General features: G+C 38.3%; 1 protein-coding gene across 2 annotated transcripts; it reads left to right on the forward strand.

Moving 5' to 3' along the window:
- Positions 1–7,650: 7,650 nt before the first annotated feature.
- On the forward strand, positions 7,651–72,964 carry AHR (aryl hydrocarbon receptor). Of its 2 annotated transcripts, XM_051609987.1 has the most exons (11): positions 7,651–8,014; positions 15,446–15,633; positions 47,519–47,634; positions 52,546–52,635; positions 54,416–54,539; positions 58,817–58,947; positions 59,863–60,065; positions 61,226–61,335; positions 62,789–62,930; positions 63,683–64,958; positions 70,137–72,964. In XM_051609987.1, the coding sequence occupies exons 1-11, from the start codon at positions 7,959–7,961 to the stop codon at positions 70,290–70,292; spliced, it is 2,592 nt and encodes an 863-aa protein (XP_051465947.1). In that variant the 5' UTR covers positions 7,651–7,958; the 3' UTR covers positions 70,293–72,964. The 2 variants fall into 2 exon arrangements, with proteins under 2 accessions (XP_051465947.1, XP_051465949.1); XM_051609989.1 differs by lacking the exons at positions 7,651–8,014; positions 15,446–15,633 and adding an exon at positions 25,993–26,039.
- Positions 72,965–144,179: the final 71,215 nt, after the last annotated feature.

Consider the following 144,179-nt stretch of genomic DNA (forward strand, 5'->3'; position numbering starts at 1 on the left):
AAATAAAGCAATGTCCTTTAGAAGAAACTGAAGAAAAAACCAACTTTTCTTACTGGAAAGATAAGTTTTCTAATTCAGCATCTTCAACGATATTACTGCAAACAGAAAAATATTTAAAGAACATTCTGAACTGCAAAGAAACACTAAACATTGTTCTGTTGTTTTGTACATCTATAATATAGAAGCTTTTAAGAGACAGCTTCTGCATGGCTGAGATTGTTAAAACCTTACTTTTCATAACAGCACCTAATGCTCTACAGTGAGGCTGATGCTACATAACTAGTAGTGAAAATAAACAAGTAAGTCACTCTAGTTGAGCAGTTAAATATTTATGTGTCATTATTGCAAGCACATTGACTAGAAGGCTTTCAGAACACTCCCTACTAGCAAGTGTTAAATACTAAAAGTTACTCTGTGGGCCAGACTGAATTCAGAGAATGGGAGATAATGGGACTATAAAGATGATATGTAGCTAGCAACAGTTGTGGCTTGCTTAGGGATACATGTAAACACAGTCTGGTTAGGACACTTAACAAGATAAATATGGAAATAAATATGGGGGGGGGAGGGGGAAAGTAGAGGATAAAGCAAACCATATATCAAATGGTTTGTGCGCAGTTTTCAGTACATGTATGTTCTTCTTCAATGCTGAGAAGAAATAACATGTCCTGACTACGTCTAGTAGAATAAAAGTGTTCAAGTATTTGACACAGTGTTGCCCTCTCTCCAGTGTTACTGTTTGCCCTGTGTAATATGGTAAGTCTCTGGAGTTATGCTGGCTTTAATTTCCCAGAGACAGCTATTTCCCTACATTACTGAACTAGAAGAATCACTGTTCTCCCTCCTCTCTTCATTTCTTCAGGTGTTCCAGTCACAGGTGAAATAAAATGAAATTTACTGTTGAAATGATGGAAAGTTGTAGTTGCTCTAGATGGGAAAAGATGTTACAGGTCTACATGATAAAACCTACAAAAATTACAATGCTCATTGAGAATCAGTCTGTAGTAGAAAGCCTGGGACAGATTACCCAGGGAGGCTGTGGTTTCCTTGTGGCAGAAGGCTACAAATGATGGGTAGGACAATTAGCTCTCAGGCATGACACAGGTACAGCTCACTATGTTTTCAATAACTGTAAACTCAATGAATGACTGTATTTTGCATCCTGTCAATGAAAATAGTTTGAATGGAAGAAACATGTATGACATTTTTGTTCTCAGGCAGATTACTTCTTGAGTAGGTAGTAAAAACACAGTGTTTGGGCTTTCTTGTTTGATTCATTGTTCTTGTTTATTACTAAACATTTCACAACATGATCTTTAAGGTGCCTCCCAACCCCAAGATTAATTATGCAGTATGTTCATGGAAATCTCTCCATGTGATATATTTTGTGTTGGTTTTAGCTTTGGCCTTTGGCATTCAAACATCTGTGTATCTATTTGCTATTATTTCATATTCTTCCCTATGTATACCTACTAAATTTGATACGAAATCCCATTAAAAAGAGAGAGAACACAATTGCCATTAATAAAATACCTGTAGCTTGTCTTGATCACAGAAAGGTTTAATAAGTCTAAATTCAAATTTATCACAACTAGCTATATTAAAATTAGCTCAGGTTTGTTGGTACAGAAATTAAACTCTGGCATGGCAACTGCATTGTCACTTCTAATTTAGATAATTTTTTTTACTCATTAGTCTTACTTTGTGTATACACTTTCCTCTTAATGAGAGTAGAAAGAGAATTTGCAGCCTACTGAGTTACCCATCATAACTGTAAGCTTGTTTCAGGCCCTCTCAAACCACAGCTTTTGTTAATATTATAAGCCAATTTAGCAACAAAGACATATTAATAAATACAGTTCAGTAGTGATTTTAAAGCAGAAGTAAAATTATTAGCTCTTTATTTATTTGTTCTGTGTATAGCAGCACAAAAGGTCTTGGTGCAGCAAGATCATATGTTGGTGCAGCTGGATCATAGGCTGCCCAGTTCTGCCAACTGTCATGGTGATTTACTGTTGTGACCAAAACTTTCCTGCTTCTGCATACTAATAATTGTAGGCAATTGGTTTCATTTATAGCCAAAAGTATTGGAAATATACTCTAAGGTTACATCTGTACTAGTAAATTTAATGAGAGCCATAGAACTTCCTAGACATTAAAACTCAACCATCGGTAGTTTTAAATGGTTAGAATCATCCTTTACACAGTTTTGGCATCTTTCCCCATCATTCCCAAGGGATTAGCACAGGCCAGTGACCATTTCCAGTTTGCATGCAGCCACCTTAGTTTGGAAACTAAGAAAATACCATTGTATGGATCTGAATCAATGTGTGCCAGTGAGCTTTGGTGGGGTCCTGGGAACAGAAGGTATTTATTGATCCCAATAGTCTGGCTGTCAGAAAGATGAATATCGTAGAGTGAATGCAGAAAGAGTATTTTCTTTAAAGGGATTTGTAGTTGCAGACGTAACTCTTTACATACTGACATAACAAATAAAAACTTACTCCCTCAACAGGAAGGATGTGAGAAGGAAGGAGTGGTGGTCGGTCATACAGGTGTATAACTGCTAGTGCTTAGAGGTGAAACATGCTTTTCATTTTACATATCGTAGGATCTGAGCAGAATCGTGATCCTGCCTCACAGATAATTCTTAGTAATTTCTCATCTTTTCTTGAAGTGGAAAAATCTTGAACACTGTCTCTGAATCTATTTTTCATCTACTCAGAATTCTTTCTGGCCCCTGTTGGAACAACTAAGACTATAGATTTCATCGGATTCGTGCAATTCTATGAATTTAAAATAACTAAAATACCATTATTAATAAAGACCTTCCAACACTAACCATTATGTGAGGATCATAGTCTACTTGCCCAAATACTATTACTCTTTAACCTCTGGAAATGTTCCTCAAGTTAAATACTCAAAAGACAACTGGGTGTAATTTTAAACACTGGCATATCAGAAGGTCCTGCAAGGCTGGTGGCAGTGGGGAGCCAGGTGTGGGGATGTGAGAAGACAAAAAGAATGTGCTGGTTCTGTCCTATATGTCAAAAATACAAATGGGGAGGGGGGGAAAAAGGGTTCTTGCCAAACTAATTTTCATTAAAATTGAATGCAGTTTGACTGGTACCTGAGGCTTCCATAAGAAAAGTAATCCTAAAGTAGTGCACTCTTAGTCCCATTACAGAGTTTCTTTTTTCTGGATATAACTATTTTTATTTAAGTTTAAAAAGGTGGGGCAGAATTTCCCTTATATTCCTGGTTCCTCACAGTAAAAGGCATGTATGACCTTCCCAGTCACTAAAGAATCAGTATATAGGCTATTCACTAACTCTAATTCAACTTTCTTCGATTATTTGAGTATGTCGAGAGTCATCTGCATTACCATACATACTCACTATTAGCAGAACAAAGGTGCCATGGAAAATAATGCTTAAATCAGTGATAGTAATGTATATCCCCAAAATCCAAGGGGCATAAATAACGATTTTAAATCACAATCCTCTTTTCTCATCTTCAGAGAGGCAGAAGATAAATCAGAGATAAGCAAACCAGATTCTTTCCAGCCTTATTTGCACTGGAGACAGCTAGACAGTACATGGAATTAAGCTGAAGGAAGTAAAATTTTGGCCATGGACAGAAAGGCTAGGATAAAGGCTTGAAATGAGTCAGAGATGACCCTAAGATAAGAAATAATGTTTGTATTTCTTATAAATTCCTCCCAAATGGCAAGATTTTTGTTGGTCTTGTGGTGATCCTGCAAAACTCCAGCCCACTCAGGATTTTCTCTCTGTTTAGTAAAAGTCTCCTCCTAACAGCTCCAACCTTGTGAAATGAGCGAGGGGCCAGGAGACAGAGCTGAGGAGGGGACTATGTATGGCGAGAGAACCAGAAATAGGCCAGAGTGGATGTGTGGAGCAAAGGAATATTGCCCTTTTTGGAGTCAGGGCAGCAGATGTGATTGCTGACAGGCAAGAGCTCTGAAAATTTCAGAGGATGGTAAGCACAAAGCATACTGGATACAGAATGTGTTCATTAATACAGCACCTCTCCCATGCTGGGGATAGGGAAAGGTACAGTTCACCAGATGCACAAGCAGATTTTTCTTAAAATCCTAATCATTGGATGGCATCACGATTCCTGACCATAAAGGCAAAAATGCGGGATTTGAGCAATGAGGAGAAAAGTGATTGTTAATGGTTTGAGAGAATTTATTAAGGAAAACTGTGATCTTTAGTTTTAGACCTAGTAAGCAACCTGGGTAGCAGCCTAGAGATAAAACGAGACTAGTTAGAACTGTACAATACACATGAAAGTGATCTGCCTAGGAATTAAATGCTCTTAATTGTCCACATAACATAAGCCACAGGCATCTTTTGCAAGACTAAACATGTTCAACTTGACAAAATATTACTTTAAAAAGGAAAACAATAACAGAAAGCTTAAAAAAAAAAAAGGCTCTAAGACTCTAAGATTGCTTAATCATGGTTGTATAGTTTTTGCTAGTTTTACACTGAATATGAGGCAAGATCTCTACTGTACTCAAAATATCAAACATAAAAGAAAATACTGAGATAATAGATCAGGCAAACAGCAGGAACATCATGTGAAGACAGATTTGCAAAACTTGTGGATAATGTGATCATGTTTAGGTAGCTGTGTCTAAAAAGCTCCGGCGACATGTAAGCAAGTTCTCTGTGCATTCTGTGATTCTCTGCGTGTTGAACATCTCAAATCTTACATTATTTGTTAAATAGGTGGCTGACCCACAGGAGGGGCTTTCAAATAGCAGGCAGTGGACTGTGAATGTACAGATGTGGTTTCTGCCTAGTGGCATGGGTTTTCATGACTCTCTGTTTCCAAATTAGGGAGTTGAAGAGTAGCTACAGAATCTCATAGGCACCATAGAAGTTCCTATGACTCCATAAAGGAACTGGGACATGAAGTCCAGCATGAGAGGCTAAAGCCTACTTCCTTCTTCATTTAACCCCACAGTAGATCTCAGAATCTCAGAATTACAGAATCTTAGGGGTTGGAAGGGACCTCGAAAGATCATCTAGTCCAACCCCCCTGCCAGAGCAGGATCACCTAGAGCACATCACACAGGAATGTGTCCAGGAGGGTTTTGAATGTCTCCAGCAAAGGAAACTCCACAACCTCTCTGGAGCTGGCAGGTGAGACAGCATGAGTGTCTCTGACAGTGCTATGTAAGTAGTGCAGAAGGTCAAGAAACAGTTGAGATCTTGAGTTCCAGTGAATAGTAAGAAGTTGCTAGAGACTTTGTTCAATCTCAGTGAGGGACTATAAAACAGACTGGAAGAAACAAAATAAAAAATTAGAAGAGAAGCCTCAAACAATGTCTGTAAGCTTTCAACACAAAGATAATGCAGCTGAGGACAAGAATGAAAGCAGAGCAGCAATTTATGTTGTGTATGGAGTGCTCACAGCATACTTGTGTTGACAGAAAAGCAGTAAGCAGGGAGAGGCTAGGGGTGACAAGAGTACTGAAAGGGACTAAGAAGAAACAGTGTGTGGATGGGTTTGGAGTGAAAAAAAAGGCATTACTTTCCATCTTCAGTCTTAAAATCGAAGGAAGAAACAGGCTGGAGAAGAGAAGGAAGTAAGATATTGTGTACAGTATGGCATACCTTTTTTTTTCCAGGATGCTGGTAAGATCTTGTGAAAAGAGAGAACGTGAAGAGGAAAGAGACTGAGGAGACACAGAAACTAGTGAATACTTTACATCCTCCACAAAGGTGTTTGGCCAGTGATGTGGCAGGAATATGACTGCAAAGCACTGACCTTGCAAGGCATCTGGCTCTTTTACTATTTTTTCAAAAAATGTTTGCTGAAGACATATTTTTCAAAACATCATTTGATCAGCTAGCATACTTAGCAAGCACACACTGGCATTGTTAAGTTTTAGTCAAATTCATTTTATCTGCACATGTGGCTCCAGCGTACTTTGCATCCGGGATAGCTTCTCAGGCAATTAAACCCGAGTAATTAAGCTGGTAAACAAGCGCGCCTTATGCTGCCTAATCCCGGCAGAGGAGGAGGAGGCGGCCCGGGCGGCTGGACGCCCGGTCCCGCGGGACGCAGCGACCCCGGCCCCGGGGCGGGCTGAGGCCGCGCTTTGCACAGCCCCGGGTTGTTACCGCTCGGTAATACCTGGGTCACCGCTAATCCGCTCCGCCAGCAGAGCGGAGGGCAGACGCTTGCATAACCGGGGCTTCAGTGAGCAGCGAGGGGAGATGCGAGCTCCCCGCCGCCGGTGCAACGCGCAGGGCCCGGGCAGCCCTGCGGGCGGGCAGGCAGACAGACAGACAGACAGATAGACAGACACCAGCACCACGGACACTGCCTCAGCCCGGGCGGCTGCGGGGGCACCGAGCGGCGGGAGAGGGGCTCAGCCCGCAGCTATGGTCGCTCTCCGGCGGCTGGGCTCGGCCGGCCCCCGTGGGTGCGTTTGAAAGGGGAGAGAGGGGAGCTCTTCCCGGCTCTCGTCTCAGTCGGGACCCCGTACAGCTTGTGTTTACATAGGGCGACTCCCAGGCTCTCAAGTTTAGCGTTGAGACAATTTATTGCGGTTATTTCGGGGTAAGAGCTCTGCTGCTGCTGCTGCGAGGGGAAACGGGGGAAGAAAATGGGAGGGAGAAGCGGTGGCGGGTCAGAACGGCACCGGGGTTTCTTCTTGGACGGTTTTATTTGTCAGCAATTTGGCATCACCTCTTACTTTTTGCGATGCTGCTCCTCTCCTTTAAAATAAATGTTTAGCTTAATATGTCAGTGTAATAACTCAGGGATTTATCCCCTAATGAGATATGAACCACGTACTCGTCCAATAAACCGTGTCGGTCCTCTCGGTGCTTAGCGAGCAGCAACCTTGCCCTCAGTGACTTCCTTTCTTTCCCCCCGTGTCCTGCTGTCCTTGTCCTCGGCGGACCCTGGTGCCTTTCCACTTCTTCCCCCGCGGACACTACTAGCCAGGGCTCCCCCCCGCCTATTTTGGGCAGTCATGTATTATTTCTGGTTTCTGTGCTCAGGCACTCTGCAGCCGTGACGGCTTCAGCCCCGGGGGGGCGGGAAGCCGGAGAGGTGGCAGACAAGGGGGGAAGTGGGGTGGGTGGGTGGGGGTGACAGGCACTGTCATTTTCCTTTCAAAACTGAACGCTGTGATTTTTTATTTATTTTTTTTCCCAAGGCTACTTTTTTGTCATTAGGGCTACGTGGGCGCTGGGAGCTGACCTTCCTTCTTCCTTGCCGCGGGAGCAGCCCGCGCACCTTCCTCCGCCCACTCCAGGCTCGGGGTTTTTCCCCTCTCCGCCCGCATCCCCATCCCGCAGCCCTCCCGCCGCGGCCCCCGGGGCCCCCTCCTCCCTCGCCTCGGGTGACCTTCCCAACATGGCGGCACGGCCGCCCCCTCCTCCCTCCTTCCCGCCGCCGCGAGGGGCCTCCCCGGCGAGGGGCGGTGGCGGCTGCCAGCCGGGCCGGGCGGGGCGGGGCGGGGCGGGGCGGGGCGGGACGCGGCCCGGAGCGCGGCAGCGGCGGGCGGGGCGGCCGCGGGGCCGGGCCGGGCGGGGCGGGGCGGGGCGGAGCGGCCCGGGCCGGCGCCGCGCACACTGACAGGCGCTCGGCCAGCAGACGGCGGCCGCGCTGGGGTGCAGAGGCCGCCGCAGAGGGAGCCGGCCGGGAGACGCCGTCTCGTCGGCGGAGAAGACGCGGGGCTGAGCGGCGCCGGAAAGCCCCGGCCGCCCCCACACCTGTGCCCTCCAGGGGCGGCCAGTGGGTGTAGCCGCCGCCGATCACCTGGGATCCCCGCCCCGTAGCGCCTCCGCCTCCCGTCCGCTCCGGCCGGGGAAGGCGCCAGCAGCGCGGCGAGCGAGCGCTCCGGGCAGCAGGGCCGGGGCCCGGGGCGAGGCGAGGGGCGCAGCGCGGGGCGCTGGAGCGGCGGCACCATGAACCCTAATGTCACCTACGCCAGTCGCAAGCGACGGAAACCTGTGCAGAAAATGTAAGCGGCCCCGCGGGGCGGCTGGGGAGAGAGGCAGGGAGGGAGGGACGGACCGGCTTCCCGGCGGCTTCTCGTCCTGCCGCGCACCGCGCCGCGGGGGCCCTGCGGGGACAGCCGGTGCGGGGACGCCCGAGGGAGGTGGTGCCAAGAGGTGCCGGCGGGATTTGTATCGTCTTTAGCCTTTTTTTTTTTTTTTTTTTTTTTTTTTTTCCTCCTCCTTCAGAAAAAAACAAACAGAAAAGCAGGGAGTGTCGGGGCGCGGGGGATGGCGGCGGTGGAAGGAGGGAGCGGTGCCGGCAGCGCGGCGCAGCCGGCTGACCTAGATTGGGAGGCATCTGAGGTGACGGCTCCCGAGCGGCGGCCGCGCTCACCCCGCCGGAGCGGGTGTCGCCGGTGGGTGTCGCGGGGGGGCCGCGCCGTCCCGGGGGGGCCGCGCCGTCCCCGGTGGGCCCCCGCCACTTGGCTGCCGCGCTCCGCTCCGCACCGCTCCGCACCGCTCCGCACCGCTGCTGCCGGGCGCTCAGGTGTCTCTGCGGGAGTTGCGAGGTCGGAGCAGAAAAGGCTCGGCTGGTTCCCACCGTTTAAGGCTATTTTTAGCCTATTTGGGAGGGTTGAACCAGCTTTAACCCTCCGGTATTACATTAGATATTTTTGTTTCTTCAGCCACAAACACACCCAAGTGCTTCCGACCGAATGAAAGAGGCAAAAAAAATTACAACGTCTGGCTGTATGGTGGCTTTCCCCCCCCCCGATTAATTTATCTTTCTGAAACTCTGGGAACCGCTTAGTATCTTGAATCATTTTGTATTGTGCACCTGCTGTAGGATATAGTCCTAAGCATTGCATGCTTGGCTAAAAGGCTGGCCTCGTGAGAGTGATTTTTCAGACTAGAGAAGGTGCTTAACTTGCACTTTCAACTGAAAGTCAAGAATCTATAGGTCAGAAAAAGTACTGACCTGCAGGAAAAATAAGCTAACTGCAATACAAAGCTCAAAAAATCCCCGTGTATTTCTGCAGGGTACTTTTGTACATGTAAAATAACTGCAAAGACTACACAAGCATTCAAGAAGAGCACGACCAATATTTAATGAAATTCTATCGTTAATGATATGTGCTTGGACTTATAGTAGACAACTGTCTTGGAGGGAAATTAACTCCAACCGTAAAGAAACAATCACTGAAGCTGTTAGAATGTATGTACATAGGTGGGTTTTCACCCTACAAATTAACACAGAAAGTCTCAAAAAAATTCCCCTTCTAGAAGGTGTGTTCATTATGAAAGTAGCAGCATTTGGTTTTTTTGACCATTCATGTAAAAAAAAAAAAAAAAGTTGAGGTACCAAATGAAATTAAGGCTTTAAATCTGGATCTAAAGTATGAAATGAGTGGGCTTTTTTGTGAAGAAATAAAAATATATTTGGGGTATTTGTAGACTTTAGTAGCTAAAGGCAAATAATTCTTAAGTCTTTATTCTGGAAAGTTGAGGTGTTCTGCATTGCTGGTATGATTGCTTAATGTCTGGCTTACTATTCAATTCTTGATAGCCTTGGTTAGAGGATGTGAAACCTTCTCATTTAGTCGTATCTATCGTGTGTAATCCTTTTCCATCTATCTCCTCAGTATGTAAGCTGGCTGAGCTTCTCTGATTAGTTGCATTTGAAGCCTTTTTTATTACTAATGGGAACCATTTATCTATGGAAGGACTTTGTCCTCCAGGACCAAAGGAAGAAATAAGAGTTTCTTCTTAAAAGTATTCATATTAATATTGTTTGTTCAGCCATTAAATTTAAGTGCAGGCTAATTATTAACCCACCTTGCTTGAGTTACTAGGAATTATTTTAATGAAAGACAAATTTATCTTGCATGTAACACTTACTTGTTTCTTTTCTGCTTGAAATTACTATGCTCTTTGGTTAAGTCAACCTTACTGAACACTGCTAGTGGGTCAGAGGGCTTTGATTTTTCCCATAACTAATTACAGGCCATACCTTTAGGCCAAAAAAAAAAAAGTGAGAGTCAACAAGCTTTTGTAACTGATTGGGAGAGTGAAGATGTACTTGCTGCTGGTTAAAAAAGGTTTGATGTTACCGTGATTTTAATCCGTTTGAAGTTGATATTTCCTTCCCCCAGTAGAATTCACAGCACTTTGGGGAGAAAAGGAAGAGGTGATAATGTTGTTGGGACTAGATCTTTTATGGAAGAGATTTTTTCTGTAGCTAGTTCTTCTAATGTTTTATTTGCCATATATGTAATTCTGAATGGAGAATGACAATTGGTAACTTATGGCAATAGGCAACTAGTTTATAGAATGGAAAAAGCTATTCGTATAATTACATAGTTGCCATGGAAAATAATGAAGTAGAAGAAATACTTCCTGCTTTAGGTGAAAATGGTGATAACTCAAAACCAGTTCAAGAAACTTCCCTCCTCCTACAACTCCCGCTTTTTATTATATGCCATATAAAGAACTAAACTTGAGAGGGAATCTAGGGCTATTGCTTGACAGTGCTGAGTGTTGAAATGTGTTGTTGTTTTTTTTTTTGATTCAATAGGGAAATTACAGTATCACAGCTGAAAGAGAAAAGCAATCGTGAAGGAACTTAATAGGCAGCTGTTCCTGCAGTTCATCATGTTATCTTGTCATCTGAAAAGAAAAAAAAAAAAAGCTAAGCAGTATACACTCAATTGCATGTAATATTCTACAGAAATAACTTAAATAACTTTAAACCTTGGAGCCTTTAAATTGCCTGCCCATTTAATGTTTGAGAACTGCGAGTCCCCCTGGTGGCAACACGTCCATAGGGCGTTTCACTCCCTGCTGAGGCTTGGGGAACAATGGGTGGCCCTTGTGTTTGGTTTGCGGGTTTTTTCAAGTCTTGAATTCCTTTTCTCTAGTGAGTATTAACTGCTACATTAATATGCTAGTATTGTAGGAGAATAAAATGCAGATTTTGTGGAAGTGGGGTTTACTGTAGATAGATTCTAACATGCATCTTCACCTTGTAGTTTGTATGTTTTCCTGCCTACTAGCTTGTTTGCCCTGGTTTTTTTCTTTGTAATAGAAGTTGTTTTGCATAACTGAATAAATGTAGACAAGGGATGGAGTGAGGAGGTCTGAATGTTTCATACTATGCAGGCACAAAAGACATAATGGCATGTTTCTTTAGCAGACTAAAAAAGAAATTATTATAAGGTTTTGTTGTGTGTTAGCTTAAATGTATTTATGATATTAAATACTCCAGAGAAGAATGTCTAACTGATTGATCCTTAATTCTGAGCAGGCATAGTAATTTCAGAAAGCAGTGCAGAGATATTTTAAGAAATGAAAGTATTTATGTATTCTTTCAAGGCAAACAAACAAGAAGTGCCAGAACAAGCTTTCAAACGGAAGTTCATCAGGAAAGAAAAATAATCATTAAAAGATTTCTTTGTGTAAAGGCATATCTGCGACAAACAGCAGTTTACACCTCTTATTTGAAATGGAGGCAATAAAGCTCTTATATTTTGTATATAAGTTTATTCTACATATGACCTGGCCAGGCTCAGAGTACCTGTATGTTACATGTAGACTGCTACTTAAAATTAACTATTTTTATGGTTTGTGAGGGGTTTTTTTGTTGGTTGGATTTAGGTCAGTCGTTCTTGCAAAAGTACACTTTTTAGAAAGAGAATCTGTAGCAAACGGAGATAGGCAAAAGTAGATAACATACTCAGTAGATAGGAACATACTTTTTGTTTTGTTTTCTCTTTCTCAGTGGCCTTGGCTTGTCATCTTAAACAGTAATGAAATATGTTAAAACTGAGTGTGAAACTTTAATTCTTGGTGTTCTGGCTGTCTCTTTCACTCTGGTGGAGTCCTTCATACACCAAAGCAAGCTGAGCAGTCTAAAACACAGTTTAGTGTTTAGGAAGACAAATCAGATGAGTTGCAAGCCACTGAGGGAGGGGTTTTTATTAAGTAACAACCCCCCATTGTCCTTTCAGTAGTCTAAATCTTTGCTGGTTTCACTGCATGCTGAAGGAGCCACTGGGAAAGGTCTCTTGCCCCTTCAAGATAGAGTAACAAAAGCTTTTGATCCAAGGGGTTCATAGTCTTTGTCATATCTGTTTTTCCAAAGAAATTGTCAGCTGAATTTTCAGTAATTGTAGATTTGGTATGAGAAATAAGAGTAAAAGCTTAGAAGTATTTTTTTCGGTTGCTAAAGAGAGAATTTTGGAGGATGTCACCTATTGTAATATTTGCTTGCTGGTAACTGATGCATTTCATGTACCTGACCAAATTGACTTAAATATCCATAAGAATAACATGTTATTGCATGCACTATCATATATGTGGTGAAAAATATACATGACTGAAAAGTTTAAATCCATTAGCTAGGTGACATGAGTTCTTCCTTATATCCTTTTCTCCTAAGCAATAAAGCAGTTCTGATGAAGTTCTAATTAGTTTTATAATATGTCACTGTGTTTTTAGTACTCTTCTTGCAAGTTCTTTTTTTCCCCCAATTTCTTCTCACGCTTCAGCCTTGTTAGTAAAGTATCATGCTTTTCAGTGCTTCGTTGTTGTTTGCTTTTTCCTTTTCAAAGTTTTTATTTTCTTATTATGAACAAAATAAATTTGTACTTTGCGTTTTCTCAGAGAACTGCTTTGATTTCCCTTAAAAATACAAATTAGCATGTAAAAATCAAAAGGTATTTTGGCCTTTTGTTAATAATTGAGACTTGGGTACTTGTGTGCTTTCTTTTTAATAATTTCACGTTGTTGATGTCTGTGAAGGTGGGCTTGGTAAGGATATGTAATGAAAACTTCTGATTAAGTGGTCTGTAGCAGATTTGTGAAAACAGTAGTCAGCTAATGTTATGATGCAAATCCTATAGAACTCTTCAAGTGTTAAAACAAGATTTAAGAGTAAAGTACCTGCATGGATTTAATCTTGACATGGCACATAATTTTGCTTGAAGATCATTTTCTGCAGTGCAGCTAGGGATGTCTTTAGCATCAAGGGTTTACATAAGTGGATGGAGAATGATTTAGCTTGCTACTTATGCCCCCAGCATTTCCACCATTACTCCCTTCATCAGTGAAGGGTCCATTTTTATATAATGGATTTTAGTTGGGTGGCAAAGGGGAAAAAAAAGGGAAATCAATGTTTTGATTTGGAGGGAGGGAATGTGGTAAGATTTGTGCTGCAAACACAGGTAAGTTAATATTCAGAAATGTTGTATACCACACTTGGAAAATCCTTATGCTTTGAACTAGTTGGAAGTCAGGTTTCCACAGAGAATCTCAATTTTTTGGAAGGAGATCTGTTTGATTTCATAGTAGTGAGCTGTTTGCTGATTATGACGCTACTGTTACTTGCCTCAAGTTTGGAATGTATTGTTCTGTTGCTACATTTTTGGCAGTTTAATACCTTAAAAAAACGATGAAATAATTTTTTATGTTACTAGTGATGTTTGGTGATGTTGAACTTAGTTTTATTAGGGTTATGTTTACATTGTGTTAATAATATGGCGTGTACAAGTGAATATTCTGCCAGAATAGGAAAATGTGAAGAAAGTGTTGCTAAGCCATTTTAACGTGCACTTGGGGATAAGGTTACCTGCAGGTCTCAAAGTCAGGGCTTGTGACTGAAGCACACATCTAACCAAATATTTAGTTGGTCATCTATTGCAGTTGGTGATGAACGTGTGTTTTTTTCGAGAGAGAAAATCTTCATATTTCTTGATTAATCTGTTTTCCTGACTTTTCCAATGATTTTAGGATAAAGCCCTATTAGAACTGTGTCTTAAACCATCTTTATCCTGCAGCAAGCTTAACTTTATCGATCTTGGGAGTAAGTAGTTGCTACTGATATGTTCTGTTTCCGTGTGCTAACAACGTTTTGTCTTAAGGCATCTTCAAGTTTCTGGGCTCCACCTAAAGAGCATGCCTCCTTTAATGTGCAGAAGGGCAGCCATACTGCTAGGGAACAGACAGTCAGACTTAGGAGTTTTTGACAAGTGACACTTGAATAAACAATGCTTGTAAAAAGAATGGCTTGAATTTAAACTAACAAGGAGTGTAATTGAAACATAAAGTGAAAACAAACTAAAAATAATAATGACCACTCTGTCACAACCTATTGGATTGAAAGTATAAGATTATTTTTTGGTATGTTTTACTTTCAGCAGTGGCAAAAATGATTATTGGAGGTGTTGCAATTTTCTCACCATAAAATTAATATAAAGATGAAGCTTGGAAGCAGACTAAATGAAATACTGAAGAAATTAACTGCTGAAAGTCTTTATCCTCTCTAGTTTTGCAAGTAATACATATTGCAGAAACAACATTCTTATGAGAGCAGCACAAATAGATAACTGCCCCAGATCTTGAGTGGAACTGCAATCCTGGAAAAGTAAAAATTAATTACTCTTTAATTAGAAAACTGTGTGCTAAATATAATATACTATGATTTGTGCAGATAAGTTATTTGGTTTCAGTATTGGCTTGTAATGACTAATTATAGTTCAAATGAGTAGGAGTTTAAACCTGTTTCCAGACTTTTGCGTGTGTGGGCCTGGAGCTGAGGGTGAATAGGAATGGAAAACAGTAAGCTTACGAAAACTTGAATAAGTCATTCATAACAGAAATTTGCTTTTTAAATTGTACTTTGTAAGATGCAAAGTCATGCTTTTGTTGTGCTGTATGCAAATAAAATGCCTTCAGCTGAGAGGTGACTTAAAGCATGAGCTCAGCAAAGGTTATTTATTTTTTTTTCCTGCTGACTGAGCTGTATCTTTTGTTTTCTTGTGCAGTTTTGGATGCCTTGTTATCTAACAAATTACCAAAACTTTTGTTGGATTCAATTGACAATAACCTGTTCCAAACATTGACAAAAATTGAGGATGCCTGTGAAAAATTGTAATTGAAGGCCAGGTTGGATGGGGCTTTGAGCAACCTGGTCTAGTGGGAGGTGTGCCTACCCATGGGGAGGGCTAAAACTAGATGATCTTTAAGGTTCCTTTCAACCCCAAACATTCTATATTCTATGAAAAAGTGTACTGTCAAATGCATCGGTATAAAAATACTACTAAAAATTATAGAATTATTTGTAATACGAACATTTGGAAGACAAGTGACATTTGAGTGAAAGTGTAGGAAACTTCTTACAAAAAAGAATCTCAAAGGTTTCAAAAGTTCATTACGTGTTGAGACAGCCATTGTATATCTAACTGCTTCATTTAACAGTGTGTGTGTGTGTTAAATGGGGGGGTTTTAAACCATCAAGATTTATTTTTTCCAATGGGAAACAAGTAATTTGGGAAAAGCATTTAGCTTGTTGGAGCTTAAAAGTCAATTTGTAACGTTAGGTTTGGCAAATATTTACCTTCATTTTTGGAAGGAACTTGCGTTTATATTGTGTTTGGGTTTTGTTTTTTTTTTCACAGAGTAAAGCCATCACCAGCTGAAGGAGTCAAGTCCAATCCATCCAAGAGGCACAGGGATCGCCTGAACGCAGAGTTGGACCGCTTGGCTAGCCTCCTGCCTTTCCCTCAAGATGTCATCGCCAAATTGGATAAGCTGTCTGTGCTTAGGCTTAGCGTCAGTTACCTGAGAGCCAAAAGTTTTTTTGATGGTAAGGGCTGGAAATTTATTTGGTTTTGAACTGCTTGTAAAGTTCCATTTCATACTGTATGTAGATTTCAGCTGTTTAAGTACTTAAGCCCGTTAATTTATCTGTGTTTTAATGGAATGTAACTGTAGAAAGGTTTCCAGTGTCTTGAGAAATCAAATGTAACTAGTTATATTTCATTTAAATCCACAGTCTTTCAAAGCCTTGCATTTGGAAGTAAAGTTGCCCTTGATGAGTCTTCTGTTTTTTTTATGCATTAAAAAATGCCAGAGATTTCTTTCTTTCCCCTCTGAAAATAGCCTTCATAAAACCATTATTGTTCAAAACACGTCATATGAGTTCCCATCCATAGTGTTTTGCTAATGATACATCAAAAATTACTCTGTTTTGATACAAAGTTCTTCATAGTGCCCCTTCCTATAGTTTGTTGCAAAGGTGATGTTTTAATGAAAAAAAAGCAAAGTCTTTCCTGCATTCGAGCCCAGATTAATGCAGAGCATGAGGCATTAGGGTGACAGCCAAGGTTCCCCCGTTGTGTGGTGCAGGTTTTCCCTGGCCCCAGCCATTGCAAGGGTAATGCAGCAGCACTCGGAGTAGTAATCAGGCTAGAAACATGTTCTCTTAGACTTCCTCAGAGCTGGCCAGACAGTCATACCCCTCTCCTTCACTACCTGAGTTATATAGGGTGACATGTCATGTCTGGCTTCCTGCCAGCTTCTTCAAACACACAAACAGTCTGCTCCTTTTCATTGCTGTGATAAAGCAGGGAGCTTGTATTTAAATAATTGTCTTTTTTTTTTATCAGTCAGTGAAGTTTTACAGTAGTATACTGAGGGAGGAATTATATTGATGAGCTGTAGCTAAGGAATCTTGTTTGCAATGGAGGTGATATTAAATTGCAAATTGCTTTGTTTTTTTAATGAAGTTGTTTTGACATTAAAATAACTTCTCATTGATTGAAGATTTATTGTTTCTGTCACTTGATAATAACTCCATACTGTGGATGAAAGAAGGCCTGAAGAAACCCAACTGCCTAAGATAGTTCCACTTTTTCCTCTAGAAACACAAAACATTTATTTTAATGTATTGTGTCTAGTGTCTTCGGTTCAGTAATGCTCATAAATTTATATCCTGTGTTTTATTGCTTGAAGAATATATGCAGGCATCTTGTTTCTGTGCTTGTTTAGGACAATTCTTAGTATGGAATATGCTCAAGGCTAGATTTGGTAAAATGTTTCTAGCAGTGTTTGTTCAAATTGAAATATTTGCTCCCATGAAATGAGAGGGTTCTCTTGTCACATCAGTTTCATCAGTCTTTGTGAGATGTTTTCTCAGGTTGACTGCTGTGAAACCATGTGCTCTCTTGGTGAATTGAAGAGGAAGTTCTAGCCTCAATGAAACATTCTTTGAAATGTTTGCATTTATAAGATTGCAAGTTTTTTACCTTACTTGGGATGCACTGATAATAGCAAATCTCAATTTCTCATTCAATGGAACTGCTTGATTTTGTTTCTTTCATCCCCCAGCCTCTCCCACCCCCTCTCAAGAGTTTGCACTTGATGGTTCTCTGTTAAAGGGGTTTAATGCTCTGATTTCTACATAGGAAAAAAGTCGTGGCTTTGGCTGTATGGAGGCAGCCAGTATCACTTTACACCAAAATTTACATCAGTTGCTTGTTTCTAATTTAAACATGAAGGTAGCTTTCAGCCATTTCAGAGCAGTGATGAGTTAGATGTGTCCTAGTGGCAGAGAAATTATAGTTGCATTTCAGACTGCATTTTAACTATTGTGGATACAGAGTTGAAGCAAATGTAACTTGTGTTTTCAACTCAGTAGCATTCTATTAGGGTCATATCCATAGCAGACATATGGTGCTAATGCTACCATACTGGACCACTTCTGTAGAATATAGCGTATTTAATTGTGCTACTTAATTTATTATAATAGAATTTTTATTTGTCTCCTAGGAAAGGACTTTTCAAGCAACAAGTGTGTGCATATACTAGATGCATTACAGCAAAATATTTTTCCTGTAGTCTCCATTAAAAAAAAAATAAAAGCCTGGTAAAAATGAAAAGAAAGACTTGGATGTTGCTTATATTGTGCAAGACATATTGAACAGTGTTGGATCATGCAAGTTTAATTTGTAGCTACAGTAGAAGTTATCTTAACCTTTTTTAGCAGGAAAAGCTTTTTTTCCTACTTCTTTTCAGGCCTCTGAACTGTAGGACTACTAGTCAGGTTAGTAATCAGTATCCATCTGAAAGTGTTTAAAGGCTAACATCCATGACTAAACTGAAGATAAACAAGAGTAACCAACCTATGACTATGACAGATCCAATACTGAAAGTAAGATCTCTTATACTATTTTAATAGATTACATATTATTTAAATACATTTCAGTTGAAACTTACTCCAAAGGAGAAATTAGTGCTTTGAAGTACAGAATTAACAAAAATACCCTGAAAACCCCTAGGTTAGAGTTTCACAATCTATCTATGCAGTGCTGCTCATGGAACTGCTCTTTCGAAGGAATGTTTTGTGTAGTGAAATATATGTGGAAAGCCCTCTAGACTAAACCAGACAAATGTAAGAGTGAACATTGATTGTCACCTTGAGTGCCTAGACTGAGCCAGAAGAACCACTTTATTAACGCAGCATGCTGAAGTAAAGGGAAACGCTAAATGAATAACAGGATGCAAATGGGGGGGTGTGTAAATTCCTGCGGAAAGTAAAATATAAACGCGTAATCATATGATCTTGCTTGAAAGGAAACCCAAGTTTTTGCTGTAACAATAGATATTTTTTCAAAGAAAACACTTGCATTTTTCCAAGTTCAAATAATCCAGAGTGAATGTCTGTTTTCTGCAGGCGGAAGTCTGGGGGGGAAAAAGCTGTTTAGTGAAAGACATCTCAAGATGTTACATCATTTTGAGTAAATGTACCTCACTTAGACATCCACAAGTTTTTTATATTGTTACTTCAAAAGCTAAGTGTATCTGTTAAAAATAGCAAACCAAAACAAACAAAAAAGCATCTTGTCCTGCCCTTCCTCAGTCATTACAATGGTACAGAACTGTCTCCAGAGTAATTGACAGGTGAGTTTATCCATAGTGTTGACTGAGCCATGGTAGATGTCTGCATGCATATCTTATTTCAGATTGTAGGAAACAGGTGTACATTTTGCTTTTTTCTCTTCCAAAACATCTTACTTCTGTTGGTGATGTATATCACATCTGTTGGTGATTCTGTTGGTGAAGTGAATCAGTTGCTTTATTCACTGGTGTAGTTAGTGAAGTTACTGTGCTGTTAAGTGGTTCTTCTCTGTCACTTCCCTTTAGATACGCTAGTTTTGTGTGGTCAGCTTAGTCTCAAGTCCACATGGTGTCAGAAGGTTTTAGATATGTCTATGTCAAGCACTCTGGCATGCTCCTATAGGTATGAATTTGACCTTGTAGTCAGTAGTGGCTTAAAATAATGTCTCAAGTCTGTTTCTTTATAAATCAAGGTTCTTAATGTGGCCAGTCAAAGCTAAGAAGTGATTTAAGGTGGTGTGGCTTCTCTGCTGCCTGGTGCTACCTGTCTGTACTGAAGTGGATTACCAATCCTCAAAGTCAAGCAGGTTAGCTTAAATCGCCACTGGAGTATTATTTTGTGCGTGTAAGATACTTTCTGAAAGTGGCTTAAGGCAAGCTTTTTATTTTTAAGAGACTAGGGTGAATCGGGCAGGTGTCTGCAGACAGTCTATGAAGAAAGACTTTATTTGTTGTCCTGGTATTATTTCGCTCTCTTTAGATGCTAAGTGCCCATGCATGTGTGCATTCATTGGTGAAAAATATAAAGTGGAGTATGGAACAACAGCTCTTTGTGTGGGTGTAGGTTAGTGGGAGTTCAGCATCTGGATCACAACTGGATGGTCATTTATGTATAGCCTGTGTTGCCCATGCATACTAAAGGAAAATGCCCATTTGCCTTTTGCTTGAGTCCTTATATGATGAATTGATAATCATTTAAATACTTTACTGCAGTAAGGAAGAAGGAACATTTATTGAGCCAACTTGGGGTTTTGGTGAAGCGGTTCGATTTAAGGGGTAAAAGTAGAGTTAATATCATTGATCACTTTTTTTATTGTTAGGGGCATGATTTTTCTTTTCAAAGGTATACTGAGAAGTAAGGAGAGGCTTACAGAATCTAAAATGAAGTAGCTGTGCTATGTGTCTGTATTGATACGTTAGAAACAAATTTTAACGTGTTGCTTATTAATTACCCCTTTCATCCACTTCGCTAAGAATTCCTGTGGTTTAAAGTATGTGTTTTTTTCCCCTCTTGCTTATTGGACAGTATTCTGCAATTACAGAAGAAAGTTTCTGCTCAAATTAATTTAGTTTAGAATTGGTTTCTTATGTTGTATGCAAGTGATTTTGGCAAGCACAGCAATAACAAAATAATTAAGAATTTTTTCCAGTAAGCTTGCATTGCCTAATTTTACTTTGTAATATAATTAACACACATTCCTTGGAATAACATAGCTTAAATTTGCAATGCACCCATTGTCATCACATAAAATATATCCTTTGATAGAATGTTTTTTTTCCTCTGGTGCCTGCTGTTCTGTCATACTTTGTATTGGTCAGAACAGACTGCATGTGGTTCCTGCTGTGGAGAGTATAGCTTATGATAAGATGTACAGATGGAAAAGACAGGCAAAGTGGGAGACTGTATTTATTTTGCCACATTGAGAAGGGCCGCAACATATCTACAGTATATATAGCCCTTCTGCTAAGTCTTAGGTGGTGATCTGAAACAGAAACCTGAAAGTACAAAACAACTGTTTTTTTTTCCTGACTCCTGCATCAGGAAAAGCTAGAGCCCTCCCAGGTAGAGCAGTGGAGTCCGGCTGCACTAACTGCTGTCAAGTGTTATCCTGCTGCTGTATAGGAATTTACTGTTGTCAGCAGCTTCTGGTGGACTTGACTGGTCTTACTTGATTCATGGCTCCATCTTGAGCCGCTTTTGTACTCCCAAGGTAGAAAACACCCCGTAGTTTGAGGGAGATTGCTTGTGCTTTGTGTAGAAAACCATAGATTTTGATGTGAAAAAGTTTAAATGGAAAATCCACCACATCTCTTAGTGATTATTCTAGCAGATACATCATCCTGTAAAAATATTAGTCAGATGTAAATCTGCTTGGTTTCCAGCCTTGGAAATAATGTTGTTCTCTAATTAGCTTTTCTGTATTTGGTATTTCTACAGTGCCTATGAATACCTTTTGACATTTTTTGTATGAGCTGCTTTGATTCTTATCTGAGAGTTGGAGGACAAAAAAAATGAATAAGCTCCAAACAAACCAACTATGTTTCCTTTTGTATTGTCTTCTCCCTCCAGCCCCGATCCAAAACTATTACAAAATGTGAATCTTGGAATTGTATAGTTACTTCAGTATGAGACTATCATACCGTTACAATTATTTCCTAATCTATGCTTGTTCTTCCACACTGCCATACTTGTCTTTTTTTTTTTCTCTTCAACTCCGCCCCCCCCCCGCCCCCCCCCCCAAGCATTTCCCTCCCCCCAAACCCTGAGATTCATACTGAGCATTTGTGGCTGTCTGGTACAGGCTATTTTAGCCTGTATTTTACATAACGCAACGTAAGTAGGGATTTAGGCTTTGAAGTCCTAAATTCTAATCCTCAAAAATTATTATTAGAGCCATATAGCCATCACATCACCTTAAATGTAAAAATGTATGCTTTCATTGTTACACACTCATTCTTAGCTTGCTTAAAGATTTTCTTTTTAGGAGTGCTCTGAAACTAGGTGCGTCATGCAGCGCAGCAGCCCTATATCCCAGAGTTCCTTATAACTGACGTTTAATACACCCCAAACCTAACATCTGAAATTGAAAATTCTGTTTATATCGCAGAGTAAGAGCTTAATATGTCAATATATTTGCTGGTTAAAGAGGAGAAACTGGGTACAAATAGTGATAGTTAATGTATTATTTTATTTTCTTTTCCTGTTGCACTGTAGTATTTCAGTGATTGTTAATCATTGTCAGAACTCCCTTTGCAAGAAAGTAAAAGGTTATCTCCACTTCTCTGCCCTATATGTATTCTTTAATCGAAGGCTTATGGGAAGTCAGTGTAGAAGCTCTTATGTTCCACAAGGCTGTTGTAAAATATCTTGAAAACCCTGTCTTGGTATGGGGAGAATTTGTCATTTCTCTATAGCCCTTGTAAATAGGGAGATTAGTTTTAAGCATACTGTTCTGGGCTTTACTCTGGCTACTCGTTGCAGTGAATATTCTTTTGTTTGCAAGATGAGGAATCTAAAATATAATTTATCCTATGTGAACCATATAAGTGTTCTGGAGATTGACGCTGTTAGGATTAGCATGACATTCAAACCCAGAAGCGGGGAGCAGGTAAAAAAGCCTGGCCTCAGGAAGTAGTCACTTCTCTGACAGTATGTATTCCAAATCTTGTAATCTTTAATGCTTTCATTGCTATACTGTTGCACCTAAAGATAATGAGATTTGTAGGTTTTTGATTTTATTGTACAAACCACAGTAACTGTTGATCCCTCCTCCAAAGATTGTGTGAGTGCAGAAGTATAATTTGAGGTAGCATCAGGCTCTCAACATCTGTCTTCCGTGGGCTTTGGGATTCATCCATTTGAATTTATACAAGTATAATTTGCTTGACTGTAAAACTATGTCCCAGTAATTAAAAATTTCAGTATGAATACACTTTAAAAATAATCTATTCATACTGGAATAGCTTTTAATTCTGTGTGTGCCTTTATGACTCAGCAGTTTTCCTCCTTTGCGTGCCTGTTCATTGGAGAAATGCCCCAGCTTTTCCCTTTTGACTTTATCTGTATTCTGATAAGGCTCTAAGACCTGCATGATTGAGCTCTGTAGATGTTTACAGTTCTAGCCAGTTATAACACTGTTTATTTTTCCTGAGTAAACAAAAACTTCAGCTCTGTTAAAAGTCTGCTCCATACATGCTTTGATAGAGTGCTAACTAGTTAAAGAATGATTGCTTTGTGAATTGGTTTGGAAATATAGCTAGATAGCTGGAAGCTGATTCCAATCACCAGAGCTTGGTAGTTTTGTATTACTTTATAATTCCTTTACAAGAGAATATGAATAAGGTGAAAGAGACAACCAGTTTCAAAAGTGCTTTTCAGAGTTTCAGATGATGTATTGATATTTCCTGGGAGAAGCCTACTGGGACTTTCTGCACTTCAGTGCAGTGATGGACTGTCCGAGCTGTATGTTTTAGCAAGGCATTATATTAATGTTAAAATTTACAATAGTTGTAGAAACTTAAATGAATTAAACTGTAACAACTAGAATAGAGTTATCTGAGACTGCCTTAAGAAAATGCAGGTTTGCTGTTTGCCAGCTGTGAACATAAAAGGGGACATGGAAATAGGAATTAGTTGCCCTCAGTGGTGCATGCTCAACTCTGGTTTTAATTGAACAAAAAGATGCTCATTTTTTTTCCACTGAATAATTGCCTCTTGAAATTCAACCCATGTGCCTTTTGAATTGCTCAGTACTGCACACTTTGTGTGGCATCATATAACATCAAATAAGCTGAAAGACATACCTATTTGGCCTCTCAAGACAAATTCTGATTACAGAAAGTAGGAATTTACTGGAGCAATTCTGTGGTCTGGATGGTCAAATATTCTGACTCCTCCATCAGACTCCATTGTCACATCATCAGTGGTACAATTCCTGTGGGCCAGTGTGAGACACTAGCTTTTTGTACTGAAGTATTTGGTTCAGTGGATTAATTTTTGTCTCTTGTTGGCTACGTCAGAGGTCCAAACTGAAGGGTGGTGTCTTTCCTTTATAGTTATTTTTTCCCCCAGTGTGCCACATAATTATTTTGCATGTTTGGAGGAAGGGGGTAGCCCCCAGTGTACTCCTTGCTTATTGCATTTGTTTTTTCATGTACTTCTATCTGACATTGTTAAGATATGTGCCTAGAACAAGCAATCCTGGTCTTTCCTGCTTGTCCTCACCACTGCTATTAATTTTGCTTTGATAACATCATGCTTTGTAAGGTGTTATTTGTAATATCTTATCAGAGACCATGCTGCTGATTTGATTACATTCAAGGATGTTGAAATGCATCAGATGACCTACAGCACGCTGATACTGAAGGCTTTTGTTAATATGCTTTCTTGATGTATTTAATGGGAAACTTGTAGTCAGGTGGAGGTTAATGTATATAATTTTGTGTTTTGTGGCTGATCCTTCAGAAGGATAGCAAGGCAAATACAAATTCCTGGTCAATATGTTAATCAGGTGGCATAAATGCTAGTAAGTTATACCTAGTGATGTGAAAGGAAAAAAAGTTTTCCCTCTTCATGCACCCTGTCAGCATCTAAAGGTAAAACACAAGGCTTATGCTCTGCTGCAGGAAAGGTTTGAGTCCCATGGCTCTTAAGAGTTTTTAGGAATGCATCAGCCTGTGTATTTCTGAAGTGTCCTCCTTTCCTCTGCTTGCCTCAAGCTGTGTTAGCTGACTGCAGGCCCTCAGCTGGAATGCTTGCAATTACATCCTTTGAGTGTTACGAGTGTCAGCTACTCTGAATCCCTTGGTTTTTCTTGTAACATGGATGTACTACTCTGAAATGGCTACTGCCTTAGTTAAGTGCAGAAGTTCTTCCTCAGCTTTTACCCTGTGGTAATACTAGTCTTGCTCATCTGTAGACAATGGGAAAATCATGCCTGACAAACCCAACTGCCTTTTATGAAGGATGCCTGGTTTTATGGACAATAGGAGAGAGGTGAATATTGTTTCCCTTGACTTTAACAAAGTGGGGTGTTTTTTTGTATTACCAAACTGGTGAGTTAAGGTCTCTCCAGAGCATCCCTCCAGTTCTGTCTGAAGCTATCCATTCCTCTTCACCTCTATGTAGTGCAGGTGAGGTCTAACTGAGTCAACCTCAGTGGCAACCCATGAAGTGTAGGGAGCAACTAGAGGATTCTGCAAGGGACGAGGAAGGGCTCGTCTTTCAGACTGAGGGCATACATGTGGCTTTAACAGGATGTGTCCATGGGCAGTGAACCTAAAATTTGCTTGATAGTGAAATAAGCTGGGAATAAGTCCCATATCCCAAGTAGAGAAAAGACAGTCTTGGGCTGGAAAGGAGGCAACCCGCAAAAAGCCCTCTTGACTCCCTTGCTGTGGTTCAATCATTGCAGAAATCCTTCTGTTAAATTGCTGAAAAGTTTTGAGTTGAAAAAAAAAAGGACAATTTCAGCTCTTCTGGGATAATGTGTGTTTTTCCTTTAAATTAAGAGAGGTTTCTGTTAGAAAGTGCATGTTCATTAATACTCTTACATAGCAAGGGTTGAACTTGAAAACTTTCCAATCTCACCTTCATACTCTTTTAATGTAAATGTGGGGAAACTCAACATTGCATTTTAGTAGTAGAATAATTAAGCTGTTTCATACATGGAAGATAATTGACTATTTCCTTTCTTCAATTACAATCTCGGAGAAATTCCCTAGGCAAAAATTCTATGAAGTTGCTTTTGAGCCATCAGTTAGGTGAAGCCAAAGTTATGGTATTGTTTCAGGAAAAAAACAACAAACAAAAAACCACAAACCAAACAAACAAACCAGATTTGTGTTAATCATTTAGTACCAAGTGCAAATTTGGGTAAGATGTATTCCTCACTGAAACTGACAGGTAAGAAAATACCTGTCAACTGTACAGGGAATTTAAAAATCACTTTAGATTTGTAGGCTTTATAATAAAAGATGACTGATGTATAAAACTTGAGAGAACAGTAATTTTAATAAGACTTTTTTAGCAAGGAGTGTTAAGAATTTGTTTCAGAATTTGAGATTTAATTAAAAAAGAATCTATGGTATTAACTGTCATTTTATACTTGGTGTTAATCTGTTTTTTCTGCAAGTCAAAAGCATAAAAAATTGATTATTTTTAAACAATATGTAATGTCTGATCAGATTTATGCATATAAACTGTCTGCATTGTTATAATGTGTGGAAAAAGTTGTAGGAAAGGAGTACTCTGCTTAAGGAACCAAAGGTTGGAAAAAACAGAAATATGACAGGATAAGTACCTCTGTTCATCTTGGCTCAACTTCCCATAGATCTCCTTGGACAAGGAATGAATCGCTTTCTTATTTGACTTTTCATCTCTCGCTGCAAAAAAAAAATAATGATCAGTGTGCTTTTTCTCTCCTTCTTGAGGCTAAAGCAGTGTTGTATGAACAGGCTGCGATTTACAAGCGTGCACCTCTTGATGACTTTTTTCTGTAGAAGCAAGGAAGATGTACCCAGACAAGCAGTTGAATGGGAAATACCTCGGAAGAAATACGAGTGTGCCAGGATATGGTTTTGGTGATTCAGCAGGTGACTTGTCTCTCTAACAGTTATGGAACAAGAGTTCATTGCCTCTTAAGTTTTGAAACCACAAACAGTATACATTTTGGTATGTGGTTGTTAAGCTTCAAAGCCCAAGTGAGAACTGACAAATTTGAACAACTGCATGTTTCCTGAGGTTTACTTTTCTCTTTAAAAGTTAAGTGATAAAAGTAAAAGTAAAGTTATATTCCATATGTGTGTTAAAACCCTCCCTAAATAATCCTGAAAAAAATATTCTGGCATCAGGTGATGTCCTGGTTTGAGCCAGGATGAAGCCACTTTTCCTTTTACTGATATTTATTACTATTTTTTTTCCCCCCTCCTTTCAGTAAGCTCTGTAGTATTAAGTGCTGCAGCTTGGAGTGAAGGAACTGGCTAGCCATAAAAGCACTGCACACTAATTGCTATTCTGATGCATTATAGATATTTTATGTATAGTTGTTTTTCTGGGTTGTTTTTTCTCAACTCCAGGCTCTACTTCAAGTTGAGAAGTAACCACTGATGTATTAGAAGCTTAGAAATTCCCAGACAGCATATAGGTACCATTGACCCTCTTGGACAAAGACATAATAGTTCCTGGATCCTACACTTGGTTCTGTAATCTTCTGCCTATTTCTTGCTCTCAAAAATGGCTGTTTTCCTTTCAACTTTCATATAAATCTCATTCTGTCTGCCTTTTACATTCTCCCAACCTGGAAGTCTGATGAGGGTATTCTGAGCAAGAAGCATATGCTTGTAGGCTTTAAGGGAATGAGTTTTTCTTGCCTAGTGGTTGCTGCAGCTTCTGACTTTTTTTTTTTTCCCTCTTTGTCTTTTTTCTGCCCTCTTCTCCTTGTCCCCCCCAGCTCCAGCTCAGGAGTGGTGGTTCCTAATGCCTACCACACACATAAAATAACTTTGAAGTGTCAGGCATAGCACAGTTTGAGAACATCTGCTTTAGGTAGTTCAAGTGTTTGTGTGAATAAGGGGTTGAGTCTTCCAAATGCAATGACCAAACTCTCATTTTTGGAGGTAGGCACATGTTGATTTAGTGTGGTGTTTCTGGAGTGATTATTTAGCATGCTGTGAACCAAGTTCAGCATCATTCAGTTACTTAAGGAAAAAAAAACACACAACTTGGTGGCTGGTTTTTCCTTGTACCTAAGAAAACATAGCAGTATGTTAAGTACCGCGTTGTGGTAAGTGAAGGTATGTCCCCCATTTAAGGGAGACTACTGCAGAAACACTTAACATTCCACACTTAATAATGCTATTGCTTTCTTTAAAAAGCAACATTAAAAAGGGTAAGAACACATAAAAAAACCTGAGTTCAACTGTCTTGCGTAGCAGATCTTGACTTTATTTTAACCTGCATTGTAAGCAATGCAGTGGTGTATAATGGTTTTTCAGAGAAAAAGCCTCTTTTAAGAGGAGAATTTAAATTTATTTATTTTTATCTTTTAGTGGTCTTAAGGGAAACACCAATCTGCTTCAACAAACAGTTCAGGGCTCGCTGAGCTATATTTTGGGACTAGGTCAAAAGAAAGTATCCCATGAAAATTGAGGAAAATCTCATATGCAGTCTGGTGACACTTCAAGTTCTTAGGTTGTGTGAGTGTTTTAAAACAGGTTTTTATACCTTTATGGTGTATCTTAGGCAAACCTAGTAAAAATCTAATGTCTTAGTTCTGTAAAGTGCTTTTAAAATCAGTGTTTTGTGAGTGTCATAACTTCAGCCATGTTTAAGAATAGCTACTATTTATGCTGTTGAAAGAAACACCCTATGGGTGTGTGATATTGTAGGGAAATTAATTCAAATACTTTACAACTTACATTTTGCAAAGCATTTTGCTCTAAGCATGCAGTATGCATTTTTGTGCAAGCCAGTAGGGTCTATTAACACATCTGCCATGCAGCTAACTTGATGAGGTATCCCTCTTCTGATGTATCACATGGAGGACTAGAATATTGTGCAAGGTATTGAAAATTGAGTTAATTCTATGAATGTTGAAAAAAACCCAGTTCATAACTTTTGGTCATAATTTTTCTGTAGTAGCTAGTACAACTTCAGTTTTTGGTAGCATTATATTTTATAGAAAGTAGCAGCTGTGTCTCCAGGAGCAGGGTTTAGCAAAGTTTGTAGATTTGTTTAGGTGGTGGGTGAAAACGGACAATAAGCTCAGGCATAAAACTGCTGATTCTCATGCTAGGTTTCCATCTTAGTGAGCTTAGCACTAGAATGTTTTTATTTTGTTGGGGTTTTTGTGTTTTGGGTTGGGTTTTTGTCTTCTGGGTTTTTGTTTTTGTTTTTTTCTGTTGTTTTTTTTTTTTTTTCTTCAGACTTGTGACATTTTTGGTGCCTCAGAAGTCAAGAGATCTCTGTCAAGAAATTTTTGAGGAGAAACTGCTGATGTTCTGCGATGTGTATATTTGAGCTGAATTAAAAGTTCAGCAGAACACTGTTACTAAGCTTTACAATAGCATTTAGTCTGAATGGTATATTTTGAAAACATGCTGAAACCAGCACTTAATATTTATCTCACTTCAGAGTTCAAGAGCAAAATAGACATTTGCTTTCCTCAAACCATATCTTGGGCAGTTTCAGTTGATAAGTTATAGTGTTTCTGTTGCTGTTTTGACATTTCTGCATTAGTGATACAGGAAGAAGCACCAATTGAAAAAATGTTTTGTTTTTTTTAAAAAAGAAATTGCCTGGGCTTTTATGTACTGTGTGTGCAAGGTGGTTTCCTTCTCAGACACTTTTGCTTGCTTAATTGAAAGTGCTTGCAGTAGTGGGGACATGCTTTTAAAAACCCCTGATCTTGTTTTGCTGTGCACGCCAAGTTAACCTTAACTTTTAGTAAACAAAAAAAGGCCTTGACTGTAAAGAAAAAAATATTTTTGAGAGTGTGCCTGTGTATGCAAGCAGATCACCCTTCAAATGGATCTGAGCTCCTTGCTCATAAAATGTGATTCAGGGTATGTTCAGAATCGACAGTTGGGGCAAAATTTAAAGCAGTGATGAATGCACAAAATGAATCAGTTGTATTTTTTTACCTCCTCAGCAAATGCTTTTCCAGTAAAATAGACTGTAAAAATATATATATATAAATAAATTTGAGCCAAGAGGACACTTCTACGCAATCATTAGAATGCTTGGTGAGAGAAGTAAATAAGACAGAGGAAGAGGAAGTACCTGAACAGGACAGAAGAGTGTGACAAAAAACTTGGGGAAACATGGCTGTGTTTGAGGAACCTTAGCAAACATTTCTATCCCACACCTCACAACTTCAAATTTCTTTGTCATTTTCTGTCACCTGCAACATCCATTCCAGTCTGATTGTCTGGTGCAAAGGAAGTGTGTTACTTAGTTTCCATTAATTGGTTCAAGTAACAATGCTGCAGAGCACCTTGTGTTGTGAAATGCATCTCCTCTCTGAAACAGTATGCCTCAAATGAGTCGCTACATCTATTTATAAAGATGTGTTTTGGGGAAGGATGTTACATTGATTCTGTCTTTTCATGGAGAGGCAGTTTCTGAAGTTCAGGAGTGGGGAGAGATTATCTGATCTCTCTGTGTTCCTCTGACTGAGGTCTCATACCTGACTGTTAGTGACTAAACTGGTGATAAACAGCAGAGATTGCCACTCGTTTTTAGCCCTTCACCTTATTTTCCCAGTTTAAGCTCGTAAGTGTCCTAGGAAGAAATATGGCCATGCTCATTTTTGCCCCTTCTCTCCCAGGAAGCTCGTATGTAAATTACTTTAAAATCTCTTGGAGAGGACTTGCCTGATTAAGGGGCATAAATGGAAATTAACAGGGAGAGAAAGTGATTTAAGGTGCAAGGGGGAAGATTCAAATGGTACACTATTAGATGTTTAAACCTGTTCAGAAAACAGTTTTGCTTTAAACCCATCTCAGAGGAAACAGCTTTTGCAGAATCTTTCAGTGCTTTTCACAGTCATCTGCTGCTTGAAACTTTATGGGATCTTATCTGTGTGAAATTTTGCAGGAAAATAACTGTCTCGCTCTGATTTGGTAATGGCCCCCAAGCTTACAGCTTCTCTCTATGGTAAAGTGGGTCACATTCTTGCCAGGATGAAAATAAAATGTGGGGATTTAAACTGTATGTAAATATTTTCATACTTGAGGTATCTTTCAAGTATTCTGAAAATTCATTGGCTGCATTAGCCAACCCTGTGCCCGTAGCCACATTAAAGTAAATGTCAAATTAGAGCCATACTCAGTTAAATACAAGGTACAAGAGACTTTTGGAGGAATTGCCTGAATTTCTGACTGTTTTTGTTTGTTTGTTTTGTTGGTTTTTTTAAGCAAGTTACAGCAGTGAGAACTCTGCTATATTTCAGACATTTTCAGACTTTCTAACTCAGGGTTTTGTGATGGCACCGTCTGTACAGCCATGTGATTCTTACTGGCATCCTTCTAGGGTTCCATGATCCCTCACTGGAGGGAATTTCTGTCTTCATATACATGTTTACTGACTTTGTCATAACCAGATTGTCTTCTTTCTGTTCATTTTTTCTGATGGAAGAACCCAGTAGGTGCTATTAGGATCCTTCTTAGCATGAAGAACTTGAACTCCATGTTTGAGGGACTTAAAAAATGCAAATCATACCATTACATGCTCATAGACATGCTTCAAACCTACAGATATGTGGAAGGTTCTCTGGGAAGATGTGCAAAATTATTGCTTTCAGTGTTGCCACCATGATCTGAGACAGGAGGATTTAATCTCCCTCAATTAGAAACTTAATGCTTAACAGAGGATGTAGCTTGTTTTGGCAGCATCTGTGAGATTTCTAGGGAATCAGTGTTGTATTTTAATAGCTTTATATTTTGTGATTTCATCATTATGATCAGTGACTCAAAGCACTAAAACATTTCACTAAATGCTACTTTTTGTCAGAAAAACAACCTAGGAAATAAAAAAAATCCATCTTATGAAATATTTACTATGTTTAGATAATATATAAAGGCCACAAACTCAACTCTTTTCCCCTCAAGCTGTTGGTAGAAACCTTAACTGATTTACATTTAAAGTATGTTTGTGTAATTTCGGGTAACTAAAAAATTAATCTCAACTTGATAAGTTGTTAGCTGATGCAGTAAGTTTGAATATAACATTGCTACAGTGTCATCTTTTCCATGTACTTTCTTAATAATAAGTGTTGCTGTCTCCTTTCTGAGTGTGATAATGGGCTGTATGTTTTTCAAATTGAATTTAAAGATTGTCACTCCACTTAAAGGCTCTGTAGAAGGAAGGTACATGCATAACATAAATGAAGTTAAGATATACGAATAATAATTTTATAAAAGCTGATTTATTTATTTATTTATTATTTTTATGCTGTGCAGCACTGAAAGTTGTAATCAGCTGTGATAACCAAATTCGATTTTTAGTTTTGCAAGCAGGTTGAGTTGTTTGTATCAGCAGCTATTACTGTTTTGCTTGCAGAGTAAGTTGCTTCCAGGGAACGGATAGGATGTCAAGTAATTTGTCACTTGAATTTATTCTGCAAAGCTGGCAGCTTTGTATTTATATACTCAGTCGGTGTAATACTGAAATGTTTGGAATGAAATAGTAGATTATTTGGCACTAGGATCTAAGGATGGAAATGCCATTTGGTACATAAAAGCAGAAAGTTGTAAATTACTTACAGTACTAACTAGACTAAACATCCATAGTTCCTTTCTTAAGTACATTACTGAAGTTCATTTAGTTTATTTATAATTCACCTTTAAATTATGCCAGTTATGTTTGAGGAGAGAGGCAAGTATCGGTAGTTTTCACAACCTTTCATGCATGAAGAGCAGGAAAATAAATCTGATATTATAGACACTGTTTTCATAATAACTTATTTTGTCACTAAATCTAGAGTGGGCTAGGGAAGTTCATAGCAATATGATAACTTTTTGTCTGCTCTAGAAAGTCAGAGTGTCCTGAAGAAGGAATGCCTGGCAATTCGTGTATGTCTTTTCTGAGTAAAACAAACCATGTTTATCCCACCTACTATTTTAGCTTTATGCAGGTGAGTACCTTCCTCTGCTCACACATTAACATAGTAATCAAAAGTAATGTGCCTTCTAAAGTCCCCTTTGCTCTTGAACTTCTGTGTTTAAATGTACCTGAAAGAGCAATATGCTTTTAGCAGGCTGATTTTTTTTTTAATTTTTTTTTTTTTTCTCACTGCCTAGTTGCTGCACATAAATTTGTCTCCACAAAACTGGAGGCAGTTCAGGCTTTTTTCCACTTTTCCTGAAATGGTAAAATAACATAAATCAGAAACTTTTCCAGTAGCCTTACACAGCCTAGGTTGTTGGTTTTTTGTGTTTTTTTAAGTTTAATATGTTTGGGTCAGAGAGAGTTAAGAGCTGTTTACTGAATATTTGTAGGAAGAACATAGTAGTGGTCATCTTCTGCTCTCTTTGAAAAGTGACATTAGGTTCAGCGGCATTTAATATTTGGCCATCATATTTGCCAATAGCATATAAGGTATGCAAAAGAGAGTTAAAAAATTGGGAGGTTGCAGCTGATGTTGCTAAATATGTTCTATTAAACTTTTGGGGGGCTTCTGCCTTACATTAGCAGGTGAGTTCTGCAGCAATGGCTGAAGCTGGGTGGCTGCGAAAGCCAAGTTGCAGTGGTCTGTTGCTCAGTATATTAATGAAGAACTGTTGTGTTTGTTTTACACTAGCACCATATGCTGTGTACTATCATAGTTTAAAGGCAAACGTGTCCCCTGCTAAAGCTCTGCAAGTTCTAGAGCTAGTAACGTCCACTTTCAGGTGGGCAGGTGAACTGAGGGTAGTGATTGTTGATTGTTGTCTTACCTTCATAAATCAAACCCTTCAGTTATTTGAACCCTTGCATTTGTTATCATCTTATTACTTGTGTTTTGCTATAAGAATGCAGATTATTCAACTTTATACTCATTTGGAATGCAGGTATGTGCAACTGAACTATAGAATTAATAAATGATATCCAAAATTTGTTCATATGTAAGTGCTGTCAAACTCTTCTATGAAGTTTTCATCTCTGTTGGAGAAGTAGAAGCATTCTATTTTAAAGATAAAATTAATTCCTTAAATTATGATTTGCAGTTTTGTAACATTAATGGTGATGTACAAGGCAGAAAGGGAGATGCAAATAGCTTTTGCCAAAAATTCTCATGTTGCTGTTCCTTCTTTTGTACTCTAAGGTCAGGATGATTGTGCGAAGCGGTGCCCAGAATCAATTGGTACTCTCTTCTGCAAAACACTTCATTGCAGCAATATATTTGGAAAAAAAATAATAATCAGAATATGATTTAATTTACAACCACTAATTAAAACAATCTTGATGAGTTCAGAATCCTTCTGCACAAAGGCCTGGGATGCAGGAAGGAAGTGGGGTTCCTATCAGTAACAGTCACTGTCTGAATCCCAGGGAGAGCTCCGTGTCATCTTCTAATCTGTTCTCTATGTGCTCCTCTTCCTAACATATTAAAACTAATTATAGTTTCTCATTTTATTTTATCAAAGCTAATCTTTAATTAGTTGGATTAATTTTAGAATTAATGCAAATGTCTTAAATTAGGAATATGGATGTAAAACTTAGTTTCTATTAAAAGATTAAACAGAGACTGTGAATAGTTGCAACTGCACTGGATTGTTTTATATAAAAAATATATCTTGTCACTAATGACAGCTGTCAGAGGGTTATATTTCTACATGTCTTTAATAGTTCAAAGGGCCTAGTAGAGCAGATGAAGTCAATTGAGTAAAATTGTCAATAGAATATTTCCAAGTATTTTTGTACAATTTTCATATTTCAGACTTGTAAGCTAAATGCATATGTTTCTGGAATTATGTGGGAGGTTTTTTTTCTGGTGAACATAGTAGTTAATATAAATCTTTTTATCTAAGAATCAGCTGTGCAAAGAAAACTTGACACACATTTTGGAGAGGAACAGCTCAACTACCAGAAGTGCTTTTGCTTTTCTTCCTGGCTAAATCCCAAGTACTCTTAAGCATATGGAACAATTTAGCAAAAAAATACGTAATTATCAAACAGATCTGTCTTTGCCACCTTGAACATTATTTCTTGTGGCAGGGTAAGTGAAACCTCATGTTTAGATTTTATTTCATTTGATCTTCTGCTATATTGGCAGAAGATTACAAAAAAAGTATGACAGATGGCACCATTAAAATATGAGTTGATTTGTGCTTACTCTAATATGAATCTGAATATACTTGACAAAGGCATGGCACAAACTTCTAACTGAAGTTTTGAAGTGAAGAAACCAAAGTACATTTATCTTGGTAAGAACTTAATCTATGTAACTGTAAAAACAAGTTTAATATCGTGCAGGTGTTCACAAGCAAATATATGCACATTATTACACTCATTATAAATAAAGCTGTGATAGAGTTTTTGCTCTAAGCTTTTTTTTTTTTTTTCTTTTCCATGTGTAGGCTAAAATCCGTGAATGGTAATTCTGTTGCATTGTCTGCTCTGGGCAAATACCCTTACAGATGTTGTAGCCTTTATCTAGAAAAAAACCCAATTTGCTCCAGAAGAAATATGCCCCCTGTTAAATGACTTCTGGTTTCTCTTAATTAACTTCATCTGAAGTAATTTCAAAATTGAGTTTTCTGGACCAAGTTATGCATTTCTCATGAAACATCCATCCTGTAAAAATGGCCCTTTCAGTGGGGACTGGATCAGGGACTAGTCTTGTCCTTTGTGGTCACTGCTCCAACTGGGAACCTGCTTTCTGATTTTAACATAATAGAAAATTTTCAACAGGTATTACCTATACCCCCAGCTTTAAAACCTCCACTGCAGTGGAAGAGAGAGTGGGAACCACCTGTATCAGAGGTGGGAATGAAACTTGTGTTTAGCATATCCTAATACTGTAAAAAAAGGGCTATGTAATTTTTCTTGACATATAAAAGAGTCGGTGGCTGCCAGCTGTCAGAAGAATCTCAGTTTACACCATATGGAGAAAAGGGAGGAGAACACCTAGGTTCTGGACTATGCTTGGGGTCAGGATAAAGTGGGTACCAAGCCATTCTTTCCAGGGAGAGGTATGGGAGCAACACATGGTGGGGCTTATATGGTGAAACTTAAGAAACTGAAGTACTTACGGTATTTAGGTTGTGAGGTTTCTAAATAGCATCTTGGGTATAATTTTTTTTTTCATGAATCATATCCTTAGTGTGGATCTGGCCTTCTGGAGTTGAGTGGTATAGTACTCTGGCCTGTAGCCATATCAATCTCTATTACAATTGTCCATGTTAAAACAGTATTTCCTATTATGTAACTGTTTTCAGAAGTCTGGGAGCCAGACAGTAACTGTTCAAACCACCTACTAAAATGATAAGAATGTTTTTTCACTTCAGTAGCTATAGTTAATGAAAAGTATTTATATAAACTTGTAGTTATTCTTCTTTCAGCTTTTCTGGTGGGACTTAAAAACAGCAATAAGAAGGACTGTTCATTAAGTTGGACTAGGTGTCTTTGGTTTCTTCAGAAGATTTTGGTGGAATCTCCTGAGTCATTCTTGGAGATAGTATTGGACTGTCTGTTCCCATAACTAATGTTTGTTCCATTTGTTTTTAAATTGTCAGCTCCAGAGATACAAGATACTGCAACAGCACATCACGGATACCTTACCAGCTTCATGGCTGGGTAGTGTCACAACTCTGTAAAGGTTCCTTGTGCTGTCAGATTCTTGCAATAAGTTGTATTTCTGAATAGTCTGAAAATAATAAGTGCCCGCCCCCAATACAAACATAATTAAAAAAAATAAAACAACCCCAAACCCTCAAACCCCTTCCCCCCCAACCTCTCCCCAACAACAATAACAAAAAAAGCTCTGCAAGTCCACACAAGTCTCATAGTTCTTGTAAAACTTGAAACTGAAATTTTGTATTGAAAGTCCAAGATACTATTGATGTTCTTCTGTTTTTGTGTGGTTGCCCTCCAGAGCAGTCTTCTCAAGGCAGAACCTTCCTTCATCTGTGTGTATCACTGGGTCAGTTAAGTGGTGATGCTTAATGAGCACTGTGCATCTGTCTTGATTTCTGAGGTATTTTATTAACAGTAGAATGGAAGTACTGAAAATACAGATAATATTTTAGGTACTTTTTGGTTTACTGAAAAGTTTGTGCTATGAAAGGGGTGTATTATTTTTCTGTTTAGAATTATTGCAAATACAGCCTTAACTGGACTGATTACTTAAATAATGAGCAAAACTCCAGATTAAATTTCCAATCTTAGAAGCATAAAATATGTTAAAGTATTTTAAGGCAAAGAATATGGTTTTGTCTATGAGAATTTGTAGATATGCCTGGTAACACAGTAATCAAACTACCCTTTTGCTTCACCTTTACTGTGGCTGTCTTCATGCACTTCCCACTCAATTGAGCAGAGACTTTTCCCAAAGACCAGTAATGAGTTGCCCAGTAGCAAGTGTGTATTAATACTCAGTGTAATGTATCTGAGATATATTTTAATATTTCGTATAAAATTATCTAATGCTAGAATTAATAGAATAAGGTTTGCAAAATTGCACCCATGCTTTGTCTGGTTTTATCAGACCACTTCTGTCTGAAAATGGAGGCATTCACAGGTTTGCTTCTGGACAGAGGAAAACAGGCCCTCTGTGAAATGCATCCCTTGGGGGAGAGCAGATGACAGGAGGCAGAGATTCATGTTTCACTCAAGTCCAATTCTTCCAGAGTTTAGCCTGTTAGCTGCTGCTTCATAGCCTTCCTTGCCTTTCCCTTGCCACATTCCCTCCTCCTTAATGTTGTAATGAGTAAAATAGTTTTCCTTTGCATCACAGTCAAACCTTTAACAACCTAAGTTATATAATGCTGCTGCTGATTCTGCTTTCTGATGCTTCAGCAAAAACGCAGGCCTGTGTCCCTCCTGACCTTCTAAGTACAGTCTTCAGTAAAGGGGCCTGGGCTCAAATCCAGTCCAACCTTTTTTCCCCCCCCCTTTTTGTTGCTCTCTGTGTACAAAACCCTTGAAACTTTTACCTTGTTTGTTATATCTAAACTCTAACCATTCATAAGTCTTTAATTTGTAAACTTTATAGTTCAGTATAACAACCTAAAGCTGTCAGAAAAGATTATATTGAAACATTGTGTAATCAGAAGCTTTAAATTATGTGTTATTTATATGATATTTTCCTATGAGGCATTTCAGTCTCTCCTGATGATAGAATTTGAACTTCTAAATCTTTACTGCATTTGTCCTTGCTGTGCTGCTGGAGTTAGAAGTGCTCTTATTCCGGTCTCATAGTTAAGGAAATGAAGTGTACAGGCCTGTATGATTTCCACCACATCGCACAGGAAGACAGTGTCAGAACCACAAAACCATCCATCCTCTCAATTTTTAAGCACATTTTTTATAACGTCCTCCTTGTCTTTGGCCTCTCTGGCTTTCTCACCTACCCTCAATACACCCTGCCCCATGTATACACTGTAGTGTAGTTTATAATCCTCTATTTACTTGAAAAGTATAAGTGTCTGTAACCATGTGAAAAATCTGCCTAATCCACAGATTCTGTACTGTTTATTTCCTTCCTCATTTTTAGATGATAATTCTGCTATCTTAAAACTCCACCATGACAGATGCCATGGAGAAACATTAACTATTGGTTTTGGAGACAAGTTAAACTGTCATTCTTTTAGGATATTTAACTATGATGGTTGTGATGTTTCCCCAAAATAACAGTGAAAACCCAGTGTCTTGTCCAAATTCTGTCTTAGCAAGTTACTATACCTGTAGCCTGTCACAAATAAACTCATTAGGTAAGATCTAATTCCTGTCCTGGTTACCTGCCATTACCTATTCAGCTTTCCTTAGGAGAGAGAGGCTAAGGTTCAGTTCTTCTAAGAGGCTTTCTGCTGGTATAAAAATAATACTAGGGAGAGCTGCAGCTTTTTAGTAGAGACTTTCCCATATTTCAGATGCTAGAAAGAAGGGGTTTATGGTTTTCTTCTTCCTCTTGTTTAGTATTTACCCATGTGGTTCTGCACTTAGCAGAACAGTGGATTGCAAGTATAACAACCTATTAAAATGTATCTCCTAGTTTTATTATAAATTAGTTTTATGATTGAAATTGCAATTCAGTAAACACGTAACTTTCAATGCTGTAAAATGGCAAGTAAAGTACTGATGTGTTTGCTCACCTTTGTGAAACTTTTAAGACACTTAGAAGATGCTGATACAAATTTGTGTGAAATTTTTTATAGATATGCCATTCATTAAAACAATTTAAATTACAAAATTGAGAAATTTAAATAAAAATCTTCTGTAGAAGATGTATATTCAAGATCATACTACGTTAAACTATAACGTATCCAAACAAGGCTGAAGAAAGGGAAATTTAAATACTGTGTTACAGTATTCCAGGATAAAGTGGTTTATCACCAAACATGTACAGAAAGGTTTTGAAACCTTTTGAAAGTTTTTCTGGTTTTACTGGTGGTGTTGGTAAATGTTACCAATGAGCAATATATATATATATTTTTTTTTTTTCAGTAGAACAGTAAATCCATTTGCTGTCTCCTCAATATTCGGAAATTCACGGCTCCCTTTGAGTCTAGGCCAGTGAAATTTGATTGAAGTTAAGATAGGAAAAAAAAGTGATACTCACTGCCAAGTTTTTGTCCATCTTATGATTTATAGCTCTGAACACTGGAAACAAATCCTTGCCATAGACCTGGAAACCAAGTAGCACTGGTCTGAAGCTCACAGACATGTCAGTTTTGAAAGGGCAAGAAACAGACTTCCTTGTGCCAAAAATAGCTTTTGTGCTAAATAATCTAAACACAGTATTTGATTACAGATAAGTAGAAAATAGTATTTTGTACTTTGGACCTTTTTTATGCAGGAGGGGAAACCCACGGTCATTTTAAAATTAGATGGATCTGGCTGTATGAATATGAAATATCACACAATCAAAAACTTTGGTACTTGGCAGTGAGAAAAATGTTGTGTAGTGTTTTTATTCCTCATGTATATTTGTTATGTATTGATTACAATGAAGAGAATATTTGAGACATCTGCTGCAGTTCACGTAATGTGTACAGCTTCCGTGCTCTCCTGTTGTTGCATGTAAAATATGTATGAAGACATGCCTGAAATATAAGTACAGCCAGCCCTTGGGAAGATCTGGAGGTGTACCTTGAGTATTTTCAGTGCAATGCTGACAAAATATTTACTGGTTTATTTTTAGCGTCTATGTTTTCATCCATGGTCTGTGAAACATTCAAGGACAATTCTTAACAAAAACTTAATACTGGAAGTTCTTTATCTTGATTATACAAAAAATATAAATAGTTCTCTTTAGTCTAGCAAACAAATATGGCCTACTTGTAGTAGTTGCTTAGGTGACAAACCCTAAAGGTTCCTAATAGTTTATTTTGAAACCATTTGTATTAAGGCACTTTTAACCCTCAGAGTCATCCACTTTCAGAGATGAAAATTCCCTTTTATTTTGTTCTGAATTTTTTGTTTGTTTGTTTGCTTTTTTTCTATCTAACCTAAGTATTTTTTTGGGAAAAAAACCCCCACTTTTCTTCCTCCTTTAAAGAAAATTTCTTGTATCCTTGAACATCCTCACAGCTGGATAGACTTGTGCTCTGCCTGCCATGTCTGATTGGATAGCTGATGAGTTTGCATTTTGCTTGGTTTGAATGTGAGTTGAACTAGAAAATACTGGATGACTGAAAATTGAGCAGTGCATACGCACAGGACTTGCATCATGTTCAGTGCAGGTCTGTGGAACTGAGGGACTCTTGTTTGAGTTACTAGAACAAAATCTGCATTGCAAACGAGACACGCCTGGAAATTCTAGATTTCTAGAGATTTGTACACACAAGCAGGTGATTTGTATCTGTACATCAGTTAAGTTACTGACTCTTAAAAGCCCAGGAAATTCCCAGAACCTGACTACTTTTTTACCCTTTACATTTTCTCATTTTTTAATTAGTGGAAATAACTTTTTCAGGCTTTTTGGCTGGTTGGTTGGTTTTTTCACCTCTCTTCTGAAAACTTGTTCTGGTAAAAGTATTATTTCCCCCTCAGTCTCTTTTTTTTCTTCCTTCACCAGCCATAACCTACTGATATATCTTCAGAAGTATTCATGGAGGTATTGTTTATTCTTTTGGGATAGCTACTTCATGGCATTTTCTCTCTCTTGAACCATGAGTAATTTCTTTGAGGCCAAATTAAGAAAAAACTGTCTCCTGTGACTCATAGGTTATTTCAATTGCTTGTCCTAAATGTGTAGGCATGTTTCTATGTCTCAGCATTAACTGAAAATCATGTTCATGAATCAGACTATATCCTCTGAGGTTGAAGGCAGTTTGTTACTAATATTTTAACCTTTATTTGGCTTTTGTTACAGAAATATCAAACTACAGGTAGAGTATTTTTATGCTTTAAAAGTAAAATATATTCCTTGAGAGACACTCCAGTATTGCCATAATATGGCACATTCAGTCATTCACATCCTTGAAAAAGGCAACAGTTTTTTCTAGTCACTCCCAAATACATAATTTCATTCTCATTTTGCGTGTTTATGAAACCTGGTTATTCAATGTAATTCAAAATTATCATAACTGCATCTCTAAAGCTTTAGTTATATTTCTTTTCTCTGGTATCTCTACATTCAGAGCAATACTTAACAAGATTTATTAATGAAATGTAGAGGTTATACCATCTAATAGAAATGTAGCTATTTACAATTTATGAAATTGATGAATGTTTTATCTTAAAAAAATAAATAATTGAATTTTTTTGTTATTAACTTATTATCTTTGATAATAATTTTCCCCTTTACAGACTCAGAGATAGCAGGTGTAAAATATTTCAGATAATCTTAGTATCTAAGGTTGCCTATACATACAGGGATATATATATATATATATATATATTCTCCCACTTGAAATGGATCTTTTGCCAGTATAAACAGTTTAGCCTGTGTTAATAATGTAGGCAAGAGTTTAATATTAAGCTCTGTTTTCTCAGCAGTGCCCTCCTTGTCTTAGCTGGTGAACTTCATGTTGGAGGTTAGCATTTATTGCTGGAGCAAAGACCACTCCCCCTCATGAGAACTGTTGTTTAAGTAATCTAGAACAGACTAGTTGAATTTATAATTCTATTCAAAAGGTTATGAAACTGTCTGAATTGGCTCTGACTGCAAACTTTGCCCTGTTTGGCCAAATTGTGGGAACTGTGCCAAAATTTGATATAAAACAGTGCTGGGAAGCTCTTTAAGACTAAATTCCAGAACTGCATGACTTATGTGCTAACAAAACACTTGTGATACTAAGCAAGTGTTGCTTCAGTACAGTTTTAGCTTTAGCAGATGCTTAACCTAAAAGTAAAAATTATCTCCATGCTGATTTAAGTAATTTGTGGCATCTCACTGTGACTTTAAAAGGCCCAGTTAAAATTTGACATCTTGACATTCCTCTCTCTACACCTCTTTGCATTGAGCTGCCCTGGCTGCTCAAAAACTTCTTGCTATGCTTTTTCTTTGGGGCAGAAAAGGTATGAAAGTGAAAAGGTTGTAACTACAGAGCATCTTTAGTATGGTTTCCATGAAGCTTTCCAGCCAGCAATCACTGCATCGGTTTGTATTCAGCATTCTTACAACCATGGCTAGTTTAGATGAATTTTGAGATGGAAAGTCTGTTTAATCATGCATTTCTTCACTCCTTTAATAATAATATATTTTATCTGGCATGCTCAGGTTTCAGTGGAGTATAATCTCTCTGAGCTCCACAAGCAAGCACCTGCAAATGTGGCGTATTTTATTAATTTATGTCAGAAAAATGTCTCTTTTCACTCAACAGAAAGCATGCTTTTCTTTTTCCCTGTTTATTTTGTTCTTTCTGATTCTTTGGAAAAATGCACTTTTTTTTTTTTCCAAATTTAGTAGTTTCTAGGTTAGAATATAATAGAACTTTGCTTGGCTGAGTTGAGTGTTGCCAGTGTGCTGATACACACTGCTAAGGATGCCCATATCTTGCTCTGTGGGCAGACAACTGAATATTACATAATAGTCACATGCAGATTAAAGACATTCTTATGATATTTAATTTTTATTGATATTCCTTTTGAATATTAGTACAAGTCTTGTAGGCGTGTCACTTCTTTCATGGAGAAGCAAACTGGAATGTTTTTTGAATGCCTCACTGTATAACTTCAATAAGATTAGCTGCCAATATTACTTTCTTAAAGTAATGGCAGACAACTCAAGTATTTGTGTTAAATCAGGCTTCTCTATCAATGCACATCAGAAAGTTGGCTAGATAGTTGCTGACATATACCTTATGCTGAATTCTCTGCATCTCCAGTTACTTCATTAACTTTGCAACACTTAGTGCAGGTAGTGCCCTCTTGAGTATTGTCAGTAAAGTATATTTTGCACTTGCTGTGTGTCAATTTTGTGGTTCTCCAGTGTTGTCACTTCTGGCAAACGGAGTAAGGAATCACTGTTTACAGGATTCCTGCTGAAGGCACTCTGGTGACTGCAGGTGCTGTGTGGTCATTGATTTTGCAGACTGAACTGGATGATGTAGTGGAGATGGGACTCCAAAGCAGCTGGCTGTCAAGCGAGGAAAGGATTGTTCTCACTGAGAGCACAAGTGTCAGGAAGAGGACACCAGTTGTTGTGGGTTGCAGGGGTGGCATATCTACCAAATTGAAGCTCTAGTGATCAAATGGTTGAAGATGAAAAAGGTCTTTTTTTCATCCTGACCTAGGGCTTCTGTTCGAGGATAGTATGGAGATTAAGTGAGATGTCATATTATTTTTTTTAAATTGCTTTCTCCATATTCTCTGCTATGCTCCCAGTGTTATCAATTAAGATTATTGCATTACATAAAATCTGTTACTTTGTTGATCACTACTTACAACTAGTGAGAGAAGCACTTGAAGGTTTTGTTTCCAGCTAGATCCACCAAGTAATCACAATTGATGTTAAATGTGTTCTAGTTCAGGGACCTGGTCTGAAGTGAGAAAGAATGTAGACATTTTCTCCCATTAAAGGTGAAAGCAATAGGTCTAATATTGAGGGAAATGCATTTTGAAAGGCCAGTAAGGATGTAGATGTGTTGTTATTCCTACAAATTTAGCAGCTGCAAAGGATACAGTTTTTCTGCATCATAACAAAGAGTATAATTTCTGAATATCTTAGATTAATTTCTTGAACTATTTCTTATCATGTATTTCCAGGTGATTCAGCATTCTGCTTGTAACTCCTCCAGTTTAGAATGTGTCCCAAAGCAGTTTCTCATACTGAAAGATATTCCCTGGAAAGAAAGAAAATTGCTTAATACCTGCTTTCCTTAGGTATTCACAATAATATTTTTTAGAAACACTTGCATAGTTTTGAAATGAAACATGGCTTTTGGCTGTGGTAGGAACTCAATTGCTTGAATTCTGTTCCATACCTGAAGTAGACTACTATGTGTCAGACTTTTTTTTTCCCCCAGATACATTGTTAGTCTGATAAAGTACAGTACATCTCCATAAAAATCCCTCATCACCTAAATGTAACAGAAACAGATACAATAAACTGGTGAAGACCAGTGTTACTATTGGAACATAGTTGGTAGTTATAACATAAAATTGAGTTTTATATTTGCTGGTTTCAGTGCTAAAGCATTTCACAACTGTAAAACAAATGTACCAGAAAATATAAATTTATTCTGTGTCTAGAAAGCTTATTAAAGTCACTAGCTAATTTTGTTGTCTTTGGAATTTAGCGTTTAATTCAAATTGGGAAAGTAAGGGCAATGGAAATGATGCTTGTTGCTGAACGTAGGATTAAGTGACCATCACTAACCTACTTGGAAAGCATATGCTTACAACTTAGCCCTCTTGCTAAAATTGTGTAGCAAAAAATATTTTGTTTTGCTTCAATGTTTTTCATGGGAAATTCTGATTAATAGTTTTATTGTATCTTTCATGTCTTTTGGAGTCCTTATAGGTATTTTTTTTTCTATTTACTCTATGGGAGTATTCATGTTCTAATTTCCTGTGGCAGAAAATTAAGAGGGGATGGAACAAGTTGTGCTTAATTCAGAGATTATAAAGCAATTAACTCTTGGGATTATTTTGTCTGGCTACATGAGAAACAGGCTATGAGAAGAAGCGTCTGATTTTAAACTAGGTGATGATGACTGTGATACTATTTTTGGATGAGTCCATATCATCTGTTACAGAATCTCTAGCAGGTATTTCTGAGGCCACAAGCATTGTGACTAAGTCTTTTCAGAATTACTGCTTTGCAAGATGGCCCTCCTGTACCATAAGGCCAGCATTTGTTGGGATGTGGTAGCCTTCCATTTGGCTGTAGTGAGCCAGACGTAAGCTTGCATCCAGGTATCTGGGGTTGCTCACTGTCAGGGCCCTCTGTTGTCTCTGTTACTCTCATAGTATTTGTGTCAAGGTAAAAATCTTGCTAGCAGTTTTTGTTAAGGTTTGCTTGCAGAGCATTGATAAAGAAGTTTAATTGCACAGGACTGGTAATTATACCTTACTTTTAATAACTTTATAACCTTTACCAGTTACACTCATAATTTCATTTTTAAAAGTTTATACTTAGTTTGAAACATAAATACTCATTTTTATAAGTACAGCTTTCTTTTAAATATTAATTATTCAGAGTTCTGCATTGTCCATTCCATTGTTGTGTCTCACCAGCAGAAATTCAACAAGCTGTTTTTAAAATCTTGACTAAAATTTATCAAGTCTTGGTGATCTAAAATATCCACATTCAGTCACTTGTGTTTAGCTCTATTGAATTAAAAGGACTTTCACTGTGAAATGTATCTTGCTTGATATTCTCAGAATGAACAGAAATATTTGGTCATCTTTCGTGGGTTTTCTTCTACATTTTTGTATTTTTATCACTTCCACCTAACAAGAGACCAATTTTGTTGTTGTAGTTCTGGTCTTCTAGCGGATTTGACTTTTTTGTGACACTAGCTTTTTCTAGCGAGCTAAACAAAATGTCATTTTTATTTAATACATGGAATTTAGTTTTCATTAAATCATTGGAGGACCACACCTACCTGAGCAACATCTGCACTTTATTTTTTATGCCCTTTTATTAACTGAGAAGAGGGATTATAAAGATTTTCCTTTCTGTAGATGGAACAGTTAACCTTTTTTCAACAGTTTTTAAAAGTGTGTGAATATTTTAGAGCTGTCACTTACTGATGCATTTCCAAAGCTGCAGAGCATGAAGTCCCCTGTAGTGCAATCTCTTCACAATACCTCTGGGTGTTGAGGGAGAAACTCCAGTGACTGGGTGGCTTGTAGCAGGCATTAGCAGGCCTGTCATTTATCATGGAATCATAGAATGGTTTCTGTCACAACAAGGTAAATTTATTTGTGTTTTTCAGGAGTTGCACACACCCAATGATATATACACATGTAATTTCTTCTGTACTTTTTTTTTTGCCAGCAATTTTACAGATGTCTTGATTTACAACAGCTTGATTTCATTCATGTTCTGTTTTCTGCAAAAGGTGTAGGTTCTAATTTAGCAAAATATGTAACTTCACGTGTACCTGTTGCAATGCTGTGAAAGCATAGGAAGAAAATAGCCATACCCTTGTTTAATCTGTTTGAGCTCTATAGCTCTGTTAATTGATAGATGTAGAGCAGAGCATCATTCACTAATCAACTGCCTGTAATTCCTCCCTTTAATTTCTTATTTGCACATTATAAAAGAATAAAACCACACCTGTGTATTTGTATATGGTATTTTTCAGAATTGCAAGCCTGATTAGGTATCTTTACCTGCAACTTCGAAAGCTGAATGTGGGTTTTCTCAATAATCATACAATATAAATTAAAAAGATTATTTGCGTTCTTCTACTGCCAGTGGAGTTCAAGCAGTTTTTGTGAGTGTTCTAGATATCCTGTAAAAATAATTGTTATGGAAAGAGTGTTGCTACATCTTCCGCTCACTTGAATTTAAAATTAATTTATGATTGCAAATCTGTGTGGCCTATTACAGGAATTTTAGACTATCCAGTAGGAAGAAGAATATTATTTTTTTTAATTTCAAAGCAAACCCTCAGATAAATTCCTGACTAATTAATCAGTTAATGTCTTTTTGGAACATGTTTTTCCTCTATGGTACCTTTGAGGGATATTTTAATGAAAACTGTCTGGCTTGAAAGTTTTTAGCTGCAGTGATAACTTAAAAAAACCTGAAAGGTATAATTTATCTTTCAGTTAATGTACTTAGTGTAAAATAATACTTAACATAGTTGAAAAATGAGTGAACAGGAGTTCCTTAGACTTCTCGACTAAAGTTCTGAGCAGCTGGAAAACAAAGGTTTTCAGCAGGTTTAAAAAGCCATTTGGAATTTGGGGTGAATGTCTCATAATTATGAGAAACTGCAGGTATTGTACAAAAGTGCTGTGGCTTTTATAAATTTCCCTTTGCAGTTTTGAAATTTTGGGGCTGGAAGGGTTGGGGGTTGTGTTTAGCTTTATGGTAAAGTTTAAGGTACAATTACTCAAGTAATTTTAAGCAGCTTGGACACTACAGAACCATCCAGACTAATTTCAGATTTGGAGACTCTTCCCTCCACTCCCTTCCTTTTTAGAACTGAGTTATGGACAATCTTTGAGTATCTAGTTTTACTTGACAACATCCTGTTTATTAGAAGACATAGTGCAGAGATGGGAGATAGTATGTCTTCAAGTATTTTGTGGCAATTTGTTCAGATTCATCATCCCTTACTCATTTTATAATTTTCCTTTCAGTTGGATATATTTGTGGTCTGAATAACAGTGATTCATGGTTATAGTGTTTTATCTTAAATTGGAATGCATGCTTAATTGTTTATATAGTTAAAATTTAACTATGGCAGGGGAAAAAAAAAAGTGCATTTTGTTTGAAATAGCTTTCTTTAACGTGTAATATGCAGTTAGGGTTCTTATGTCCTGCCCTTTCTCTGAAGGGATCTTTAGGTCTAGAGCAGGCTTGTATCTGAGGTAACATAGTTTGACGTCTGAAATTAAATGGAATAGAAGTAAGTAAGTACTGTCACACTTTAAAGCAGTGTTTTTATCAGGTTATAGGAGGTTGTTGTATGAAAACAAAAATGTCCTTTAACAAGACTGAGAAACTAAAAGTGAGGGTTGTAGTAAAGAGAAGGAGAAAAAAAAGGACTAAAATAATGACATTTTATTTCAATAATATTGATTCTATTGTGAAAGTATTATAGTTTAGAAAGGAGATGGATGACAAATTTGGGGGCTATCTCTAAAGGTAACAAAAAAGTCTGACATTGAAACAGATCTTTTATTAAATTGCTTTTTAAAGTATTTTAAAAACATTTTTTCTTAAACAAAAGAGCACAGCATCACATACATTTCTAGTGAGCCTTTCAAAGATAACTCACATTTTTCCTTTCTTTTTCTCTAGTTGCATTAAAATCTTCTAACTCAGCAAGACCAGAAAGAAATAGCATTCAGGAGAACTGTAGAACAGCAAAATGTGTAGAAGGGATGCAGATCCTGGAAGGAGAACTCTTACTGCAGGTATGTTTTGCAGTAACAAAGGTTTCAATTCCCACTCCCCCAGAAAAGACGATCTTGTACTTAACTTTCCATTTATTCATTGATGAGATTGAAAAATGAAGTTTTCTTATTGTTAATTTCTTTTCTCATTTTCTTTAGGTTAATATTATGCAGCTCTTGCACTTTTCTCTGGTGGTAGTAATAACTTTGAAGAGCAGGTGTTAGACTACAGGATCCTCTTAACTCTTTGAGTCATTCTGTAGAGTTGTTTTTTCCCATCTCTTTGTATCTGTTGTTAATAAAGATACTAATATGAAGAAAAAACTTTCATAAAGGTCAGATACGTTAGTCATCTACTGTAAATTTGGTGACTAATTGTCTAAAGAAATAATTTCTCTTTTAAAAAAAACTCCTGGCTTGCTGGAATAGTTTGCTTTCTCAGTGGTTTGAAAGAACTCAGAATTCATAGTATAGGTTCAGGACACATGTAAAAATATTTCCAATATTTTTAGCAATGTGAAGTACAGAAAATAATTACTGTAAATTTGAAATTGTTAACATTATGTAGTGTTTTTTAATAGTCTGTTTTAAATGTCCTAGAGTGTCAAGCATATATATACACACATGAGCCTGTATAATACTAGGTCCAGATTAAACTCAAGAAATTACTAATGTAACTATTCCAATATTCTAATTAATTTTACAAAATAGATTTTACTGTAACCTGCAGCTCCATTGAAATATGTTGATAATCTGTCTGGTTTCACATTGATGTATCAGAAGTAGCAAATCTTTAGGTCAGAGACAGTGGTTTGCTTAGAACAAAATTAACATAACTGTTCAAAGGGTAGAAATTAAAATGGGTTCTAAGAATCCCACAAAGCAATTACTGTAAACTAATGCTTGTGGAAAATTGTTTCCTAACCAACTACAAAAACTAGGGCGTGGTATGTAGAATTTTCTAACCTTAATAAAGTATGAAAAAGAACTGTGATGGAGTTACTGCAGATGAACAGCCTTCTTTTAAATGGAAATTATCTAAAAAGGTACAGCATATGGTTTGTATTGGAGGTATTTATTTGGTGTGAAATGTAGGGGGTTTTTAGTGACTTCTGAATGGAAGTTGTATGAGGGAACTACTATAGAAAACTGCTTTCCAGTATGAAAATGAAGTGGGTGATATATTTGTTAGTGTAAATTCTGCCCCACTTGGGACACAAGTGTCTGAACTGAATTGCTTAAATGAATTTGTTTTGTAAATATTTCATATATATATATAAAAAAATATGAGAATGAATATGCAAATAGACTTATCTTAAGGAGTATAAGAAATTATGAGTGATGGAAGTGGGAATTTTCTTGAAGATACTGAGCATCAGTAAGATGAAAATATTGGTAAAATCCTACCCTTCTGCCTAAGCTTGGAAGTCTTCTATGTCACACGTTCTTCCATAAATTATAACTGATGATGAACATTTATTTTTTTATTCTCTCTCTGTTGTTTGAAAAGGTGGTATGAACAGATATTATATTGTTTACATTTGTTTTTATTTATTCATCACATTTTTTCTTGTTTTGTAACAAACAAAGTTGTGTCTTTAATTTTCAAAATAGAACCTGTCTTACCAGTTCAACATTGTGGAAGTAGAGCTCAAACACATTGATGTGCCCACCTTAAAATTAAGCTATATCTCCTTTAAAATTATTTAAATTATTTCAAAATCTTATTTTAGATGCATAATCTAAGACAGTCTAAGTTTATTATAAGAATTGCTAGTTGAACAGTGACTTCTAAGAAATTTTAAAACCATCTCAATTATCACCAGTAATGAACAGTTTTGTAATTGCTTCTGTATTGGGAATATTGAGAATATTTTTCTAGATGCACAAATATTATGTTTAATGCTCCAGAATAATAAATAGACTGAAGAATTTCATTCTGTCTTTAAGATAACTATTTGAGGATTGTATTTTACCAAAACATCCATCAGAACCCATCTCCAATTTATTGGTATATCCCAGATACCTTCAAGGTTTAGAGAGCTTCCAATAATTTGTTGCGTTAGATTTTGGGGCAAACAACTTGCATTTTGCAGAATTTTTGGCTTAGAGAAGACATCTGCTTTCTGCAGTAATAATCCCATTTCAAAACAAACTCTGTGCCAGAGCCACTGTAAAATGTGATTGAATTCCAGGAACGGGAGCTGTGCATAACTTTGTCTGAAACAGAGCAGAATAACCAATTTTATCATGTAGGCCAGAATTTGACACTGTGCAGCTTGCAGACTTTTTGTATCAACCACTTGAGGCAAAATGCCCTGAAGAACAGGTCAGTAGAGGACACAAGCACCTAGCAGTATGGCATTCTGCTCCCTTGGAATTAGTATGAACTTCATCAAGGATTTTATGTAACTACTCAAGATTTCCTGATTTGGCTACACTATTTAATTTCAGATTATTGCTATTTTATTTTTTTTTAGCTTGTACTGTTTTCAGGTAAAGTTCACTAAGCGTATATAAGGAGGTTTTATAGAGCTCACAGCTGTTCATTAGACTAGATTAAGAGAAGTCTGCACATTAAATAGGAGTGGTTCACAGCATTTTAGGACCAGTCATTTAATAGATTTTTAACCCTGAATTAATTAGACTTTATTAATAAAAGACCAAGGAATAGTAAAGCAGTATCTCTGCAAATTATGGAAAAGCAACTATGATGATTATCATAGTGCAGGGTTATGGGAGTTAATGTTTGTGGAAGAATGATTCTTTTTCATAATAAGAATATATTATGTTCTTACAGTAAGATGTAGGCTATCCTTCACTTACTTTCTATTAGTTACTATAGTTTTGCATAATAAAGAGGTTTAAAAAATGTTTTGAGGATGCTGACCAAATTTGAATTTGATTGCAGCTGCGGAAATTAAGTGGCACGATGTACTTAATCCAGTCCCTCGAGACAGCCTTTTGTTAAATCCTGACTGAAATCCACAGAAGTAAATCAGCACCTTTCAGATGAGCTGCCAAGTCACAAATGTACTGTTTGCTATCGCAACAATTGCCATGAACCGTATTGATTGGGAGTTCAGATAAATGCCCTTTGCGTGACTTTGAATAAGGAGCCGCTTAGTCTGCTGCTTCATGAAGGGGGAAATCTCTTCAAAAACATTGTTTACTTGCAACAGTCTGCTTGTGCAGAGGTTTTCTATTTTAAGTAAGCTATAAAATGTTTTCTTGGACTATATAGGGGATCTTGGTTCGTTGATTTCCTGTCCTCTCAGACCTGTCTGAGCTATAATAGAGCAGATTTGGGCAGTGGGTTTGTGACTCAGCTCCTGTTTGTGATGCCAGCAGCTCAGTGTACCAAGGGCTGGAGCCACACTAGTGCTGTCAGTTATGGTTGGTATTAGACAAACCTATACTTGTTCACAGAATCACAGAAATGAGGTTCCATCTCAAAATCATAGAATCATAGAATCATAGGGGTTGGAAGGGACCTCGAAAGATCATCTAGTCCAACCCCCCCGCCAGAGCAGGGTCACCTAGAGTGCATCACACAGGAAGGCGTCCAGGCGGGTTTTGAATGTCTCCAGAGAAGGAGACTCCACAACCTCTCTGGGCAGCCTGTTCCAGTGCTCTGTCACTCTCACAGTAAAAAAATTTTTTCTGATATTCACCTTAAACCTCCTATGCTCCGATTTGTATCCATTACTCCTTGTCCTATCACTGGTCATCACTGAAAAAAGCTTAACTCCATCTTCTTGACACTCACCCTTTACGTATTTGTAAACTTTGATGAGGTCACCCCTCAGTCTCCTCCAAGCTAAAGAGACCCAGCTCCCTCAGCCTTTCCTCATAAGGGAGATGTTCCACTCCCTTCATCATCTTTGTGGCTCTGCGCTGGACTCTTTCAAGCACTTCCCTGTCCTTCTTGAACTGAGGGGCCCAGAACTGGACACAATACTCCAGATGCGGCCTCACCAATGTTGAATAGAGGGGGAGGAGAACCTCTCTTGACCGACTAACCACACCCTTTCTAATACACCCCAGGATGCCATTGGCCTTCTTAGCCACAAGGGCACACTGCTGGCTCATGGTCATCCTCCTGTCTACCAGGACCCCCAGATCCCTTTCACTTACACTGCTCTCCAGCAGGTCAGCCCCCAACCTGTACTAGTGCATGACATATTTCTTCCCCAAATGCAAAACTCTACACTTGCCCTTGTTAAACTTCATCAGGTTTTTCCACGCCCAAGTCTCCAGCCTGTCTAAGTCTCTCTGAATGGCAGCACAGCCTTCTGGTGTGTCAGCCACTCCTCCCAGCTTGGTGTCATCGGCAAACTTGCTGAGGGTACATTCTGTACCCTCATCCAGGTCGTTGATGAAGATGTTGAACAACACCGGTCCCAGTACCGAACCCTGAGGGACTCCACTAGTCACAAGCCTCCAACTAGATTTTGCCCCATGACTACAACTCTCTGACTTCTTCCTTTCAACCAGTTCTTGATCCACCTCACTGCCTGATCATCAAACCCATACTTGATCAACTTATCTACAAGGATGCTGTGGGAAAAAATGAGGAAGAACTTTATTTACTGTGAGGGTTACAGAGCACTGGACCAGGTTCCCCAGAGAGGTTGTGGAGTTTCCTTCTCTGGAGACTTTCAAGACCTGTCTGGCTGCCTTTCTGAGTGATCTGCCCTAGTTTTTGGTCCTGCTCTGGTAGGGGGGTGGACTCAAAGATCTTTGGAGGTCCCTTCCAACTTCCAACATTCTGTGATTCCGTAACGAAGAATCCTTCTGTTTGTGCTGTTAGATAATGTTTTTGCATGCTTCACATTTTTTTCAGAGACTAGGTTATAGTAGACTTACAGCCACAATAATTGTCTGGAATTTTGTCTCCCAAGCTGATAGAATGGTTTGTTTTCTCCCCAGGCATTAAATGGTTTTGTATTAGTTGTTACATCTGATGCTCTGGTTTTTTACGTCTCTTCTACTATCCAAGACTACTTGGGATTCCAGCAAGTAAGTTTATTTTTGTGCTATGTTTTTTCAGAGGTTTTGCTTCATTTCAGAGGGCATCAGTGTTCATATTTAGGGACTCATAGTTTGTATCATAAACTCAGGTACTTTAGATTAGTCTGAAACCATATTGCTTTTCTATCAGTTTGCATAGCTGAAATGGGTCCTCAGGCCAAGCACAACAGGAATGTAGTTTCCAAAGTTGAATTAGGCAAGATAGGAAATTTTCACACTTAATTAGTCTTTACTGGAACAACTGTTTGAAATTTATACAGTGGTGTTACCCAGTTTATGATGCTGAGTGAGACAGAATTCAATGGGAAGGTATTTATTTTAATAGAAACCTTTCATACAAAATTAACTCCATATGCATTGAAGTTTGAAGTATCAACTGAGTGATTTTAGTGGTTTTAGAATTTTGGTGTTCTCTTACTCATAATTACTTTATTTACTTATTTCAAAACAAGCATTTGTTATTTACAACTTATGGTGCAGATCATGTATGACTATATTCCTTGGGCTTGCAAGCCAGCTACCAAAGTAGTAAAGACCAAGACCAAGTGGCACACCATGTTGCCTTACTTAGAGAACTCCAGGGATTAGTTTATGTTAAGATGATAGAAGCTTAGTCATAGTTACCAGTGTATAATTTTGGTACTGAATTAAAATAGATTCACTTGCTTTCTAAAAATAGGGAGAAACTCTGCTTAGTCTGCAATTTTAGCTAAATGATAAGAGATTGGGGAATGTTTGTGTAAAAGAAAATATTCCAAAGAAAACAGTATTATTCCTGCGGTTACAGATTCTTTTGGTCTTGAGGAACAAAGAAAAAAGCATTTAAAACAAATTGGCCATGATATTTGTATAGTAATGCCAAGAAATCAAGCGCATGATATAGAAGTGAAGTCTTAAAATTACAAAAATTAGCATTTCTGGCAATTTATTCTGGAAAATACTGATTCTTTTATGAAACTCATCAAAGCAATATTTGAGATAGGCTTCTGCTTTTGCCAACTCATCTTAATTTCTTTAGAACAAAGTTTTATTTTAAGAATTTTCTGTTTATGTAATGGATGAGTTGTTGATGCCTGCAAAAAACAGGCAATTTTCTTCCTCTCAGTTAAAATAAGCTCTTCTTGAATATTTTGGGTGGGTTTTTCCCCCTTAATTTCTTCCAGCCACTGATCCTGGCTGTTGTAGCTTTGCCATTTAGATCACATTCCTAACCACGCAATTGGTGGCAATATGAGAACGTAATAATTTCAGATTTTGATGCATCTTTAGGAGTGAAAAAAGTTTTCAAGCAAGCAAAACCAATGTTCATAATCTACTTAGCTTAGTTTTGGAAGTTGTTTAGTTCAGAGTCTTTATCTTTTTGTGTTCTTTTAGCACCTAGTATGGGTCAGGTCCAAGTACCATCTGGCAAGTACTTTACTTACTAGTATGTAAAATTAAATTATTTTAACAAAACATAAGAGTTCCAGGCTTGCTTAGATAAAAGCAGATAAAGAAGTACTTTTCATAATGTTATATTTTTTTCTAAGGTAATATTTTTAAATTATTATTTCTCATGTTTGCAGTCAGGGATGTGACTTAATTCTTCTCTGTGCTGCTAGAAGTTGTTGCACAAAGCTTTCCCACATGCATGCAAATGTATATTTTTATCCCTGAGCAAAATCCATTTTGCTATATCCATAGCAGTGCTGTGAACCAGAAAACTTATACTGTCAGATAAGTTTCTTATTCTTTCTTTCTTTCTCACCTTTTCCCTTTTTGTACATAGTCTGATATTATACACCAGAGTGTATTTGAGTTGATTCACACAGAAGACAGACCTGAGTTTCAACGACAGCTACATTGGGCATTAAATCCTGCCCAGTCTACAGATTCTGGACCAAGTGTACAAGGTGAGAATGCAGCCAACTTATGTGTTGGCCTGTCTGATTAGTTGGGGGCTTTTCAACTTCGGTATGTTAAAAAGTTTGGATTCTTCTACATGAACAAAGGAAAGAATAACGTGTTTTTAACTTTTTTCTTATGTTTTGCCAACAATAAGAATTACTGGGTTTTTTGAATTTTAAATAAACTATTCATATCACAGCACCAATAAACTACTCATTTTTCTTCAAATTGCAAGACTTTAATTTGGAGCATAAATGGCTGAATGTCTTTCATGTCTGATCAATAGTCCTGTGGTAAATACGAAGCAGGTAATTCTGCATGTTTGCATTGCAAACAGGGCAATGAGAAGTGGACAGTATCTTTTGGTGACATTAGAAACAAGGAAGTTTGGGGTTTTGGTGTTTGCCCTCAACTATATGACTCGTCTTGAATCACTGTTTGAATAAGAAAGTGATTTCTGTGAAGTAACAAGCTCTTTTTTACTTGTGCTGCTCCTGGTTACAGATCACGGCATCACATTTATTAGCTTAGGAAGGCCAGCACACTTCTAGGTATGATGCTGGTGTATGCTCTTCAGGCTGGTAGATCCATTTCATTACTAAGAGTGTTAGTTATGGTTTTAATATATAGAATAGTGCACTCCTGGCCAGGGAAGAGATTTACTTTTCCACAGCTGTCACTCTTACATGCAGGCTGCCACATAGACCAGTTTTTCTCTTGAGAGTAAAAGGGGAAGAGGAATAAAATATTAAATAGTGAACCTTTAAGACCAACTAGTATGTTTGTTACAGAATCTGGTTGTCACTTATTATTGACTGATGCTTAAGTGACCTGCTATGTTGAGAAACACATTGCTTACATATCAGGACAGGGAGGTGTTGGTGCAGATAGTTATGTGTCATATGGGAAGCGTATGCCTGTCTGATAATAATGACAGATTTGTTGGCACAACTTTAATGCTTCATTTCACACAACAGTTGTTTAAATATGTAGCTCAACCTTTATGTTACTCTTAAGTTACTTAGTTATAGATAATTTTTTTAATCCAGACAAGTATTTTTAATAAATCTATCATTCATTAAGCAACTTGATTTAAAATTCTAGCAGTTTCCCACTTAATTATTTGTAGTATGGAAATGCCATGATTTCATAGAGAAATAAAAAGCTGCAACTTCCTTGACTCACAGCTCAGTATATTTCAGTTTGTCTTTTAGTGGTCAAACTTTTTACGTCATTTAGGGTTCAATATACACAGTCCAGTGGAAAGCATGCAACAGAACTAGTTAATATTACAATTTGGTATAGCAGACAGCTGCTGGCAATCAGAAACCAGGTTTTTATGTGGTGGCTTATTGTTTTCTTCAAAGTGAAATGGTGTTCTGTAACTCTTAAGCAAGTGCATATGAATTTACAAAAGATTGTTTGAAAGGTACGATGCCAGGTTGACTTGGCATAAGGTTTGACTAAATGACAGAAGTGCTGAGCAGGATTACAAAAAATATTTTGCTTTGTACCTTGTGTCCATAGCTTACTACAAGTTGGTAATTATTTTGGGGCCTCATGTGGCATAAAATTTTAGAATGTTGAGGCTTTTAAAACTGAATCCAGATTTATAACAAAGGATAATGATCTGATCATAAGAATCCTCCCTGGTTTTGCTAACTTAATCCATTTCCTTTTTAATACATTCAGCTAGCATTACGTAGGTATTTACAGACGTATTGTAACTGTGTTCAGGCTTAAGTACAGATTTTGGGAGGTGATTCTGCTTCAGTTAGTCTGGACTGGTTACTTCTTACTTGATACTCTGCTATGTCCCTAGACAACTGGTCTCTTCAGCTGTTTACTGTGCTTCCCAGACACTCCTCCCAGTCCTATCATGTTCCCAGAGCAATTTGCAAAAAGCCTGATTTCTTTTTTTCAGTCAAATACCTGTTTTGGAGCCTCACTGAGTTATCATTTGATGTTGGATTGCTATGCGACCGTGAATGGTCTTTAAGTTGAAGAGAAAGAAAAGGAATCGGTTAACAGCATGTTCTGCACATGACTCTGTGGTGTTGATGAGCTCCAGCCTGAGCTCATGAGGGATCTGGGTTCTACCCCCTGTAGAGCAATTTCGCTCCAGAGTTTGCAGATGCCCTGTAAGACTGCCTTATTACACTGAGTCACTTCTCCAAAATCCTGGCACTAAAACCTTTTTGTCTCTTATCTATCTGGGAAAGTGTAGTAGTATTCCTTTCACAAATGTAGGAGGCTTGGGCTTGAAGCCCATTCCCTTCTATTTTGAGTTCTGTTCCCCTTCTCTCACAAGCTACAGACTGTGTTGCTGCTTCTACCAAAGCCTTGTTCACTCTTGGGAATTGCCCATTTCACTAGGGAAGTTGACAAACACTTGAGAAAACTGAGATAAGATACCTTCATTCAACTTCCAGCACTGTATTTACCTGAAGAATTACACCGAGTTGCTTCTGTGGCAGAACTGCTGAAGGGCATGCCTACCAGTGCCAAGGATGCCAGCAGAAAGCCTTGCACTGCTTATTGGTTACTAGAGCTACACCCAGTAGGCACTGCTCAGCCAGAAGATTTATCTGAGGTGGAGAACTTAAAGCCCTTTGAGGAACCTGCTACTGATGATTAAAGTCTTTTCCTACATCCCCTCCGAGAAGTTGTCTATAGTCTTATTAATTTCCATGAAAGAATCATCTGAACAAACACAGGGCCTTGAAAGTACCCTAAACTACTCGGTGCTCTCAGTATACTTGTGCCTGGCCAGCAGCTTCTCTAAGTTAGCTCTTCTGACAATAGCCAACTGTTGATACCAATTTTCTTTCAGCCTTCATTAGCTGATACCTTTCTCACTAGCGGTTGGTCTTCCAGGAATAAAATTGTGGCAATAGGAAAGGAACATAAATATTGGGAAATAAAGTATTTTGGTAGCTTCCTTGGCACTGATACTTGTGAAACATTAATGTTGTTACATGCTGTGTATTAGTAATTTTGAGGAGATCCCAAGTAATGTACTTGCAGGGGTTCTCAAGGATGGCACAGTTGGCATTTTTGACAGACGAGTTGGGATTTGCAGGCTGTTTCTTTGATGCCCTTTCTTCGTAATCATTGCTTCTTCAGAGAGCTTTTAACTCATTTCAGCACTTCTAAGTTTTTCCAGCTGTCCAAGAGGCAGAATTATGTTCCAGAGAACATAACATGGTGTGTGATTGACTGACTTGCTCTCCTTGACTTGGAACTCCAAAGTCTGGAAGGTCAATATAGGTTCATTCTTAGAATATGTATTCTTATTTTGTCCATACATTACAATCAGTTCTCTTGGAGTATATGGACTATTTTTTAAATTACTTAGTATTTAACACTCTAAAATAGCATTTTACACTGTTTTTTTCTTAATTTTATGTGTGTGTGAATTCCTGGGGAATTAGCAGTTTGTGGGGTTTTTTATTATTATGAACAAGATCACTTTGCTAAATTTACTGTGAGTAGACATGCTCTAGTACCTCTGTATATGTAGCCTCATGCAAAACATATGTATTCTATCAGAAGTTTATTGATTTACCTTCTGTTTTTACTTCATATTCCAAATGTTTAAGTCTATTTTCTAAATGGCTCTTAACATCAAATGCAGAGAGTATCATGTTGTTACACAAGTTGTCAGTCATGGTTTTGAGGTTTGTTTTGTTTTAAAAATGTGCTCCATTTTCCTCTGGAGAGGTAACTACTGTGTTTTCTTGATCAGCACAGCCTAGAGATTTCCTCCTCTTTCTTGCATCCCCTACAGATAGCTCTCACATTGATTTGTTGGCGTGGTTCTTTAAAGATGCTTTTTATTCATTACTACTGACAGCTTTCATCTGTCTGTCTGAAAATTAACAGTTTCACAGTTTGATGCCATCTACTTTTGAATGCTTAGTTGCTATAGTTACTATACCTGGGTGCCTACTTCACTTTTCCAGATCGTCTCTTCTGAAAGCTCTGAAAGCATAGTGAATGAATTAAAAAACAAACAAAAAAAACACTCTTAAAAATTTCAAAATTTAATTGTGTGCAGCTTTCAAATACTATAGCCTATAAGACAAAATACCATCAAAAAACCTGATACTTAACCTTATGTTGTAATTAATATAGGTTCTGAGGATGTTTCCAGTTTCCATTGTTCTTGCTGAGGTTACGACCTCATGCTTTGTTTATGAGACGGAAGGTGATTTGTTATAGATAGCCTTCCCTAGGTGTTCTTCTAAAAATAAGCCTTATAAATAATCTTTTCCTGTAGGAGATAATGGTTTTTCACAGCCAGCAACCTATTATAACCCAGACCAACTTCCTCCAGAGAATTCTTCCTTTATGGAAAGGAATTTCATCTGTAGGTTACGATGCCTCCTGGATAATTCATCTGGATTTCTGGTGAGTATGGAGTTATGTAAAAACTTCCACACAGACTTGCAAGCTGAAAATCTGCATTATCCCTACAATATATACAGCAACTTGCTTTATTCATATACTTTCATATATACATATAAATATATATATGTGTGTATATATATACACACACTATAGTTGTAGGTATCTGAGTTGCTTGAACCACTGTGTTTTGGTTAGCAACACTAAATGACAGGTAGAGGTTGTATCCCTGAGTTCCCCTTCAAAATGTTGTTGCAACCAGGTGCAAGGTCCCACATTTCTCATGCCTCAGCTTCCTCTGTAAAATACAAATAAGCATCTGCTTTCATGAAGTACTGTGTGATTTGTGGATCAAAAAGCATTGCAAAGATTATTTTCTGTGGTGTACCTTGAAACTAAGTTAAAATAAGTAAAAGAACTGTGGCTATCCCTTGGGAAAGTCTGGGCTTACTCTTTTTGCTAGTCATTTTGTAGTGTAGATTTTAAAAGAAATAATGAGTTTATCACCCTCTAACTGATAAAAGATTTTGCAGTGGTATGCATTTACATACTTAGTGCTGATAACTGACAGAAATGCAAGAGAAATAATGTATGTTTGTATAATGACATGTTCCTTGGAGTACTTGAAGATCCAGTTGGCATTTGCTATTATATGTTTGGGTTTTTTTGACAAAACAACCTTCTCATTAGTTCTTTTCCTAGGGAGTTTATTAGTAGCTCTCCAAGTGACATGCTCAGGGGTACAACAAACGTATGCTATACTTGTTAGCTTATTTTCATGTATGCCATACTACAAAACTTGAAACTGGTGAGTCTTTAAAAAAATTAAACTAAAAAGATGTTTTACATTGTAACAGGAATATCTGACTCTTCCATATCTCCCATGTAAAACAATTGCTTTTTTCCCCTCATCCTAAGGCTATGAATTTTCAAGGACGATTAAAGTTTCTTCATGGACAAAACAAGAAAGGGAAAGATGGTGCTGCTTTGTCACCTCAGCTCGCTCTGTTTGCAGTAGCTACTCCCCTACAGCCACCATCTATCCTTGAGATACGAACCAAAAACTTCATCTTCAGAACAAAACACAAACTGGATTTCACGCCTACTGGCTGTGATGCAAAGTAGGTGTAAAGTCTTCTGCATAATACTTTTCTCACTTGCTGATGAGATAGGTTTCAAATACGTATCTGAAATATAAAGCTGTTACTATTTCAGTCAATGCTGATGATTGTTTAGAAACTGTTAGGATTTTTCTCTTAAGCCTTGCTAGTGACTAAAGAGAAAGGGGATAATCATAGTATACTTCCTTAAAAGGGTGTCTTGCTTTTTGATTCTCAATCATTAAAAACAAAACAAACCCCCAAAAACCCCAAAACCAAAAGAAAAGAAACAAAACACAAAAACCCTCCTTCTATCTAACTGATAGAAGTTAAAGTTAACAAAATGTAAATATGGACTTTTTTTCCCGTTTGATTTTTCTGATCGTGCTTCACTTGAAACCTTCAATTTTTGTCACATTTTACACTTTTGCATATGTTGTTTCCCATCCCCACTTTTTTCTGCCCTCCCCCCCAATTTTGGAACTCCATTTCTTTATTCCAAATACTGTTAGTCTCTTTTTGACTGTTTCATTCTTTCACATATCTCAGCACTCACACAAATGGTGTTAAATTCTTAATCTACCTGACCTCTGGTAAAGTACTTGATTTTAGCTACCAGGGACAAACATGACTCTTATTGCCATTATCTGTCTGAGGCATTTCTTAGAACGCTTAAACGTCAACACAGGTGTCCCAAACCCTTAGGAGCAAAGGATGTATTTCTGAGATATGCCCAGTTTTGAATTTTAAGCTACTAAAAAAACTACTTTAGGCATGAAGTTCTATATAACTAAAGTTAAGTCCTACCTAAATCTTCATGCAAGCACCGATAGGGAAATACTATGAAATAGGGCTAAGCAAACAGTGTTTGCATTGCAACAAATGGGAGCTGCCTGCTATAAGTGACTACAATCCAGCTGAACTGTAAACACTTTTTTTTAATGATCTAATAATTTTGTGAGCCTGTTCCTAGTCACTGAAGGCAACTTGCGAGACTAGTAAAAGTTTCATTCTTTGTTAACTGCATTTTATTAGAACCGTCATGCTTCTGCATACAATTGATATTGCAACAAAATGTAGCATTTACGTCTGAAATGTTCTAGCCATAATTAACTTACTTAGCATTTGTTCTGTGAGTTGGTTCATCAGCAGTGTTGCTATTATTTTTTTTTACCTTCCAGAGGAAAGATTGTCCTGGGATACACTGAAGCAGAGCTGTGCATGAGAGGAACAGGATACCAGTTTGTTCATGCAGCTGATATGCTTTATTGTGCTGAAAACCATGTTCGAAGTAAGCTTCGTTCCCTAAGAAAGGCTAAAAAAATCAAAGCATGGATTAAATATTAATACTGAAAAAATACTATGAAGTAGTCTTTAAAAAAAAAAAAAGTGGTTGTTAACAAAAAGAACACTGTTTGTTTAATGTGATCTTTCCCTACCTATATAAACTTAGATGAAGAAATATTTAATATTCCTATCTAGACACTTTTAGGTTATATATTCCTGTTTTTGTCATATCTTGCTCTCTCACTTCCTTCTCTGCTTAATCCAACTTCTGCTATTTCAAAAATTTCCTTTGGGCAAAGGGACTATTTCAAATACAGCTTTCCTGTTAGGAAGTTAAATAAAGAATTTTCTTGTTATATCAGTGTAAGATTTTTAACATAAATTAATCTTTGATTGAGAATGCTAGTGTCTAGACATTTCTGGTTTTGATTCTTGGCAGCTTAATTTGGTTTAAGTAACAGCTTAAGGAGGGAAGTATAAGGAAGCTAAGGAAATAAGTATCAGTTATCTGATACATAACTATTTAGTGGACTATTTTGTTTGTTTGTTGTAACATATTTCTCTTTGGAAGTTACAGAAACATCTTCAGGATATTTTGGTGCTGCTTCTTTTCTTCTGGCTCCTCTTGAACAACTGTTTTTTCTTTAGGCCCCTTATACACACTTAAGTAACCTGCCTCAGTAGGATAAATTCTGAACCTACATAAAGCAGGCTGTTTCACTTAGAGCTGAGTTGCTGTTTGCATATTGTGTTTTCTTGGTAAGGAATAAGGAAGAAAATGTGTCCAGAATAGAATGGGTTTAAACTTTTGTTTTGAAAATTCAGTTTCAGAGTTTGTCTTCAGAGTGGTTTTGTTCCATTTCTGTTGCTAAGATTAAAAAAAAAGGTCTTCAGCAAATATTATTTTAAGTTAGGATTCTTAAACTTTCCTAATGTGTTTTAGTTTAATTTTTCTGTCTAGAAATGCTGTGTTTTCAGCAATGTGCAATGAAAATGTAGTATGTTTATCAAGCATTGTTCGTGAAGTGAAAGTGGGATTTTGAAGTACCTCTGCATGAAGTAGTGAAAATGTGAAAGAATTGGATTCAGAGCTAATGTGTTTTCTAATTTTTTAAGTATTAGTCACTTTTTAAATATATATAGGAGGCTTAGCCTTTTGTCATTTACATGTTCTAGTATTTAATTGGTGAAGCTTCATATGGAATGCTACTAATCTGTACTGTAGTACTTGCAGTTGCTTGCAGTTTTTACTTATTTTAGCAGTAAATTTAAGTAGAAAACTTAAAATGATCAATCATCCTATTTCACTGGGAATACGTTAGTGCCATGCAGAAATGGATGGTAGAGGACATAAGATTTGTAAAATTGCTCTTCAAATGGGATTGCTTTCATAGCATGCCAGATTTCCTATTTTAGTTCACTGGACAGTAAACAGTATGCTTACTCTCTAACTCTAGTGATGAAGACAGGTGAGAGTGGAATGACTGTATTTAGGCTTCTGACCAAAGAAAACCGATGGGCCTGGGTACAGGCAAATGCACGTCTTGTCTACAAAAATGGAAGACCAGATTACATCATTGCCACACAAAGACCTCTGACGTAAGTCACTGCAGAAAACAATATACTTTTAAATTTTTTTGTACTTGTTTCTATTCAAAAAGGAATAATTTGTTTTTCAATAAACCTCCTTTTAATCCTAAACTCCAAAAAGAAAACCTCTAGTCAATTATGTGCAAAATTTTGACTTTTTGCTTTCATATAAGGAATAAGAGCAGCAATACAAGAACCACGTTATTTCAGCAAACCTATTTTTAGCTCAGTATCCCCATCAGCAGAAGTTAAGAAATCCAAATGCAGCTGGATTGTGTAGAAGAAAAAACAACCTAAAAATTTATGACCTTTATGGTATTGATTAAATGCTACATAACATGGAATTCAGTGTTAATTACACAGGTTAAATGATTTTGCTAAGAAGCCTGTGAAATGGAGCAAGAGAGAATTCAGAACTGAGGTATGCATTTACTTGATATGCCAAGAAAAACATAAGGCATGGAATAAAGCCCACTTATTTTCATTTCAGCTCATAATGCACAGAAAGTGGTGTATGCTATCTAGACTTAATTACAAATGTAGTATGTAAAGGTAGTATTACAGTCATAAGCTCCTTATTTCATAATCTGCCTCTTGGTTTAACTCGGAGAAGTTGAGCTGGAATAGCTAAGAATTTGAAAAATGCCTAAATGCCCACAAATAGCATAGCTCTTTATTTTCACATTAATTCCAGGGGACAAAAAGATTACAGTAACTGTTCAGTACCGCAGTACTATGCTATATATCTAATTAATTTTCAGAGATGAAGAAGGGGCAGAACACCTACGGAAGCGCAACATGAAGTTGCCCTTCATGTTTGCCACTGGTGAGGCTGTGTTGTATGAGGTATCTTTCCCTATGTCGAGCCTTATGGATCCCTCTCAGCCGAAGAGTAAAAGCACAACAGGAAAAGGAGGCAAAGCAACACTACACAATGATTCCGTGGATCCAAACTCCCTCCTGGGTGTCATGTTAAGGCAAGATGAGTCTGTGTATCTCTGCCCTCCAGCATCACATAAACTTTCCTTTGAGCGGAACTTCTTTGCAGACAGCAGGGATGAACTGGGTGGTGGTGTTAGCAGCAGCTGGACAGATAATCTCCTTCCTGCTGGAAATCACAACATTCTCAAACGGGAGTTAATGGAGTGTTCCCAGGAAAGTACTGTTCCACTTCCTGAAGACAGTGCAGCACTTTTTCAAGATAACAAAAACAGTGATTTGTACAGCATCATGAAAAATCTGGGTATTGACTTTGAAGATCTAAAGTGTATTCAGCAGGATGAGGAGTTCTTTAAAACTGAATTATCTGGTGTGGATGATATTGGGGACATCGACATAACTGATGAAATCCTGACCTATGTTCAGGATTCGTTAAATAAGTCTGACTACTTATATTCAGGCTGTAATCAGCAGCAACCCCTGGTCCAGAATGAAGGTTGCTTGGTACAGCAAGAGTTGGATCCACATCAGCTTCATCAGCACCAGAAACAGCTTGTGGAGCAGCAACAGCAGCAGCACCAACAGCAGCAGCAGCTCTGTCAAAAGATGAAACACATGCAAGTCAATGGGATGTTCACAAACTGGAGCCCTGGCACGAGTATGCCCCTTAGCTGCTCACAGCAGCAGCCCCAGCAATATGTGTTCCCTGGCATGCATGCCACCACATCTGAGTTCCCTTACAAATCAGAAGTGAGCACTTCCCCTTTTGCATGTAGGCAAGAGTTTATTCCTTACAAACAACCCACAGCTATGATGCCACAGCTTTCTAACTTTGCTCAAATGGATTTCCCTGTAGCAGGTTTTGACAGATCAACCTGCTCTGCTTCTTCCAACTTGGAGGATTTTCTCAGTTGTTTGCAGCAAGTCCCTGAAAATCGTGAGTGTGGAATAAACTCTGAGCCGGTTATGCTGACTCCTCAAACATGCTATGCAGGCGCTGTTTCTATGTACCAGTGCGCGCAGGAAGCACAGCCCAGCTGTGTGGATCAAATGCAGTATGATCCTATGATGGCAAGTCAACAAACCTTGTTGAACAAGGTAAGGTAAAAAGCAATGTTTATCTTGCTTGCATTTTGAATGGTGTGTTTATTGTTTTGAATGGTGACTGGGAAGCAGAGTTTGTCATAGTTGAACGCCTGAGTGTGAAACTGATGGGTTAAAAACATGTGAATGTCCTTGCTTTATTTGTACATTAGTTTGAAGAGAGTTGCATTTGGTCAAGTTTTTATTTAAATGTATCCTGGTAGCTCTCTTTGACAGTGTGAATGCAAGAGTGAACTATTCTGTTGTACCTGCCAGCAGGAGCAAAGGAAAAGCAGATTGGTCAAAAGCTTGGGAGTTTGGTTACATACCTTTTTTAGAGGAGTGCAATTACATCAGTAATATTGTCTGGCACATTAATTTTCATTAAATATGTTGTAAGGATGGATCCATAAAAATATCTTGTGTTTAAAATGTTAGTGTTCTCTTGCTGCTTTTTAGAATTTTAGGATTCTTTACGTTATCAGATTATATCATCACATAAACAGCATAAAACATTAAAAAAATTGCATTTCTACACACGACAATACAAATAAAAAGTTTTATATATTGCCATAGGTGAAAGTCAGCTCGTGTCTCAAGCTTCTGTCTAAACTATTTGCTGAAGACAAAAAAGCAGGCAAAAATTGTATTCACAGTAGATAAGTTGCAACTTTTTCACACTGTGCTAAGGAAACTGCATAATAAAAGCTGTAGAAGAGAGGAGCCTGGCTGTAGCACACAGACTAGTTTTAAGCACAGTTCTTTATAGGTATAATTAACTTAGAAATAAAAAAAAAAATTAAAAAAAATTACTAAGACAGTTCCTGATTTTTAATAGCCTTTGTTCAAGTACTTTAAAGTGCACCATTTCTGTTAATGCCCAAGAACACAGGCACAATTTTTTTTTTACCTCAATGAGTTAATGTTCTAAAGTACTGATCCTACAAATGCTTATGCACATGCATAAGCATTTACAGAATTAAAGTATTACTTGGCATTTAACCTACACAAGACAGAGGTGAGGAATGCAAGTAGAACATAACCAGGTTTTCAGTATGCTTAATACAAGTACAAAATATACTCTTTTTAAAACTGTTTCACAAGTGGAAAAAATACAACTGCAAAATTACATAAATTTATGTAAAATATGGGACAGTTCAGCAAGATTAATAGCTTCTGCCTGAGTGCCAAAGGGCTGAAATAACATGAAATTACTTTGGTGATCTGCAGTGCACAAGCTTGCACAGTGCATGGCTGTATGTTGTCTGTCTGTGGTCAGTGCTGTAAGTCCTTCATACTGCTTGATAACAGGGTTGCAAAACAGTACCAGGGTCATCCAAGTTCATCCCTATCATAATATAGAATTATTCTTTTCCCAAAAGCTATGCTGGTGTGGTGCTTTTGAACAGCCAGCGCATAAGCAATTAATTTTCTTTCCTCTTAATGGTGAGTTTCAAATATATTTATTTTATAGATTATTTTGTTGTGCTGCCTTAATTTTTATGCCCCTTTTTTGTTATTTACTTGCTTACTTTTTCTTCTCGTCTAACTGTAAGTTTAATGACTAAGACAGCATCTCTGAATTCAATAATCATAGAATCATAGAGTGATTTGGGTTGGAAGGGACCTTAAAGATCATCTAGATCTAATGCCCCCTGTGTTGGCAGGGACAAGTCCCACTAGATCAGGTTCCTCAGATACCCCTCCAACCTGGCCTTGAACACTTCCAGGGATGGGGCTTCCCTAACTTCCCTGGGCAACCTGTTCCAGTATCTCACCACCCTCATAGTGAAGAATTTCCTCCTAATGTCTAATCTAAATCTCCCCTCTTCCAGTTTTGATCCATTACTCCTTGTCCTCCTCCTACATGCCCTTGTAAAAAGTCCCTCCCCAGCTTTCTTGTAAGACCCCTTCAGTTACTGGAAGGCCACTGTGAGGTCTACCCAGAGCCTTCTCTTCTCCAGGCTGAACAACCCCAACTCTCTCAGCCTGTCTTCATAGGAGAGATGCCCTCACCCTTGGATTATCTTCGTGGCACTCCTCTGGACTTTCTCCATGAGTTAAACATCCTTCTTATGTTGGGGACTCCAGAATTGAACAATAAATGAATATGCCTATTTCTTCATTTTCACTAGAAAGCTGTGCTGTGATAATAATATACATTTAGCTTGTTTGTAATGAAAAATGAACAAAGACCACTTTGTGTCAAGTTGTCTGTACTTAAGTCGTTCAGAAGCAAATTCAGCCTCTCTTTGCTATGGTATGTCTGTGCTGTGTGGATCTGGATAGCATTGCACAAGCAGAAGCCTAGTGCAGAACTGATATTACCCTCGGGCACCTTAGCTGCTGTTTACCACTGAAGAGAGCTGCTGAACGTTTGTCCAAATGAGCTTAAAAGAGGAGAACGCTTCTTGATGAGATAAGGAAGGATTATTCCCCCTAACCTTTTTGTGGAAGAGTGATCATAAATAGCTGATCACTATCTCCAAGTCCTTGGGGGTCCAAAAATGCCAACAGAGTGCAGTGGGGGGTGGGAAGAGACTGCTTGCTCCTAAACCAAACAGCATTGGCTTTGCAGCCTATACTGCTGTATGCTGTTCACATGAAAAAAAACCAACAGTATTTATTGTATCAGACTGTGCTCAGTTTTGACTTCTAGTCACATTTACCGATCAACTTTGGTCACAACAACCCCATGCAAAGCTACAGGCTTGGGGTTGATTGGCTGAAAAACTCCATGGTAGAGAAGGACCTGGGGGTGCTGGTTGACAGCTGATTTAACATGAGCCAGCAGTGTGCCCAGGTGGCCAAGAAGGCCAATGGCATCTTGGCCTGCATCAGGAATAGTGTGGCCAGCTGGAGTAGCGAGGTGATCATGCTCCTGTACTTGGCATTGGTGAGGCCACACCTCGAGTACTGTGTGCAGTTCTGGGCCCCTCACTACAAGAAGGATGTAGAGTTGTTGGACCATGTCCAGAGAAAAGCTACCAAACTGGTGGAAAGTCTGAAGAATAAGTCCTATGAGGAAAGGCTGAGGGAACTGGGATTGTTTAGTTTGAAGAACAGAAGGCAGAGGGGAGACCTTGTTGCTCTCTATGTAGTGAGGTGGGAGTTGGCCTCTTCTCCCAAGTGAATAATGACAGGATGAGATTAAATGGCCTGAAGCTACACCAAGGGAAGTTTAGACTAGATATTAGAAAGAATTTCTTTACTAAAAGAGTGGTTGGACGGTGGGACAGGGTGCCCAGGGAGGGGGTGGAGTCACCATCGCTGTGTTTATAAGAAGTATAGATATAGTGTGTAGCGAAATGATTTAAGCACTGAACGGGTAAATTAGGTTATGGTAGGGGGATTTAGTATGGTTGGACTTGATGATCTTCAGGGACCCTTCCAACCAGGATGTTTCTATGATTCTATGATTTTAATAGTCTGAGGGCAAAGTGAGGCTCTATGTAAGCAAAAGTTGTTACCTTGATAAATGTTTTAATGTAAAACTGGCATTTACCTAGAAATGTCATTGCTCCATGGAAAAATAACCCTATATTTATATATGTTTATGTTCCAGAGATTGCATTTAGTCTTGTATCAGATGAGTTTAAAACTTTAAAAAATATGAACCCACAGGAACTAGTAAGTCAGAAGTATATTTTCTGCACTTGACATAATCTTGTAAAATAATGCCTGTGACAAAGCCATGATGGCAAATATGTATTTCTTTATTGTAAATAGGGAGAATGTATCTCTGCTTATGATAATAAACTTAAGGTTTGATTTTACTGCTAATTGGTAACTTTAATAAGGATGTTACTAAGCAGATATGATACTTCTGTCTAAGCATATGTTCACACAGCAAAACCAAAGTAGGGCAGTCTTTGTGGCTGGATTTAGCACACTGACTTCCCTGTCAGTGGTTGGAGTGTGGAGAGAGAGAGCAGATATTGCTACAGAAGCCATGACTGCTATCCTTTCCTCAGCCTGCTAACTTCCATCGATTTCTACATGAAAAGACTAGGGGATTAGAAAGCCAGAGGGGTCTGTTGTGGTCATCTGTCTTCACCTTCTGCCTAACTTGTACTTGTGGTAGGACCACAGCCAATGTAGCCTAAAAACACTTTCAGTGATGGAGGAGGGCACATAAGGCCTCAAATAATTTGATTAAGATAAGTATTTCTTTATTAAATAGGAAAAAAATTGCTAATTACTAGATTCAGTGTTGAGAACTTAGAAATTTTAATGAGTGTGCTCATCTTGTTAATGAAGAACACTGAAATAATCTGCTTCTATCAGAAGGAATCCTAGTTTATGTTGTTGTAGCTGTCTTTAAAAATATGGCAATTTTGATTAAAAACATAATTCACATGGCTATGATCTTAGTAAAAACTTAGTTAGATTTCAGTGTTTGCATAGAAGGAAAAATGTTTTGAAAACCCAGCATATTTTGACAGGTGAATGAATTTTTAATATATGTTTTAACAACAGACCTTGGATGAATGAGCCCTTATAATACAAACTACTCCTGACGAGATGATGGAAGTGTTTAAAATATTTTGTTGTATTTTCTTTGCATGACTTAATGTAGTATTTTGTAGATAAAGTGACTTTTCCATAGCATGACAGGAAGCGTTCTTATCAGATGATTAAAGTAATCCTATGAACAATTATGTCAGGATTGATGAAAGCCATTCCTTGCTCTTACTTGGCATTGTCAAGATGAAAATAATTGTCAAGAAAGCCCACCCTGTGGTAGCTCAGCCTGTGGACTGAATGCAGTACACTTCAGCTTATGAATAAGACTGCATGAGCACTACTGGTAGAGCTGTGAAGTCTGGATTCCACTGCAGACGTGAAAATATGTAAATAAGTTGCTTTTAAAATGTAACAGCTGGATGTGGAAATTAGTGCTCAGTCAGACAGTACTTTCTACAAATGGAAACTATATATTAAACTTTAGATAATAGTGGTGTAGGACTCTTACTGACTTCAACATGGGCAAGTTTCACTCATGATTCAGACTCTACTTAAATGCAAATTAACTTCTCATCTTTAGTAATTTTAAAAAAGTTTCAAAGCTATTAAGTATATTTTCAGATTATTTCATCCAATCTGTGTCTCTAGGAGGATTTTTAAAAATTTAGGATTAAATCTGTTTTCCCTACTAACCATTTTTATTGTGGTTTTTTTTTTTCCTGCTAGTTCCAAAATGGTTTCAATGGAGGAAATGTAAATGAAGCATATCCCTCTCAGTTAGATGCGATCAATAACGCACAGGCTGCCACACATCTTCAGCCTCTTCATCATCCGACAGAACCCAGATCCTTCTCAGATTTGGCATCTAGTGGATTTATGTGATTCAGATGTAGAGCTCCATCTGTGATTTTGTCTGGGTGTAAGGCTGCTCTGAGGAAAAGCTCAATAATTCTATCTGAGCATCAGACTTTTAAAAGCTAAATCACATTTTGAAAATAGGAGGTTGGTTGCACTATGTACTGGTGGATATGTAATCCAAGACCTGACTTTTTAGGTGGAATTAAAACTTCTGACTAAAAGTATGTGTGTGCTGTTTTCCATCAGGTTTATGGTGTCATTGCAGTGTGGATTACATATGTACTACAGACTGTCATGCTATACAACATAAGATAAGGCAAATGGTTTTGTTGTTTAGAAAAATAAATTGGGCACTTTACAAGTAGCATCAATGGCACAAGGAAGATGGTTTCACACATGGATTATTTCCAGACTTTATTTTTTAAAAACTATCAAAAGGCTCTGATTTCATGAGAATCAAAAGCACTTCATTTTAATGCATACTAAGCTCTTAAATCACTTATTTTATATTTAAATCCTTTTGTTTTAAATCTCCATTTCTAGCACTTTAATAGAAGGCTTAATACAAGGATATGATATGCAACTTCAAGTTTTCTGTGAAACAGACCCCTTGCATTCCTCCTTTTCTTGTCAACCTTAAGTGCCTCACAATGTAGCTACCTTTTTTCTCATAGGAGCTTATTTTAGCAAAACTCAATAGAAATGTCATCCATATTATGTGAATTTTATCTAACATCTGCAGTGCTACCGGCTGTATCTTCCCCCCCCCCCCCCCAAAGATAATTTGCTTAGAGAACTACTTAATTCTTTATCTCTGGATTTGTTACATTATTATCAGGAGTTAATGTTCTGAATTTAGTTCAGCTGAAGAGTTTTGGTTTATCCTATACTGTTTTTCTGCTTTCTTCAGGTAAGACAGGGTATATTGAAAAAGCAGATTTTGCTGAGTGGGAGGAGCAGATCCTCAGGATTAGTTTTAGATTACTAATGCTGAAAAACATGTGCCTTATCTTGTGTTAAAACGCTCATAATGTTCTTTAGAAACAATACAACGCTGCTCTATGCAAATACTTTCATTAAATTGGTTATTGAAAAGGACTGCATTTTAAATAAGGGGGAAAGGAATCCCAGTAGTGATTGATGTTGACATTTACTTTGCCTGCAGTTTTCATTGTTCATCGTGGGGAAAGGGTCAGTTTTGGTTGAAACTTTAGCCCTAGCAAATTGCACTGGAAATTACAGAGGAGGTTATTCTTTGTATGTATGTTGATCCATTGGAAAAAAAGCAAAATATGAAATTAGGAAAAGAAATAAGTAATTAGATAAATTCTCCTTGTAATAGGTTTTATTATCAGGAAAAAAAAAGAAACCCACATCCATGAAACAGACTGGGTTTTTGTTCAGTTTTTATCTGAGAGGGTTGTTAGAATTGCAGACACCAATGTTTGGTGCAAAATAATAATCTAAGTGGAAAAATACAGAAATGTGTATATGTTAAAAGTATTTCATACTCTTGTGTGTTGTATAGTTCATATATAATAAAATGTCTTTGTAAAATATTTTAAACCAGTTAATTTTAAGGTGTTACATCATTACATGTTAAGAACAACTTTATTACATTTTTTATATGTAATATAAAACAGCAGTTTAGCTAGTTTGTTTAAAACAGGCAAAAGTAAATTGGCTCCCTCCAGATGGTTGTTAGTATTGTTTAATATGAGGACAATCACTTAAAATTGGAATCCTTTCATAGCTGAAACATTATTTCTTTGAAGAAGAGCATATTTTCTTCCATTCTGTCTGATATGATATGCTAGGCCAAACTTCAGTCACAACTTTTCAGGTTAATAACTTCTGCAGTTCTTTAAAGTGAGATTACCATATATGAAAGGGACATTAAGAAAGCAATTACTATTCAGGAAAAGCCCATAAAAGACATTGTGGGTTGTATTACAAGATTGCGGGTCTTTTTTTGTTTTTTTTTTTAAAACGTTTCAGATTTTGTTTTCAGCACAAGACATCAGATTTAATTAATATAATTTGAATTAATTAATTTTTTGATTCTATTTTTTATTGAAGGTCTTGTTTTAAGCCAATATCTGAAACGTCTTCCATATCTAGCTAGTGTATCATGTTTGCATTTGAACTTGAAAATTAGAAAAATGCTGTAAAACTGGAAGGTTCAAAGGGATAATGTATGTTTTACATCTCACAAACCAGTATATATCCTGTTTATTAATTTAGTTAAACCAAATACATGTTGTCCTATCACTAAGTGCCAAGGCTGCAGTACTACAGCTGTGCTGCCCTACTTACTGTAAACAAATTAGTTGTTTATATGCATATCAGTGTATTTTGTGCATTATCTTATGCATACAACATTGACTGTATTAGTGCACTCTTGATCTGCACCAAACTGTACCTACAGTGCACAGATGTTTCTAAATTCAATCTCTATTAGCCCTTCAGGTCTATTGTAAGATTATATAACCCAGTGTTAGTCAGTATTACTATCCATTTTTGTACAAACTTTCTTAGCTTATTTTTCTTTCCAGTTCTTACCTCTCCTTTGCTATGCCTGCACATACCATGCAGTACACCTCTTGCATTAAGGTATGGTTTTGTAGCGCTCTTGCTCATCTCCAGTAAAGTTTGTAAGACATAATATATGGTAATAAAATAATCACTTGAATGTAGCTGAAATGTATGTTCTTTTACTGCAAAAATGTTTGGTTTCAGCAGTATGCAAAAAGATACATGATCATGCAGTTCCTAATACCTTTGAGAGTCCATTTAATAATTTACAAAACTATTGTTCTTTACGTCACTGTGGACTTTGCACTTCTCTGAATATTAGTATATAATCTAGAGTGGTGAACAAATGTGTATTTGTCCATGGAATTAGTATTTTATACTTGCATGAAAATGAGTATTAAAATAAACTTTGTAAATAGTAAGCCACAATTAGCAGTTCAAAGACTTCTATATTCATTGCTTATTGACAGTAAATTCAAGGATGAACAATACTGAGGCAGGAATAGATTTCTGTATAGATGCTTCTAAAAATAAGACTTTTATATATATATATTTGTAGCTGGCCATTGGTAACCTATTTACTGCTTCTTGCTATTTTGTAAATAGTGATTTTAAGTTAAGAAAACAATTCTTTTAGTTTATTTCTAATTACTGATATTACTGTTTCCCATGTGCTGTATTGGCTTTGCATGATAATCTTTTAAAATCAGTTGTAATGCTGAATCATGTTTCACTGTAATCCCATAGCAGTTTACCAAATTTAGAAGTTATTTGGCTTAGTGACATGATGAATGAGAATGTAATTGGTTTCAACTACACTATTATCTTATAATGTATTAAGACACACCTTATCCAGTCAGTTCTAGGCTATGAACGCTGCACGTAGGTCCTCTTGTTTCCTCTTCTTGCATAGCACAAAAAGACGACCTAAGATACAAGTGTAACTCAACAAAGCTGCAGAGCCATTAAGCAACATCTGGAAATAATCAGGCAATAATACAAGCAACACAAGCCATCCTTTTTTGTGGTCTACTGCATTTCTTAAAAGGATACCTTCAAGCCACATGCCAACCTGTTCCCAGAAGTGTAAGACCTTACTGTCCGCTTTGATTGAAGGAGGGAGATGCTTGCTTCTGGACTAAGCCATTTTCTTTGATTTATGGAATTCCACTTCTATTTCTCATCTAACATGAAATTTAACAACCATGGTGGTACCTATCCTGCAGTAGTCCACTGCTTCATTAACTCAGGCAGTTTTGGTTTTTTATGAAAGTCATCATCTCACTCCAGGCTCTGTCAGAGGGACGCTTTCCCAAATAGCTCTTTTGGAGGTGCATTTTCCTAGTGAGGAAAACATTTCCCACTCACGTACTTAAACCAAGAGCTGTTTTATTCTCAGATGATTTTGTTCACCTGAGAACTGGTTTATTAAGTTAAGATGAAGTTACTACCAAGAATAAGAACCTGACTACTATCTAGAATAAGAACCTGAGTACAGTTTCAATAATGATGTTCTGTCCATTGATTAATTTGACAAATTATCTTCCTGTCTTCTTCCCTCTCTGCCTAGACATCCTTCCCTGCAAGCTTCCCTTTCTAGTGCTAAATAAGAACATTAGACAGAAACACCTTTACCCATCCAGAATACAAGTTGACATCTCAAACTAATACTGAAATTTGAGCACAGGCGATTATCTACTTTTCCCTGTTTCATTCCTGTTACTTCCAGTAAGCAATTTTCACTTTGACGGCCAGTGAATCTGAGAAGCTCTCCAGAAGTACATCCATTCTTCCTCTCAAGAAAGTTCTGGTGTATTGATTTTTGTGGTGAACCTACGTTTTATAAATCATCCCTTTAAGCTGATCTTTCTGACAAGTAGCAAAGGGCCATAATAGAAGAGTAAGGCATCAACAGCTAAGCGCAAAACTTTAAAAGATTCAACCAAAGATATGATCAGTCTGTGGGATAATAAGGTGTCTTTGTGTGCTTTGACCTTTCTAGTCGAGACTTTCATTAGCGCTAAACAAAGCTATATACAATTTTGTTTCTTAAGTAGCCAATATTTGAGAAAGGGAGATTTCTCAACATTAGAGTCACTGTGGATTTTATAATTGATGCTGAAGCCAATGGGCTTCCATCTACTCTTGAATACAGCCTGGCTGCAAATAATAGTATAAGCAATATTCAGAAACTAATAACTTCATAAGATTTTTTTACATCATTTTGAAAGTTGTATGTGATCATAACTATCTGGTTGTCTAAAATCCATACAAGTACATTTGAAAAGTTTTATTATTAAAGAAAAGATAAAAACAGAAGAGGAAGCCTGGGGCATGTTGGGACTTACTGGAATTCTTCATACTGCATAGTAATAATATTCAGCAATTCCTCCTGCGTTTACAGAATGATAAGGAAAAGAGAAAAATCTTTCAGATTTTCACCTTTTTACTGACTATGGACATGAAGACTTCCCTCAACATGGAGCAGTGGGCATCTGTTGGTAGGTGATATGAGGCAGAGGAACTTGGCACCTTACTAGTAAGAGTTTGTGAAGTTTTGAGAGGGAAGATAAAGGATGATCTCAACCTTAAGGTACTTGACAGATGGGTGAGAGTATTTGTATTCTTTTCTGCTTTCTGAATCCTCATCTATACTTCTTTAAAGAGCAAAATTTAAATCTTCAAAGCCTCTACTCAGCTGCCAACTACTTTGATTCTTCCATAACCACTCTAGTCCTGGCAAAATTCAGCTACTTGGCTACCTAGCCCTTGAAAAGTTGCATAGCAGGTGTTTCCTGCTTCTCTGTGGGCCCAAACCAGTAAGTGATTTCAGAACATACTGAACAAATTTGTCCAACAGAAAGCAGCCAGAAAGTTTTCTGTCAAAGTAAACTAATGGGCAGGCAAAACATACAAGGTAGCTGCATCCTCTGCCTTGTTTGGATTTAGGATGTGAATGAAATCAAGGTCTCGAAAGTGGTTCCTAACATATCCTGAAATAAACCACACTCTCCTCTTAAATTTTTCCACTTGGATCAAATTCACAAATAACAGAGAGCAAGAGAGCAAGGGATGTATCATTTTAGTCTAGGAGCTAGAACGTGTCCTTAGGACAACTGGATTCTTCAGTAGGAGCTGGTGAGTGATGAGGGCAGTTGGTGGCTCAGCCATTAGTGCACTCATTCTGGTCTTCACTAGCATCTTTTTCATTCTCTTGAGGGATGAAAAGTCTTCCATTCTGGATGGAAGATTAAATGTAAAAGCCCCCCCACCGAAAAAAATACCAAAACCAAGCACAAGTCACCCTCACCTTCATAGTTGGTTTTACATCTGCAGTAGATAAAAGAGCTCAGTAGCTGAAATATGCTATTGCTGCTCTTATCAGAGTGGTTATTCCCTTTGATTTTTAGCTGCCCATGCTGCCATATATAGTTTTTAAAGCATATATTTTCCAAGTTCTCTTCAACATTTTAATCATTAGTGTCTCTGAGACCTGTTTCTACAGAAGCTGCGAATTGTTCTTCCTATGAACTATAGAGGAGAATCACTTTCTACCAGTAGAGCTATAAATAAAATGCTAAGAGCTGGTCAGGGCTTCACAGTACTGTCAATCATTAAAAAAAAATAGAAGTCCCTAAAATTACTGGATAAAATGGTGCAGCATTTTTGAGTCCATGGTGGCTGGTGGTAGCATTGCTGTGTAATATGTATATGCACACACACGGAGCAGCCTGTGATCTTGAAGGCACATAATCATGTGCCAAAGAATATTTTAATTACACTGACATCTAATAAAATTTTGAATGGCTAACAAGAGTCTGTGACACCTCATTCAATATAAAGAAGGATCTGTGTTCAACTTCAGACCTAGTCTTGTAATCAGCAGATAAGCTTTTATGTACTTGGTTTTGCAGCTCAAGGCTATTTAAATCCCTCAATAGTTCTTAATAAAGTAAATAAAAGGAAATTCTCAGGCAAGGAACATTTTTTCTGTCTTAATGCTTTAATGACTAATTGCTAGGTAAAACAACAATGGCAGGAACTTCAGACCAAGAATATTATTTTTAAGCAGCAGAAATGTGGAAATGATCAGTAAAAAAAGAATGCAGATAAACTTCATTGACACGCTTCTGAAGTCATGCTTTTCTCCTCAGATACAGTTCTGTAAAGTCACATTCATCGAGTTGGTTCCATACCCTTCTTGGTTAGCAAAAATCTAAAGCCAGCATTTAAAATGTTTCTTGCTAAAGATGAGGAGACAGTTTTTCTGATTCAACTGCAACATCAAAACTTGAGGAAGTTCCAAGTGCTTTGAAGTCAGAATTCCAGTTGCTTTCTAATGATAAAATCTGGACAAAAGTGAAACATGTGGCAGAAGATCCAGATCTGAGTGGATGCACCACTGGAACATTTTTCAGTGCTCTTATTTATTTTTAAACATAGGGTATTTGTGTATGAATGGACATGCTTGCCTACCTACTCTCAGGCATCATGTAAACATAAAGAATCTGCTCCAGTAGATGCTAACAGAGTAAGACCAATTTAAGCTTATAATTTAGATGCTATCAATGTTTTCTGTAGCCTTTGCTGTTTTCTAATGAAGACAGTTGAGTAGCTTCTGCAGCAAGGGCTGAAGTACAGTACGAATGCCTGTTCAAATCACTTTGGTAGATTGCTCCCACATGGCAAAGGCAGACAGATGGAAGTCTGCGTGGCAAGAACAGTTGCTTCATGGCTGGAGAAGAGCTTGCTTCCTCAGGGAAGACAGACAGACTTGTGCTACAATGCTGCGCAGCAGCTGAAGTTGCTAACAGGACACACAAAGGAAGATATGTCTCAGAATTGCTGCCAAGGCTCCTAACCTCTTTACAGTTCTGCAGGAAGAGCTTTACTGCTAAGTGCAGCTCGCACCACAGAGACCAGAGCTTGACTGTAGGCTCCTAGACCAGACTAGTCTGAGACAATCGTGTAGAAACTAGTGAATCCCTTTTCTGCAATAGCATGGTGGTTCTAGTACAACCCTTCTGGCAGGGCTTGACTGCCAGCAGGAAGGGCTGCATTCAAGTGTAGCGCATTGCAACAAACACACCAGTTGAGCTCCCACCCAGAAACTTGGAATAACTGAGCTGAATTACTTGATGCTCAAAATGAGCTGACTTCACTGCTTGCGAACACAGATCACTTAACAGTTGTTATTTAAGGAGGCGTGGACGGAGGGGGAAGGGGGTAGAAAATTCCAACAACTTGGGTCAACAGGATGATTTATGACACCTAATGCCTAAAGCAAATACCAAACTATTTTAGAGTCTGCTTTCCTCTGATGTAGCAACTGTTGGGTCAACTCTTACCACTTTGCGATATCACTTAAGTAGCAGCCCTCAACTGATAAAACCTGTTGGGTAACACAACCCAATTTTAACAGCTGCTAAGTTGCCTGTGTTGTTGCTTGAGTGCAGGGAGAAAATTAGGAGAGCCAAAGCCCAACCTCTCTGAAGGGGTTGTCAGGCATTGGAAAAGGCTGCCCAGAGAGGTGGTTGAGTCACCATCCCTGGATGTGTTTAAAAGTCATACAGATGTGGTGCTTGGGGACTTAGGGGTGAAGGTGGTAAGGTAGGGTTAAAGGTTGGACTTGATGATCTTAAAGGTCTTTTCCAACCTAAATGATTCTATTATTCTATGATTCTGTGGTCTGCTTTTTGTAGCTTTGCCACACTCCTTTGCTACTGTTCTTTGCAAGTTCTCATTGCTCTCCCTGCCTCCCACTGCCAGCAACTTGTTCAGTATGGTGACTGGTTTCCTCCATGGCAACTCAGAGCAGGTAATACTGAAAAAAACCACAGACATCAAATATACATATTTATATTAGCTTAAACAGCTTTTCCTACATTGCAGCATATGGGGATTTTTGGCATAATAGCCTTTTTTCACCTTCAGTGGGGAGACTTTTTTTTTTTTTTGAGGCCTTGGTTGTCAACCTTACAGCAGAGTTAGCAAGTAGAATACCTGTCTTCGGACTGTTCCTTGTCATCACTGTTCCTCCTGTGTGCTGGGAACCTCAGCACAGTCCTCAGGGACCTTGCGCCTGTGCCAGACTCAAGGTGATAGTTCAGCAATCTCATTGCCAATCACTTCTGAGTCATGTCTTCCCTCTAAGCAGTCTTTCTCAACTTCTTGGCCTATCAGTCTTCCTGCAGCCCTAAGTCAATTCTTCTGCCCAGGGGGAATCAAGCTGCTGCCAGCAGTGAGAGGTAGGTAGCAATTCCCTGGCTAAGATAAACATACCCAGGAAGGTATTACAGCCCACTCATGTTCCATCATCACTCCCCATATTAAAAGGTTAGAACTTCTGCATACTGCTTCCACCCATCACCTCCTTTAAGCCTTTCATAACTTCCTAATTGTAACCCAAAATTTGAGAAACGCTACCTTAAAAATAGCACACAATAGATGATGAAAAACTTCCTTCTGTCCCTCAAGGGCCAGTATTTGACCTTTCATTTGCCATACTATATTTTTATTAGTACAATTTCAGATGCAGTTACCTACACTCAGCTTAAATCATGCATGAAGTGCTTTTTCAGAGCCACATGAACTAACTGCTCCACTTGCTAGAATTAGAAACCAGATATCTTGTTTTATTTACAATATAAAATCAGACTGTGGTTTTGGTGTAGATTGCTGTAATGAAAAGGAAAGGTCCCTTTGGTGTTCTTTAATTTATGACATGATGTAAAATGTCCAGGCACATTTTGCCTGGTAGCAGCAGGAGGAAAACTCTTGGCTGGACATTAAAAAAGTCTCACCCACCACAAATGTATTTTGAGATCCTGCATATTTGGGAGCAAATCAGCTACTTATCTGCTTCTGGGATCACACTCATTTGTAACCACAGTGCAGGCTGTGTGGCTTTTAAGATTTTTTTTTAATGTTAGTCTGCCTAAATAAAATCATTTGCATAAGATGAATGTCAGGATAGTGCCATTAAGATCATATTAAGAGATCTTTAGGCTAACAGTTTTAGCCTTAGAGGAAAAATTGCATCCTGTTCTAATTTTTCTGATTCTTCATGACTCAAAGCCTGCTTTTTTTGGCACTCTAGAAACTAAAAATAGTCAAGTGCTGTGACTTGCAGCTATATTGTGCTCATTACCCTGCTCAGGTAAAGTCTTGTGTCATTCTGCTGGGGTGTTTCCTATCAAGCTGCATAAACAAGCTATGACCTATGGCTTTATATACCTTGTGATCAGTTCAATCTCTGCTTATCAGTCAAGAACCTTCAAAATTGCTATTTCGCAGCAAAGCCTCAAACTTTAATCAACTGCATCGGTAAACTGGTATCTTACTAGTGAATCACAAAATTATGCAAAGACCTCTTACATAATCTTTCTCCTCTCACAGAGAGAACAGGACTCCTTGTCACATAAAAGCTTTGTCTGCCTAGCTAGGGCAACCGTGGTGAATCCTATTCAATCAAGAGGGCAGTCAGCCGGTACAAAATCTCCCTGGGAGATTCCCCTTCATTCATCCTGTCTTTTCCTGCTCTTCATTTCTTCCTACTAGTGTCTTTATTTAGCTATCTCAAGATGCTGCCTTCCAGACAGCCACACAACAAAATATTTCTTGATGATTAGCCTTAGTCATTTTGTATTTGAACAATGTGTATTCAAGAACTGGTACCTTCATACAAGATGCAATAAAATAGTTGGTATGAAGAGACAAGTTAAAAGAAATATACCAATCCAGCAGAAGTGGCAGGTGCCCAGCTATTTTTTCATTAAAAGAAAGTTCTTCAATAAAAATCCCCAATCCTTTCCCTGGTAATACAAGCCCATTTTTACTATTATGCTTCCAAAATCCTTTCATTTTAGCAAGCAGGGGTTTGTTTTTTTATTTTGTTTGTTTATTTGTTTTGGTTTGGATTTTGTTTTTGTTTGTTTGGTTTGTTCTGTTTTCTGAAGCTGGATAAAGAACATTTTGTTGGTGCTAGACAAAGAGAATAATAGAATCATAAAATCATTAGGGTTGGAAAAAACCTTCAAGATCAAGTCCAACCATCAGCCCTGCACCCCCATCTCCTGAAGCACCACGTCCAACCGACTTTTGAACACCTCCAGGGATGGTGCCTCCACCACCTCCCTGGGCAGCCTGTTCCAATGCCTCACCACTCTTTCTGTGAAGAAATTTTTCCTAATATCCAGTCTGAACCTCCACTGACACAACTTGACCCCAATTCCTCCTGTCCTATCACTCACTAGTCACTAGGCAGAAGAAGTCAACGCCCACCTCACTACAACCTCCTTTCAGGTATTTGTAGAGAACAATGAGGCCCTCCTCATAACACCTGTTCTCCAGATCCCTAATCAGCCTACTTGCCCTTCTCTGCACCCTCTGCAGCACCTCAATGTCCTTCTTATGCTGCAGTGCCCAAAACTGCACACAGTACTCAAGCTGTAGACTCACCAAAGCCAAGTAGAGGGGCAGGATCACCTCCTTTGCCTTGCTGGTCATACTATTCCTGATGCAGGCCAGGATGCCATTGGCCTTCTTGGCCACCTGGGCACACTGCTGGCTCATGTTCAGCTGGATATTAATCAACACCCTCAGGTCCCCCTCTGCTGCTCTCCAGCCACTCCTTCCCAGGCCTGCAGCGCTGCTGGGAGTTTTTGTGGCCAAAGTGCGGGACCCAATATTTGGCCTTATTGAAGCTCATACAATTGGTCTTGGCCCATCAATCAAGCCTGTCCAGATCCCTCTGCAGAGTCTCCCTACCCTTAAGCAGATCAACACTTCCACTCAACTTGGTGTCATCTGCAAACTTACTGAGAGTGCACTCTACGACCTCATCCAAATCATCAACAAAGATGTTAAACAGGAGCAGCCCCAGAACTGAGCCCTGGGGAACACCACTCGTGACCAGCCACCAACTGAATTTAACTCCATTCAACACAACTCTTTGGACCCGGCCATCCAACCAATTTTTCATCCAGCAAAGCATGTGAAAATCTAAGCCACGAGCAGCCAGCTTCACTAGGAGAATACTATGGGAAACCATTAGTTGAATCAATTGTTCATCATATTAGAGACAAGCATACATGGGAAAATGTCTTGCCTCCTTTTTTATATGAGGCAATTCCTTATGCATGGTAGATTTGTATTGGCTTGGCTTTGCTGAATATTATTTTTCAAATTCATGTCCTATCAAGTGTCTTTCTCCATCACTGAGAATTCTTTAATTTTTTTGTACTTAGAAAGAGATGACAGTCTCCATTTCCTAAACAATAAAGACCAAAAGGAAAGAGAGAACTGTTCAGCCAGAAGAGGATGCAGCGGGGAGCTGTTAGATAAAATCGTGAAAGATAGACCAAAATGTCAAGGAAGGGTGGGGGAGTAACAGGAGATTTGGTGATGGTCCCTTGGGGATTAGTTAGAGGTGCCATTGTGTAGGGCACTCAGACCTAGACCAAGCTAGCTTGTACTCTGGGAACAATTTATATGACTTAATGGATTTCTCCCATCTTTTATTTATGACTGTGCTTAGTCCATGACTAGGGCCTTTCATCCTATAGGAAAAACATGTGCACAGGCCAGCAGTGGATGTTTGCCTGGGTGTTTTGAAAGGGTTCCTAGTTGCCTGCCTAATAGCTTTGTCTTTTTGTTTTCAAGTGTTTTTGAAAACCATACAAAACCTTTGGAAGTGATCCACCCAAAAATTTCAAAATCTATCCAGAAAAATTGGAAAGGGAAGGCGTTTACTCCCTAGCTGACAGCCTTTGTGTGTCATAGCTCAACTTGCAGCGGGTGTTCTCAGCTATCATCAAGATGCTCTCCTAGCAGCTGAACATACATCTTCCTTTGCTCGTGATATCATTTTACCTCATGGAACTGGACAAGTTGCAGCATAAGTTGTCTGAGATTCTTTATAAAAATTGCATGTAAATCCTATATTTGCTGCTTCTGAATGTTTCTGCAATGTTTTGTGGGATCTTTTTTGCCTATCAGAAAAAGAAACAAACACACAGATTTACCCACTGACTTCTGCCCTACCCTCCATTCCTGCCTGTGTCCATACCCTGATTGTTTTTCCTCACCTGGAGGCCCAGTCACAGTTGATTTAGTTCAGCCTGCAAAGTAAGAAAATTAGCTTCTTTAAAGCTGACAGGTGAATTTAGAAGTGGCCTACCATACATAGAAACTTTATGCCTCAGGAAAGAGATCACTTCTGCCTATCCATGTAGAAAAACAGGCCATATTTGTGAAAATAACCGTACCCTCCACATGCACCTAAAACAGTTCTGCCAGTCTCAGGCTCTGAATTTCACCTCTGGCTCTTCTAATTTTGCTCCCCTTCCAGCAGTAATGGCTGCTGCTCTGAAGCTGGAGATGATTGTCATTAATATAAAACACAGAAAAGCTCTTATCCTCATTTTAAAAATGAATATGGATCAAGCTTTGAAAACAGAGACTGTTATGCTGGTTTTTTATCCTTAGGTTTTTTACCTACTCTGCAACATTTTTTGCACCAAAGCACAGAAGACAGAAAATATCACATTATAACAAAAACAGGGCTCTTTCCACATTTCAGTCCTGCCACTATTTGGTCCATTAGACAGATTATTTTTTTTTATAAATGATAATACACTATTTAAAAAGGCTGAGGCAATAGAAAGACTTTTATACTTAATTTTCTAAACAACTTTTGGAAGATTATCTTTTCTAGAGGTGAATAAATCAGTTTTTTGCAGTTTTCCTTCTTTATATTATTTTTTCTTCAGCCACTCTGCCTCTCCTCAGCATCTGTGTTGTTTCAAAGAATGTAATCCCTGCCCTTCAATGAGAAATTGAAACCTTTGCTGTATTACCAATCTACTGACACAGTCTTACTGGTATGCGTATTTTCTTTCTCCCTCAGCAATAATGTCATCATCTGTTTTGCTCTTAACTCTGAGGAATGAAGAGTGACTATTTTAAATACTTCACTATTGCAAAGGGAAAGGATATAATGCTAGATGTAGCTTTCTTCTGTATTTTACAGAATATCAAGAGCATGACAAAGGTGTAAGAGCAAGATCAGCCATTTAATTGATGAGGATATAAATAGCTAGTGGTTACACAAATTAATCTTGCAATTCTGAACTCATAAAATCGGTCTCCAACTGACATCAGTGAATGACACACTGCAAGATATTCAGGAACCTAAACTTATGCATCAAGTGCCATTTTAGCTATAGGCTATCCAAAGCATCTACATAAGCAATCTCACAACCTTCCAGAGCAGCAGCTGTTCAGCCAGAACAGACTGATGCCTATGCCAGGCATATAAATCACTGCCACACTGGGGTATCCTCAAGATCTTAAGGAACAGTTAGGATGAAAAAAAACTAATGAACGTTTACATCCCTTTTACATTCTGACATGATCAACATGTGCATTTGTTTAGCACATTAACAGGCAAACATTTTGAATTACCTACTGTCTCACAGACTTGGAAATTAGGAGAGCAAAACTGAATCTATTGATATTTTATCATTATAATCTGTCACCAGGTCATAGTCCTTCTGTGCTTAAAACTGGTTAGTGTTGTACTGACAAACTCTTTAAAATCTGAAAAAGTTAATTGTATCACCAAAGCATCTGGAATGCAGAGGCAACTTCTATTTTTTTGTGCAAAAAACTGCCGATCTCATCTCACTAAAAAAAATGCAGTGCTTTTGTTCAAAAGTGACTACAAGATAGCACATTGGTTCCGGCCTCTGGTGCTCAGCCTTCCATGTAAAGCCATTCTGACCAGTGATCTGACACATTCAGCTAGGTGGCATCCTGCTTGTAGGTGTTCCGTAAGCAAAAGACCTGGGAAATCAACCCTTTGCTGCTGTGGGTGGCATCTTGACTGTTCCCCTCTCCGTGACAGGGATTAGAAAGTCCATCAGAAAGCTTTTACAGTGACATGGTGCAGGCTGTTTGCCAGTACCACCACTGGGTGTTACAGCCATCCGCCCAGGCTGCCTTAAGCAGACACAAAAGCCAGATACAGTGAGGAAAGTGCTTCAGCGCTGCTGGAACTGCTGGCGTTCAGCTCAGTTTTCTATGACAATTCTTCCTCCAAGTTTCTGGCCTGGTGAGGGAGGAGGAACGTTTCTGAAGAGATAGTTTTGAAGCAAAGACTTTTAAATCTGATGATGATCCCTCAAGCATATGTTTGTGTGTATCTGGGTAGCATTAGCTAGCTAGAACAGGGCTGTTTGGGTTTTTTTTTCACTTCTCCCATAGAAGCTCTGCCATAACTGCTCCCCTCTAATCTCCTGTTTCTCATTCTGAAGAGTCTTTCTGTTTGCAGATGAGGTAATGGGCCAAAGATGAGCTTGCTGACCAGGCCAAAAATTATGTGGACACTTCTGCACAGTTTTACAAACTGTGATCTGGCTGACCTGTGACTCAAAAAATCAGAGAACTATGTGGGAAGGAAAGCCTGGCACATATGTACAATGTAAGCCCTCATATTAGCTGTTATGATTAAATCATTCGGACTGCCTATCCAAGAGAAGCCCTTAAAATCATAGAATGTTTTAGGTTGGAAGGGACCTCGAAGATCCTCTAAATAAAATGAATATATGAGCAGGGAAGTTCCATGTAGTGTACAGAGAAACTGCATCTCCCCCATGAAGTGAATGAGGCTGAGAATTACCACTCATGAAGTCTGGGCTTATAAGGGAATCAGGCAGGTTTATATATATAAACACACACATACCCACGGGAATTAAATTCCCACTGAAATCAGCTTGCTAAAAAAGTACTGCATTTTACAGAGTCCTGATCTTTAAAAAACCTCCCTGCTACTCCTTCCAATAAACTTGCTCACTCCTTTTATAGATTTCTTCCTGGCCAAATGTGTGTACTGTCAATAAAACACATATTTTATTTTTAAAACCCATGCAATTTTCCTGATGCTTTAAATTGCCTTTGAAAAACTTTTGCTTCAAAAAAGTGTATAACAATCACCCACATCCATCAATAATAACTTCATTTTCTCTGAAAAGCAGTGGTACAGCTTCAGTGTACAGATTAATTGTATTTTTTTTTAAACATAGTCTGATTTGCCTGAAATACCAACATGATCTTTGCCAGAAAGGTCATTTACTTAAGGTTCTTTTTGTACAATGTATTTTCCTTGAGGTCTTACACACAGAAGGACTGTCCTTTGAAGTCATGCAGCCACTGACCATGTGTACCAGTCTTGCAATATTACAGATATATTCCGACATCTGAGTCCCTGCAGATGCCAGGTAGGGTTAGGTCTTCAAACTCCTTCTTTGTGTTTAGTGTAATGATAACATAATATTTTGCTTTCATCTCCTTGATTCACTTAGCAGACTTTCCCTATCGCTTTGATTAGTTTTCCAGAGCCCCCTTTTCTATTTGAATCTATGTTTATCATTATTTATTTCATTTATTTGGACTCGGCCACCTGCTGAGAGCCACTGGCTTACTTTGAGGAAGAAAAGAATACATACAGTGTCACATCATGCAATGTGCTAGCATAATGTCATTTAGTTTCATAGTCTTCTTTTAGATACCAAAAAGGGAACTAGAAATGTATGGTCACTTCCTCTGCCTGCTGCAGTGGAAGAAATGTGCGTTTTCCACAAAATGGAAAACATGGGTCTATAGTATAACATGGTCCTTATGGGTCCCTTCCAGCTTGAGATTGTCTATGATTCTATGACATCCTACATCAACCTTATTTACAATTCCAGACTAAAAATAAAATGTAAAGTAGTAAATGTAAGTATAGACTAGTTTGAGGTCCTATTACCTACATTTCACTTTTTCCAGACACTTCTTGTTTTTCTTGTGTTCAAAATTATGTAGAAAAAGATTCAAAGAAATGTAGATGATTTGATGTACTCACAGAATTACTCAGGTTCACTCCCTTCCGACAGAGCCAGGCTCAGTCAGAGAAGCTGCTGGGCAGCAGCAAAAGGCAGTCATTGACCAGCACACGTAACGTCAGGGCACACAGGGCAGCTGCAGAACTTCCAAAGCCAGGTAGAAATTGAGATTCCAAGCATCTATGACAGTGCTTATGAAGATATGCACAGTCAGAATGGAACAGGGGTGTTGTGGTGCTTGAGCAAAAGGAAATTTCAAACAAAGGTGAGTGGTGAGAAAGTACTGGAAAAAATAGTGGAAAAAATCCCTATCTGTGCTCAGGTGTGCTGGTTTCCTGCCCTTATTTCTGCCTATCCCACCCTCTTTTCTCCTTTGCAAAGAAGACAGCATAGACCAGCTCTGGCATGTCACTGCTGAAGTCAGAACTGCTTCTGTTTATTTCTAAACTTTCTGTTTTTCAATACTGTGAAGGCAGATGTTGCCAATGCCACCTCATGAAATCAGGCAGAAGGGGCACAGGCACTGAGAAAGCCACACAACTCCTAGAGATAGAACTTTCTGGTCCCAGCAGGGAGAATGAGTGAGCTCCCATGGAAAATGTTCCTTGATTTTCTTCTACTGCCTTTGCAGGAGCAGATTTCATTCCAAAGTGAGCTGTTCTCGCCCCATAATTATGACCAAATCTTGACGGAACTGAGGAACCTGCAGTCCTGGTTGCTCTCCTGTGAAGCACTGAATCATGTAATGTGGCTGATCCAAAACATTGGAGATTACCCAAATGATAAAATACAACTACTTTCTAGTTCGCCACTTAAATATGAGCCCCCTTATTTTAATTAAAGCTGAGTTAAAAAAAAAAAAAAAATCATATTCCTTGTAGGCAGACCTGAGCATCTGAGACCATTTTACCGAGCGTTTAAAACTCCTTTTGATTTTCAGATTCATGGATGAATCAGAGTGATCCAAGCCAGCTAGTCTGTCTCAGTGCTGCCTTGACTCATATGACTGAAAAACAGAAACAGCAGCAGAATGAAAGGTCGGAGAGTCAGAACCAGGTGAAGGCATCTAATTTTAGAAATCTACATGTGATGTTGGTGTCAGTGCTATGATTGTTATTGTCAGCAAAGATCCTGACTTTCAGTCAGTGAAGTCTGGAGAATGATCACAGTCCATTTATTGGACTTTGGTCTAGTGTAAACAGAACTAGTTAAGGACTTCTGGGTGACAAGAAGGAATTGGGTCGTGTTATCCACACACAAAGTTATCAAGCACCATTGAATTTTTCTGATGGCTGGGACAAATTTTCTGATTTTCTGGCCTAATCCTGGTGAATCAATGGTTATTTATCCTCCAAAATTGAATAATCCAGCTCGTACAGTGGCATCATTCTAAGGTCTTGTCCCTCACATCATGCAGTCACTTAGGTCCAGCTTAGTGCTGTTTTGACTAGTGGAGAAGTTTCAGGCTCTGATCTGACAAGTTATTCTGGATGAGTTCCTGCAGTAATACTATTGCATTGCATTGCATGGAGCAACCACACATTCTTCATCAAAGCAGTAGAAAACTGTGCTGCTTACTCTATTTTCTTTCACTGCTTTAACTCATCCTTGAACTTCCCTTTTGCTGGCCAGTGCCTATGATAACTGTGTATGTCACTCTAGAGAATATTTACAGTGATACCGCTTGTGTAACATTATGCCCATCATCACATCTATTCCACCTTTTCTGAAAGCTCCAGATAGTTAGGTGTGCTTCTGTGTCAAAACATCTTACTGACTTATTTTGCAAAACCCTTGCAAGGACTGTGCTTTTGGGTTTTCATTTTGCTCGGGAAGTTTCAGAAAGCAAGCTAACATCCACTTTTTCTAAACCCAGCTATTTTTAAAGCCTAGGAATTTTTTTCTGCCTAAACCTATTGTTGAAAATCTCAAGTTCTGCTAAATTTTTCCTTAATGTTGTAAGTAATAACTTCCTTGTTAAAAAAAAAAAAAAAAAAAAAAAGGTACAGGACATAGCGTGCAGCCTTCATATTGCAGAAGATCAGTATCTCTTCCCAATATTATGCGGTATCTCTAAAATAGGAACAAGTGAAAGCTTTGAACCAGTTTCTTCAGTGACAGCTGAAGATAGCCAACTGTCAAAATGGAGAATAAAATAAATGGAAGATAACCAAGACAGTTCTGAAACATGCTCTCAAAATGCATTTTTACAGTTTTACAGTTCTTCTATTTTATTCTCTTTATGTTTTCATACCTTGAAATATTATACCAGTTTGTCTGGTATACCAGTTCTTCTTAAAGAAGTTATTTGAAGAATGGTTCACAGTCCATTTATTGTTATTCTGTACAGAGATGTGATGAAATCAATGTACTCTGCACCACAGGCATAATATAAAGCAGCTGGTTTTTCCTCGAGCAATGAGTACATTCAAATCTGAACTATAATACAATGTATATAGTTCTTCTAGATTAAAGCTCTTGCATGCCAGATTTGTAGCTTTGATTCTCTCTGATTTTAGCGCTTAGTAGGATTTATTCCAGTGATTCTGCCCTTGGGCCAAAATGAATCAGCTTTTATCTAGGATGATCATATATTGGCTAAGCCCTGTAGCTTTTCTTTTAATAAACATGTAACTTTAACGTACCATTACATGTGCATAAAACATTACAAATCAAGCTTGCACACAACACCATAGCCAAAAGAGAATCCATTAGAGTTCAAAGAGGGGTTCATTTGCAGAATGAACACTTCTAATGAGTGTACTCTTAATTTCTTTGAATTTGATTATAAGAAAGTTGACTAGAAGATAACCATTCTTGGCCAAGTTCAAGCTTGGTTTTGGGCACCATAAAAAAAGCATCTTCAGGCTCCTATCTTCAGTATGAAAAGCCATCACAGAGTTGTAATTTCTGACTAGAAAGTGACATTGTCATGTGTGCCGAGTGACTCTGATTTTCTTATCTGCCTTGGTAGCATGAGCAGCAACTTTCAAAAAATGTTTATGTATCTATTCGGCTTGTTTTCTTAAAACTCTGGGTTTTTTGAGACTTTCAGGACTTTGCTCATACTCTAAACGATTCAATTTCTGAATCTTGAAATATTATTTCTCTCTTCCCAGATCTCAAAAAATTCATTTTGTACTTTGAAAACAGTCAAGCAGATCCTCTTGTCCAACATATTATTTTACCACTGTTCAAGAGTAAAAGCAAAAATCTTTATCTAAGGCTTCTGCCTGGGATACTTGCAAGAGACATACCAGTTACAGAGTTAACTTCATATGCTCCCCTCTTCATGGTTCTCAGTGCACATGATGTGACAGGGATTCGAAAGCAAGTGGGCAACTTGCCAGTCTACTCTAGAATATTTTGGTTTTCTCAGAACATGGGAAATTCCTGCAGGGTCATATTCTGTCTGTAATTGGAGGGTGAAGGGTCATGAGCAATCCTTGCCACCAGTGATGTTTTAATTGATTCTTTGAAAGCATCCTGAGAACTCTGGGATCACAGGCTGGTTTTGATTGAGAAGACATTTATAGAATCTGAAGCTAGACAAGAATAAATAAATATCAGACATGCAGTCCAATCTGCTGTTCTGACATGTAACTGATTCTTTCCAGAACAACTAGAAAATAATTCCCTCTCACTTCATAGAATCACAGAATCATTAAGGTTGGAAAGGACCTCAAAGATCACCAGGTTCCAACCTCCCTGCTATGAGTAGAATTTCCTCCTAATGTCTAACCTAAATCTCCCCTTTTCCAGATTTGATCCATTACCCCTTGTCCTACCACTACCCTCTCTTGTGAAAAGTGACTCTCCAGCTTTCCTGTAGGCCCCCCTAAGGTACTGGAATGTACTATAAGGTCTCCCCAGATTCTTCTCTTCTCCAGGCTGAGCAGACCAAACTCTCTCAGCCTGTCTTCATAGCACAGGTGCTCCAGCCCTTGGATCATCTTTACAGCCCTTCTCTGGACCCGCTTCAACAGCTCCATGTCTTTCCTGTGCTGAGAGCTCCAGAGCTGTACGCAGTATTCCAGGTGTGGTCTCTCCTTGATTACCTGGAAAAGGAAGTTGTCATCAGCACACTCTAGGAACCTCCTGGATTGTTTGTGCTTTGCAGAGTTGTCCCTCAAACAGATACCAGGGTAGTTGAAGTCCCCCATGAGCACCATGGCTTGCGACTGTGAAGCTGCTCCTATCTGCCTGTAGAGTGCCTATGGCTGAAGCTGCTCTTCCCCTTTTCTGAGAGGTGGATCCTATCAGCTCTGAGCAGACCAGGTTTGTCAAAGCTGGTCCCATGATCCAGATATCCAACCATCTGGCTGTAGCACCAGTCAGTTAGCCAAATTGCTTTTACATATCTGTCTCAACCACTCAGACAGGTGGAAGGAGTCTGACCTGACATGTATCCGTGGCATCAACTATATGCTCCACTTTCACAAATTTATCTCATTAACTCAGCTATTGCCTGAGCAGTCCTACAGAGAAGCTCTCAGTAGGAGGAATAACATCTAGATAGGGCCAGGTGATTTGAGATTAAGTGAAAAAAAATGTTTCAGACAGCCATTCTGCTGTGCTGAGGGCTGTATGTTACTGTGTCTGTTTGCATAGGGATGTGCACTGCTCCTGCCCTGCCACCAGCCAGTCCTCTCTTCACCATCCATTTTGTAGATCTATTTAGATTCTCAGCAGTATGTCATTTCTAAAACTAGAACATCAGCTTCTCAACAAGACTAACTCAAGCACCATGAAACATGCTACAAGAGAGATACTATCATTCATACATAAATGAGAGGGGGTTTCCTTCCCACTTTTTCTCACCTACATGCAAAGCAGAGGCCTACTTAATATTTCCTGTAAGTCTTGCAGCTCTGAGGTTTGCATTGACTCACAGCAAAATCCCTTACACTAAAAAAGAAAGAAGGCAAACCTTTCTCTCTAAATTTAATGCAGGCTTTTTCCTGACGGGTTCAAATTCAGAAACAAGCAGTATGACATTCTCACTGAGTGTTAATATAACTCCCTTATAAAAGACCAGTAACAGAAATAGTGCAGAAGGTGAAGATAAAGCAGGGCCTTCCTACACTCTCTGGTTTAATGCAGAAATCATTCAGCGTTTGACTTACAGTACATTTCCTGACCTTAAAGGTGCTAAGCAGGTCTGTAGCAGTTCTCAAAAGGTCAAATAAAAAAAGAATTATTATTTAAAATAATTTGTGTATTTTACATGTTAATTTAGCATGGGTGACTTTAGTGCTGTCTGTCCTTCAGATGTTCCCACAGCAAGCTTTCCCAAACCTGTCCTTCATGGGAATGTTTGTAGGGGTGAGAAGTAGTTGCACCGTCCCAAATGCTAAACTCCTGCTCAGTGCACTGGGACAGCCCGCAAAGGCCCTGACAACAGTGAGAGATTTACTGGTTGGTAGAACTGAAACTGCTGCTTCATTTCACTTAGAAAACAGACTTCAGAAGATCTTTATCAAAGACAATAAAAACTTTTGGTTACTACTGACCTAGGCTGCTTCAATCCAGCTATAGAAAGATGAAAGACACTGTCTCAAAGGACTTATCTACTGAAACCTTCCAGGTTTTTTTAGCTCTCGATTGAAATATGATCGTTTTTAAGCACCATATTGTTAGAACTTGTTCACCCTCCCACAATTAATGCAACAAGAATGCATCTGCACAGCAAATTGTTTGATCATTATTTCATTTTAAATGGGGTATATAAAATGACTGCAGTGCAGAAACTCCCATTTTTTAATTGAAGAACTCATTGTTCTCGATGAGATTAACTATGAGTCTCACATATTTTTGCCAATGTTTTCTTCTCCAGTTGGAACAGTGTTTTTTTGTGACTGGTAAGAATTCTGTTAACCTACATTGAGCATTTGGCTTCAGAGGAGTAATAAAAAGTGGGATGAATGACTGACATGTGCTTGCACTAATAAATCCCATGTCTAATGCTATTTTGGCTAGAAAAGTGTTATCTTCCTAATGTATGGAATTCACTCCATCACAGAAAGGAGGTATAGTTTTTTTTTTCTTTTTTAGAATCTCAGGTGGAACAAAATGTAAGATTATGTATTCCAGTCTTAGTTGGGGTCTTTTAATGCCATGCACAGTTTGTTTCCGAATAGTTCAGAAATACGACTTTGGGACAAAAATGCCTGTTTAGTAAAAATCTACACCAGAAAATTATAGAAAATATTTTTTCTACTTTTGAAAAGTTTAACAACTATTTAAATCAGTTAAATACATCTTCTCACAAGTGAATAACTTTTTAAGATTAAAAAAACCCCACGACAGAGATAAATACAAAGTAAAGCATTGAAATCATGCTTGCTACAGGTTACATTTGAGAAGACGACGGTATGATTGCCTGTAAGTGGCAGGGCATGGTCCTTCTTTTACTTGTACTGACATAAATCAAAGGTAACAGCTGTATAATCAAGAATATTATAGAGAGAAATTAAGTTTAAGGGATACTAGCCAATGTTACATTACATATGTGTGCAGATATGTACACAAATAGTAAAATATATTTATACAGTTTCCACTGTTTTGCTGAAAAATGTTAATAGAGGTGATTTTCATTTTACCCCACCATGCAGACAATGCAATGGTTCTGCGGGACAGCAATTGTCCAATTTGGAAAGATGCTATGGTTTAGTGCCACAGTTAATTTACTTTTTGTTTAAATTTTCTTTTCATTGTTTTACTACTTAGTTAAACATGTATTTGAATTACAGTACAGCGTAGTTATGGCGGCTTCTATATTCAGGGAAAACAAGGATAAATAAAACTCAAAATAAAATAAAACCATATGCCAAGTATAAATGCTTTGAACCTTTGCAACAGCAGAGGAAGTGAAATGTGAATTCTTTCCTGTGAAAACATTTGGGGAAAGTATAAAATCTGGGAACTGGCTGGGTTCTGCACTCTGTTTACAAGAGTAAACATAATTGCATCAGGTTACGCAATGCACTGTTGCACATAACCTGCAGTCCCTTCAGAGAAAAGGCTTTCAGGAAGGAAATACTTAATAAAAAAAAAAAAAAAAAGGGGGTGGGGGAGGAGGGAAAAAGGGTCCAAAGAACCTGCAGTTCTCCCATAAAATCAGCCTTTTCTTTGGGAAACTAGTGTTTGCTGCACAGCTCTGAGGAAGAGCAGCCGCTGTCACTGGGTCAGAGATCATAGAGGAATCCTGAGTGCAGCTTTAGAGAAAACTGGGAAATACTTGTTGATTAACCTGGGGCAAATCACTTGTGATTTTTGGCTGGAGATGGATAAGGGCCTGGGAAGGGAGACTGTGAGGAAAGGCCAGGTTTGGACAAGGTCCTCTCAGGAGTCTCTGAGGCCTGCCAGAATGGGAGCAGGCATGTGAGACAGAAGAATAGGGTAGTTTTGGGGACCAGATGAAGGGATGGAGTCAACAAGAGGTGAAATAAAGGTATGTAAGTGGACAGAGAAGTGAAGACCCATTTTAGAAAGGGAAGGAATGATTCTGTGTACTAGTTAACACACTCTAACTGAGTCAGATGCAATCAGACCCTGGATTCAAGCTAGGAGTGTTGAGCAGAATTTGGGTGGTGAATGCAAAATTAAGACACTGAATACCACCACACAGCTGCCACATAAGCCTGAAGAAACCTAAACACCAGAGACACTTTCCTCTTTCACTCCAAGTCCCCTGTGCTGGGGTTCACATCTCAGCATGTTCCCAGAATGGGCCTATTTCTGACAGGATCGAGCAGCTGGGAGCTGGGGAACCAGGCATTCCTCTGCCTAAATCCCCCGAGGAGCATGATCAGAGTGGCATTTGTAAAGCATGCTGACTGCACTCATGACTGCCACTTTCCTTTAAACACTGCCATTATTGGAGGGGCTCTTTTGCAACACTCACAGGGCTAAAGTACCCGCCTGGGCTGCAGAAAAGCACCTTTGTTTCCCCAGCAGCTATCTCCAGGATCTGGGAACTGAGCCTAGACCTACAGTTGCCTTTCCTAGTTGGGCCAAAAGGCGGGATATGGTCGCTGGAAGAAGTGTTGGAAGTAAGTTTGCATTCAGTTTATATGAGCGTGTGGGCCCCACCTGGAGCTGTATCTGGTATTGATCTGAGAGGATCACATGGCTGCACCAGGCACAAACAGGGAGGAGGACATTCTTGCAAAAAAGAGGGTAAACCAGCCTGGCAGTGTGGCCCAAAAGTGCTGCTGCAAGGCCAGGGTCTCTCCAGGCTGCCAGTCACACTAGTTCCCAGCTCCAGGTGTCCGCTGGCCCCCAAGCTCTGCCAGGGAGCCCCAGTGCAGATGCCAGGGTGCTGGTAGCTAGATTATCCTAAGAAAAAAGGAGACTCTTAGTGAGCAGTTACACTGGCAGGGACAGACCTTAGCAGGGAAGGCAAAGGTGTGGTTATGAACCCTACTTGCTTTTGTGTCCTACGCAAACCAATTACTATTGCTATTTATTTTTTTACTAAAAGCACCAAATAAACCTCACTGGCATTTTACATGATGTTGATTTATAGCTTCACCCTCTTAGACTCATTTTCTTTTTAATCTCTTTGTTATTGATTTTACTCCCATCAGTGGCATAACATAGATTAGAACACCCAAATATTTATTACACCCACATATCTTTATCATACGTCAATGCATAGCTACAGTAACAGAAGGCAATAACAAAGGAATGGTGTTTTAACAACCATTTTGTGCACAGTCACTGTGGTAGTTGCTTATGCCAATAAGTACCTGCTTTACTTAAAAACATTAAAAATTCAGTCAGCATTCCCCACATGTCATAGCCTATAAAACCTGTATCCTCTCTCAAAACATTGGTACCTGAAGCTCTGCATTTGTGGCCATGTCTCCACTGCACTTGGACCAGGCTTTCTTCATGGCCAGGCTCCTCTCCAGGTATTGTATTCCTTGCAGACATGACCCCAGGCATACCTAGAGCCCATAACCCAGGGTGCCTGCCCAGGCATGCTTGGGGGTAAGAGCGCTGCCAGGAACAGACCGGCGATTTGCCTGTGAGACATGGCTGCAGTGGGAGGAGACTGGCACCTGGGCACTGCTCAGCCTCTGCTCACTTCCATTGCTATCTTGGCAGTAGTATTTTTCCACTAGAAAAATATTTCCCTGTTTCCTCTCACCTCACACATTGGACTATGCAGAATAGCAGCCCATTCTCTTTGACAAGCACTTTAATAAGTTAGTGATTTATTTCCTTGTACTTTCACCAGTCTTTCTGTCCTGTGATAAAAGTGAACAAAGAACTTTTTATTCCTCTTAAAATCTGTCAGTTATTTCTTGGTGAAGCTACTGTTTCACTGACAGTGATAAACAAGTGGGAGGAGAACAGGCTGGAAAAGGCACTGAGATGGGCTTAAATGTCAGCTCTGCATTTGATTTGTAAACAGGAGAGAACACAGAAATCTGTGAAACATTCCTCAAAATAAATCTATCTATCCCAAGTTAGGGATTACCACTGGGACCATTCTGGGAAGTGAAGAGGTCTGTCCCTGACAGAGTTTGTACCTCCACTACAACCTTTGGACTGGAACACCCACTTTTTTTGCCTAGCAATTCTTGGAATCTCACCTTACTTGGATTGATTTTGAGTAAAATTGACAAGGAGTCCCCCCCTCACCACTCAACAGACTGGGTGCAACATAAATCCTAATTTAAAGATAGGAGAGGTAAGTAGAATACAACTGTAAGTTATTAAAGTACTGGTGAAACAACATTTATGATCCATCAACACCCCAGTGGTAACCCCAGGCCACCTTCCAGGTCTCCAGGCAACTCAGGACTGGGGTACAACTCTGATGGCCCCAGTGTCTGTATGCATAAAGCTACTCAACAGCATTCCCAACCCCAAGTAAGTGTTATGCTACAGCTCCATCCTGTCACTCTCCCTCATCATATCTCTCTGTATATTCAGTGTTCTGAAAAAATAAACTAAGCCATGTGCCACAGACATTGCAATCCTTCCTCCGTATAAAACCTGATTTTGTTTATGCTGTTGCAAACCCTTCAGAATCACTGCACACTCATCACACACCATTTGCCCTTAAATTCCTTTGTTCTATTCATCTTTCTCTCTATTTACTGCTTCTGTACATGTCTTGGCATCAGACACTGCATACAATTAAAAAAAGAAAAGATTGTAGAATTTAATTCTCTTTTATTTATTCAATACATCTTAGAAAGGGATATCTTTTTATAGATAGGAAACCTTCTTCAAGGAAAGGTAAGAGGAATACAGATTTAGTGGTTAAGTAAGGAATAAAAAATTGTAAAGATAATGCATATAAAGCAACAGTTCCTGGAGTGGTAGAATATATTCTTATCAATTTTCTTACAGTATAATCATAAATCTGATATCATAGGAGTGACTAAAACCAGCTGAAAGTCTAACTATACCTTTTAGGAGGCTTTTAAAAAGTACATAGAAGTCTAACTATATAAGATGTCTTTAATCCACTGACAAAACAAAAATACAGTGAAAGTGTATGCCTGTAAGAAACACTGTACACACTCTGCAGACAGCTTCCAAACCACAATATCTTAGCAGCTTTCATTTTCCAAAACAAAAAGCAATAAACTATATAATGCACTGTTGCATTGCCAAAATAGTTTTAACAATTATGGTTAGATAAGCACAAACAGATCCAAAATTAATAAGGTTTGGGGTTTTGTGTGTGTGTGTATATATGTTTTAGAAACAACTATGTTCTTTTTTGTCTTATCCACAGGGTAGAATTACTAACACTAGAGTACACCACAAGTAGGTTTCCAGCCAAAAACTTAGTCTATTGTATTGCAAATAAAACAATTCTGTTTTGGCTATTAGATTTTGTTTTGTGGGTTTTTTCATCTCAGGAAAATAATACGGCTAGCCAGCTGCCCATTTGAGGCATGTCAATTATTTATTACTTGTTTTTAAAGTAAATGGAAAGAGAGAGGTGTCAGTTCAATTTGAAACATAAACTGAAGTGACAGCCTGTATGTTAATCATTCTGGGTTTTGCCAAGCGTGATCTAAAAATGTGTCTAAAACATTGGTGTTGCCTCTTTTTTCTTTCAGTCAGTAACACAGACCAGACCAGTTTGTAAGATGCTACGCCTAACAATCCAAGTTGAGGGAAAATACAGTGTGATGGCTGGCACAGCAACCTGGCCTGAACTGACACATGTAAAATAACCAGAGTCAACTTGATTGGGGTGTTTATTCCCAGTTCTACATTTGCACCTTGGACATAATGACACTGATGTGTCTGAGGATTTCTGACCATTGCCTGTGACTGAGTGGAGATGGGAACTCAGCTTGCCTTGATTTGGAGAATGTTATATTAATAATTTCTTTGTGATACGAACCAGAGCTCCAAGTTAAAGCTCTGTACTTTTTAGTTACATCTAAAAAAGTTCGCTTTTTATGGGAGAGTATGAGCTGAATAATTCCATAAGTTTACATATGACATTCTATTAAACCTCACCAATAAAATTAATGCAATAAGCAACACACTGCACAGCTTGTCCACCTAAAAAATTATTGTTGTGCTATATGGCAGCAGGAAGACTCATCTCACGCTCTTGTTTCCCATCACTGAACATATTCTCCCACCAAAGACATTTTTACTCTTTACCGTGTTTGATTTAAATCTTGTTGTCTGATCTTGCATTCACCAAGTAGTGGTTCTTGTTGGCTACCCGGGCCTTGGAGGATCAACTGAAAGAGCTACGTAGTACTTTTAAATTTGTTCATCCATTGTCACTGCTAGCAATGATCAAATTCTGACACCTGATTGACCTTACAGCTCCCAGTGCCCCAGCCAGCACAATGGAGGAGCATGGCGGTTTAGAGCTGTGAGTGGTACCACAAACTGATGTGCAGAACTCAGTTGCAGACAGTAACATGCAAGGCAGAAACATCACAGCTTGACTTTCAAAACCTGATTAATATTAGCATTAAGAAACAACTTTTTTTCTTTTTCTTTTTTTTTTTCCTATACCCAAAATACAGGATTGAACAGTGTTTTGTTTTCAACTTAAAGCAACACTTTCAGGGGAAGCTTGAAGATTCATCAGGGGCATGTCAAATGAAAAAGGAAAACTGACAGCCTTTCTATGATACTCTCCCTCATTTTAAAACTACTATTTTATTATTCCTATTTCTTCCTGAGGTTTTGTTAATGCAGTTCTTGGTGGCTGAAAAGAACGTTGGTAACATTTTCTAATAGCCGAGGCCATTACACTGTTACTGGGGTGACAGAAGCTGACATATGCACTTACTAACCATTACCTCGAGTTTGCATCTTCTCAGCTGTCCCTGGTCTGCTCATATATGTGATCTATTAAGACAGTAACGTTGAGGGAATCCAACTTCCTAAGCTAGGCAACAGGAACCAGGAGTGGAATGATCCCCCCACAATCCAGTAGGAGATGGTCAATGACCTGCTGCACGATGTAGATGTGCACAAATCTATGGGGCCGGATGAGATGCACCCAAGAGTGCTGAAAAAGCTGACAGCGTGCTCACCAAGCAACTTTCCATTATTTATCAGCAGTCCTGGCTGACTGGAGAGATACCAGCAGACTGGAAATCAGCCAGTGTAACCCCCATATGCAAGAAGGGACGGAAGGATGATCTGGGAAATTACTGGCCTATTAGTCTGATTTCAGTTCCAGGGAAGCTGATGGAACAGATCACCCTGAGTATCATTATGCAGTGTGTGCAGAACAACCAGGTGATCAGGCCCAGTCAACATGGGTTCATGAAGGGCCGGTTCTGTTTGACTAACCTCATCTCTTTCTATGACAGGGTGACCTGCTTATTGGACAAGGGGAGGCCTGTGGATGTTGTCTACCTTGACGTTAGCAAGGCCTTTGACAAGATTTCCCACAGCATTCTCTTAGTGAAGCTGGCTGCTTGTGGCTTGGATTTTCACGTGCTTTGCTGGATGAAAAAGAGTTGTGTTGAATGGAGTTAAATTCAGTTGGTGGCTGGTCACGAGTGGTGTTCCCCAGGGCTCAGTTCTGGGGCTGCTCCTGTTTAACATCTTTGTTGATGATTTGGATGAGGTCGTAGAGTGCACTCTCAGTAAGTTTGCAGATGACACCAAGTTGAGTGGAAGTGTTGATCTGCTTAAGGGTAGGGAGACTCTGCAGAGGGATCTGGACAGGCTTGATTGATGGGCCAAGACCAATTGTATGAGCTTCAATAAGGCCAAATATTGGGTCCCGCACTTTGGCCACAAAAACTCCCAGCAGCGCTGCAGGCCTGGGAAGGAGTGGCTGGAGAGCAGCAGAGGGGGACCTGAGGGTGTTGATTAATATCCAGCTGAACATGAGCCAGCAGTGTGCCCAGGTGGCCAAGAAGGCCAATGGCATCCTGGCCTGCATCAGGAATAGTGTGACCAGCAAGGCAAAGGAGGTGATCCTGCCCCTCTACTTGGCTTTGGTGAGTCTACAGCTTGAGTACTGTGTGAAGTTTTGGGCACTGCAGCATAAGAAGGACATTGAGGTGCTGCAGAGGGTGCAGAGAAGGGCAAGTAGGCTGATTAGGGATCTGGAGAACAGGTGTTATGAGGAGGGCCTCATTGTTCTCTACAAATACCTGAAAGGAGGTTGTAGTGAGGCAGGTGTTGGTTGGACTTGATGGTCTTGAAGGTCTTTTCAACCTTGATGATTCTATGAGTCTATGACAGTATGATGTGAAACAAGAAGCTTTTCCCTGGTGCAGGTTAGTGCTTCATACTGCCGGAATTTTTGTTAATGGGTTGTGACTGGAGATCCCAGAAAGCCAGAGCTACATACAGGTCATGCACTTCTCATTTTTCTGCCTACAGCAGAGGTCTTTGGTCAACTCATACTTAGCATGACATTTCTGGAAGGAGATAACTCTGTAACAAAACAATTTTTTTTGTTGTAATATAGATAAGCTTTAGGAGCTTTAGATGTCTACATTCCACCACAAACTGGGTCTTTAATTCCCCTAAGTTCTACAAAAATCCTAGACTGTGTTCATGTGATAACCAATATCATCTCCGTCCTTCAATTCTTTGCAAGTAACTAAGCCCCTTAATTTGGAATTAGCACTCACTAATGCAAACAAAGACACTAGGGAACCTGAACAAATTTGAATCTGGGCCATGTGACAAATTCACATTTTAACTAGTTAGCGGAAGATTGCTGCTTGTGTAATTCTTAGAAATTGGATCCAGCAATTAGCAGTAGGCACTAACTTCCCACAAAAATAACCTAAGTTTATAGGCCAAAATGTTGGGTTTTAAAAACAAGCTAAACATGGTTCCAATAAATTTTATGTTCTTTTGAATGAATTGATCTCAGACTTGGTATTGCAAGTTCCAGAAATAACTACATGTTTAAAGTTCTTTCTTCAACAATTTAAGCATGGGAAAATTCAAAGTATACATTCATTTTTACTTATTTGATCCATCTTTTGATTTCCTAAAAGAAAAAAAAATATTTGTGGGCCCAAATAAATTGCTACACATTGGGCATCTACATTAATGTGGTCTAGATTAATGTCTTATGAATTTATAAGACAATAAAGTGTAAGTACTGATATTTGACAGCTAAATGGGCTGAGACATGACCTTCCGTTATCTTGCAGTGGAGCCCACACTCAACATGTGGAGTCCAATGCAGGATTTCAGAATGCATTAATAGACGGAGCAGAGTCCAGTTGGAGACCTGTGTCTAGTGGTGGTTCCCCAGGGGTTAATACTGCACCCAGTCTTATTCAACATCTTCATCAATGACCTGGATGAGAGGATAGAGTATATCCTCAGCAAGTTTGCTGATGACATGAAGCTGGGAGGATTGGCTGATAAACCTGAAGGCTGTGCAGCCATTCAGTGAGATCTAGACAGACTGGAGAGCTGGGCAAAGATGAACCTAATGAAGTTCAATAAGATTAAGTGTAGAGTCCTGCACCGAGGGAGAAAAAAACCATGCAGGAGCTGACCTGCTAGAAAGGAGCCCCATGGAGAAGGATCTTGGGGTCCTGGTGGACAACAAGTTATCCATTGGACAGCAATTTGCCCTTGTGGCAAAGAGTGCCAATAGTATCCTGGGATGCATTAAGAACAGTGTGGCCAGCAGGTCAAGGGAAGTTCCCTCCCTGTCTCCTCTGCCTTAGTAAGACCACATCTTGAGTATTGTGTCCAGTTCTGGGCTCCCCACTTCAAGAGGAACAGGGATATGCTGCAAAGAGTCCAACAGAGGGCTACAAGGATGATAAGAAACTGGAACACCTGTCATACAAGGAAAGGCTAAGAGACCTAAGACTGTTTAATCTTGAGAAAAGAAGACTGAGAGGGGACCTTAGGGGACCTTATTAATGTCTACAAATATCTTAATGGTGGATGTCAAGACTGGGCTGGTCTCTTTTCAGGGGTGCCCTGTAATAGAACTAGAGGAAACAGCACCAAGTTGCAACACAAGAAGTTCCACCTCAGCATGAGGAAAAACTTCTTTACTGTGAGGGTGATGGAGCACTGGTACAGGCTGCCCAGAGAGGTTGTGGAGTCTCCTTCTCTGGACACTTTCAAGACCCATCTGGATGTGTTCCTGTGTGATCTGTCCTAGGTGTCCCTGCTGCAGCAGGGAGGTTGGACTTGATGATCTTCAGAGGTTCCTTTCAACCCCTGTCATTCTATGATTCTGTGATGCCATCTGGCAATCTAGTTCACTTCTTCTAGGCAACTCCTTCAGTTCCTTGGGAAAACACCTGTCAAAATGTCCAAAACAAGTTACCTATTGCATTTAGAATGAAGTTCTGAGTGCTGTGGAATAGAAATACTTCGTAGCCCTGTGCTCGGTCACAGTTTTGGTCCTGTGGGTATAAGTGACAACCTCCTTTCACACTGTTTGCCTACTAAGTGCCAAGTGCTTTAGCAACATGAAAAAGTTGCCCTTCTATGGGTGGAGCAAAGTTACCTGTATTTTTAGCAGACTAGGAAGACTTTCTTACTCTGGAACTGCTGGTGTGAGAGAAATTATAATGAACAGAAAGGATGGAGAATTACTGACATTAAAAGATGGGGAAATCAAGATGCGCAGCAGACAACAAGGAGTTTGTTACACAGATCAAAGTACTCAGAAGCAATATTGCTAACTCCAAGTTATTATGGCCCTTTGATATGAAAGAGGTAGGCTTGAATAAGTATTTAAGGCAGCATTTTGCAAGAGGTTTCAGTGTGAGCTTAACTCATAATGCTGAAATCTCACATGGATCAAAAGGATTTAAGTGTATTTCTTGGCATACGCATTCTGTGGTGTGTTGGGAGTATTTTGGAAACTATGGTTCAGTGCCTATAGAAAGGCTAGTATAGTAAAACGTATATTCCAACTATACAGAGTATAGGTAACCTTGAAAGTTTCTCATTTGAGATTTGCTTTCACTGACAGAGACATCAAACATAATATAATCAAGCACAGATATAACAACACATGATAAATCTCTGTGCAAACAGAAACGAAACACAATTTCTATTAAACAGTGTGCTTTTGTAAAAGGTCTTTATACTATATGACAAATGCCACATGCCAGTTCTATGTATTCCTACAAACCATCATTTCCTAGAGGCAGTCATTGACTGTAGGTCTATAGAGAAGATATTTTCTGTGCTTTCAAAGAGAAGTAATATTTTCCTTGTTGAAACTCTAGGCATCATAATGTCTTCAGAAAACTCTCTAAAATTATTTTCCACCTGGTGGCAAATGTATAATGAAGACTGTGTGACCAATTAACAGTGATCCTGCTGTTGCTGAACTGGATGACACACAGATGATCTGTCTTCAATTTAAGAAAGCACATTACAGGCAGGAATTACAGTGAAAAAGGAGCATAGGCCTTCCATTCTAGGCTTGCGGTGATGGGGGCATGCCTTAAGCAAGTCCCTACTTTACATGTAGAAAATATTTTTCTATGTTGTCTTGTGAGTGATGCTTCTACAACTTCTCTAAATTCTTCTCACTCCCCATTCCCACTAGTCCCCCTTCCTCAAACCCTTTCAGCCATACACCAGCTCTAACATGATCACTGTTTATACCTCTGTGGTATAGTCTTACTTATCTGTGTCGTGCCACAGTCTTCAAGCACCTCTTCTGATGCCACAGTGCAAGAACAGACTCAGAAGCTGTTTCCATGGGCAGGCTAAGGCAGAAGAACTTGCTCAGGCAGGAGAACTGGATGGAACAGACTAAATAATCCTGGACTGCTCAAGCACATGGGGCCTATGCAGCCATTTAAACTGCTTTAGCTATATGCCAGCTTTGTGTCAGCATTTTATTTTTCTAGCAGAACAGATGCTTGTTTTATGTTGTATCTTCCATATTCTCTCAGTATCGAGCATTTTTCAATTAACTCCATCAATGACAAATAAAAGCTGACAGAATTCAGTGTATGGGAGACAGATGTAAACGAGCAGCATTGCTTTGACCAACTGTATCTGGCTGAGCCTCAGCAGCAAGCTGTCTGTCAAACTCTGCCATTTAAAAAAAAAGAACACCTCACATCTTGTGAGCCAGGGGGTGTGTGTGTGTACACTGCAGAGGCCCATGCTAGAATAGCAATCCTGCTAAATGGGGAAGGAGAAGTCCTGTGATGGAGCAGTTGCTGCAGCTCAGCGCAACTTCATTTAACTTTTCCTTCTCCCATAGCAAATGCTAAATTTACCCCATAAAAGAGGAGTTCAAACCATGAAGATACTGCCTGTAGAAGAGGATTATAAAACCCCACAACGAGCCTGGAACTAAATTAAAAATAGCCTGAGAAACAAATATGCTTTTCTTAGTTTGCTTTGGGAGGTTTGGTGATGGAAGTTTTGCTTCCCAAAGCAGTATGTGTAATCTCTCATGGATAGAGACCAAGTTGTCTGCTGTGTAACAAATGTAGATGGCTGCTCAAAAGGGACGTGGTTGCCTTGTCTGGGGAGGTTTTTTTTTTTGTGGTGCTGGGGCAAGGGGAGCATGTGTGTGCATGTGAGTATGTGTGCAGGAGAAGGAGGGCTCAGCCAGTCGATCAGATTTCATTAGGTTTCTAACTGCCAGCTTTAGGCTAGTGGTTTTGGAATATTACTTGGGATCATTTCAAGTATTTTCAGCTTTGAAAAGCAAGTTGTAGTTTCTAATTAAAAGAGAGGGAAAAAAGGCCCCTTTGTCAGTTAATAAATAATGGTCATTGACACTTCAGTTCAAAAAAAACAGGAAACTCTGGAGCTTTCCTTTCTCCCATCTCAGCTAACAGCCCCTGGCAAGAGGCAGTGTCCCCAGCAGAGGACCACCTGCAGCTAGGGAGCAGCCAAGTTCTCAAGCTGAGACAGAGAAATTTTATACATGACCAGGATGTCCATTTCCACTCCAGGCCATCTTGAGACCAGATGCATCTCAACTTTCAAGATACAGAAGTGGAAGGTGCCAGAGTTACAGTATAAAACACCTTCTTTTAGCATTACTCAATCTGTGGGATCCCTGGCTGCTTATGTTATCCCTTGTAATATTAGAAAAGAATACGGATCCTGCCAAGCTTAGTAGTTTCATGTAAAGCACTGACAAATAACCTTAGATGGTAAATTCCCTGGGAGCTTTTTATGCCTGCAAAGTACCATACACAGTCCTGCTGAAGTGTATATAACAAAGTTTCAGGGCTAGGGAGAAGATACGCTTAAAATTTATTACAGTTCTTGTCTCATTCTTGACACTCCATCATGTTATGAATCATATTATCCATCCACTGATGCCAATAAGAAGTATGAATTTTTAAGTATATCTATGCATAGACTCCCTTGTTTTGTGGCAACAAGGTTGGTATGGGTACATTTTTAAGGGTGCCTACCACAATTTTATTGGCAGCTGTGTAGTTCCAAAGGCTGCTGAGGGCTGTTACATCAACTGAGATTATGTACCCCATAGATGTTCTTGTCTCTTTCTAAAGCCTGCAGAAGAAGTCTAGGCAACCAAGCTCATACACAGTGACTGTTAACATGCTTAAGATCACGTGATATGAATCCTGCCCCTCTCCCTAGGTTAGCATGGAAAATTCTTGCCCTTGCCTAATAGCATCAAAATAATTTCATGTAGTTATTTCAGTATCTTCAAAGTTTGGAAAACAGCAACACCTTTATATCTTCTGCAGATACTTCACATTTGAGATCCTATGTATTTGACACTGATAAACTAAAACTACAGATACAATTTGTCCTTGGTCTAATCAAGGGAATAGTAAGTTGATAGGACTGTATCTGTTATGCTAGTGCTATACACTGTTCTAGAACTCAGTATTTGCACGTATCTGGAAGTTTTATGTGTCGAAATCTGCAGAGACTTACAGGAGAAATTAAAACCTAGCACTAAAATTAGCCATGGCTAGAGAGAACATCACACTCACTGTTTTTCCTGTGGCTCATTTGAGTGTAAGCATGGCCAGGAACAGCTAAGCTGAGCCTTGTACCTTAATATGAGAAAGGTGGATTAGTAAAAATTTCTCTGGTCTTTCAGATGGTTTTCTTCTCTATTCTATTTCTGTGATAATGATCCAAAAAATTTTGGAAGGGTCCCTTCACAGAAGTTTTACATGACATCAGCTTTTCCTGTGACCAGCTCAAAAAACAACTGTTAAGAGGTATATATGGAAACAATAAAAGACCTACTGTTTTTTATAGAAGTATAATGCCATCCAAATAAAATCCACCATCTATGGAAATTTTCATTAAAAACATAATGCTGACAGACTCAGTACTAGTAACTCAACAAAAGGAACTCTTGTTTTCTAATTTAAGTGAGAGTCCTGTAATCTCAGGTTTATCACCGAAAAAAAAAGCTATTCACAAACACATCAGAGAGAAGCCTGAATGTGAAGATAATGAAGCACAGATGTTATCTCAGGGAAGATGCTGAGTTTAGGATTTTTTGTGATGAAGGCTCAATAATGGATGTTTTATGCATCATAGGCCATTGCAAACATACACATAAGTTTTTTCCAATATATTCAGTAATATGCCTGTACTTTACAAGGAACACCAAACTTCTTGGGCAAGAACAAGCTCTCCATCAGATGCTGACAATGTGATCCCTGCTCTTTTTCCTCTGCCTGAACATCTTTCAGCTCCCTCTACCCGGTCCTCCACTATCCCCAGAGCACATTTGCAAGAGTGAGGAAACTGAAGAGCAAATTTACTTGCCTGATTGACAGGAGAAAGAAAGGAGGTTTCGGAGCACTCTGTGGGCAAAGGATGACCTGGGGGAAACTCTTTACACCCCACTGCCTGGGGAATCACAGGCTCACCTGTGTGGAGAAACTGAGTACCACTGATATAATGTAGTCTTGGCTCTAAAGGGTTACAAATGTGAGTGGAAGAGGCTCTGACAGCTCCTAGGAGAGATGAAAAGTAATTTTATAAGAGCCTGAAACCTCATGCACACATGGTGTCTGTTCACTGTGTTTAAAGTACTTTTTTGTATCTTCCACACATGGAAAATTAAGCTCAAATTATCTGAATTATCTCAGTGTATGCACAAAAATGTGATTGCTGAATAAGTGGCTGATATAAATCCTGAAAAAGCTTTTGAAGAACTAAATGCCCTTTGAGAAATATACCTACTATTAAAGTAATGAAGTAATATTAATTCAACAAAGAATCAACAGCATAAATGGTAAAATTCTAGTATGGGTAAAGATCTGGCTATAAAGCAAGAAGAAATAGTAAGCTTTCACTGTGGGAGTGATTATTAATTTCTATTTTTAATGAGATGAAAAAGTCTTAATGGTGTAAGAAATTAGATGTTCCAGTGTAATTTAGATCATAATGAAATGTGCTCCTGGAGCTGGCAAACTGAGGATCAAAGATGACTTGCATTCATTTTAGATGACTAATGTGTTTATTTTTTCTTGTGTTTTCAATTACATTATTGAAGGAAAAGTTTTTTATTTAGTTGCACTGAGTAATAGAATGCCCACTGTGCTTTTAAGTGAAGAATTAATTTGGGTCTCATAAACCATTATCTTTAGTGCTTTCCAGTGCCCAGACCTGCCAAAACCACAGCTGCTACATATTATCTGCTGACCTTATTTTATTTATTTTTTTCATACTAGTGGGGAACCCTGTGAAAGGATCTTTAGAACATTTAGCAGGGTTTTAGATAACTAAGTTACAGAGCACGGCTATCATGTAAGCACTCACTGCTTACATGATAAGTACACTGCGTTTGATAGGTAATACCTTGTACCTACTGTAATTACTTGTTCTTGCAGATTGCAGAATAATCCAGAAAGAATTCTATAGTCACTCTGCATTAGCAGAAAGCAGGAGAGGCTGTAGTGTGCACATTCCTTGTCTGATAACACAGGCATAACAAAAAACAAACAAAACCAAAACCAAACCAAACCAAAGCAAAAAAAAGATAGGTGTGCCACAGACCTGTTTATTTCCCTCAACACAGGCTGGTTGTTTCAGAGCAAAGCTATCAGACATACTAATGTGGAGAGCAGCAGCCCTGGAGTTGTACAGCAAGTTCAGACAGGTACAGATAATAACATAACATATTTACTGCATTTCAGGTGCACTAGCTGAAAGCTTAATGTTGAAACTACCCAGTCCTTTTAAAGGCTGTTACAGAGTGGGGCTGAATATATTTTGAACAAGGTATTTCAGTTTTAATAGTTTCTGGAGGCTTATCTGTGCTTTTTTAAAACATATGTTCTTTTAACAGTTCATTTGTTTAATTTGTGTCTGGTACTTCATCAAATACTAGCCTTTTTTGCATAAATAATTCAGTTTTTCTGGTTATATAAGCAACATTCTTAAATTTGCCTATGGAAGAGAAACATGATTTATTTAAGGAGAAAAAATCACTGTTAGCTTTATTCACTGATGATATACAGTTATCGATTTCAAAAGTTCCAAGTTGGATTCTCAGAAAGATTAGGTGTAACCCACTACTGATTCTTAACTCATTAGTTAGAAAGTGATAGTTTTATGTATCCCTTGCCAATGTCCTTCCTCTGATACCTTTACAAATCATAAAACAATTATAGAACAGGAAGTAAAGTAAAAAAGCCTGTGCAGTGTAAGCACAGATGAAATCTAATAAGCGCATCAGCTGCAAAAAAAACTAATCCAGTTTATTGCATGATTGAAATTCACTTCATCCCCCCAAAAAATTTATGCTTTGAAGGATGACTGACAGTTGCATTCAGAGAAACTCCTTCACTCGTATTTACAGTATGCATTCAAACCAAAACATTCAGAGACACTTGGGTGGCTGTGCTTGTGGCTGTGCCATGAACATCATGCACACCACCTTTTCCAGCCCTTGTTTTGCATGTGATCACCATAAAATATACAAGACATGCTGCCCCAAGTGATGGGTCAGCAAAGTATTTTGGGAATAGATTAGCTGCACTGGTTCAACCAGTGCACTGCTGGTTTTCTGCTGTACTGTGGCAAGCAGATTCACTGGAGCAAGACATATTCCTCTCTGCTTTCAAATAAAGAGAATGAGCAATAGCAAATGGAGCAGGGAGGCAATATCCTGACAAAGCTTACCTGAGGTGAGCTGAAGCTTCCACTTGGTACTACCCTTAGGAAACTCTTTCTTATGGGTATGTGAAAGGTTGGGAATAGGAAGGAAAAATGTGAATAAAATTTTGAGGAACCCCAAAATTTTTTTCATTGGTACTTGACAAATGAAAGGAGTTCTGGAAGTCTAACTTCATTCCATTTCTTGAAATCAAGCCTTCCAAAATGGAAATACTGCAAGTGTACCAATCTGATACTGGTTAGCCATAGTATTGCTAACAATCACCTCATACCTCAAATCCTGGCCAAGCATTTCTATTTACACAGGAAGAGGCTGGCAGTACCCATAGCTCTTGCTTCAGGCTAAGCCTCACAGGTTGTTTCCATGTTTTTCATCCTTCTAAATGCAGTCTTTTTATAAAGCTCCCTGATTTCATTCTTTCCAGATGTTCTCTGCTTGGCTTTTGCACAAGCGCCTGATATTGTGGGGCTGGGTTCTGCCCCAGGTACTGTCAAAGAGAGAGGTGGGCTGTGCCTCACCTCGTGCCACCTTCTGGCCCTGGGGCTCCCAGCGCTTTCTCCCTCGAGGCTCTCTGCCACACCAAGGAGGCAACAACGGCCTTTCTGTACCTGCAACCTCCAAAGAGCTACTTGAGACATCACCCTGCCTCCCATCTGGCCTCAGCACATCTGAGAGAACTGAGTTGCAGTTGCACATACAGGCAATCTTCAACAGCCAAATTAGTGCCAGGCAACTGGTAAAGTGTATTTAAATATCTGAAGCCCAGGAGGCTCGGAAAAGACAGCTAGATGCATGTGAGGCAACTTAAGCTGGCCAACAGGGAATTGCCATGCAAGGGCAGGATTTAGCTTTTTTGTAGAAGGCAGTTCATCTGCAAATTTTTAGTAAAGGATTAGAGAATTTCTTAAATATATATTTACAGCCACCTATTATTTTCAGCAGTAGGACAGATGAAAAAGTGTTTAAAAAAGCCAAGAGAGGAAGGCTGTCATGGTAGCTGAAATAAAACTGTCTATTCCTTACACTCCAGTCCTCCTTGTGTCTGATTGAGAGCAAGGCTTTGAAATGAATTTGTGTTCCTCCCAAGAGAGCTCCCTTACACTTAGATTGTAGCACAAACTCCTAGTCTGTTTGTTGAAGGTGATCCACTTTACACACATTAGTAGCTGTATAAGCAGAGGCTGGGATCTAAATATAGTCATTTTAACACTCTGTACAGGCTCAATAAATATTTAAGTATTATTTACACAGTGGGACAGGAGAGACTGAGAGGGTTTCAGAGCTGAACTTGCTTACTTTTGCAGTGGTTAGAAGATCTGGGTTTAAGTCACACACACAGATCAGTCGAGGAAAGATCTGAATTTGGATGTCCCTATCCTGCCTAAACTGTCTCAATATTGATTTCTCAGTGATGAAGGACAGGGGAAGACCTGGGCTTTATTTCAGTGTCTTTTGCTTGAAAAGTATCACGTAGGCTCCATAAAGGAGTTAAGAGGGAAGTACTGAGCAAAATTTATAGGATGTATCTGGTACTTTGGGCAGACATGAAAATATTTATCAGAAACAAAAGAAATAATAGAGTTTACTTTTATCATATGCTCAAGTATCACCAAAAAATATTTCAAAATAATCAAATAGCTGGTGTATATTCTGTATTTCTGCAACATGCTTGAGCTTACATGAGTACCACAATTACATGTTTTATGATGTCAGGACTTAGAGAGAAACATGCAAGAATTTAGGCCGTGAAGATTTTATGTATCAAAAGTAAGTCAGGAAGGAGTGTGAGCTTAATAGACAGAAAGGTAAGTTTAATCAATCTCTCCAAACTTTCTTAGCTTGAACTTGTAACAGAAGACAGATGTCACTTGCTCTAGTGAGAAATCTACACTGAAAAAACCCCACATTTAAACTCTGGCAAGAACTCTCGTGGTTTTCAAGGAAGAGAAAAATTCTTAGCAAGTTATAGAAAGACTTGATCTCAACATTTGAATTCTTTGGCTGCCATGTGTTCAAATGATATGCACACACACAATATCAAAAGCCACATAATTCAGCAGTTAGGAAATGGTAGATTTAATGGCTGTCTTTGTGACCATAACCCCAGCTTTTTTTTTGGCATATGCATGAGAGTAGGACCTCATATTATCCTTGCCTAGTCCAATGCTAAGCATGGATGGGGTGTCCCTAATAAGCAGGTACTTAAAATTTTGGTTTTTCTGTGTGTTTAGTGTGTGGTCCCCAGACCTATTTACTGCAAACTGTTTAAATGGTAGTCAAGATAGAACTGGGTTGTTTTTCTCTTGCTTTTCCTATGATCCTCAGGATTGCAATGCCTATGTGGGGTAGCATCTGTATCTTTTCCAGCTCAGTGGAAGCTGTGAGCACACAGCAGGTTCTGGCCTTGTGTCTCCAAGTCCCAACTAACAGGATATTGGAGGACCTGGACTTCTTTAGCAGAGCTGTTTCATCACCATCTTGTACACTTAACAAATAAGCAGGGCTTGGAAACAATTCAATTAGTTAGTTAAAAACCCTATTGTCTAATATACACGGGGGGAGGGGAGGACGAGTAGTGATTTTTAAGATTACTCTTTTGTATGCTTCAGTTGGCAGCCTAAGTAACTTCATCACAGCTCAGTAATTTTCCAGTTGCTTGTTTTTCAGGACAAAACTTCAAGAAGTAGCTGGTCCAGGATGATGCCTTCTTGTAGCTATTTGAAGATCCCTTTGGGACAATTCTCAGCCCTAAGGTCCCTCAAAGGAAGTGGTCTCCACATCTTCACATGGATAATAATGCTTTCACAGTTGGTTCTTCTGTAATGCCTCCAACAGCAATAGGGACAGATTTTCTGTACATGTTGATTTCATAGCTGTCAATCATAGCACCTTCCCTCAGCTTCAGCAAAGCAATTTTCATCATCGTACAAAATACTCATCAAGCAGCAGTTTAAGATCCCAGCACAGATGAATTTTCTTGTCTTTTCATGCTGCTTCAGATCAGCCACACCCATTCCAGCTATTTGATTCTTGTGAAATATTTTTTTTGATCCTTGAGCACATGATGAAAGTAAACTCTATGATTTCTTTTGTTTCTGATAAATCTTTTCATGTTTGCCCAACATACCAGATACATCCTATACATTTTTCTCAGTACTTTCCTTGACAAATGATGAGTGTACTTCAAAAGGAAAAGAGATATTGCATCTTTAATCGCTGAGCTGAAGTAGAGATGCTCTGAAAAGCCCATGGTTTATTTCTGAAAAATCTTTCTGAAGGCATTTGGATTTACAGAGCTTTAAAAAACAGTAGTTAAATTGTATGGTGCATGTCATTTAAAAACAGAAGTCTGTTGCTTCTTCTTTAGTGTGCTTTCAAAAAAGCATGTAAAGAGTTTTTCCTCAGGGTAGCTGAGCTTAGAGTACAGCTTTTCTGTGTCCTACAAAATATCAAACAGATCAGCCTAAAGTATTGGCAAATGCAGCCAGTTGTTTCCTGCACCTGTCTGATGTGGCTCTGTGGCCTGAGTCCCACCCTCTATCCCTTCACTTAAAACCTGAACACTTGGAAGAGGTTTGCCAATCCTATAGAGACTCTTCTGAGAGCTGCCATGAAGCAAAAGAACATCTACTGAGGGTCTGGACTTGCAGACCTTATTGGTTAAGGGGCATGATTCTCTGTGTTCACCATAGTTCACTCATAACTGCTGAAAATTACTGGCAATTAAAGAGGGAGTCCTGTGTATTCTTACTTCTTGCTATGAAGATCTAATGAAAAATGAAGACCTTTTTCCTTGCAAATGTATGGGGAAGGCTAAACTGAGCTTCAGCTTGGGACTGAAACAATTGTGTTTTTTACAACAATTTTGGGAAGCTGGGCTTAATCTGGAATTTTCCCCATAGTAATTAAAATTATTTCTCTAAGTGACAAGAATGACCTTTTTATGGCAACACTCATACTGCTATGGCAAGGTTTGTACTAATATTAAAAGGTGCTGTCAGATCACATGCCTCTACTGAGACACACTAACACTTGAAGGTGGGAAATCTGCCAAGATCCTCCATAGTGTTAGGAAAAGGAATGTATGGTTAATCATTGTTTTGCTCAGTACCCTGTGTCTGCACCACTCTTCAAACATCGGAACAGAACAAGGCCCGAAACTGCACAGAGTTGTTTGCAAATGCTAGAAAACCATTTTAATTTTCAAACTACTTGACAGGAATTGTTCATAATTACAGGTATCTACATTTACTCTCAAAAGAGGAAGCAAGACAAAGCTCAGAAAACATATTTTTTATCTCCTTTATACCTAAGAAACTTGACTGACTTCACTGGTTTTGCAGGACATTTGGAAACATGTCAAAAACATATGAAAACAGAAAATAGGAAAAAACCCAAACACCCCATTATAGAAGGGCCTTTGCAATGTTTGAGGATCAAATACAGAAGTTTCTTAACTCTCTGTGATCCCATATTTAGGAATAAATATTTTTTATCATTATTGCTCTTTAATCTGATCCCTTTCCATACTCTTATTTAGGTTTACATGAATGACAACAAGGATATGTGTTGATCTGTGGATACATTTCATATGAGTTCCATAAGCAATGAAGAGTTAAATAAATACCAGATTCAGTTAATTGTTTTTGAGAGCCACAAAACCTTATTTGGGGTTTGGCCTGGAGGCATAACTCTGGGTATTGCCCAGACCAGTGGTGTGATGGATGGCAAACACTTCTGTATTTACAGTGGCACAGAGCCCAGCCTTTATACCGTCTACTTCCTCCCCTTCACAGCTCATGAGGTCTTCAGTTATTTTTCAAAATTACAGTCCTCAAATGATAGCAGAATGCCAGACTATAGCCGAGACATATGTCTCCAGCATACCCTCTTTCTTTGTGGGAAATGTCAGTCTCTAGATAATGAGCACCAATGAGCCCCAATAAACTCTAATTAGCAGAAAGCCTCGTTATATCCCTAAAAACAGAATGGTCAACTGTAAATCAGTAGATGAGGTCATTATTTTCAGTCAGACTCTTCCATCAAACACCAAAACTTCATAGCTAAGAAGGCAGAGACTTCTCACAAACCACAAATTCTTATTCCTTTCATAAGTAGCTTAGCAGAGTTCACATGAACATATGAATCATTCTATTTATCTTCTTTCATCAATTTATTTCATAACTTTAAAAAAAAACCTCTTTTATAATAGGAATTTATGAAGTTCTTTACAATTTATTGTAATACATACTTTTCAGTACGTATTTGTGCTCTTATTGTTGCAAAATGAAGATAGTTTTTCTTACTGTTTTTGAGGAAGTGAATATTTGGATTGTGTTGTGAATAACTGTTTCAGTCCCATTAGCAACAAATTTCAGACACCCTTTGGCTAATTCAATGAACAATTCAGCAACTTTATGAACCAGTAGTTTCTGCAGTTTTGGGGGGTGACAGAGATGCAGGTAAAGAGAAATAATTTTTATTTAGGTAGCAAAGTTTAGCCACTTTTAACACTTACTGGATAGCAAGGCTTTTTTCTTCACTTTTACACTATTGGGTGAGAATGGATTTCCTTGAGAACATAAGGACTTAAAATGTGTACCATTGAGAGTTCACTGAGGATAGAAAGTCTTTTTAAAAGCACAGAACAGATGCAACAGAGCCACTAACTAGGGTGATTCTGCTGTGGTTTGTGGAGAGCCAAATAGGTCTGTGATAATACTGCTGTTCCTGTGCTTATGCTGTCCTTGACATTTCAAATATAAAGGCCTACTGACATCGTCTGCTGCATTGATTTCTGTTATGTCTCACTAGGAGCAGAAAGGAAATCATAAAACCAGATATTTCAAAGTTAGTGTTAGACAATATCAATGAAAGAGAACAGAGGGTGAAGTTTACTGGAAGATTTATGCCTAGAGAATTCCTGTCTGCATACAAAACAATTGTTCCTGTAGCAGCATTAATACTGCAGTTTAAGCCACTTACAAAATTTGTTGATAAACAGTGACTTTTGGCTACCCGCAGCCTTTGAGGAGTATATATCTTTTTTATAACTTACAAAGAGATTCATTATGAGATAATTGCTTCCAGTATGGGGGTGGGGGAGAGAGGTGGGGAGACAGTTCTGCATCAGGATTTTGCATTGATGGTTAATAACAATGCTATTCAACGAAACTTTACTGAAGTGACTTCTGCTGGGCAAAAAACTCTGTAAAGCTTAACTGGAGTTCATTGTGCTGTTCTACTGGTCTAATGGTGGAGGAGGCAAACTTAGAAATTATTTGTTTTCAATAAGAACAACAATAAAAGTAGTATGCAGCAACTCTTTAAACTTTCACTTAAAAACTATTTTTAAATCACATACAAAACATCTGTTGCAGATATTCAAATATGCGGGACTGTCTTCCAGATGTGAAATAATGTTTATCAAAGGATGGAACAAAAAGCAGTTATCACTGAAGTAGGTCAAGAGGGAGGTCTCTGAATTACACAGATCTAGCAGTGCTTCACAATAAGCAAGGGGTTATGAAAGAAACGTGATCATGGTCAATTTAACTTTATTTGACTTATGAATATGTACTTAACAGGACACATCACTAACTGAAACAAGCTGGGATTCAGTGGAGTACACTGTAAATAACCAGCAGTCTTATCCATACAATTTGTGCTGCAAATACATTTAACTTGAAGAGTATCATGTTAACATGGAGATTAATTGTGGTATTCAGTCACGGCTCCATCTTGAGTCACACCTTCCCTGAAGGAGTTTGGAGAGATGAAAATACTTCCCAGGACTCCTGAGCATGCAGTGTGAATTGGATGTGTGTACAAGTCACAAGCCTGTGCTTTGTTCCTCTCAGTGGGCTGGTCCCTTCTCAGTGGGGCTATCAACACCTTCTGTGAGCAGAAACCAGTAGACCCCAAGACTGAGTGCATCGCCTACTTTATAGCTGTGCTAACTGCTGTCACTCTTTCTACAAAGGCTTTCTCTTTGGGCTTCCAGCCACGTCTTTAAACTGCTTATGCATCCTCTCCTCTGGAATTAACCATTGCCCTTTGTTTTCTGATTCACTGATGCATCTGTTTCTTCTGTGCTGCTTTTATGGACTTTCAAGTCATCTGGTATTCTTATACTGTGTGTGCAGCCATTTATTTTACTGCCATTATTACAGAGTTTATTTCTCCCAGTTAAATGGATGTCAGAATTTTAAAAGGGCCACAGCATCAGAGGCATTTTAGGATTCTGAGATCATTCTGATTCAATCTTTTCCTGACCAGAAGATAGTGCAGATCAGGGCTGTCAGCTGGCCCACTAGAGCTCACAAATCTTTCATAATGTATTGGCTGCCCAAAAGTCATGTGAAGCTGTAAATACTGCATGGTTTAAATGTAAACTTTTCTGATCTTGAAATCAAATCTGAAAGCTAATTGAAAATACCAGGAGTGATAAGGTGAAGGCTGCCTTCACCAAAGCTAAAGAAAGTGCTTGTGTGGGATCATGAAAAGAAAACTTCTGACCATGCACTGTTTAACAGTGCACTGCAATAATGAACAACGGTAGAAGACTGCATTTCAGTCAAAGCTACTTTGATCTTTGCTTGCAAGCAGAGATACTCTGTGTCTGGATACATAACAATGAGGTTGTTCTAGAATTCCTACAATGCTCTTTCAGAACTTTTCAGTCTGTTTTACAAATATCTAAATGAAAGAGTCAGCCTTCTGGAATTGCTCACTACTTGACAGCATCACATCAATTCAACATTTAAACGCCTCTTCTTTTCAGTAAGGTATACTACTTTATGATGGAGAATATGATTGGCAGCAATTAAATAGATGTGAGAAAAATAGCTAGACACTGTTCTTCTGTTAGATTAATAGACAACGTGTGCATTTTTCCTGTTTGAGGTTTCAAGCTTTACTGCTTCCACCTGTGCTGCCATCCAGTTCTTCATTTCATGGCTCCATTTCTGTTTTATATTCAGCACAGTTCTAAAGAAACACCATATCTTTAGTTCTACTTCCTATGGTACTTCAGTAAATCCACTCCATGATTTGGCAGAGTAGGATGATTAGGTATTATTGGTATATTGAAGCAGCAAATAGAGCTGGTTTAAATGTCTGAACAAATCTGCTTTGGCAGAAGGCCAGAAAAAAAGGGAAGGAAACAAGCTCATGACCTCAAGGCAATTGCTGGCAGCTCTTTGGGGAGGCTGCTGGGTCAATATAGTGAAAAAGTCATCACTATAATTTGTGGTGTTTTGGCTCTGAGAAAAAAAAATAAAATTGATTTATTAAATTGTTTTACAGGTAACAGGAATTCTATAACACTTCTGAATAGAATTATAAAAGAAATTCAGGTTTTTATATATAAAACAGATTCCATCTATATGCCCATGCTTCCCATGCAGTGACCCTGGTATCTGATTACAAGAAGTACAGGGTGGTGCTTCAGAAAAAAATCTGGCTACTTTTTCTTATACAGATGTTGATCTTTTAAAGATGACTGCTGGACTGTGAAAATACATTCTTACAAAACAGAATCTGTACACCTTTGCATATAACTAGTTAAGCCAAACTCTTATTTACCCATGCAGAAAGAAAAACAACAACTCAAAATGCTCTCCTACCGCAGTTCAAATGTGTCATATGATTTCTAGCAACATCCTGGTTTTATTCAATGTTCCATCTGTGTTGACTAAGGCACCAAGAGGTCAAGTGACTTCAAGGGTGGCTTTCCCATAAAGGCAGAGCCGGCAGCTGTCTAATGGAGAAAAACATAAAAGAAGAATAATATTGGTTGACACTGGAGCATTTAAAAAGCTATGGCTGGGAGGAGATGACATTTTTCCCATTTCCCCAAACCAGCTAAGTCTTTAGAGAAGTTGCTAGTAAGATGGCTTCCAGCAGTGGGGTTTTCATGGGGTAGCAGCAGTAGTTTTGCATTTGCTAGCATGAATCTCTGCTCTCTAGGCAACGCAGATACGTCCATAAATATTTACCTGGTCTGCACCCACCCTCCTGATGACAAAAGAACTTCAAAACCAGTTTAAAGAGAAGAAGGGGACAGGCTCATCACTCCTCATAAAGTGTTAAAATCACACATAAGATGTAAAGAAACACAAGATGGAGTTAAGCCAGTTATTTTGACCTGTTTTCTCTTTGAAAACAGGTCTAGCACTGTCTAGCACTAGGGCAGTGCTAGACACAAAAAAGTTAATATTTGCCAATATCTGCCTGGTGACAGAGGCTGAGGTAAACAGTATCCTTCCAGCCTGAACAGAGGCATAATCTCTGTGTGGGTGGTAGTGAGCAGAAGGTGTTGGATCAGTGTGGTGGTTAACTCCTCGTCAGAGGACGAGGCCTCTGGGCTAGTACAAGCGGACACCGGCTGCTCACATGGGCCGTGCCCTGTGGCCACCTATTCAAACAATGTCCAGTGCTACCCAGTGCTTTTGTCAACAGAAAAGAGGTAGCTATCACCTTAATGAGAGCTAGAAACAACACTCTCAGTTATGTATCTTGATCTGAAGATGCTTTTTCTTATGTCCGTCAGCTGTGGCTCACATCTTGCTGTGCGTCCAAGACAGCCAGGAAGCCCAGCAGATCTACTTGGTGCAAAGGTAGCCAAACTGGCCCTTGCAATAAACCTGGCCTTGTCAGCCAGAAAGGTTGATATTATCCAGAGTTACAAAACCATTCTGAATAAACTAGCAAAGGAGGAAATCAGCTGTTAATATCCCTTGCAAAATGGGCTGGAACTGTCACATGGTTTGTCCCCTTCCTCATGTTGCAGACGGGCACCACACAGGAATCCAACACAGCTCTCTCTGTCCCCTGGCTGAACCAGCTGCACTTCTGTCAACTGTGTGAAAACAAAACTTCACATACACAATTTCACTCTCAATAGATTTCTAGAGTGATATGGGTTGGTTTTTTTTTTGTTTTGCCCAGGCCTCTGTCCAGCAACAATATCCAAAGCTGCAGCATGAGACAAGCAAGAATTCAGATACCAGTGAAGAAATTTCCCCTTGCAAAACAGAGATAGCGATGGTAATTTATTCAATGGCAATAATACTTAGAAAGTTCCCATTAATTGGGGCAATTACTGATAATATTTACAGGCATCGGTCCAAGAAAAATACTTCTGATCTGGACAGCTTCACTTTAAAGGGCCAGGAAGGAAAAAAATATTAGGCAGGACAAAGTGGATCTTTGAAGCAGTGCATGAGAAAGGAACTAGGTGATGTTCGCTGGCATTTCTAATGCTTACTCCTTGGCTGCTCTGTTCTGAGCCCATTTATGTAATTAAGACAAAGAGCAACTTTCTGACAAAACAAATTAATTCAGCTGAGTTGCCTACTGGAAGTGTGTCTTTATAGAGCTGTTGCCTCAGGACCAAAGGTTTCTTGGGTCAATGGACTTCTCTGCAAATATAGAGTGAACAAAGACAGGGAAGAGGTAGCCCAAAACCGTCTTAGGAAGCTCATACGTTTACAGAGGGATGTGCCTAAGAATAAAAGGACTAACATTTTTTAAGAAGACATTAATAGAGTTTTAGGACCTATACCCAAGATGGCAATCTAGAAACTTCCTGATAAACTTCTCTAAATCCACAAAAGCTTTAGTCTTTAACATTCTTCAGGCACTCAAAATCCAGTCTTGCTCTGTTTAGAAGAGTATTTTGCCTAGTATCTCCCAAAATTAATTAGAGAGATTTTTCCATATAAGACTCCTGAGAAAAATAATTTCCCAGATCTTCTCTGACAAACCAGACTTCACAAAAAAATCCTGGTGATGATGTGTACTGTGTTTCCTTAAGAAGTGGGAAGAAAGGTTAAAATTTTTCCTCAGTTTGATGAATACTAAATCTATACCTTCCACCTCTTATAAAAAGGCTGCTCATCAACCTCAGAAGTTTCTAGGCCAGTACATTAAGATAAATTGAAGTCATGGTTAGTTTACACTCATGCTAAACTGAAAAGCTACATTTTTAGCACATATGATCAAACGTCCTTCTCGTGAAGGATATTAGGATTAAATACTCAGATTTGAGCCCAGTGTTTAGAGTATTTGTCTGAAAGATTCCCATTCCCATAACACAATAATGGGAACAAAGACTGTTTATGCACATCAAATGTCTTACCTTATAAAATGTGTATGCAACTAGATACGAGGGATCCAAAAGTAAGATTGAGCACTTCAATGCTTTTGCTGCTTTTCTCTCCCCATGAAACAGCAATATTTTTCTGACATTATCAGAGCATAAAACAAGAGGACTGGAAAGTTCCTTCTCCCAGAATATCTTGTAATCTAATTGCAATGTGCTCTCCTGATATGTGGTTTTGAAATCTTTCACGGAGACAGAAGATCTGATTTACTTCAGCAAGTAGTTCCTGTTTGTAAGCTTTAGCTACAGGGTCATATAACAGGTAGATGTCAAAGGTACCCATTCAACCTTTCAGAGAATACTTTCACTGCCATACCTTTTGGTGTTTGCATCCTTTATTAGGCTGAGTACAGAAATTTTTATCATGAAAGTCTAAGGAATAGTTGACAACCTCTATTGATGCAGCTTTCTGTCTACCATTCCCCTTCCCCTGTCTAACAGACCTTTCTTGCTCTGTGAGTTAGGATTTTGGCTTAAAATAAATTCACTACCCTGAATTAGACAGATGTTTACAATGTGAGGTATTCTGAGCAACAACTATGTGAAAAATTTGCTTTTAATGAAATTGTTCCTGTTTCATTAATTTCATCACTGCTAAATTATTTTTTTTAATGTGGTAGGCAATACTGGAATCTAGAAATTAGTATATACAATAGACTAAGTTAGACATTGGAGTTAAACACTTAAAATGTTTATGAACACATTTTATGATCTCACACATATGCAGACAGTTTGGACACTGAGAATAAAAAGCTTTACTAATTCTCTCCCTAATTCTTTTGCTTTTTATATCTGTTCTTGGACACTGCAGAGGAAGTTTCCCCTCATTACAGTTTAATATATGTGAGATTGACCTACACTAATCGGGTGTTATGTAAATGGGCAAATTTGAGCATCTGGGATGAGATTATCTATTGAGACTTTGCTGTAAGATTTCTTTTTGTTGTTCTCCTTTTTTTCTTTTTTTTTTTTAACTTAAATCACCAATTGGGAGGCATTGGGAGAGAAAAATAGCATAATTCTAATATCTTTCTTCTTTATTCTGAACGTACCTCTGAAGGGTTGAAATATATCTGAATTTTCTCAAAAGGGTTGAAAAAAAAATTTAATTTTTAGAGATTTGGGAAACAGTTTTCTTCAAAGTCCTGGTAATGCTTGAACACAGATGTCCTGTTAACAGCCATTGTTGTTGTTGTTATGTAGTCATGTAGTGTGGTCAGTCACCAGGGAAAGGGTTAAATGACACTCAAAATCAAAGTTTTATTGGTTTCTAGTCTGGTTAAGTCACTGTAAATGCCTACATTTAACAGTACCACGAGACAATGAGATCTGAGTATCAGCTGGTGTCTGTGCCTCACCTTCCATATGATGTAAATACATCCCAGAGAACAATTTAAAGCACACTGCATGTGGAAAGCCAGAAGTGACATGGGGTTCCAATTACAGTAAAATGAACCACATGTCTAATTAAATATATATGTTTCCTATTGATCTCCACACTAATTGCTGAAAACAGATGCACATGTTTCATCTAAACAGCAATTAGCTATGGGTAGCTATAATCTGTGATTCTCCCCCATACATCTTTTACTCACCTGCTGCTCATCTTACCCATTGTAATTTTTTTTTTTATTTTTTTTTTCAGGCTATAGGCTTCTTTTAACTTGGAATATGAATGAGTTCTCATGCTCATTCATATGTCACATATGATTATCTTTCCCTGGTAGAAAAAAATAAGCTAGTATTTTAAAAGTAGTATTATGACATTTCTCCAGTTTTAGGGGAGACATCTTAAAGATTTCCTGAGGGTGGTGCTAAGCACATTATGAAAATCACCCCTGACAGTTCTGCCAAATTGGGAATACATAGAAATGCTGCAGATATTTGAATGGAATTCATTTTCTTGGGTATTTCTTGAGGAAATTAATTTTTTTCCCTAAAACTGTACAGAAATAGGAGAAACAAAAGCTTTCAGCACAATTTCCAGTTTTAGGAAAACATATAAAATTATTGTCTTGATAAACTGTCCTTTTTTCAGGCAAAAATACAAACACAGCAGCAAATCTTTTCATTATACTAATCTAAGAAAAGTTATATCTTACTGGTAGACATAAGTTAATGGAAAAGACTTTTCTGAAAAAAATCTTTAAGAATATGAGTCAAAATTTTTTACAGAGTCAGACTCTAAAATCATCCTGCCCAGCTGCATGCTTAAATACACTCAGTTTTGCAAATGGAATTTAAGTGATGTAAATTACATTCTGAATACTGCAAGATCTTTAGCTGCAGTAATCCAGATCAAGCAAAGACAACAGTTTCTCTTCATTTTAAACACGACTGTTGAAAATTGTCTTTCACTGAAAACATTTGGAAAAATTAGCAGCATAAATTCAGTCTTTTTTAAAAAAAAGTTTTCAGTTACGTTTTCAGTGAGGCCTTTTTGTAAGAAAAAAAATGTTGCTTGGGAAAAATTTCCCCAGTAGATGATTTTTATGTCAGTGGACAGTGATATATATGTGTGTAACTCCTTGATAGTGTGTTTTTTCCAAAGGGATTGCTTTGGATTGCTTCTACACTAGGTGTAGTTACATATTAATGAGTATTTTCACCATTTGCATTATCTCATTTTGGGCCAGGGGCTTAAGTGTGTTTTCAGAAACTAAAGAGGGGATTATCTTTTCCTCATATTCAAAGGGGAAAAGGTGAAAGCCTTCAGAGTTTGGGGACTGAAAAGGGGGAGGAAGGGAAGTGGTACCTAAGTTAGATGTTGAAATGTTTAGCCAGTGTCAGTGTTCAATATGATGTCAGCCACATTCCCTGCATTTGTAAATATTCATAAATATGCAATTTAAATTAGATGAAGCACAGACTGAAAATAAATTATGAGAATACTGTGAATGACAAAAAGCAATTTATGAAGGCCTGTAAATGCACAAGTAACTTGAGCACTTGCTGAGCAGGTTCCTGTCCTTCCTGAAGAGGTAAGAATATTGAGGATCAATTGACAGTAATAACTTCACTTGGTGGATAACCTCCATTACTAGGGATTTGGTTAGTTATGTTTTCCTTGTCTCTCTTTCAAAATGCATAAATTGCTGTATCCAGTGTAGGCAGAGGTAAGCCACACTCTTTTAACCCTGGTTTGAAATGCAGTTTTTCATACAGTTCAGATGACATTCAGTTTCTGGTCTCTGCTTTGGTCTACTTTTTGGGCTTAACATACTCATAAAACCTCTATCAGCATTGCTGGAAAGAATAAAACCCTCAAAAGATTCTCTCTCCCACATCACATGTTCATTCCCCACTGATAATCAGAATTACTTTGATTTTTTTAATAAGGAACAAATTCTAACATCACTATCAAGAGAAGTATGCACACACATTTCATCAGGTGTATTCACATAGCAAGACATTTGTAACATGAGTAAGGATGGTGAAACCAGTCACTAGTCTGGTAGACTGGATTCTTTACCTTTTTAATGGCAACAGACTATTTTGTTTGGCAATTCAGATTCATTTCAACAGCTGAATCTTTTATTCTGGCCTTGAGAGATGGAATTTGGAGAGGTTTAGTTACATTTTACACTTCAAGGAAAGATCTGGTTTCAATACTGCACTTGCATTGCATATTTAAAAAAAAAACAACAAACAACCACAAACTAATTACTTGTTTCACATTATATAATGTTTTGAAGGATATATTTGAGAACCATTTTTATTTTCTTTTGCTTAACTTTCAGGCAGGATTTTCCAAAATGAAAATAGATCAGACTACTTTGTTATTGTACTCTGATGAAGACTTCCTTTTCTGAAACAATTAACTCCTTTTTGTTCTGTTTACATTCAGGGGTCATACTGAGTAATGCCATCTGCTGACAGAAATACAGGCGAGTGAGTCATACAATACAAAAGCTAGGGCAGAAGATAAGAAATACTCAAGTTAAAGGCAGACTAAAGGCAGGAGAACCAGCCTCTGTCAACAGTCTGAAGTTGATGCTTAGGGAAAGAATGCATGAAAACTGTAAGAATTTATGTCTCATGTATCTGCAACAGTCTTGTCTTTGAGGCACTTAATAATGCTTAACAGTCCTTGGTGGGTTTTTCTTTCAAAATTCTTCTGCAGGGTAAATCTTTATGATTTAGATAAATCTGGCAGCAATTAAGGATTCAGTACCAAGTGCATCTTGTGTTACCGTGTATCACATTTTAATCACATGTGTGAAAATTAATGCCTTTAGCTATGTTTCTACCTATTATATTTTCCTTGAGCACCCTCACCCCATCCTTTCTTATGAAAAAACTGTTAATTATTTATTCTTTGATCATTCCTGAATTTCCAGAACATACTGAAAATTTTTCACCATCTAGAAGTTACATCAATACTTAGAAAAATCTTCCAGGTCCTCCTGTAAGTTAGTAACTGCTAAGTCTACAAATTCAATAATGATCAAAACTGACCTTTTGCCTTATGCTAAATGAAAATCCTACTTACTTCTCTGTTTGTGGGCAAGCAGTACAAAATGAGGCAACAATGCATTGAGAAGGATGAGGACAAAACCAAATTCTGTAAAACTGAAAAATACTTTTTTTTCAGGTCTTTATGAAAATTCATCATCATCTATACTAAGCTTTTTTCAGCAGCAGTTGCCTTATCTCTGACTAGATATGCAGTCTTACATAAGTAAAACAGCAAAGTTTTGGTGGATAACATCTGACCTTATAAGAATTGTTGAGGTGTTTTTTTTTTATTTTTCTGCCTAGACCACATTTACAGTTGGGATGATTAATTGATGAATGTATAGTTCCAGAAAGAGATTATTGTTACTTAAACAGATTAACACAAAACCGTTTTATGGCTTTCCAGCAATTAATCTTTATAGTTAAACTGATGTAGGAGCATCTATTTCACTGCAGCATTTCTAGTCTGTACAGAAGCAGTATTTGACTGGTAGTGATGTCAACTAAACAATTATATCAGAAATGCAATGTACAGAATGTCATAGGACATTTGTATCATTTATTAATAGGAAAATATATTCACGGCCCTGTGAGTAACATATGGACTTCTTTGTCACATACTGTACAGATACAACTTTGTGCACATTAATGTGCAGATAGTATGGTAGTTTGCTGACACAATGTGCTCATTTAGACAGTGAAAAAGTACGTAACCAAGCTGCAATACACGGTCTCCTCATCACTGACAAAAATATCATCAACTGCTGGTTAACAATACCAAAGGTAAGAATATTTACAAGAAAACAAAGTTCTTTAAGTCCTGAAAAAATAAGTGGGAAAAGGAACATGGGAGATACATTGAAATACTAACAGGTTGAATTTGAATAATCATTACTTTATGGGGTGTTATATAAAGATTAAATATGCATTATACTAAATTGTAAGAACTGTGCTGTATTGGGTAACATCTCTGCATTTAAGAAAGAACAGAAAATTCCAAAAGGCTCTGCCCTTTGGAAACTGCCTCACACTGACCTAATTACTTCATTAAGCTTGGACTGAATGGCTGATCCTAATGTAGATAAAGCTGGAAGCAGGAAAACAGAAAATCGTCCTGCTCTGTCTCTTTCTCACTCTGGGAATTAGGATGATGCTTTGTATTGTAACAAACCCGTCTTGCCGTGTGTCCCTTTTCAGAAAATTAGCCCAGGTAACAAATGTGTTACCCTGTGCAGAGTTGCAGTAATTCAGGAAAAAAAGAAATATCTACGGTCTTCTCTCTGAAGAAGCTGACTGCAAACAGGAAGAAGGTTTGTGTTTTGTGGGTTTGGGTTTTTTTTGTCTTCAGGTACTAAGGATGCATGGAGAAAAACAGAGAGCTGAAAAAGGAGAAAAGGGAAGAGAAGACTGGAGGAAGTGCTTGGGCTGTCAAAAATGTGAAGTGTGAGGAGAAGAGGAGGGAAACTGGGAGCTTTCCGCAAAAAAATCCCATCATAAATGACACTGAAAAGCAATGAACAAATCTGATCAGAATAAAGCTATTTTCCTTCTTTGAGGACAAAAATTAAGAGCACAGCAGGGAAAGAGCATGATATTTCTGTTGTCACTAACTGTAGTGCAAGCCAGTATCCAATGAAAACAAATTCTTTCTGTGACCACTCCAGTATCCCCTGAGTGATCTGAAATCCCTCATTAATTTTGGAATTAGCAGGACAGCAAAGGCACTCAGCTTTCTCTCAGTGTACCCACAAGATGGCAAATCTCTTTCTAAAAGATTTCCAAACCTTTTTTAAAGACTACTGGGGCTGCACAAAAAATGAAATTATGCCAGTGAAATAACTAGACTAGCTACAAAATTCTTCACCTTATCTCTGAATTGTTCAAGCTTCCCCTTGCAGTCATGTAACTTTGATAAACCTTTGTCAGCTTCATTGGAGATTGCCAAACAATAAAACCTGATTTTCACAGATTTGTGTAACTAAATGAATTGTTAACCTTGGCTTTGAACTAAATCGGTAGATTGCTGATTATGGTCCTCACAATAAGCACTTTTTTGAACTCTTCCTCATAAGATCTATAAAAAACAAATGTTGTATCCCTGCAGTCCTAATCTCCCTAACACCACACCAACTTGATATTTCTTTGCTGACATGTCCATATTTGCTCTCTAACAATGTTGAAGTGGGAGCTGAGATTTAGCTGTCTATCTGTCATGATTCCCAAGTACATCTGATCAAAATTTAGAATTTTTGTCCCAGGGAAAACTTTGAAATTCCCATAATTTTTTGTTAAAAAAAAAGTTTCATGAGAAATAAGAATACAAACAAACAAAAAAAGTTTTCACAAGGGTTGTTTCAGAATAAAGACTATTTTCAGAGTCTCCAAACTTCATCTCAGATGTTATTTTTGCTTCTGTATTGAGTGAAATGTTTTAACTTCAAGTCATACCATACTATATATTTTAGAGTCACTGCTTACCACTCCTAATACTGAGATGTTAAAAGATGACACTATATAATAGTTGAAATAGTCTGTTCTATCTTTAAAGCCATTAAAGACAGCTGCTACTCAGTGCTGATTGAAACATCTTATTTGCTTTTATAGATCAAAGTGTATAATATGATACTAACATAGTATGGCATTTGGATATTCCAAATAGGAGGTCTTCAGATGATTCCTCTGGATCTCAAATTTATTCCCACTGGGAAGTATATCACACAATCCTGACTTTTTCTGGTTTTTGAATAATTGTAATATTCCTTTCAGAGGACAGGATCTTCCAGAGAAGTGTTAATTATTTTAGTGTAAGGGCTTCCTAACAGCTGAACTGACAATTTACTGGTAGCCCAGTGAAATAACAGCTTGCATATAGCCCTGCATAAAGCTCTCAAATGGGGAGAAAAAATGGACAGTAAGATAAAAAGAGGCTGGAGCAGTGACTGCATTTTCATGTAGAGGCTTTGCAACTATAGTCTTCATGCTAGAAAAAGCTGCCTTGCGTAACTTTTCCCCACAAGGGTGATACTTTTGAAGAATCCAGGAAAAAAGAATTAAAGTACCACAGATGGAGAATATGCTTCAGTTTTGCTTCCAAGTAAAATTAAGATATTGAAAACAAGCTGTATTTAGACAAGTTCATGGGATTAAGAATTGGAGGAATATCAAAATATCATCAAACCATTGCTGTACTAGGCACCTTTCTACTGAACTTCATAAACCTAAAAAAGGACACAGATAACTCATGGTTAGACCTGAAATCACATTACTTACATCTCAGATGCAAGTTAAGAGGAATTATGCTTTATTTATTTATTTATTTATTCTAGAATTTGCTTAAGGATCTGCGTAAGAATAACCAGTCACCAGACTCCAGCCTGGCTGGGTGTAATACTATTGCAAAGGGCTGATGGCTGGAAATGCTCCGGAAGAGTGTGAGCAAACAACCATATTAATCCAACTTGTGTGACTGTATATTCAGGATCCAGATGCTTGAGAGTGAACTGTTAATGGGAAACTTGGGTTGTATATTTAATTGTATGATGGATGTTTCATTCACTGTACTCTGCTATCCTTTTGGACTTGAGGCACAAATAAAAATAGGATAGTTACTTTAATTTAATTAATGGAGACAATTAATAACAAATATACTACAGTGTCCTACTTCCCCACTGTTTTCCAAGAACAGAAGTCTCCTGAGAGTAGGACATTTTTCTCTAATATTCTAATCAGCCACATTTGTGGTCATTTGAGCTGTTTCCGTTTGCTACCATTTATTTTTATTATCCTTGCTCTGCCATATAAAAAAAAGATTCTGCCAGGGGAATGGAGGAAGAGAGGAGAGAGGCATGAGTGAGAGGCAGAGGAAAATTGACAATATTATATTGCAGAAAACCAGGCTCTCTGCTGTCATAGCTTTAGCTTCAGACTGTTACCCTACCCTGAAAACAGACCTGCTATTTTTTACCATGTGAGTTGAGTGGAGTAGGGAATTTAGCTCAGCTGAGAAATAAAAACATTTCCACTGTGACAAGCATGAATGTTTCATTGAAGTATGCCCACAGTGTCCCATGCTACTTCATAATATAAAGGCAGTGTCATTGACACAAGCTCTTGTGTCTCAGAAGTCAAAGAACCACCCTGAAATATGTTTTTAAAATATGCCTTGTAAGATTAAGGCACAATAAGAACATTTAATTGCATTACTTCAGTACAAAAGGACATTAGCCAATGCTCTTCCCAGTACTGTGTGTAAACATGGATATTTGCAACGTCAAAACATTCCAGTTCTTGTAGAAGTAAATAAGTTCTGCACTATCCTTGTATAATTATTTTAGTGATCTGTAGGTAGTAAGCACTATAAATAAATAGCTGTGGAAATATGATTGGATACAAGCTGCAATTGAGTCATTTGGACTAAAAGTCACTTTTCATTCACTTCCTGTGAAACTTTGTTTTATCTGCAAAGTTATTTATGGGATGAGAAGCTGTCATGGTTATGTGCTCACATAAGTGCTCATGCTGGAGGCATACAGTGCTCATCAGAAACACTTCTGTGGATTTGGGACCCATCCAGTGAGGACCAATAGGTAACTCACCAAGAGAAAACAGAGATGTGTTTGCTGAGTCAATTGCTTGCTAATAATAGCTCTCTCTGCTCTAGTGACTTATTCCTTGCTTTGCATGAGTTACAGAGAAACACAACTGTCATGACCCATATGCATCAAAAAACCGAGCAGATACCATCCTTGGAAATGTAGCTTTAAGCTCTATTTTCATAAATACAGGGAAGCAAAAACAGAATTACAGTGGATAAACATGTGGAGATGTGAAATGCTTCCTGGGTGTGATGGGCCCCTGCGGCTGCAGCATCAATGAAATTTTGTCTCTAGGTGTTTTGGAAGGTTAGTTACTATCCGTGTCTGAAATCCAGTGGCTGCCTGGTCATTTATGTAGAAAATTTTCTCTAAGGAAGGAGGCTATTTCCATGTGATCTGGTTACATTATCAGCTCTGAGGAGAATGGAGGTGATCTATTTGTGCTCTGAATTTCTAATCAAGGATCAGCATCCCAATGAACTGGGAATGACTGAGAAGGTAGATCATTTATGGTTTGACAGATTAATCACTACCACATCAGAACACCCTGAAGAAAATAATACAACCAATCACTGTGTATGTATACAAATACCACACAAGTCTGATCATTTTAGGTAGCACAAAACAGGATGCATAACCTGGAGGAGAGACAGGTGGAATAGGAGTTTGAGAAGACAAGAAATGTTAGACACATTTGAAAAAATTGATAAAATTCAAATAATACAGTCTCCTGCTGTTAGAAGCAGAACACACTTCTGTATGCAAATAGTGCAATCCTGCCATGTTACAATAAAATCTAGCTGTACAGAGGCAGGACTAAAGAAAATTTAATGCAGCTTTTACATCTAAGGAGTACTGAACTAAAGCAGATGTTGGTGGGCCATAGGACTGAGTCTTCTGAAGCCCAAGTGTTGAACAGAAGCCGTGTTCAGCTGATTATTGCTATTGCATCTACAGGGACATTACTGTTTTCCTTCCAGCTATTGCCATACAAACAATTGCATAGAGTTTATTGCACAGTTTTCCAAGTCAATCGCCATTTATTAGTGCAAATCATTTAACTTACTTTCTCTTATCTTTCAGACAGTTAAAATAAAAACTTTCTGAACTGGAGAAAAGCAACAATTCTCAGCTACTGTCAGAACTTCAATCACAAACATCTTAAATGAGCAGTAGTACTAAATATTGATTTTTTTTTTCCTTTTTTTTTTTTTTTTTCAGGAGGCGGTGGTAGGCAGGGCCAATACTTTCTTTAAAACATTCTCCTATCAAAAGAGATATCTCTGGTAGCCCCAGAGGCACTTCATGCATAGCAAAGATTGCGGTTTATCATAACACTATCAGGACTATCAATGGCTCTTCAACAGAGCACAACCTGTGCACATCACTTCATCCCATTGATTTTTTCTCTGCTATGTTTTTTCTGTTGTTCTATTTAGATTGAATAGATACATGAATTGTTTAATTATGGGGTTCTGATTACTACTGGAACTCCAGGAATTAGTACCACCCTGTAGAAAAGTCTGCACAAAGTACAACTTACTTATCTGATAGAAACAACCACTGTGAAGAAGTGTAAATTAGATTTTTATGTATTTAACTTTTCATAATTTATATTTGAAGAGAGACATTACATGTAGTGTTTATTTCAGTTATCTCTGCCTTTTTCTAAAGACAGGATGAGGAGGCTGGTATGTTTTCTAAGTATGACTTACAGCTCTTAACCTTGCCATTTCAAACAGTAGCTGAAATAGCATGAAGATTAGAGTCCTCCACAGATGGTGGAAAGCTGGAGAACATTTTCATAGGTAGTAAGATCCCAAGGAAACCATTCTGATGATCTACAATTTCTGATAATAAAGATCCTCAACTTGTATTCTGTAACAGTTCCTAACAGTATATTACCTTATCTCTATTTCTTGTATCAAACAGGATACAACAAAATACTGAGTATATTGTTTGAAGTATGTAAAATTCTTTAAAAGGCAGGCAGTTTTGTTATAAAGAAAGAAAAGTGTGGCTAGTCTATAAAACTCCAAGACAAATTAATCCAGAAATGTGGTGATGGTGACAGGGAGGTCAGAGGGAGATCCTGTTTTTAACTCAGATTTGCCCACTCTGTGTTTCCAATCCTACTTTAAGGTGCAATGGCTTCTGCAAAGTGATAATAGAAGTATCAGAGCTACTGTTCTTTCCTAGCTACAGACACAGTCCCACCTACTGTGGTATCACAAACCTGTCTAGTGTACATACGAGTAGTCACTGTTCATTGTGACCCAGAGCTGTGCTTCTAATATGTGAATTACTTCAGCAAAACTCAGACTTTGGCATCCTGAATGTACTCTGCTAGCCAACTAAAATGGAAGTCACTCCTTCAGTAAAAGTTATGAATTTATGTTTTTTCAGTATCAGTTCAGGTAACATTAGAATCTTGTAGGGGACTTATTCACTATTGCAACACTGGGGAGTACCACAGATTGACAGGAGCAGATCTGTTGTCTAACTGATGCCCTCATCTGGTGCCAAGGATCTGATGCCCATGTTACATGGTTTGGGATTTTTATTTCAGGTTGTATCTAGGCTGGTTCAGTGGACTTGAATGCCCAGTGATGGCTGGACCACATCAGACCCCCTCCTGGAGCATGTTATTGTTTAGTTTCATCCAAAAGTAGCAGAAGCCCTAGAAACGCTGCTCACCAAAACACAGTGAGAGAGAACAGTCAGGAGCCTGCCTCCAATACTCCTAATCTGAACAAAAATTATGTAAACTCCCTTATTGTTTTTTAATTAGATTTTAGGTACTGCAAAAACTCTGTTTCATAAAACATGAGCTAGTAAGGCAAATGTCGTGAGAGTTGCCCTAAGTTGGCTGCCCATGCCAAAGAATCAAAATAACCTTTTCTAATACCAGAATGCTATCTCTGTTACTTTTTTTTTAGCTTTGAGGAAGGTAAAACAAACAAAAAAACCCCACAAAAAACAAACAAACAGAAAAAAAACCACAAAAAAAATAAAAGCCAGACTATCAGCTTCCCCAAAAGGTCATACCTGCCAGTAACATATCTCAGGGGAGTGAATTTCTCAGTAGATAGTGGAAAAACCTGTACTGTAAACACCAAGGTCTCTTCAGATGTTAAAACTAAAAATGGCTGGAGTTGCTGTAGAATTACAAACTCCCAACAGTAAAGAAGACTTTATACCTGGCAGGTTAACAGTGTGGCATGCTAGTGAGTCCCAGTAGTGCTGCGCTAATTGTGCTCTCTCTGGTCTATCCTTAAATTCCAAAGATTTCAAACTAAGCCCACTCCACCCTGATATGCAGTCTGCTTATGCAGGCTGCTTGAGAATATCCATACCACCTCTGCCTGTGATACACCTCTGTGATACACCCCCTCTGATACACTAAGCCGCATCTGGCAGGGCCACAGCTTCGAGAAAAAGATGAAAGTGAATAAATTGTTTGATGCTGAAGGCCTTAGGAGTCAGAAAACTAGAATTCTCTTAATTTCTCCATCCAAAATTCTCATAATAAACGTAATTTGATTTACTTTCTTCAGCTGTACTGGGTTATTCAAAGACAGTTCGACAACTGCCCCTTTTCCTGCTGTTTCAAGGATGCAGTTTCTTAGGCATGTGGTGAATGTTGTTGTACAAAAGATGTTATTATAAAGCTAGGGCCGTAGCCCTTCTAGCCAGAGTGACTAACCAATAGTTGTTTTTGCTGGAATATTTCAATTAGGAGAAAAAAAGTGGTGCTAGACTTGGGAGTCTTTGAAGGAGGTCTAATTAGAATAGAAACAATGCTACTAAATCACAGCAGTGGAAAGCACAAATGCAGTAGTAATGTTGCACCTCTAATGTGGTTGAAACAGCAGAAAAAGTCCTTCCCTCCTACCAAGTTCTGAGGCTGAGGCTTATGGTAAAAATGTACGAAATCCTTCTCTCTTGGACATACAATGAAACAAAGACTTTCTTAGCCTTCAGCCAACACCTCCACCCCAAAGCCCACTGTCTCCAGACAGGGTTTTGCAAGCTTTCTGAGTCTCCCTTCTTTCCCTGCTTCTCTGTTCTCCAACTGAGATCCTTCTTTTCTGCATAGTCAGTTGAGTAAAACAATATTAAGCAAAATCTTTCCACAGAGATAATCTGAATTGACATTATAGTTGGAATTTTATTTCACCCTAAGCTCTTTCTTTCAGTTACCTAAAAAGCAAGCTGAATTAATTAGTTCTGGTGAAAGATAAATTCAGCTTAGCTTCATTTTTGTTCTAGTAATTCTAAAAGGGACAGACATAAATCAACTATTCAAACAAAAAGAAAGATAAATAACTTAATAGATAATCAACTATGAAAAATTAAGCCGTGATATGTATGGAGTCTGTTCTGGAAGTTTTTCACCTTGTGATAATTTAATTCCTGTTCAAATAACTTTTTTGAGTGTGTTCCAAGTTCCATGGTAGTTTTTCTTTCAGTTACCATGGAAGGGCCATGCTCATAGTAGCCCTGAGAAGAAGCTACAGTTTCTGTAAAATATGCTAGCTGGTATGTATTCTGTCCCTAATATTCACTATTTTATGACACTTCCTCTCATTACTGGAAAATCCAGCAGCAATACATCCGATTTCCAGTGGAGAAAAAGGTTAAAAAACAATTCCTAGAAGCTGTATCTTACAACCTTCTTAAATTTTGGATTTGTTTCTCTGGAAGTTTTCCAGAAGGAAAATAAGATGGATATTTTTAGCATATGCACAAATATAATTACTGGACTACATTTTACGTATCACAGGCCTGTTTTCTATAAACTATCTATTAAAAAGGAGCACAATGCTTAACTGCCAGTTAAAACTATGGTGAATGTTTCCACTGTCCAAGCAGAGCCTTGTGAATCCAAGATCCATTAAATCCATTTTCAGATCTGTATTTCAATGTAACTGACACGAGAATCTCTGCAGATCTCATCCACTAGTCCAGTGCTGTTCCAACAACCTTTTCATACCTGAATGGATATGCAGCATCTAATATTTGCGTGTGGCTACACACCAGCATGCCCTTTCTCAAAAATACCTTAGCACTTTGATAGCTACATGTTGCAATAAAACTTCTTAAAAGTTTACCAGTGTGTATGGGACCTTCCTCACTTAAAACAGAACATCTTCAGTGACACAAGCTCTGCCCTTCCTGAACCAGTAGCTCTAGCTGAACCTGTAGGCTTCACACACTATAGATATTTTTGTTTGGACAAGGTCTTTTATCTAGAAATATCCAAATGTTTTAGGGCCATCTGAGGAAGAGTATCTCTTTTTCAACATCTCAGGTACAAATACCTGGTAGGCTGTCTTACTGTTAGCTACTTTTGCTTCATTTCTTATAATCTTACTTTAACTCCTTTTTCCCCCTGAAACCCTGGGATCCTGATGGAATGCTGAGTTTGATAGCGGCTGCCTTAGCCAACAAATCTGCTAGTCTCACACTGTCTGATTAAATGTATCACTTTCTTTAAAGTTATGTAGAAAAAAAAATCCATTTCATTATATAAGTGCTCCATCAGAGCCTCTTAGCTGTAACTCTGACTGCTGAGAAAAACAATCTGGTCTTATGCTAGGACCAGTGACAGGATTTAGCCAAGTACAGCCATCATATTACACCATTGCAGTGCTTATATTGAACACTGAATTTATCACTCTGTGAAAGCAACATGAAGCACAAGTCTATCAGGTGCATTGAGGAGTGAATTTTCAAGGACATGTAAAGAAAGCAGCTGCAAAAGCAAGGACATCTGTGAAATAGATTAGCTGGCTTAGCATGGCGTGCCTAAACAAAAACCTTTCTAACATCCATACCAGCCATCTGCTCCTCAGCCATCCTAGCCTGCTACTGATTGTCGCACACAAAGCTGGATGATAGCCAGCTCTATTTAATCGTGCATTATATCATAAACCTTCTGATCCAATCTTTTCCCATCTCTGCTCTATTTAATCATGCATTATATCATAAACCTTCTGATCCAATCTTTTCCCATCTCTGCATCTGTGGTGTCAGCTCTGCAGAAGGAGTCCAGGACTAGCACTTTATATTGATCTGCTCAGCTCACCCAGACTAACTCAGGACATACCTGTGGAATCTTACAGTTACCAGGAATGATTTTCATTAGTGATAATTAACTTGTAAGTTTGTTCAGCAGCATATATAAACTTGATTTTAACCTGCCATATATGGATTCTGGCAAATAAGTCATGCCAAGGTTGCTTTAGAGCCTACATTCCTATGTCGTCCTCTTAAGACTGGTGACAAGGACTCCAACAAATTAATAGTCTGTCTTGGCAAGACAAAAAAGAAGACAAAGTTTACTTGAAGTCATCCTAAACTAGCTTTCACAACTCATGGAGAATGCTAAATCCCACTTACACAGTTGTGGCAGCTAGTTTCTATTTCTTTGTTAAAGACACTTTTTGTTTTCAATGCACTGACTGCTATGGGAGTCCAGTCTCTGAAGAATAGTTTGAACATGTTTTGCAAGCTGTCTGACTGATGTTGATCTTAGTTATATTAGTTCCATGTACACTATTGGAGACTTGGAGTAATAAAGCAGAGAAAGTAGTTTATGGTCATACACTGGAAAAAAGCTCACTTGCAGTGAAGGTAACATATAACCCACTAGTTAGTCTATTTACCTTGTACTGGAGACAAATTTTACTTTTGGCAACCTTTAAATGCTTTTCAGCTGGTAAAGGATCACAAAAAATTGCAATAAAATTGTGCATGCATGTGTATAATTTAATGAGAATTTAAGAGAAAAATACCACAGAAAGCAATTAGCAGTTAGCAAAGTATTAGCAAAATAGTACAAGATGAGCATATTTAGATCTTATATGTTAGAAAACAGAAAAGAAAAGCATTCTGTCTCCTACATGCCCCTTTCTGCACACAACCTGGCTTGCCAGGGAACTGCCTCTGTAGAGCTGACACGCAGGTGCAGTATGCTTCCCAGTTCCATGGGTTGTGGTGCCAGACTGGATGTAAGCATACATACCATCTGCACTTAGAGGAAGAGAGAAAAAAGATCCAGAAAGATTTTACCAAGTTATAAAATTCTGATGGTAAATGGGCCTCTCTACCCTTAAGGTAAGAGCCACAATTTATCCTTACAATAACAAAGATTTGGACATATCAGTTCATTTTATAGTCAGTCAGCTGAGTTAAGTCTGTAATCAAAATTAATGTGCAGTGCCATATGAGCCTTCTCCAACATTGGAATCTATAAAAAGCCTCTCAATACTATCATCTGTTATGGTAATATTAAATCTTTTGGGAAATGGTCTGGGGAGCAGAAGGAGAGATGTTTCTGAAGAAGAGACTCTTCAGAAGATTTCAGAGGGAGACAGTGGTCTGTTCTGCTAATCACATTTACAGATTTGTTCAGCACTGCTGCACTCTTCTTTTACAAGCTGCATGTCACCATACAAAATTGCCTCCCTTATTACAACTCCCTCCTCATACACACTTCCCTTCCCTGACCCAGAGACGCCAGTGATCCCAGATGTAGAGATCTGGTCCTCTCCAGAACTTTGGTGGGCAGGGAAAGGAGTGCCCTCCAACAATGGAGGCAATGGGGCAGAGAGGCTGTTGGTGGCTCAGGCCAGAGCTCTTCTGAAGCACCTGGGTAAAGTGGAGAGGTGGCATCAGTGAGTACCCAGGTGAAACAATTATGGCAGAAATGGCACCTATTTTTTTCCCCTTTTTAATACGCCCAATACTGACATACTATCAAACATAACATTCATACTTCATTGAGCCCTTCTCCCATTCATCATAGACACACAAACAGGACACATGTCTGTGTAGTTTACAGCAAAGGACTGCAACACCAGCTGAGAATTACAGGAGCCATTAGAGTCCACTGAAGTGTCTTCAGAAACAGAAAAAGACCTCTGATGGACAGCACACTCCTCTTTAAGAAGTGCTTTTATAAATCTACCCTAAAGACTCAGAGATAAAATGAGACTGCTAATGAGACCTTTGACAGACACTGGAAGAACTTTTACAGCATATGAAGATTAAATAACATACTCTTTGTCAAGTGTTTTTTTTTTTCCTATGTAAGTGAAGTGAATGAAAGACAGGAAGTTCCTCTAGTCATGTATTTTCTTACAGTAGACTAGAGAAGAGTTAGTTCTGAATTTTCATTTAAAATGTCCCTTGGAATGCATAGCTAATTTCCTGCAGACATGATTCTTAGGCTTTTATGTAGTGTTACAATAAATGCCTCAAAAATCTGTCCAAAAAACTTTCAGGCATAGGACTTTTTCCTTCCTTTTCTTTTGGAGTTCTCTTTTTGAATACAGCCATCAAAGCAAAGTCACCGTGAGGAACTTACTGTGATTCTGCTAGATGATCACTTATAGCTTTTTATACAGATTTTCTGAAGGGTATTACACAAGATGAAATACAGTCAATAATGTAGAAAAGCTCCATAACAGCACAGAGTAGTACTGAGTTTATCAGAAAAGGTGGAAGGCTTTACCTATTAAACAACTGTATTAGATGTTTGGGATGACAGTGGCCATAGACATCCCTATTTTATCCTGGAAAATCATAATGTAACAGAGCTGCAATGTGGAAATCTCATGAGCTATCTATACAGCTTTACTTTGTGAATCCCATTATAGTGTTATTATAGGATTCCCTAAACTGGATTCCTGCAAAACTTTATGGTCATTCCATTTGGGGCTTAGAACTCATAATTAATGGAGAATCAGGCACCTTAATGCTGACACTTTCTGTGTCAACCATTTTAATTTCTCTCCAGTGTTCAGAATTGCTGCATCTTTGCCTATTTCTGTTTTGGTACCCGCTTCCATTCACTAATTTCCTAGTCTGGCTTGTCCTTGTGAGACTCCGTGAAGAACAATTCCACATTTTGTTGATCTGCTATATTCACCGTTGTGTAAAATTTGATTGTATCTAGCCCCAACCTTCTGCTCTGGAGGCTGGAGTCCCAGCTGGCTTAGTCCCTCTGCAGAAGGCAACTCCTTTCAAAGCCACGACTTATTGTCTGGCCCTAAATTTTTGTAATCTTAATCAGAACCATCTCACACTGATCAGCCTTTTGCCAGGGGTGCTCCCTAAATGGGCTGTTATTCTTGCACACCAGATACCACTGTATGTTGCTGTGCAATATTTTGTGAGCGCTGCCATCGCCCACTGTCTAGGCTGGATTCCTAATACAACTCAACAAATGTAAGAGATGAGATGTTACTTGAAAATCAAACATGCTCCTCATATGGTCACACATGGATTCTGTAATATCTCCTGCTATAAATTGATGCCTGAAATGATAATTAATTCAACCTTGTCACAGAGACATATGATGCACGGACAGAACATAGCAGTACTGAACAGGAAAAAAATGCCATTCAATATCCTGTCCTTTATGGGTAACTAATAAAAATCTACATCATACACTGATAACATGGTCCCTTTAAAAAAAAAGTGGTAGACCTGACAGCCATTGGTCTGCCATGCTTTTTTTAATCCCTATCTTGAGATACAGAAACTAAAATATCCTCCATTAAGTAAAATTAAGGGGAAAAAATACTCTTAAAAGCAGAGGGCCAGGAACTTTGACCTTTATTGGTGACCTTTAAAGACAGAACTAATAAGTTGCTCTAAAAGAGCAGCATTCAGATAACCTCACTGATCCTTTCTCTTAAATGTCACTTGAAAAAAAGTCAGAGTATATTTCTAGGTTTGTAGAATAAAGGTATGACTGCAATAACACGTTCAAGTTAATATACTACTACAGAAATAGGATACAATATTATAAGCATTAAATACACATCTGATTTCAGAAACCCTCTATATTTTCTAACTTAGAGGCAACATTTTCTGTATACACTCGTCTCAGAGTAAATGCTTCTGTCTTGGAGAGCTTAAATGTTACTGAATTTCTTCCTTGAATAAAAATGCTGATTTGATTCTCAGAAGGCCAGTTTTTAGCAACTGCTTTTAGAGGTGATATTAGAGCTATGTAATTTGTACATTAATAGTCTCTTGGCTCTCCCAGGTGAGTGAGAAAGAGGCATGTGGATTTTCATGATATGCTGACTGCTCTGCTAAAGAAAATGAATTGATTTCTCACATACGTAACACCAAATGAGTCATTACTCCTGCTGTCCCTAAATCATCCAAAAGCAGACCTAGATTTGTATTGATTTGTTTTTTCATTTGACACTTTCTCTGAACAAATGCATTCCAGCTGAAGAATTGCCAATAAGATCTTTGATATTCATTATTTGTGGATTGGGTATGTGGTTGTAGCTACAGCTAATGTTTATCCAGCTCAGTTTAGACCAGGAGTGCACTTCTAAAACTACTCATACAGTTTTCCCACTTTTTCTTCTTTATTTCACAGAGCAAACTGGGTTCAGAGTACATGAGCTGGACTGCCTATTGATGAAGTTAAATTAGAAGAAGATGCAGGTGCACAGGAGAGGCAGGCTGGCTATGGAGCAAGAACTGCACAGAAAGAGGCGCTTTAATTTCCCTCCATAAATTCCCCAGGAAGTAGAGAGCTGAGGGTCCCCCAGGTCTTATGTAAAAGTAATCACAGGGAGATGCCAAATAAAGGCCAGGGGTGGAGGTGTAGGGTAGATGAAGGGATTTTTTTCCCACTGGTTTGAGTGGCTGGGGTAGAAAACAGAACTGCACCTCTACCCATCTTTAGGCTCTGCAAGTATCAAGGCCACACTTCATTTAGCCTTGGAGTTGTAAAAACTAAAGAAATTTCAGTCACATTGGTAAGAAGTAGAGAGATGTCTTTTGTTTGGCAGGGATACCAGAAATGTCTCTGTTTCAGCTAAAAAGAAAATCTTGCATTATTGTGAAAAATTGTTGGCTTGGATCACTTTTGTTTTAAGGGAATAAGTTGCCCCTCGAGTAAAAGATGTGATAAGAGACTAAATTTGGATCTCCAATTGCAGACAGCTGTTAAATAAGTCACAAGTGAAACGACTTTGGCATTGTTCATTCTTGAAAACAGATACAAGCTGAACATTGAACATGCCTGACTTCAGCACCTAATTTTTCATTCCATCTCTGTTTTCTGGGAGTCCTTAAACAGAACAACTTCAATTTTAAATTTGTAGCCTCTTGCCAAGAATTTATTGAAAAAATGTGGTTTACAAATAACCCTCTCTAGGTATATTTTTCACAGTAGAAACTAAATTTAAAGTAGAGTAACTATTATACCATGAATTGCATTTCAATAAAATTCTTTTGAATGGTTTCAAATAATGAAATCCTCATAATCTGCCGAAATTCTTCTCTGCTAAGTGACTTTTTATCTGTCTCTCTTATTAGCTACAGGCTGATGCATTTCTGAGGAGCAAAAATTAAGATTTTATAACCATACTAGAAGATAGAACATAGGTGCTTACAAATAAAAGTTTATTTTCGTGTACATAGCTTTATTTAATTTAGATTTCTGTAATTACTGCTGCAGCATGGGCTTGGAGCTTCCCACCATCACCATCATTGACTAATGACCTCTGATTTTTTCTCTCTTTTCTCTTCCTCTTTTCTTTTACTGTCCATGAATACTTCAACCACCTGTGAGGCTGAGTAGTTCCTTTCTTTCTTAAATCCATCGTGATCAAATCCTTCCAGTGTGCTTCAGGCAGACAGCATTTCAGTGTGCAGGGAATTTACTTAGGACCTCAGAGATGTCTCTTTCGTTCATTACTGTGGCCCAGTTATTCACTAGACAAAGTACTTGGCCCCAGTATGCAAAATGAGGACAGTAACCTTCCCCACCAACCATGGGACGTGCAAATAGTAAAGACACTCAAAGACAGCTGCCTTTCCAAATTCAGCTTAGAGTCCTTTACCCAATGTGTGCTCATGGTCAGCTGGTAGTCACCAGCAGGAGCAGATAATCCACACTGCAGAAGCCAAGATCCAGTAAATCAGTGTTTTTGGAAGGCCAAAATATTTTCCAAACCATAAAAAGCATGAAATTCACTGTTGCACAAGAGATGGTTTTTAGGACAGTGGCACAAATTCAACCAGTGGACCAGCAGTGGCAACCTCTGAGGAAGCACATTTCAGAACAAGTATCTCTGTGACTAGCACCTCTGGAAGTGATTTTACAAAAGGAGACATGTGGCCAGATGCCTTTTCTGAACAAAACCCACTGAGGAGCAGCAAGCTTTATCTCCTTCAGTTTGCCCACTTGACTCCTTCTTGTCAATGAATCCTTTTCCCTTATCAAACCTGTTTTGGCTTTCAGGGGATTTGACCTTTCTGAATTATACACAGAGCTCTTGTGTAACAGCCCTTATATCAGTGTGTCTACCATCTGTTCTCCCTTTTCAAATGCAAACATGTGTTACTGTTTATCCACTATGTGTCACCAGTTTACTACAACAAATTCAATGAAGTGGAAATCAGGTCAAGGTGAAATTTATTTCAGGCACTTTTGTTCCACTTCATTTTACAGTTTGCCACATGCTAATCATATGAATTCTGAACGAGGATCAAATAAATAAATAATATTATACTCTGGCTTCTGACTGACATTTTTAATGGATTGCTTCATTCACCTTTTGGAAAACCTCATACTGTACTTGGCTTAACTGAAAAATGTAGCTGCTGGAAATTTAGCAGATTGTTGGACAATATAGAGGGTGAAAGTTGAACTCTTAATGCAAAGCCAAAAAAACCCCAAAACATATATTCTTTGTATTTTAATACTATACAATAGGAAGAGAAGTTGTATGCTTCTTCTCCTTCCCCCATGTGTACTGAATGTAAGGGATGTAATGCAAAATAATGCAAAAAATGTCCACACCCACTGTGTAAAAACTTGACACCACCCTAAAGATAATGTACATTTTTCCTTTGGTTCCCTGGGAATAAGACTGCATTTTGTCTTTGTGCTATTAAATAAATATTATTACCTAGAATTGTTATTAATTATAATTCTGTGAGAATGGAGTATATAGATGGCTCCAGAAGTGATACAACTTCAGATGATGTGTAAGAGATGATGACTTTTACCCCAGGCCCCCGTGACTGCTGCTAGTGGGAGGAGGTACAGTGGGTGTATTCAGCCTTTAGCCCTCAGAGAATACCCCAGAACATTGACTTAGATTGTGCAAATTTGCCTTAGCTGTGGAAATTTCATGAGCTGCTTTCCCCAGAAAAAGCAATTTTGCAGACCTCAAAGTACATACCAGAGCTATGACCGTTGTACTTGTGCAAAGAATCCCTCTCTCCTAACATAAACATAAATTACTTGTCTCTGTAGACCCTTGAGAAAGTTTAAATCTAGACAAGCTTTAAGACATTGAGATTAAGTCAGTGAGCACACTTTTTTCGTAAAACATGCAGTTCTTTCACATGATAATATTCAGTATCAGCTTTTCTGCATCAGTCCATTTTTATCAAGGAAAAGAAAAAGGACTCTCTCAAGAAGTTTAATTTGCCCCCAAAATGGAGGTATTTTCTGTTCACTTAAAAACATTTTGTTTTGTGGCATTTTATTAGCAGCCATGTTCTAGTCTGCAGGTCAAAGTGTTTTTAGCAGATAACAGTAAATTATATCAACCCCAACAAAAGCAAATTGAGTTCTGTGCCCCAAAGGCAACTGCAATTTCCTGTCTCTTCCCTCCCTTCTCCACAAACAGATTGATCTACAATAAGATTGAGCAAGATTCATTCACCTGAGTAAATGTATTGGCACAGGTTAGGCAAGTGTAGAAAACCAACTATGGTTATAGAACCTGTTGATAAACTTAGTGGTACAAAATGTTAGTTAATTGGAAATATGGGTTAATAATATTTATCCATATTGCATAAAGCCTTGCATTTTTGTTGGTTTGCACCTGCACAAATGCTGATATTTTCACAGAGCTCTGTCCTGCTGCTTATAGATGTGACCCATCGTACGGATCATATGTTACTATTTTTGAGAAACTGACAGGAACTCACACTTAATTAAACATCATGTCACATGGAGTTGTTTTACTCCTGACTAAATATTTATATTTCAGTAATCTGGAAAAGAATCAGCCAGCATGGAGCTCCATTGAGTTAGGCAATGCAAAAACCACAAAGGGATTGTTGGTCCTGGCCTATATGAACATGTGATCTATCTTTATACAACGGGGCCATTGTAATCTCAACAGGGCGAATGGAGGGTGCATGATCCATACTGGGTTTTTATGGTACTTCCATTTCAAACAATCAGCAAAAGTCTTGAGGTCAGCTGCTAGTCCCAGAGGACTCCCTGTGCTGTCAGTGTAGATGAGGTCTCCTACCAGAGGATCAGAACAAGAAACTATACATTCTTTCTTGATTTTCTAGTGAGACCATCCAGGTTTCCAGATAGACACACGTATTCTGTGTGGTCAAAGATCTACGGTCAAGGAGTCTCAAAGAGAAATTTAGGTGCTGCTGGAGCCAACAGAGTTTTGCTACAATTTTCAAGAAGGACAGGACTTCTTTACAAGCTTTTTCTGCTCTATCTTGTGTTCACACATTTCAGCCCATGGGCTGGTCTTCAGAGAAATGCTGCCTGTCACCATACTATTTTTAGTGTCTGTAAATTGAGGATGTAAATATTTTTCCTTCCTATAGGCCTGATAAAACTCTTACTTGGTGAGTTTACTCTTAGACAGGTAGGAGCTTTTAAGCATG

Source organism: Apus apus, chromosome 2 (assembly GCF_020740795.1).
Source record: "Apus apus isolate bApuApu2 chromosome 2, bApuApu2.pri.cur, whole genome shotgun sequence".
NCBI classification, from domain to species: Eukaryota; Metazoa; Chordata; class Aves; order Apodiformes; family Apodidae; genus Apus; species Apus apus.

Bases quoted from the DNA above. Each gene is read 5' to 3' on its own strand.
- AHR (XM_051609987.1), top strand. From the start codon at position 7,959: ATGAACCCTAATGTCACCTACGCCAGTCGCAAGCGACGGAAACCTGTG. The intron at 52,636-54,415 runs GTAAGTTTATTT...TTTTGTACATAG, and splicing joins ACTACTTGGGATTCCAGCAA to TCTGATATTATACACCAGAG. The intron at 62,931-63,682 runs GTAAGTCACTGC...ATTAATTTTCAG, and splicing joins GCCACACAAAGACCTCTGAC to AGATGAAGAAGGGGCAGAAC.